At 38.3% G+C, this 144,179-nt stretch overlaps 4 protein-coding genes across 8 annotated transcripts; 1 reads left to right on the top strand and 3 right to left on the bottom strand.

Annotated features, from left to right (window-relative positions):
• Window positions 1-72,435: 72,435 nt before the first annotated feature.
• On the bottom strand, window positions 72,436-98,863 carry LOC128864444 (pickpocket protein 19-like). Of its 5 annotated transcripts, none has more exons than XM_054104108.1 (6): window positions 97,990-98,861; window positions 94,111-94,753; window positions 93,868-94,017; window positions 93,531-93,717; window positions 93,130-93,381; window positions 72,436-72,615 (listed from the first exon to the last, which is right to left on the bottom strand). In XM_054104108.1, exons 1-6 carry the CDS (start codon window positions 98,205-98,207, stop codon window positions 72,608-72,610), a joined length of 1,458 nt encoding a protein of 485 aa, XP_053960083.1. In that variant the 5' UTR covers window positions 98,208-98,861; the 3' UTR covers window positions 72,436-72,607. The 5 variants fall into 5 exon arrangements, with proteins under 5 accessions (XP_053960083.1, XP_053960084.1, XP_053960082.1 ...); XM_054104107.1 differs by lacking the exon at window positions 72,436-72,615 and adding an exon at window positions 80,355-80,762; XM_054104106.1 differs by lacking the exon at window positions 72,436-72,615 and adding an exon at window positions 89,672-90,090 and having other exon boundaries at window positions 94,174-94,753; window positions 97,990-98,863.
• Window positions 98,864-101,020: 2,157 nt separating this feature from the next.
• Window positions 101,021-102,956, bottom strand: LOC128863328 (pickpocket protein 19-like). The gene is made up of 5 exons (XM_054102447.1): window positions 102,241-102,956; window positions 102,027-102,176; window positions 101,765-101,951; window positions 101,452-101,697; window positions 101,021-101,302 (listed from the first exon to the last, which is right to left on the bottom strand). The coding sequence occupies exons 1-5, from the start codon at window positions 102,898-102,900 to the stop codon at window positions 101,091-101,093; spliced, it is 1,455 nt and encodes a 484-aa protein (XP_053958422.1). The 5' UTR covers window positions 102,901-102,956; the 3' UTR covers window positions 101,021-101,090.
• A 4,365-nt stretch (window positions 102,957-107,321) lies between these two features.
• Window positions 107,322-109,584, bottom strand: LOC128863408 (pickpocket protein 19-like). Its single transcript, XM_054102542.1, has 6 exons — window positions 109,388-109,584; window positions 108,665-109,307; window positions 108,438-108,587; window positions 108,177-108,363; window positions 107,874-108,116; window positions 107,322-107,815 (listed from the first exon to the last, which is right to left on the bottom strand). The coding sequence occupies exons 1-6, from the start codon at window positions 109,582-109,584 to the stop codon at window positions 107,634-107,636; spliced, it is 1,602 nt and encodes a 533-aa protein (XP_053958517.1). The 3' UTR covers window positions 107,322-107,633.
• Window positions 109,585-115,809: 6,225 nt separating this feature from the next.
• Window positions 115,810-137,695, top strand: LOC128863237 (pickpocket protein 19-like). Its single transcript, XM_054102311.1, has 7 exons — window positions 115,810-116,051; window positions 116,180-116,819; window positions 116,885-117,034; window positions 136,361-136,493; window positions 136,649-136,702; window positions 136,834-137,076; window positions 137,157-137,695. The coding sequence occupies exons 1-7, from the start codon at window positions 115,810-115,812 to the stop codon at window positions 137,486-137,488; spliced, it is 1,794 nt and encodes a 597-aa protein (XP_053958286.1). The 3' UTR covers window positions 137,489-137,695.
• The last annotated feature ends 6,484 nt before the right edge of the window (window positions 137,696-144,179 follow it).

Here is a 144,179-nt window from a genome sequence, read left to right as displayed (position 1 = left end):
GTTGCAAGTTTATTTTCGCAATGTTTCTATGTCTAGTCTCTGTTAAAGGATGAGTGTTTTATACACAAGTCGTTTGTTGGAGTATGTGTGTCTTGTCACCTGACATCTGCACCATGTCAGCACTGTCTTCTGGCCGTTCTGTCTCCCAAGTACGCCCAGGTACGTGCACTCGTCGCAAATTGTGTTGCCTACAACTTGACATTTCTATTCAACAACTACTTGACTGTATTGCCTTCTTTTTTGTTAGCTTTTTATGGCTTGGTTTTCCTCCTCAGCTCGCGTGATTTAAACGCGTCTACTGCGCGTTAATGGACTATTAATGCAGAAGCCACCACTATGCTTCATTCTCCTCATTCAATTTACTCGCGCTAAGCAAGTGTGACTGTGTGCATTAGAGGAATGTGATGTTGCTTGGCTTGCGGATTTTAACACCTGCTTCTTCGCCTACCACATTCAATTGTACGCGCACATCACCCACATACACACACATCTAGACACATCTTTGCACGTTTGTGCAGACTTAATGAGCCAATACTTTTTGTGTCACGCAAAGAACATTAAAGGATATGATTTTCTCTGTTCTGCATTGCTTTTACTTTTTGCTTTCATTTCAATAATTACCTGGGAAATTGGACTTATTAGCATTTGACTTGTATTTTACTGTATGTTGATAAGTCGCACTGTGCTTAGTTGTCTGTCATGCATGTCTTTAGCTGAGCACTTCTTCTCCGTAAACCTTTTTGTCTATCTGTATGTGATTTTTTGTTCAGTGTCATTTTCTTTGTGGTGTTAATAGACAAAAACCCATCTACAGAGTATCTGGTATAATTTGATTTAATTATTTAGTGTATGCGTATGTATAAGTATGAGTATGTACCTGAGAATGTCTATATCTTGTAGTCTCCTACTTAGTATTATGTGCACGTTGGAACTGTAATCGTTCTCATTCCTCTTTCTTAGTAAAGCGGATTGGCTACCACTGCGTATGAGTAACATTTTAGTGAATTTCATTTTCTGAAATAAATAAGGTGCGTATTTCAGCATTAGTTGTTATTTTAATTGATTTATATTCCACACCTGTTCCCTATTACTTCTTACATCAATTTAGTTTTAATTAAAACCATTCATTTCAGAAAATATGTAAGAAAACTAATCGATATATTAGAATGGAGGTACGAGTACTGTGACTTTTTCGGTATTACATCATCTTCTATTTTACTTTCTTAGAAGAACGCAACTCGTTATATTATTACACTACACGCTAAGATCATCTTTTTCTCTGGATATTGGACCAAAACAATTTTTTTTAAATACCAAAGCATAAGTAAAAAAGTAATTTCTCCGATTTTCGTAATTCGTCTTCGAAACCGAGATGTGGCCTTTCGATGTTCGAAATTGGGACTTTAGTAAAAAATTCTTTAAAATTAATGCGTTTAAATAACTAAAAGTGTAAAAATTGGGTTGGGGAAAAATTTCGTAGCGTTTTATAGATTATTGAAGTGGTTCAAAAATTTAGTCGGTTTTTGAAAATTTATTCTGTTGGCAATGTTGGGTGTTTTCTTCCATTTAAAAAAAAAATGTGGAGTAAGAATTAAATGAAGAAAATGCCCAATTGCGCGACCAAAAAATTTCTGAGAAATTAGTGTGGTTTTTTGATCTACTTGAAACTTGCTCTGTAAAACTGAATAGACGAAATTTCTCTAAAAACTCGAAGTAAAAAGTTTAAAATTTTAACGGAAACTGGGCGAGCTTTCACAATTTGTATTCAAAGTTCGAAACTTTGGCTTTTGTTGTAGGTGGAAATAAATGTGTGTTAAAAAATAATTGAAATTACAAAATAAATAAATAAATAGTGAAAACTTATCAAGACATACATACCTTTTCTACGTTCACGGAATTTTTCACCAACTTACCCGCATAGGGCAGCGGAATTAGCAATATGTGGCGTCATGAAAACCACGCCATCCATGGCTTTGGATATCATACTACATCTGCCACCCCTAGATCTCTTCTGCAAATACTCAGCGGCCGGTTCCGCTTTAAGGCTCAAAGCGAGCTGACAATAGAAGACTGTCACACATCGACATTCAATCATCTTCGACTCCTATACGGATATACCCAGTGACTGTGATTATCACACTCCCATTCTCTGCTTCGCAAGGAATTTCCTAATGAAAATCCCTTCTAGACTGGAATAGCTTGAAGAAGATCCAATACCGAACATGCGCGTTAAGATTTACACGGACAGATCTAAAAGAGACACCGGTATAGGATCAGGGCTATATTGCCAAGAGCTTTCTATCAGTGAATCCTTTAAACTAACGGATCACTGTGGTGTTTTTCAAGCGGAAGTAAACGTTATTCATGAAGCCCTAAAATGGTTAAAGATAAACAGAATATCATCAACAGATATCCGCAGTCTATCAGACAGCCAAGTTGCCCTACGAGCCCTGAATGCAGTCTAAACAACATCAAGGAGTGCCTTAAGGTGTCGCCAATCTCTTAATGAGATGGCGAAGCAATATCGTACAATAGTATGCTGGCTTCCAGGGAACTGTAGGGCTGACCAGCTTGCAAGAGAGGGTACCTGTATGCCAAACATAAGTAATTTTATGGAGGTACCTCTCGCCACTTGTAAGCTTCTTATTAAGGACGCACTAATCAGTTCTGCAAATCAAAGATGGACTAGCGCTAACACCTGCGAAATTGCTAGGCAAATATGGCCAAGGTTAAATCTATGTCTGTCCAAGAGTTTTATAAAATTGAGTTGACTTCAAATTAGGACCTTAGTAGGGGCCCTCACAGGGCATTGTCTCATAGGAAATCATGCAAGGAGATTAGGCGTTTACACGCATGATTTCTGTCGTGGCTGCAGAAATGAGGAGGAGTTGTAAACAATTCAACAACTTTTTTGCACATGCCCAGCTCTAGCCAGAAGCAGGAACCGATATTTAAGATCCTACTTCTTAACGAATATAGATAGTCTATACGCTTTAGGATCAACAACATTTTACGCTTTGTCAAAAGCTCAGGATGGTTGAAAGTGGAAAGGGAAATGTAGCCCAGCCCCCACGGCTGTTGTCTCTATTTGCAATGCGGCTGCCAAACCTAACCTAACCTTACCCGCATAGGGATAAAATATTGCACTTATACAAAGAAAAATTTTGCACTTTCAAGAGTTTGTAATTTCCTCAGTTTCAGGCAACCACAAAGACATTACGATTTAATAAAATAATGAAAAAATCGCCTACCTTCTAATTGTACACCTACTGGATGCATAAATATTTAAAAAGCCAGCTCACTGCACCTGCAACTGTAGGTATTTAAAATATATCTCTTCAGATTGTATCTGTACACTGTCAAATGCATATTGGAAATTTTCATGCAGAATCAGTAGTTATTAGAAACCTCCTTTTTTAATTGTATATTTTGCTTTGTACATTTCATAACCGACAATTTTCTGCTCAACATACATCCATTGTGTTGGTACGTACAGCTGTATAAGTGATACGATTGAGTTATATTATTTCATGTGGCTGTGCATATTGGGTGCGATATAAAGATATGTTTTAGAAACACCAGATTCAAGTGACATTTTATACTCTCAGTTCTAAATAGAAATGTGGATATGAACAGTCACAAATATTTGCTCGCAATCCAAAATTTAGCAAATGCAAGCCTTGCATAATGCACGCACTCAAATACACTCATATCAAGGGTAGTTATGTTTCAAGGGCCGGTGTTGATTTAGAATAAGATACAATTTTGTTTAGGAAATTATTGTCATTTCTCTTTATTATGATAATATCGGTATAGCTCAATTACGTATGGAACAAAATATCGGCTGAATAGCCCCCGCGGCTTCGGCGGCACACCTACATCCGATGGTCCAAATTTTCGATGACGCTGAGACATAATTGAGGTTCTATGCCCTTAATGTGCCAAATTATCTTATCCTTTAGCTCTTGAATTGTTGCTGGCTTATCGACGTACACCTTTTCTTTCAAATAACCCCAAAGAAAGAAGTCCAACGGTGTCAAATCACATGCTCTTGGCGGCCAAATGACATCGCCGCGACGTGAGATTATTCGGCCAGCAAATTTTCCGCCCAAAAGAGCCATTGTTTTGTTAGCTGTGTGACAAGTGGCGCCGACCTGTTGAAACCACATATCGTCCACATCCATATCTTCCAATTCAGGCCATAAAAAGTTCGTTATCATCTCACGATAGCGAACACTATTCATAGTAACTGCCTGTCCGGCCTCATTTTGGAAAAAATACGGCCCAATGATGCCACCGGTCCATAAACCGCACCAAACTGTCACTCTTTGTGGGTTCATTGGTTTTTCGGCAATCACTCTTGGATTATCATTCGCCCAAATGCGGCAATTCTGCTTATTGACGAATCCACTGCGGTGAAAATGTGCCTCATCACTGAAGATGATTTTCTTCGAAAATTGGTCATTCACTCTCGCCATTCCCTGCCACCACTTTAACGCATTGGTCTATTGTTTATTTTTCCATAGTTTAAATTGAGTTAGTCTGAAATTGAAAAAAATCAAATGAAATGCAAAACAAAACTTGACGTTTAGGTGTGGTTTGCACTCGACATCGGCCCTTAGAATTTAACCACCCTTTATATGTACACACACATATCCAAATATCACACTCTCCAGGGACATTGACACACATATACATGTGCGATATTTCATTTCCGATCGCAATGAAAAGTGTGTGGGTAACCAAGTTAGTTTCAGCCATCGCACCAATGAAAATAGCGGTAATATATGTCAACGCATATTTTCAGCATAATCAACAAGCAAATTAGAGCAACGCAGAAACCGCACAATAAGCGCGAAAAAGCAAATACACACAACAAAAACAAGAAACAACAAATAAAATAACCTCGAATTTGAAAACCAACTGGTCGTTGGTCTACTGTCATTGCTCTAATTTTCGCAACAGCTTCAAAATAAAAAAATAAAAAAAGAAGCATCTATGTACTTATGCACATATGAACATTTTCTTTGTATTCAACTCTGGTTGCATGGCATGCAAAGTATGAAATTTCCATTCGCTATTCGAAATAAATAATTTCTGTCTCTCTGGAAACTGTTGCTGCAAATTAACAGTAGTAACAGTAACAATCGTAATGTCAGCTGCAATACAAAAATAACAACTACATAATTGCAATGAAAGTCTTTCGACTTATTGCGGTTGGACGAGTACCACGCGGAAAACAAAGAAATTCATTACAGTGATAAAATTTACATAAAGCACCAAATTTTGGTTAATGGGAAAGAAATGGAAAAACAATGTGTACAATGTGTGCTTAGTACTCAAGCTACTTACAAAATTTAATTTTAGACATAAAATACTTACAAGTGAAATAACTTTTCATAGTATCTTCTTGATCGGGACATACGCGGAAATGCTAAGTTAGCCATTTAACCCCCCTTGCAGAAGCTGTGGATACCTTTCAAAGAAGGAGACTGTTGCGGATTTTCTGTGTAAATGTTCGGCTTTGGCAGCTAGAGGATTAAGGCGACTGGAAGCTCATTTATTCGATAATTATTAATATTCTCCATTACATCAACAGCTCTGTCTGGCTGTAGATATCGACCTGTTGGAGGTCTCGTAATGGTATCAAAACGGTGTTTTAGTGTTACTGGAGCAGTGCCACAGTGGTACTTCAACCATTTCACCTACCTACCATTTTCTTGATATTTTAAGTTGAGACCCAAAATAGCAGTTTTCACATTTTTTTAAAGTAAAAAGACAAGAAAAAAATATTACAAATATTACACAAAATTTTCGATGCTCTTCAAGTTCCCATTATGCTGCGTGATGCCAACCTTACCTGATAATGTTTTTTTTTTGTTTTTTTTTGTTTTTTTTTAGTAAGAAGAAATTCCAATATTTTGATAGTAAATTTGACTGGCTCACTAGCTAAGAAACTCTGTTATTTTATTGCCTTAATTATAAAAAATTGCACAAGGACCTTCAAACTTCACATGAATAAACTCAAGGCTTAAAAAAATATCATGAATAATTTTAAGCAAAAATTACTTAGGTTATGCCCACTACTGTACCGTACCATAAGTAGTGAAGTCGACAAATGCACTTACACTAAAATATTTGCTTTGATGAAAGAAATTGTAAAATATATACAAATATGGAAAATATCAAACATATTTGTATATATGAACTGTGTGACATTAGCATCTAGATTTGCATAACTCATTCCCACACATCTGTTATGTAAGATACCCAGTGTACAGCAGTGCTTAGGACTATGGTTTGAGTACATCCAAAGCGATTACTCCCTCTACTGCTCTCTTCACTTTTGTCCCTGCCTAGGATGGCCCAAAAAATATTAAGTTTTTCTTTTTTCTTGATGCTGCTCCCTAAATTTGTTCTATTGCCAAAAATATGCCCTTAACAACTTTATTAAAAAGTAAATAAAAAATTATTTGAACTGTTTCGATAGGAATATTTGCAAATATGTCAAATAATAAAAAAAAATGTATATGTTTTTTTTGGCATAAAATATGTTTAATAACATAAGAATGTATTACTATGTTATTTTTAAATACTTTATTAAAAATTAAATTTATTGGTACATTATCTTTATCTTAATTAAGAACTTGTATTTTTTTCGGGTCCCTGTAAACAATAGTTTAAATTATTGTTTTTAAGTAAACCATATGGTATAATTTTTAGGACATTTGTGAAAGGAAATTAAATATAAATAAATGTACAATACAAACTAAATATAATCGATCTGTAAATATTGTATACCAAATTTACGAAAAAGAGCACTTTCGCACAGGTTTTCGATTGGAAACTTTACACATAACAGAAGTGAAACTTTCAAGGCAGACAAAGAAAGAGGGAGAGACCCGAGAGAGAAAGAGAGAAAGAATATATAACTAAATAACAACATTTGCAGAGAATGCAAATAGATAAAATTTACAAAAACTGGAGAAGGGTCGACCGGTGTAGGTAAACGCTGGACATAAACCGTGGCAACACCCGCACAAACGCAGCGATTCCACGACCACAGCAACGGCACAAATTACCGCTAGGCAATACCAATAAATCCGACGCCGGAATGGATAGCACTTTATAGTATGCACAAGCACTAGCCAGGAAACGGAAATAAGCGCCAAAAAGTAGGCACCAAAAAACACGCCAAAAAAATTGGGACCAAAAAACGTTCCAAACATTAGACACCAAGGAAATATAACGCCAAAAAGTAAACACCAAAAATATATTTCCTTCAAGTTTGCACCAATAAACAAGCGCCAAAAATTAGGCAATGTTATCTCTCACCAGAAATCAGCAACCACGAAGAAAAACTCAGGAAAAATAGCTTAAAGTGTATCTAAGATATATATAAGGTATATCTCTCTCTCTCCTTTTCCTCTACGTTATATCTTTTTTCTCTCTCGCGGAACGAAAATGCCCAAAACGTTGCATGGCCTTGAAATTTTACTCTCCATTCTCGCTCGTTCATCGACTCCTAAGAAGTTTCACTTCAAAAGAATCAAATACAAATAAATAGGCGTGTCTGATTTTCTTACCATAAAATAAGCTCGGGCCTTCCTAATAAGCAAGCTATTTTATATACTGCCTTTTGCGTGCGATGTCGAATAATAACAAACATCCATTTTACCTCATAAAAGAGCAATGAGGGAGTACTCTCAGAATCTCACAGAGAGTCATCTCGCGAAATTCCTAAACAAGTACGAAGATACTCCCATAAAAACCTACGTATGAGTAAGAAGGCATAAAGAAATCAATAATTTGAAGAAAACAAATTTCGAGCGCAATTTAATTCATTTTATTTAATATATAAAAATAATAAACTGAGTTAATGGACACGTGACTACAATAAATAAAAAATAATAATAAATACAGTTTGGAGGAAATTATATGTAGCTATCTTTGTTGGACCCCCTCCCATAAGTGGTCATCCAAACATTTTGCTCATTGTGCTTAAATAATTTTAGTATCTATAGTGTGCCCAATGGCTGATATTTCGACCTAAAAGATATTTTGTGCACGTTGATTAAAATAATACAAATGCCTTAGTTGGATGAATTAAGGGATTTTTTTTTGAGAAAAAACATGGCAACAATTTGACTGGGATTATTTAGAGTCCAAATTTAAAAGCAAAGCGCTAGAGCTGTATAGAAAAAATCTCAAAGCTCATTTTATCCCGAAATCCAAGATTATAAAGTAATACCAGATCATAAGGATATTATTTCTGTATGTTATGTGCTATTGGCAGTTATTACTACGACTGTAAGGAGAAACATCACCGTAAAAACCAAATAAACTGGACGCCGGCAATGAACAGAGGTTTGTATACATAACTCGAATAGAATTTGTGTTTTTATATTTTTTATTATTGGCGCGTACACCCTTTTTGGGAGTTTGGCCGAGCTCCTCCTCCTATTTGTGGTGTGCACGTCTTGATGTTGTTCCACAAATGGAGGGACCTACAGTTTTAAGCCGACTCCGAACGGCAGATATTTTTATGAGGAGCTTTTTCATGGCAGAAATACACTCGGAGGTTTGCCATTGCCTGCCGAGGGGCGACCGCTATTAGAAAAATGTTTTTCTTAATTTTGGTGTTTCACCGAGATTCGAACCAACGTTCTTTCTGTGAATTGCGAATGGTAGTCGCGCACCGACCCATTCGGCTACGGCGGTCGCCATAGAATTTGTGTTAGATATTATTAATTATGTATTCATATGACCGAAAAAACGTGTGCCCATAGACACTTCGCACAGTGCGGCCGATTCCCAAAAAGCTGGCCAAAAGTCGAAAAAAAAAGTTTCTAGATAGAGTTTTTTTGTCTTTGGGTTGGCTACAGTAATGCCTTGAGTAGTGAAAACCGTTCATAGCAACGTCCTGTACCCTAAGTAAAGATACAGAAGACTGTATTTTCAGTCGCAACGTGGCCTTCGTTTGAGCATCGTATTACTGTCGATGAATAGTGAAAGTTGTACACATTTGAAAGATTTTGTAATGGAGTAAATTGAACAAAACCAAATGGAATCATCTTCGGAAGACTAACTAAAATACGAGAAATCTTTAGTACATATCAATACCTCGACACAAAATTTTTAGCTGCAGCAATACGTAGATACATTTTTTGCAATTTTTTTTATAAAATTTGAGTTTTCAAACTGTATACTAATACAACGCCGTCATATGCTACTTTGAAACCTATTAAAGGTTACTCAAAAAAGTAATGGTTACTGAATAAAACAAGATTCAGCTGCTACCACTTGCTACCTTGCGACCCCGAAAACATATAAATTGACATGCATCTTGATTATGTTCTAGAATATACGCTATTTCACGTGAGGGGGTGGCCAATAGGCGTGGAAGGGGGTGGGTTTTCAAAATTTTAAGATCAAATTCGTAATCAGCGAGCCCGACAACCCCCGAGTAAGAAATTTTGAATCAATTACTTAATTTTTTGAGTTTTGGCCAGCTTTTCGGGAATCGGCCGCACTGTGCTTCGGTCTGTTATTGCATACTATAAAAATCCATTTTGCCTGCTAATAAAAGTATTCTCTGAAATTTCAAGTAAATAATTAAATGAATAGTCGGCCGGCGTAGCCGAATGAGTTGTTGAGTAGTCACCATTCGAAAATGCATAGCCAAACACCCAAAAAAGTGTAAGTGCCAATTATTTATATTTTTTATAATATATATTTTTAATATTGAATTTTGCATACGCATTGTTGTCATAATTTTTTGCAACCTCAGAAAACGTCGCTCACGGATTTCTTCCAACTGGCTATTACTAGCAGCAACCAAATTTTCTATTGCTCTCTCTTTGCCTTTTTTCATAATGTTGATAATTATTAAATAAACCAAAAACTCTTTCAAAACAGTCCTGATTGTCAATTTTTCAGCAAATCTGCCATATGTGAACGGGTAGATTAATTTTTCTGGATTTACTGTTAATAACTGCATATGTGAACGTACTTTTACGTTGCTAATCAGCAAAGCAGCTGACGCAGCCGGTAATTGCATTTTCAGTGCCTTAGAAAAAGGTTTGTTATTCTTAATTACGCGTCCGGATTGAAAGTTTTGTACTATAAATGAAATTTATGATTTTTTTTCTAAACTACAACTTCCCTCCGCCATTTCATCAACAGATGCTTGATTTTTCAGAGAAATACAGTTTTGCATGGATATTTTTTATCTATAGCCAGGTTCTTATGCTAATTCGGGCACAGAGAAACTTCTGAAAAAATATCATTTGTTGCTCCGAAATCACATAAAACCTCCTACGCCTTTATTTCTCGCTTTGGGAGATCTCACTCACTACTCTGCTGGGTGCAGTTGTATGAGTATTAACTAATGAAAAAATGACTTCGTGAACGTCCAATAAAGCCACCAGAAAATCAGCATAGCAGCGCAAATTTGAATATATCAACATATGCCATTTCAGCTTTTTGTATTGGCTTTGGCTTCTGTTGTGTACACATCCGAGTGTGAGTGGGAGGATGCGGTTGCGGCTGTGTTAGTGGCCTTGTTTGTAAATGCGACTGTCGGTCTGCATTTTTATTTAAATTGGAGTTTAACGTCGCTTAATATGCAAACAATTCGCGGGTGCACATAAACAACCAAATTGAAATAAAAACAATAATGAAAAAATTGAATGGCAACAAAGTAAAAAAAATTGGCCTCGCCAACAGCCATCATATGTATGTATGAACAGCATTTTTTTCAGCCAAATCGAAATATATATACTTATATACGATACTTTGGGGCAAGTGCGGGAAAAAATCATTAAAAAACGTAGCAACGGAAAATGCGAAAAGTGATGTGAATTAAAAAAATAAAAAAGATGGCAGGCGGAAAGGGAAGTGTGACTGAAATGTTTCAGAGGCGCCACACAACCGCAACCGCATGCGGTCAGTACACACACCCACTGAAACATGGGCACGTACATACATACATGCACACCTCGCATACGTCACACGAGAAGTCAGCCAACAGGCGCATATGAAAATGAAATGAAAAATTGACATTTAAGTGGCGGAAATGTGCGTGTCAGGCAACACATGCAAGCGCATACACCGACATACACCACAAATGACAGCATGTTGCCGCCGGTGGCAGGGCTGACATTAAACGTATTAATTGCAACTGCAACCACCATCACCGCCAACTCCACTTCCGCATTAAATTTCCCCCATTAATGGCAATGACATTGTTGCAACTCCTTTGCTTGGTTGTACGTGCGTGTGCTCTCCTCGTTGTAATCGTATTTATGTACTCTGTTTGCTATAAGCCGCTTTGTGCCGCTACACTAGTTTACAGCCGAAACAAAACCCAAGGACCAAAACATTCAGTTTCCATATAAAGTTGGTCGCTGGGTCAGAAGGTCCTCATAATTTTGTCATGCAGTTTTCATAAGAATTTTTAATATCTGAAGAATCTGAAGAATATCATGTTAAAGTTAATCAAAGTAAAGCAGAATTGAACGTTTCCAAAGTATTTAAAAATTAAAAAAAAAAATATTAAGACAGCAAGAACGCAGTTAAAACATCTCTTCAAAATTCGAATTCAGCCACCAATTTTGCATCTGAATTGAAATTACTGGGCATATCTGCTGTTGGCAGTGTGAATGTGGGTTCGACCAGAACTTATCGGATATGAATGACATGAATCATGGAAAATGGTGAAAGATCTGAAGAAGCCACCGAAAACTTTTGCATCTGTGTTTTAGTTGCCTTGTTGGCTATTAAACTCTCCATTTGTAGAGCAACAGCAACAAACACCTGACAACTTTAAGCCTAAGCATGGCCCCAAACATCGAACTATTAATTTTACGCAATGACTGCTCGCTTTCGCTACTGAAAAAAGTATATTTTTACTCACATTACCAAAGCTATGCAACTCGTTGCTTCTTTCCTCCGGTTAAGTAAATATTATTGCAGTTTATTTTTTTTTTAATAATCACCTTACACACACTTATTACGCATCTGCGTCGCTAGCCACAATCCGAGACTAAAGTATTTGATTCCTCGGTTATATGTGTGTCTGTGCGTGTGCGTGTGTGTGTGCACATTTGAAGTATCGACATATTGAGTATTCTTATTACGAACAAGTGCGCCCCTCACCATTTAAGTATAAACGGCTCATTTGTGGTTGTGAAATTAATAAGTGGAGTAATGAAATGTAAATTTCAGAAGCTTTCTGATGTACGAATGCAAATTTAAATTCTTTTTTTACAATTAATCAAAGGGCATGTAGGCCGTACAAAAAGACCTCAATTAAAAATACGCGCCACAAAAACAAAAATGCTATTAATTATGGCAGACGCACAGTAATGAAGGTAGCCCCACTTCTCAGTAGACTGTTATATTAAAGTAGGTATATTTACAGGCATGCAAAAAATTATGAGAACATTTTTTAGCCAAATGAAAAATATTGAATTTTTAAAATATTTACAGAGACCTAACCCCTTTGAGGGGTTAATAGAAGTGAACAAGTTAACAAGGGAATTTAGGATTTCATCATCGACCTGGTTTTAATTTACAGATGCCGTAACTCTTCAACTATTCTTCAGAGTATAACGCATTGACTTAATGTCTCACGTTCTAAAATAGACCTAAGATTAGGACCCAGAACTATTGTACTTTTTTCCTTTATTGTACTCTATAGTACTCGGCTATCGGAATAGAATAGCTACTAAATTTATCTCCCGATAAAAATTTATACACAAGACTTGCAATTTTGATTAAAGGAAGTTTCGATTTTGAAGTAGGTCGGCTGAACTCTGTCGCTGGATGGTGTCTACTCCGAAAACTTGTTTAAAAACCAGCACACACCCCCATCCTTCTGCTTTACCTAAGTAAATTACTGCCAAACTTGTAGAGTCCTGTTTGAAAGAAATTCTCGGATTCGACGAGCCTGAGATGATTCCGAATTTTCACTGTGCTTGCTATTGGAATCGCACCATTTGAAAACACGTTCAGTCCAATTTTTTAAGTGGGGGCATGGTCTCAAATTATGTGTAATCGAATGTGTTTCATGGTGTTGGATTCTTCCTTGTTCTTACAACTTTAATCAATAACTGAACCATTTTATATTTCTCCCAATATCAATCTAAAGGAGTTTTTGTTATTTGGTTGGGTTAGGTTAAATGGCTGCCCACGCGGAGGAATCACTTGATGCCACACAGAGCAGAAATGGAAGGAAAAAAACCAAGGAGACGGAAAAAGGAAGAAGGGGCTATGGATTGGAAGATGACGGCCAACGGTGGCTAATTACATTTGTATTAACCACTTCAACTTCATCCTCAAGACAGCTCCTTAAGAATGGACGGAAAGCACTGCCAACATGCCGCATGGATACCTAACGGACAACACCCCGTAAGGGGAGGTGCTCACATATATTCTTTCTGAAAGACTTATATATAATAGAGAGCTTCTACTGCAAGCTCCATGCGTTTCCACAAATAAAGGTCGGAATAAAACTGTTATTCCGCCTCTTGACGGCGGAGGAGCTTTTTCATGGCAAAGTACACCCAAAAGCTTAACATCGCCTACTGAGGAGCCACCGCTATTAAAAAAAAACTTTTATATCATTGGTTGTTTCATGCCTTCAAGCTTCGAACACGGACACTACCGAATGGGTAGCACTAACCTATTCGGAGAAAGAAATTTCATACCACTTCTTGTTTTGGGGTGACCGCTTTTGTGATGTATCTTGTCAACACAAGGCATTAACTCCAAGATAAACACACTCGATCATGGATCCTATTAACCAACTCGAGAAAATAAATATTTTATATTATATTTACATAGATAAGCTCGAATCCATTCAATAAAAGTTTTTACCTTTTGCCTTAGGACACTTTCAATAGCACTCACTTTAAGTTCTTCCCCATCCAAAAGACGTCTAAAGTTTATCTTGCTAGTTGCAGATAAATTCTGGGAATAATATTTATACTTAGCTTAACTGCTCACAGTGTCAATTTCAAGCAGTTTTGTTATACCGAGTTCGTTGTTCATCATTAGGATCGCATACGTTCAACATTTTGTTCAGCTGATGAATTTTTTCTGTATCTAAACATTTTTCGATCACCACGCTTTAAAACTTCTACCTTTCTTTACCCGACGCCAAACAAACATTATACGAGCATCATGTGAACTACGCCTCTTGTGTGGGTGGGGTGGAAGAACCGCCAACTTTCGGTTTATTATTATTGTAAGCTTTAAAAAAATGAACAACAGGTCCCTTCAAGCAACCTCGTTGCCTGGTATATGAGAACTCAACTGCCTGTCACTACGTTAAGAGATTTGCAATAATTCCAGTTGGACTAAATCTGTGTTACTTCAAAAATAGTCATTGCAATCGGACTATTTTTACTTCAAAAATACATCAACCGTCGCGCATGATCAGTGTAGTTAAAAGTTGCGTACAACATAGATAGGTACTGATTTTTCAGGCCTGAAAGAGATTCGCATCCAGTTGAAATACACCGAACCGTCAGGTACCAGTTAGAGTGTGGCAGCTGTACGGAACGGCTTTCAGACTGACTCTTTCTCTCTCTTATTTCTCCCTCTCTCTCTTTCTGTCTCCCCCTCTCTATTCCCCTCTCTCTCTCTTACAGCTTTATTATCCTTTATTATTTATCATTCATTTCCTTCATTGGTTTTTCTTGTCCGTCCATTATATTTTCGTTTCCTTACTAGTTTCTCGGATATTCCAGAACTTATTTTCAGTCTTCCCTTTTAATTGTTCTTTCAGTTGCTTAAATAATTTGTATAGTTTGCTAGGTTTCAATAGTTCATTTTCCCTTATCCGACGTTTGAAGTGATATCCTCAAGCCTTTCAACCACCAGAAAAACTAATAATATCATCTATGTACATATCGGTTTATGTAAATTGTGAAACCTTTTCGAAAAATCTCTCTTTTTTATAAAAGCTTGTTGATATGTGCTTACGCCTGAACTTATTCCCTTTATTCCACCTCCTTCGATTTTAATTTACATAAAAAAACAGAATATAAAGGATATGAAAACTGTCCCCTCTATCTTTGTCCCACAACTTAAACCAAACCTCTTTGCTATTTTCTCTTTATTTTTGCTAATATAATATAATTAATTTTTGATGGATAATCTGACATTTGCTTTGGCGCGCACGCGTATCCTGCCATCTTCCGTGCTACTTAACTGATTAGAGCGAAAGAGTTTTCATTTGTCTGCGTGTGTGCGTGTGTATGCTGATACTTATTTTAAGTAGCACCGTGGACAGGCAAAGCCGTTTTTGTTCAAGTGCTGTTTTTTAGTTTTTTTTTGCTTCGCAACGAAAAGTTTCTTGAGTGCGGCAAGTGGCACAGCAGTTTATCACATCATAATTGAATTAGTTGCAAAGAAAAGCAGCCAAGCCAAAGGGGTTAATGATAGTTTAACAACCTCCACATTCTTCCGCTTTTAAAGAGGCGTATCAACTCGAAGATAGCAGAGCATAAATATCAATATGATTAACTAAAGTAAGTTAAGTTGTTGCGTAAGGAAATTCAGTGGGGAAAGTTGCGTTTGGGTAAGCTGGAGTTGATTGACGTTTTTCAAGTTCAAAATATAAATAGAACCCCAGCTAGTAACCGGCAAGTGTTGTCATGGGTGCTATTTATTTATTAGCGCTAGCATACAAAATTAAATACTTAATGTAACATTTATGAAATGATTTAAAACAATACATTTTTTGAGAGGCAAAGGCAAAGAAGTTCTGTTTTTAGTTAATCTTTTGTTTATTTTCGGGATAACGAATTGGTTCATCTTTCGGGTTACCTATCACTTCATCTCCACTTATATTTTCCAAAATTATACAGATTTTTACAGCACTCATACTTTGTGAGCACTCTCACAGCATAAGGCAATAATGGCTGCAATGACTAGCTGGGGATGTGTGCAACACTGTAGATCCAGATCCAGATAGATGAACTCTGCGGGGTCACGTTTTACTGAGTACCAACTCACATAGAGTAATAGAGGGAAATGAGAAAGGATGACTACGTCGAACATATATAAATATTCTTCGCTCTCAGTTTTGCAGACGGAAATAGATGAAGAGCTAGCTCGCAACAACGAGCTCGAACACAACCAACTTTTGTCACTCTTCCTTTGGAATGTAAATATTACCTGTAGTACTGACGGGACATTGTCTCACTCCTTATCACGCAGCTAAAATGGAATTCATTCAGAACGACGCGTGTAACTTACGCGAAGAAGTAGGGGTACGTTAGAACGCCTCCTTTGTCACAGCGCTGCTCTAAGAGGCAGCAGTTACAACTGCCTGGGGTAGGTATACTATTCAACTCTGAAGGTTATTGCTGACAAAAGTTTAAACTGTTTACTAAAACTCGACTATTAACGCGATTCCAACAACACTGGTAACAATATGGACGCTTGTGGTCTATTCAGATCAGCCAGATATCACTAAACTAATCTAACCTTACCTAACCTGTAGCAAAATGAACTCTGATTTTATAAAAAAATTTGAAAAATTAAATCAGAGACCAATAAATGGTTATGAACCGCACTTCAGGTATATACAAGGTGGCGCAAAATTAAACATTATTGTTTCTGAATATTTTTTTACTAAATATTTATGACTATATATAGTAAAAAATATTATTATTATTATATGATTTAAAGTGATGGAAATCTTTATTTTGAGCTTTTCGCCCTTCATTGCTAATCTGTTTGTGTACTGCAGCTGTTTAGCTTGACATGCCACGCCACTTGAAAAATATTAAATCTTCCTATTGGATGATTAATTTTGCGCTACATTTAGGCGAGGCTAGCTGAGATGAAGTTATTTAAGGTAAGTTCACTACAGGTGAAGTGTAGAAATTTTTTGAAATTTTTAATCTGTAAAAAAGAAAAATTATGCTAAAAAAATTATACTCAAAAAATAAAGATTATTTCTAATCAAAAACATAATAACTCACGAAATCAGTTTTAGTTTTGATCAAACAAGTAAAAGAATAAGCCGATATTTGGTAATATTATTATAAAGGGGTTTCCAATAAGAGGGGCTATTTTGATATTCAAAGAATAGTTTCGTTGCTTGTGTGTCACGTAGCGCCGTCTTGTTGAAAATAAACGTTGTACAGTTCAATACCATCTTATTCCGGGCCATAAGAAATCGTTAATCATCTCTCGATAGTGCAATCCATCCGTAACTGTTGCTCCAGCTTCATTTTCGAAAAAGTAAGGTCCAATGACAGGCAATGACAAACCTCCGAGTGTATTTCTGCCATGAAAAAGCTCCTCATAAAAAACAAAAAAAAAGAAATATCTGCCGTTCGGAGTCGGCTTAAAACTGTAGGTCGCTCCATTTGTGGGACAACATCAAGACGCACACCACAAATAGGAGGAGGAGCTCAGCGAAACACTCAAAAAGGGTGTACGCGCCAACTATATATATATAAGGTCCAATGACTTCGACGGACCATAAATCGCACCGAACAGCCACACGTTGAGGATAGAGAGGCTTTTCAACAATAACTCTTGGATTTTCTGAGCCCCAGATCCTAAAATTTTGCTTGTTGACGAAGTCACCGAGGTGGAAATGCGCTTCATCACTCAAGATGACTTTTCGATGGAATTCCGGATCATTTTCATACATTTCATTCTTGTGTTAACTGGACTTTATAAGCCTTAAGACCCAAATCTTTATGCAAAATACGGTGTAATGACGTTTGTGGAATGCCTAATTCCAAAGAACAGCAAGGAATGGACAAAACTGGGTTTTCTTCAACACTTTCGGCTACAACAGCAATATTTTCGGCTGTTCATTAGCGACTTGCACGGGTTTTATTCTTCACATCACTAACTTGTCCCAAGAGCTCGAGTTTTTTCACCAATTTCTGTATTGCGGTCCGACAAGGTGCTTCACGATGACCCAAACATGTTCGAGTTTTACAAACCGTCTCTGCCAAAGTTTCACCATTTTTATAGGGAATTTTAATAATTTCAATGCCTTTTTTAAGCGTGTAACGTTCCAGTTTTATTAATGGCGTTGTTTCCACTTGGCAAATATCAAAAAATGGTAGCTTCAAAAGTGGCATCTACCGAAATAACGGGCTATTCAAACTAACACCTGTTAACCCTTTATCTTCTATAAAATGCAATAATACTCAAAAATTGATTATATTTTTATTATTGATCGCGCATTTCAAAATCTCAGAATAAAGATTAAACATAAATTTGTTTGACAAAACTCGCAATGATTCTTGTCTCTATAGAAAACGTAACTTTCATGATAAGTTCTATATCGAGCGCTTTTAAGCGTTAAAAAAACCTTACACATTACTTGTTAAGGTCACAGATATGACATTAAAAGTAATGAATTCATATTTTTAAAGTTAATTAAATAAAAAAATGTCGATAATTTAAAAATACAAAAACTTCTTTTAAAGCATTTTGTGCCTGTTTTTGGCTGTTAGAAGTTGAAACCGTCCGAGGAATAACATTAACCGTCAAGGCAAAAACATTACAACAGAAAATAAGTTGAGTAAAAAATAATATAAACCCTGACTGCTTTTAAATTCGTTTAAATAGCTACTCCACCATATCTCTGCCCCCTTACTTCACTATTATTGAACTCTGGTCATTTGTAAACACGCCCAGAGCTATTTTTCTACCCCTTTCTTTCCTTCATCAAATTAAAAATATATGACAACTTAACCTTAAAGCTTACAGTCACCTTTTTTACCTCATTTAAAAGCAAAATGATCGCTTATTTTTTCGCCACCGTAATTACACCCGCAAGTCATTATTTTGATTAAAATCAAACAACCTAACCGTTTAGTTTTCCCTTTTTGTGCTTGTGTATGTGCCAACTAGAAAAAAACACAAAGCAGCAGTCAGAAATACGGTTAAATGGTTTTTGCTATTCTGCTAAGCTTTTCAAAGAGATGTTTGCATGTGTGTGTTTCATTTTGCAGGCATTTAATGCACGTAATGTAGGCACAGGAGTAGCAAAAAATATGTATTGCATGTTCGACATAAGCAGCTTCGCGTGTGACAGCAATTTTTTCTGTCTACAAGCAAACTTCTGTATAAATTTTTTATAACTCTTAAGGTACTCTTTCGAGAGGGGGTTTGTTTTACGTGCACACATACCATCACAGACATGTGTTGACTTTGTGAAAAAACGTCACTTTTACAATGCACACTTTGCCGACCAATTACAGAATGAAAAAATTGCGAGCATTTCAAAATCATTATTAAAATTTAAATACTTTATGACATTCTCATTTTTTATCATTGAAACAAAAGCCTGTTGACAGCGGTTAGAAGTTTCTAATGAAATTATTATCGATTAAAACAACGCCCGCATTAAGGAGGGCCGGCAGTTACGTCGTTAATTTAGGGTAAGTTTAGTGTGATTTTAAAGATAGCAAGAAAAAAGTGATCGTATCATTAAATTAAATTTTTTAATTTTAGTGATTTGATTTTGTGAAAATTGTGGTAATTTTTTTATAAAATGCTTCAAAAATGCTGCAAAATAACTTAATTCAAATGGCTGTTCTGCCGCCACGAAATCGAACGCTCTTCAAGCACCGCTTGAACAGTAAAAATTACTCTAGAACACACGCACCATATGGGCCCACCCATACAAACATTCTCGAAAAATAAAGTTAAAGCAGTGATAAAAACACTTAAAAAAAAGAGGGACCTCAAAAGAGGAGAAGTACTGAAAGAACTTCCAGAAGAAGGCTCACTTTCCTTACGCACATATATAATTCTACCCCCTTAATGAAAAGTAGCTCAAGTAAAAATTATCCTCAAACCGGGAGTAAGCGCAGAATCAAGTCGGCATATGAGCCTATTACCTATTGCCTCTAAAGTAATTTTTTTCCTCAAAAGAATTATGCCTATAAATTCAATACCAATTCGATTTCAGGAAAAACACAGTAGCAAGTCCATAGACTCATAAACATCATACATAAAACACTTAAAAAAACATATTCCACAGCTGCTTTTATCGATATGTCTCAAGCCTTTGACCGCATTTGGCACGATGGCCTACAAATTTAAAGACACTCCACCATTAAATTAATGCATTTATTAAGTCCTACCTCGAAAATCGGTATTTCTTTGTCAATCAAGGTGAAGAACAGTCTGAACTATGTGAAAGTTCAGCTGGTGTACCCCAAAGCAGTTTTATGGACACATCCTATACACACAAACTATCTACCAGCTGCTGATCAAACAATAGTCGACACTTTTGTGGATGACCCTGCCATACCACAATTGACTCCTACCCCCATATGGCCTCCAAAAACTCCAAAAAGAATTTATAAAATAACTCATTGGTTGAAAAGGTCTTGCGCATTAAGCCAAAAGAGACAAAATCTTCCCTAGTCACCTTTACATAAAAAGCTTACCCATCCGCTAAGCTCAATGAAATAATCATCCCCAAACTAATGTCGATCTCTAACTAAACTAAATATCTCGGCATGCATCTTGATAGCGAACTTACATAGAAAAAACATATTTTCACCAAACGGAAGGCTCTAGAAATAAAACTCAGGAGCCTATATTGGTTACTACACTGAAATACTCATGTTCCTCTCGAAAGTAAGCTCTAACTTTACTCACCTATTTTGAAACCGATATATGGCATATGTCCACAAATCAACACTGGGCCACTGCAGCTAAATAAAACATCGAAATACTTTGAAAGAGCAGACCAAATATGATATATTATCATGAGAAATGACTGCTGCGTTCACTTCTGCTGCTTTATCTCTTCAAGGTTTTATGCTTTTGGTACACAAAGCCAATTCGATCTCTTTCCAGCCTTTAGAAGCAGGTAAACAAAAAACAATCGGTTGCAATTGACTACAAATTTGTATCACCGAAGGTATTCAGGACGATATTTTTAGCAGATATGCAGTAAAAGTTGCCATGAGAGATGCAAAAAGTGAAACAAGTGCGCATTTATCCGAATAAAAGAGATGAGAGCTGCGTTTAAAGAAGAATACCCCAAAAGTATTATTGTACAATGGAAGTCACAGGTTTTTATTCGTTCTAAAAAATACGGATAAAAATAATAAAAGGATGAAAATCAAGAAAGTAAGTAATAAAGGGTTTTTCATAAGACGCGAATAAATGTTGTATTAAAATATAGCATGTAAAGATTTATTGCAGATTATTTCAGGTTTCACTATTTTTATTCAAAATAAGGCTCCTAACAATTGTATGTGGAAAAGACATCATTTAAATGTCCACCTATTGGTAAAATCCGCAAAACAAACGATTCATTAATGTGTAATTGGTGAGAACGTGGAGATATCGATGTTGAAGGTTATTCAGCCACACTTTGCTCTATAGAAGCAATATTCGTTCTATTCAACGTCCAGTTTTTGGTCTGCCAGTCTTTTCTCTGTCTTCGACAGAACCAGTTTCTTGAAGTTTTTTTCTCCAAGCTTTGCATTCTCGACTCATTCAGACGATTATTTCCACCCAAAATATCAAGAATGTTGTTCCCAAAGAGTGGACAATTTCATAATAACCATAAGTTGCAATAATTTTAACCCATTGTTCTACTGTGCGAAATATTTATACTTGACAAATGCACGGAGATGCCAAACCATGCTGCGGTGGAAAAGCCGATGGGACACTGAACCGAGTGGCAGATGGACGGTGAAACTTATTCCAACAATTGGCAAATGAGTCCAAAGGAACTTCGGGGAAGTGAGCTACTTCTTAACTCAGTTCCTCTCGGGCCACGAATACTTCCGGAGATACCTATACCGCATGGGCAAGGTAACCGATTCCAAAAGGATATACTTCGATGCGCTTAGCGATGACGCTGAACACACGTTTTTTAGTTATAACAGATGGCTCGCGGAAAGAAATGCTCTGAGAATGCTCTGGAACACAGTAAAGAAATACATCGAGAACGTACAACGGAAAAAAAAGATTGAGCTTTTATGAAAAATATTTCTTCATATTTTAAAAATCTTAATAGTAATAGGAAATAAAAAAGATTGTTTTTTTTACTAGAATACTTTCGTTAGTAAAGCGTTAGGCCAGTAAGGATAAGCCCTCTACCCAAATGTATGCTCACAAGTCATCTGCTTACATATATATATATATGTATATTCATTCTAGAGCCAGTAGCGCAAGTATCTAGAAATTGCAACAAACACACACATACGCAGCTTTATTATAAATGCACTGCTAACAGCAAACAAGCTCTAGCTGTCCACAAAATAGCCGCAGCACTTGTCAAGCGCTGCACAAGGGCAGACATCTAAGTAGTGGTTGACACATGGACTCAATTAATAATCCAACAATTTTCCCTACGATATTTTAATTATTCTATTAAAATGTTAGCGTGAATATTTTACAAAGCTAATCATGTAACTGGCCAGCAGCACGTCAAAACTAAAATAAATAAATTTCGTGTTTGTGCTCCATGCAATCAAAAATAAAATATAAAAATCTATGCCTGTGAACAGTTGAAAAACGGTCAGTCGGTAGAGTGTTGTGAGCGGTGCAATCAAAATAAATTTTTATATTAAGAAAGTTTGAAAGTAGCAACATATGGAAAGTAAAAAAACAAAAATTGGAACATTGCCTAATTGCTTTTGCGTTTACATGTCGCAATAATACCGAAAAAATGTTTGGTCAAATATCTAAAGTTTGCCGCAAACTTTGGCTCAAAGTCTAAATAAGGCAGGCACTAATGTGCGAACAAATGTATGAGTGTATGAGTGAACAAAATTGAAATGGATATTTGTAAATTTCTATGTGGTTTTTAGCTTATTAGTTGTGGAAGATAAGTGCAGTTAAGAAAATAAAAAAATCTGCATAAAATAAGAGGCGTTTTTCGGCATAAGGATTAGGGATATTTTGCTTGAAATCTATGTTAAATAATTCATTTTATTTCATAAAAGAGGTTTTTAAACACCTACTTCTATATACACCCGAAAAATAGCCCGCCTTGTTAACAATTGCCCCTGCATCCTTTATATATGGCTACTAATAAGCTGTTTTCATTTAGCCATTAAACTTCTTTAAGAAGTATTTTACAATGTAATCGCTGCGCGCTCTCAATAGTAAGGTAAGCGAACTATTAGAAAATCACAGCAAAACTAATCTCATTGTCAAGTCTCACCGTCGATAGTGAATATGAAAATCGGTTGATCTTTGATTCGAGAACCTGCCCATTCCCTAGCTGAATAGAACCTTCGTTATCCGATGCATTTTACATTGGTTATGAATTTGAAAGCTCGTTTCCGAAGGAAAATAAAGGCTTTTTCAAAAGTGACCCTAGATGTCAGTTGTGAATAACTCCTAGACGGTAACGCTTTTTTATGTCATTTTGGACATTTGTCTAGTAGACAGATGTACAATTTTGCACGATAGAACAAAGCGTTAAAGTAATTAAAATTTATTATGAAAATGGTCGATCTTTAAAAACAACATATCTTAAAATTTATGATTTTTTTTGGTGGAAATAATCGTCCGAACGAGTCGACAATTTAATGGATGCTAAAAAACTTACAAGAAACTGGAAAGATTAAGGACTGCAACACACAAAAATGGACGTTCTGTTGACAATATTGCTGCTGTTGCACAAAGTGTTGATGAACAGCCTTCAACATCGATATCTCGGACGTTCTTAACAATTAGGCATTCGCGAATCGGCTGTTTGACAGATTTTACATGCAGACGTGGGTGGACATTTAAATGAGGCCATTTCTCACTCATAATTATTACAATAAAATTAGTGAAACTTAAAAGAATATACATTTTTACATGTTTTATTTTGAAAGACACTATATAAACAATTCGAACTTTTGCATTAAAATTTTCCTGCGAGATTGGGTAAGACTTCAAAATGAGATAATTTTTACAATTACTAAAAAACCAAAAAATAAATAATTGGCCTGTACACTTATGCTAGGCCGAGCTCCTCTTCCTATTTGTGGTGTGTGTCTGGATGTTATTATAAAAATGGAGGGACCCACAGCGACCGAGAGACGACCGCTTTAGAAAAATCTTATTTAATTTTCCTATTTAAAAAAGGAGAATCGAACCTAGACACTTCTGAATATTAGTCTCGTAACAACTCATTCTCGTATCTCAACGAACGCCTCCTCATGATAATAATAAAAATTCAGGAAAAATAAGTCAAAGTTTTAAAATTCTTAATTTTTTATTAATTTTATTAAGGAGAGGGAAATTCCCAGATATCCTCTGGGGTATGTAATGTAAGCCGGTGGGCTGCATCGAGCGGTCTTGGGGTAAATCCCAACAAAGCAGAACTAATCATGTTCACCAGGAAATACATGATGCCTGTTCTAAGCCCGCCAACCCTTGAGGGAATCGCACTGTATATTGGGAAAGAGGCGAGCTACCTAGGACTAGTATTAGATAGGAAACTCTCGTGGAAACAAACGATTAATGATAGAGTAAAAAAAGCAGTCACAGCACTCTATACATGCAAAAGAATTGTGGGGACAAAATGGGACCTAACTCCAAAAATAGTACACTGGTTAAAAACAGCGGTGGTACGACCTATCATGACATACGGTGTCTTAGTCTGGTGGCCAACACTTGAGAAAATAACAAGAGTAAAACGCCTAGAAAGTGTTCAAAGGGGCACTAGTCTCTGCATAAGCGGTGCACTAAAGACTACGGCCACGGCAGCGATAAATGTCATGCTGCACTTATTACCGATTGAAACCAACAACAAACAGCTGGCAGCGAGATCGGCACTTAGATTAAGAGAATCTTCTAACTTAGCTATTAATAGAAGGGGTCACGCTAGAATACTAGACGGATACCCCTTCCTACATCAAACGATTGACTTTTGTAGCTCAGTAGAGTTGCATTTAAACACATCCTTTCCCAACGAAAGAAGGTTGGGACAATGGAATAATGGACAATAGAAGGATCAGCATCCAAACAAAATGATCAAGTAGGCGGAGGCCTTCATTCTGAAGGAATGAATGCCAATATAGCAAGAGATATAAACATATACTCAGATAGCCGAAGACAGTAAAAGAATGTATCGAGGTTTTGACAGAACTATCACAGTACTTTGTAATAAACCTGCTTCGGTGCCGGGTCATAGAAACATAGAAGGCAACTGCAAAGCAGATGAACTAGCGAGATTGGGTACCACATTACCGATCCAACCAGACAAAGCAATATACCTTTAGCAATTTGTAAAATGCTCATAGATAAACACACTATCAGTGCTGCCAACAGGCAATGGTCTCAGTCCCTGACCTGTGCAACTATGTAGTAGAATGACGTGGTCGGAATGGAATACGGGCCGCACAAACCGACTGTTGAAACTAAATAGGAAATATATGAGAAATCTTCTTGGGGTCCTAACCGGGCATTGTCTGATTAGTAGACATGCCAGTAGACTGGGAGTGCCTACCTACCGACCTAAGGGCCTTTTTACATTCTATTCCGTATAAGAATGAATTTCGTTAGTAGAAAATGCTCAAAACCATCTGCAGAAGAAGTTAAAGGAATCAGGCCCAGTTTTTTGTTAATTGTATTTGTTTGAAGGAAACTGCAATAAAATTTAAATCAACGCGATTTTTCGTAAAGCTTAAATTTTATTATGTATGAATTCAATTGGCTACAAAACTAATATTTCACACAGTAAATTAAGAATATTAACCCTATTTCTTTCCAAAACATGTATGGTTAGGTTTTTTTTTGTTAAAAGTTTTCATCAAACTCAGTGGATTTTTATAATTCATAACTCCTTGAGTCCAAACTTAAAATTGTTTTATATTTATGGAATCTTAAATATAAACTTTTAAAAAGAATAGTCCGCCTCGGAAAGTATTCGATGCGGTACCAGCTGGTGGTAGCAGAGGAAAGAGAAGGCCTCCTCTGCATTGGAAAAATCAGGTGGATAGACTTGGCGTCACTTAATGTTTCCATCGGCGTCGGTTAGTACGAGACAGAAATGGCTTGCGGGCTTTATTAAGCTCGGCAAAAATCTCGTAAGCTGTTATCGCGCCAATCAAGAAGAAGAAACAAAATAGTCATTTAAAATGTTACTCAAGTTTCAAAATTTTTAAATTTTTTACAACTTGCTCCGGCATTTCTTAAGTACACTTTGTACACCACTGTAAGCACGAATTTTACAGAATTTTTTCTGAGAAAACTTGTAAATTTATTGATCTAAAAATGTGTACACATATTATGTTGTCTTCTAACTATATTCTAAGACTTAGTATTAGTAAAAATATTTATTTGGAAAGGAGCTACAGCTGATCTTTGGGAGCTCTCCTCAAAAACGACGTTTTGCGGTGCCCACTATATCTCTGAACTCGACCCTCTGAAATTAAAAAACCAACAGTTTAAGTAATGTTATATCTAGTAACCGAAGAAATAAGCAAAATAAATTTTTTGACAAAATGGTGGTTTCTTAAAAAAAATCGATTTTTGACCAAAATGTCGCCCTTAAATTGCTTATAAAAAAAAATATTTTTCGGTAAGAAAAAATCTTCAATTAATTACTAAAAATATATATTTAAGAAGCTCGTGTTAAAATTTTAGACTAATCGGTGTAGCCGTTTTCGAGTAATGTTGGTCGTCGACTTTGAGAGCACCATTTTAAGAAAAACGCGCTGCCGCCCTGGACTTGTACTTTCAAACACTCCGAAACGCCTTTTCAAATTTGCGTGTAACTACAGAGATATTCACCGGATCGATATTAAAGTTTCTGTGTGTATTTTTAAATATATGTATTGGGAGGTTGAATTAGTTTTAAAGGTGACACACAGATGGCGCTATTTATCACTTTATCGCGTTGGCAATACTGAATATATATTCATGACAAAGCCTCATCCCTAGGCTTTGTTTATCAGTATCTGTCATTTCGCTGAAGTATAAACAACGCAGTGTTTTCGTGCTCCGAGTATGTCAACTTTCGTGCCGTCGAAACGCAATTTGCGGGAAGCTTTGCTTTTCTGCTTCAATTTGAAAAAAAATACAGCCCAAGCCCGTGAATTGCTGCAGGAGGCCTACCCAGACCATACTCCGTCGATTTCAACATGTGAGTACTGGTTTCGACGATTCAAAAGTGGTGATTTTCACACCGAAGACAAGGAGCGTCTTGGCCAGCCCAAAAAGTTCGAGGACGCGGAATTGGGGGAACTGGTAAACGAGGACTCGTGCCAAACCCAAGAAGAGCTTGCTGAATCATTGGGCGTTGATAAATCAACCATTTGTAAGCGTCTAAAAGCGATGGGAATGATCCAAAAGCAAGGACATTGGGTCCCGTACGAGTTGAAGCTGCGCGACGTCGAACGGCGATTTTTTACGTGCGAATTGCTGATCGAGCGACAAAATCGGAAGGGTTTTTTGCATCGGGTGGTGACTGGCGGTGAAAAATGGATCCACTACGATAACCCAAAACGCAAAAAATCATGGGGTTTGCCCGGCCACGCATCAACGTCGACGGCCAAGCAGAATATTCACGGCAAGAAAATCATGCTCTGCATTTGGTGGGATCAGGTCGGCGTCGTATATTTTGAGCTGCTCCAACCGGGCGAAACAATCACGGGGGATCGTTACCGACTGCAATTGATGCGTTTAAGCCGGGCATTGAAAGAAAAACGGCCGGAAACGGTGAAAAGGCACGACAAGGTTATTTTGCAACATGACAACGCTCGGCCGCATGTTGCTCAACCTGTCAAAAAATACCTTGGAACGCTTGGCTGGGAAGTGTTACCCCACTCGCTGTATAGTCCAGACATAGCTCCCTCCGATTATTATTTGTTCCGGCATATGAGTCTCGATTTGGCGGACCAGCGGTTCTCCTCGTACGAGGCTACCAAAATTTGGGTTGAGTCATGGATAGCCAAGCAGCGGCCAGAATTTTGGAGAAACGACATCCGGAAATTGCCCGAAAGATGGGCGAAAGTTGTAGCTAGCGATGGCCAATACTTCGAATAAAATATTTTGTACCGTTTTTTCACAATAAAGCCCCAAATCTTCGAAAAAAACCTTTAAAACTAATTCAACCTCCCAATACATTAAGAAAAAAAGATTGATTTTTTGAAAATTCTAATTTTATATAACCCCTTAAAGTGAATGGCGTAAACAATTTTTCAGCGAATATATAAGTCTAAAGTTACGGGTAAGTGCTTCGCGGTAATGTTCTTCAATCTATGAAAAATATGTTTTTCGACGCTTTGTTCCGATTTTGAGGATCAATTCAAAATTCTGTTTATGCAGTTTTTTCTACTCCTCTAAGCATATATCACAGCGCAATCGAAAGAAATAAATACCAACTGCTAAACTTCTGAAGGAAGTCACTAAAAACTTAAAGAATTTAGTTGTAGATACATCAGCAAAACTTCTACAATACAGGTTAGTCAATAATCTAATTCAAGCAATTACTTTTTAACAACTGCTCAGCATTCAACACAAAACAGTTTAGAACTTAAAGATTTATTGTGAACACTAATTTTCCAACTTTCCTACTCAATTGTGAGCGATTGTCTGACAACCGCCTACTTTAAAGTCAACTAAATAAACCCCAATCCCCCACCCCGAAAGTAGATAAAAGATTTACAAAACCAAATGTATATTTTACACCCATTCACACATACATAGGTACATACTTGTATGCGTAAAGCTAGAAAAACATGGCAGCAATTTTTCACACATTTACGCATTCACACTTTGATAAGCATCAAATACTCGTACACACACATAAAGGGATCTCACATGAACGTATTTCATGAAAAAAGAGCCACTTGCGTATGTATGGACTCAGTGTACACTTCTGCTACATACAAAATGTGCGTGTCAAGAGATAAAACTGTCAGTTTATTTGTCTAATATACATTTTTCTATGTAGAAATATTTTTTTTTTCTTTTTATTTTTTTATTTTTCTTGTTTTGGACCTTTTCAGCCCAGACAATTTTCCGCAACCCAATGTAGCCTTTGCTTTGTTTTATTTATATTGAATTTTTGTTTTATTGCTGGCAACTTAGAGTTTTCTTAAACTTGACTCGTTTGACGCTTTGACAACTGTAACATTTCATTAGCTGTCACATTTTATTAGCTACAGGTTAGTTGCCAGACATGAGAAGTTAGTCCTTTGAAAAGTTACTGTTGCACTCAATGATTGTTTGCTTGTTTGTTTCCTTGTTTGCAGGCAGTGTATTTACTTTCTGGTTGCAAAAATATTTGACTTTTCTCAAGAATTCTTTCTGCTCTTTGAAGTGATGGGTGAAAGTAAATTGTTTTTGTAGCCAGAGCAAACGCCTAAAAGAATTTGCTAAATAATGAATGATGAGAGGAGTAGAGCAGATTTTTTTTTGCTTATCTGCAATAAAATTTATAACAAAAATATCCGGATTTTGCTGAAAAATACATATAAATGTGTGTGCATGCGTGTACTATACGTCTTTGTATTAGTAAATCATGCGGTAGAGACCGCAGAGTTTCAGTGCGAAAGAACAAAAATTGTGAAAATAAGAGATTGAATTTATTTATTTCATTTAAGCTTTCAGCAAATAATTGTTGAAAGAAAATTACAAAATTTGAAAAGTGTCAAAACATTTACTACTTTGAATCAACTACTTTTACTTTAATTCTATTTAAGTTCTGTTCTGAAAAGGGGTAAAATACTTGGATTTCGAAGCAAATTTTATTTAATTTTTAATTTTTGATTTTTTCTTTTAATTTATTAAACTAAATGTCCTCCAAACAGTTGTGAGTTAAAGGTCGGTCATCATCAATAAATATGACTTCTAATTGAAGACGAAATAGCGACACATAAAGAAAATCAATATTTTAATTTCATTGTTTCATTGTTAAACCGGCGTTGAGCTCACAAAATAAAATTACGGGCCCGAGGTAATTCCAAGTCTCACAGCATGCGTACCTCTTGGATAGTGTCTTGTGAGAACACCCACGAAATTCGAGAGTGCGATTTTGTTAACCTCATGAGATCCCTCGAGCGTCTCCTGTTCGCACGTGGCCAGAGGGAGTGTACTCTCCCACCGCTCGCTGCGTTGGTGCGAAGCCCATCTTTCTAGGAGCCGACCGCAGGTAGTTAAGGGAATCCCAATCCTCTCCCCTCGCGGGAAAATCACCTCACAGATACCTTGTTTGGCCAGCTCTTACACCTCACAATTTTCCCCGATATTGCACTGTGACCAGGAGCCCAGATGAGTCGTAAGTCAAAGAATTCGGATGCAATGGAAAGTGAGGTCAGGCATTCCGTGAACAGTTTCGAATGCACCATCATTTCCCCAAGGGCCCTAATTGCCGCGTGGCTATGGGTGTAAATATTTAGTTTCTTGATAGTGAATACGCAGGTGAGTAGCCAATTACCCGCTTCCTTGATTGCTGCTGCCTCTACTTAGAATACACTTCAGCGGTTCGGTAACTTGAATTTTAGTCAAACGGGGAGCTCCTCGCAGAATACTCTTCCGCCAACCCTTCCTTCCAACTTCAAGCCATCCTGGAACAAGTTCGCCACGCCCTGTATCCAAGTGTTCACTCCTTAGTTGATGGAATGTGGTTGAAATGTTTATAGCGGTGTGTCCAGGAGGCTCTTAAATGTAGATATAGAGACCGGACGAAGCTTTTTTTTTGGTTCATCTTTGTTTAGTAAGGAGTAACTTTCCTCCTCCTCGGCTAATTTCCACCCCAGACCGAGTTAGCATTTCTTCAAGATGAATTCGTTATTCTCGACCAAAACTCTCAGTGAGCTACACAGAATTACGCTTTTACTCTAATTCCAATTTTCTAATCCAAAAAGATAAAGAACAAAAATTTATTTCGTTGAAAAAATACACTCACACAGAAAGAAATAGGGACTCTATTAATTAAAAATTAATTAATAAAGTTAGTGTACTTTTTAAATCCAATTAACAAAGCAAGGCTAGTTGGTCTAGAGGTGAACATCGAAAAGACAAAATACTTGGTTAGATCGCGAAGCAATGGTCGGTGTCGCAATTTGACAGCCGGGACTCACATATTTCAAAAAGTCGAAACCTTCAAGTACATAGGTGTAAACTTATGTAGTGCATTCGGCGCCGTTATCCTCTTCTGTATCTGTTCCCCTTGATTAGGAAGCAGTTTCCGGACTGCTGTTTCTACCTCCGCCTTGGCCGTCAAGTAGTCGAGATCTCATATCTCAATTGGGGAGCTCGGCTTTAGCCCCGCGATGGAAGCCATGCCCTGCACAGTGCTTTCTCTCCCCTACCAAACTCCAAAAGTATGGCCCCATCCTTCGTAATCCTCGCGCGCAAGTCCTTCAGCACATCTGCATAGCTATGGCCTTCTGCGGGTTTTATCACAACAGCTTCTGGCTTTGCGTGTTGTGTTCGCGGCTTGCTCCTTTTGCTTGGCTCGCCTAGCCTATCCTTCGGCTTCTTTTGGTTTCCCCTCTTAGTAACTGTCTACCAGCCTTCCACGAACGTCCGTAGTCCAGCGTTACATCTAGCAGCTCAGCCATTTTGAATACTCTAGCTTTGACTTCGTTGCTAGTGTTCTTTTGACGTCTGAACGCCTGCTGCACTGACCTTATCACCAACTTACATTGGGAGATCGCATCTTCCTCCATCCTCCTCATGTCTTTTATTAACTCGAGCCGAGGAGACATTTCAATAGCGTCGATTGACGCGCTCTCTTTTGTGAGGATCGTTTCTGTATTGCCATGCGCTGGAATGGGAGTGACGAGCCGTTCTGCTGTTGCAAGAGTACTGGTGGGAGTGTACTGGACTGATTGTATCCCTCCAATGATGGTATTGGAGGCATCCTTCATCTGAAGGCTGGTGTTACTGTGCCCGTTGCCGTTTGCATTTAGTAAAGGAAGCATTGATCACCCCAAGCTGTAAATGCTACTATAAAAATAAAAATAGGAAAGCAGCAGCCCAAAGTGATTCATGTTTTATATCCCTCAGAAGTGGATCTGTCACTCCCACACAATATTTTGCTTTTACACGGCTAATGGAATATCACTTTAGAGTTTTTTTTTTATAAAATGACAACCAGAGTCTAAATATTTGAATTTATAGGATAAAGCAAACAACAAATTTTAATTAAAAAATAATGGCAAATCCGAGAATAAAAATTTCGTTATCAGTGATCTTCTTGGTCAGCGACTCAGTTCTAATGGAAGCGAGAATTTTAAGGAAAGGCGCAGGATACCATCGTTGCGGCCTAGGGGCTAAGCAGTTAAAGATTATAGAGTACAAATATGCATATATGTGTGCACGCATGTTTTTTCCATTGACTTTGACCTTGGGCTTTGTGGGAATGAGAAAAAATTTCAGTTGCAAGTAGCATCAATGACCGCACAGATGTTTATAAAAGTATGTTAACATTGCGTTTATTGGCATAAGTAGTACACAAGTGTACATTGTGCTCGCGTACACACACATACATATGCACATTCGTAGTCGCATTTGGAAACGCGTGTTCACATTTACTCTGGCCACAAGCGCCACAAATATGTGTGCTCCTCACCGCATAACCTGCGCAAACAAACTCACTGAATCACAAAACGAAAAAAGAAAAAACAAATTGTAAACAGTCTGCAAAAGAGCTGAACAACACCGAGACGGAGACCTTCAAGAGTGAAAATAACATTGCCACCGGCGTCGTCAGTCAGCTAACGGAATGCAATGTGCCAGGTGGCAGGTGCCAGATGCCAGGTGATGGTGGTGATGCTGAGAGTGACGCGAAAGGGTCAGTCACTGTGACAATTCTGCACGGGCGTTTGCTTTTTTTATATTTGCACGCTCATGTAAACGAACAAACCTGCTGCTAGCCACTTCTTAAACCCACACACACATACTACATACAGGCACATGTACTGACGCCCCATAGCTTTTCATTGTACGCTTCCTTTTCATTCAGTGCGCTTTTGAAATGTTTTCCACAAACTGGTCTTTCATTTCCCAGGCTACTCAGTAGTCGCATAAAAAAGCATTCGAAGCGAACAATGGCGATTTTGCGACAGAGAATGAAGGAGAAACAAAATACGCGCCAGAGGCGTGTGCACGTACACGCCCTGCCGTCCCTTGGCACCTTGACTTGTTAATAATTACCGCAAAAGCCGTCACTTGGGAGCGGGCAAGCAAAGAAAAGTAAAAATAAGTAATACAAAAATATGAGCAACGTATTGCTAGGTGACCAACGCCACTGGGTAGTTTATTTTTTACTGTTGTAATCAAGCAAATTAAGTTTACAACCGGAGGCATTCAATTGTTTGACACTAAATTCTGTTTCATTTCATTAACTGTGTCGGCGCAATCTGGCGACACTCGACTATTTTATGGGTCACTTAGCCAACGTAAGCAAAACAGGTAGTGGATGGTGAGTGGTAGTAAACAGCAACTGTCGAATTTAAATTAAATTTACTTGCGGGGTGTTGAGAGTGTTGTATTATCAAAGGAAGATAATCTCTGCTGGTACTTTCCTACTTTTTATGGCATTCGAAAGTGGAAAATTTTTGTAGCTAAACGCCTGTTCTGCTCTATGAAAATGATTAATCAGAAAATTTTGTAGTCGTGAAATTTTACGCGTTACTTTTTTAAGAAGACAACATCATAAAAAATTACCACTGCAGTTTAATGAACTAATCATAACTTTCAAAAAAAAAACGTAAAACCTGCATAAATTTTTGGATTGAGAGTAAAAAATAAACTAATTTGAAACTTACTTATACATAAATAAGGTACAGCACAGCATGCATTTCACAAAAGTGTGGCTTTTGGATTTTAGAAAATTATCTGGTTACTACAAATATTAATATGTACGAGGTGTGTTCAAAAAGTATCGCGAATTTTGTGTTTTTTCCGAAATATATTTATTTATTCATTAATATCTATTTAGTCCCCTTCAAAGTAGTCCCCATGAGATTTTATGCACTTCTGGCAACGTTTTTTCCAATCTTCGCAGCACTGCAAAAATATTTTTTTTTTATCTTCTTCAGCTTCTCCTTCGATGCCGTCGTTATCTGGCCAATCGTAGCGTAGCGTCGTCCGTTCATGGGCCCCTTCAGTTTCGGGAACAAGAAAAAGTTACAGGAGGCCAGATCTGGGGAATACGGTGGGTGCGGCATCATTAGTGTGTTGTTTTTGGCTAAAAGTCGCGCACAAGCAACGATGTGTGAGCGGAGGCGTTATCGTGATGCAAGAGCCAACTTTTGTTCTTCCACAAATCCGGGCGTTTCTGACGGATTTCTTTGCGCAAATTTCGCATAACTTGCAGGTAATACTGCTTATTGACCGCTTTACTCTGTGGCAAGAACTTATGATGCAAAACGCCCCTGCAATCAAAGAAAATGGTAAGCAAAACTTTTACATTCGACCGAACTTGGCGCGCTTTTTTCGGTCTTGGTTCGTGCGGCAGCTTCCATTGAGATGATTGAGCTTTGGTTTCCACGTCACAACCATAAACCTACGATTCGTCACCAGTTATGACCCTCTGGAGCAAATTAGAGTCGTCGCGTACAGAGTCCAACATCTCATTAGCAATGTTCATGCGATGCTGCTTTTGGTCGAAATTAAGCAGTTTTAGTACGAATATTTCGGCGACCCGTCTCATGCCCAAATCATTGAAAAAAATCAACAACTTCTTTAACGATGATTCGACGATTGACCAATACCATTTTCTTCACTTCATTAATGTTTTCGTCTGTTGTTGAAGTGCTCGGGCGTCCGGCACACTTTTCGTCGCTCACATCTTCTCGGCCTTCTGAGAACATTTTGCACCACCGATAAACGTTGCTTTGGTCCAAAGTAACTTCTCCGTATGACACAGTCAACATTCGGAATGCATCCGCGCTCTTAATTTCGTTTTTCACACAAAATTTGAAGCAGGTTCTTTGATCCATCTTTTTGAATAGGTAAAAATCGAAGACGAGCCGAAACACGAGCAAGCAAAACAGCTGTCAACAATTAACTGAAAATTCAAAATGGCCAAATTCGTCGACATTGGTGAGAGACATGAGTACCAACATATCACCAAAAAAATCGAAATTCGAATATGCGTAACCTGCGAAAATTCAAAATTCGCGATACGTTTTGAACACGTCGTATGCATGAACTTTCCTGATTCAGTGAATTAAGCAATTAGATACGGGGTGCATACGGAATTTGAGGACATGCATATGTGTGGCTATAACTTCCCGAAACCATTATTTTTCTTTCTGCTCTTTTTCAAATAAGACATGGGGAACTACAACTTTACTCAAGATATAAAATGCATGCAGTTATAGTAGCTCTGTGCAAATCGCATCGATTTAGAAATCTCTAATTTTCTTAATTACGCCCATTCATTCGTTCATAAGGTTCGCCGTGAATTGAAAGCATCAGGCGGCGAAGCAGAAAACACGAAGAACGTTCTGACACTGTCCGATATGCAGAATTTATTCAAACAAGTGCAAGCGATCATTGACGAGGGCCTTTTAAAGTCAATGAGGGCCCTTGCGAGCGAGCTTAATGATTCTGGGGGCCTTCTCCGTCGAAAATTTTGGGTATACTTATATTGTATACCTATGAAATTGTTAGGCAAACATGGCCAAGGCTAAATCTACGTCTGTCTAAGAGTATTATAAAGTTGAGTTGATTTAAAATTAGGGCATTGTCTGATAGGAAATCATGCAAGGAGATTAGGCATTTACACGCATGATTTCTGTCGTAGCTGCAGAAATGAGGAGGAGTTGTAAACAATTCAACACCTTTTTTGCACATGCCCAGCTCTAGCCAGAAGCAGTATTTAAGATCCTAATTCTTAACGAATATAGATAATCTATACACTTTAGGTATCAAAAACCTTTCACGCTTTGTCAAAAGCTCAGAATGGTTCAATATGGAAAGGGAAATGTAGCCCAGCCGCCGCTGCTCACAACGGACCCATTTCGTGGTCTAAGTGGCTCTCTATGTGCGATGCGACTGCCAAACCTAACTAAACCTATATTTTTGAAAGGAATTCCGCAGAAATATCATAAAATTCAGAAAGTTATCTATTCGCGTTGACTACCTCAGTAACGATCTGCGGGCATAGTTTGGTGTCGTAGGGCCATGATGGAGTTCTCAGTTTCAGCGCTACAGAAGAAGACTCAAAGATGTTCTTAATGTCTTCTAGGTCATGTCTCCTCTATATCTACATACACCAGAATAAGCGATGATGTTGAAGTCACGGTTATATAATAGTGGGGGACATAGAGAATTATTTGTAGTGATGTCAGAGCAATATGAATTGGCCCCTATTGGTGTACTTATGTCCGAAATCTCTTTTTATTGTTCATATTTTAATTAGTACTATAACTTAAGAAAAATATGCGGGGGGCATGACGAAGGATACTCGTAGTAACGAAGTATTATTTTGTCTTCTTAACTGTTGTGAATATGAGTCTAAACGGTTGCTTTTAGTATTCTTCACAAAGAAGTAGAATACTGGCCACAAATACTGTATACTATATATTATATAAGACAAGGACCTTATCCACTCCCGTTTTGCAATACATTGGGTATGTGTGGTTCTCAGAAGGACTATAATACTTTATGGTAACTCAATACTGTGAACGATAGTAAACAAAAGCTGGATGGTTTAGAGTGGTCATACGTCTACGTATAACTAGATCACTGACTGAGTGGCAAAGAGCTCAGCAGAAATATCGGCGCTTAAACCAAGGATACCAGTAAAATTGGCGTAATTATCGTTTGGTCACAGTAACAATCAAAGATTACACGCCAGCTCAGACTAAGTTGTACATCAAGTCGTAATAATAGGGCAAGATGGATAGGAAAAGAAATGTACAACCGTATGATAAACTTGCAGGACTGTAAAAATCCAGATTTCTCCTTTCGAGGGTGCAACATTGTTTTGTATATAAGATAAAATATGTGGCACGCATTCTGAACTTCATGCTTTTTAAAAAAGAGATTGTCTGAAAAGTCGGTTTACTGACGATAGTTTAACGTGACAACGTCATAAAAAAATATTGATGGAATGGTTGCAATTTTCAAAACAAAATTTTAATTTTACTTGTTTGATAGATATTTTGTATGGATATAGAGGAGGAGGTAAATGAAATCGCAATGGAATAGGTCAAGTTACATTTACACAAACGTGAAAAATGACGCAACATTTAACAAATTCATGAAAGATATCTTCAATTTCGATTGTGCATCAGACGTTAATAAGTCAACAACACTAAGAGGACCATCATCGATTTGCCTTTTTCAAGACACTTTACACTCGAAACACTCCCTTTCATTTCCTACTTTTCCTATCATCGTCCTATTCTCAACAGAGAAATGGTTCATTACCATGCACACAGCAAGAAGGCATATGCAAATAGAAGTATGTGAATTTATATACAAATGCGCATAAACATACATATACATACATATATATGCTCACTCAAGTAGGACAGAGCCAGATGTCGAACGTTGCCGAACGCGGGGGCCGATTGTGCTCTTTGTCGTTCGTTCCGCGCTCTCGCTTGCAGTTCAAGCACATTAGCTTACATTTGCTTGCGTACGGAATAGATTTCGTATATATATGATTGGTATGCATCTTTACATATAGATTTATTCTTTTTGAAAATTGCGCGAAATTGTATATGTATATGCATGTTTATATACATATATTAGTATACAACATATCTTATAAGGTATGTGGTAAATATTACCATACATTTTTTCCTTCATATATAATAAAAAAATTAATAATAATAACATTAAAACAACAGATATTATTAACAAACTTGGTTTTATTTTAAATTCTTCAAGTAAATCAAATTAATAATAATCAATAAGAAGGCATATGCAAATACAAATACACTGAAGAGCAAAACTGTAACAAAATGTAATACTTTCTATTTCAACACATTTTTTTTAGACATGTTTTAACAAATCAAATATTTTTTTTGCATAACTTTATTGGCATGTATGTACTCTCTCTCTCAAACCGGTTTGGTGTCAATGCAACAACAACAACACTAGTAGCAAGCAATAATGCAAATAAAGACAAATGTTACAGTTTTGCACTTAACCCATTTTTTATTTTTTACAATAAATAAAATAAATAATAAGATGTCCAATATCCTTTGGATTTTTTCAGCTCGTGGATACGATTGGGCATACTTCGTGTATACCTCAAGACAAAGTCAGTCGGAATAGCATCCCATACATCGCGTGTTCGCTCCCACAGCTCATTAACTCCACTGGGCAGACTTGAATATTCGGCAAGCTTCGATTTTACATGACTCCATAAATTTTCGATTGGGTTCATGTCCGGTGATTGTGGAGGCCACTTCAAGTTACGAAATTTTTGGCGTTGCATCCAATTTCGTACAACATGTGCGGTGTGCTTAGGGTCATTGTCTTGCTGAAAAATTACTTTTTCAGCAGCAAGACCCATACTTTCCACTACACCCGGCAGATTTTGTTGCAATATGGCCAGGTATTCCTCTTTCCGCATTATACCGTCTATTCGTACTAAAGGACCCACACCATTTTTGGAAATGCAGCCCCACACCATAATGGAGCCACCACCATGTTTTACTGTCTGCTTGATGTGATGTGGCTGGACTGCATTTGGGTCTTTAACCCAATACCAGGCCCGACCATCTGACTGAAATCGATTGATTTTGGTTTCATCAGACCAAATAACCTGCAATCGTTTTGAAATTTTATGAAAAAAGGTATTTTATAATCCATTTATAAAGACGTACCTGATCCCAATCTTCAACTGTCCAGCATTGGTGAGCCGCAACAAAATCCCGCCTCAACCGCACATGTCTTTTTGTCAGCATTGGCTTGGTTTTCTTCTCCGCTGCCTTTAGCCCCAGTTTTGACAGGCTGCGCCTGGCTGTCCACTGACTGGCATCAATATCCAGCATCTTTAGTGCTTCTTTGGGAGTGACCGCCTTGCTGCTTGTTACCAAATTTGCCAGATGGCGGGCATCGCGGCCGCTTATCTTCCTTGGCCGGCCTCCTTTGTTACTGGGAACAGCGTCTGGTACATTTTTCCGCAGCCTTTGCACAGCCATGTGGCTCACTTCGAATTTTTTAGCTATTTTTCTTATAGACTCGCCCTTCTTCAGCAAATCAATTATTTGGCGTTGTACTTCCCGATTTAACATTTTGTCTTATTCACGGTCACGTTTATAATAATTAAAAATCCACCAAATATATAATTACGAGCAAAATAACGGAAAATTTGAAAATTAAGAGTGAGTGCAAAACTGTAACATTTGTCTTTATTTGCATTATTGCTTGCTACTAGTGTTGTTGTTGTTGCATTGACACCAAACCGGTTTGAGAGAGAGAGTACATACATGACAATAAAGTTATGCAAAAAAAATATTTGATTTGTCAAAACATGTCTAAAAAAAAATGTGTTGAAATAGAAAGTATTACATTTTGTTACAGTTTTGCTCTTCAGTGTACGTGAATTTATATATGTACATATGCGCATATACATACATATATACGCTCACTTAAGTAGGAGAGAGCAAGATGTCGAACGTTGCCGTTCGTTTGCTTTGTTTGCTTTGTCGTTCGTTCCGCGCTTTGGCTTGCAGTTCACTCAAGATAACGGCAATGAACAAGATAACGGCAAATGAGCAAGGTAACGACGAATGAGCAAGGTAAAGACAAATGAGCAAGGTAACGACACATTTTTTCGAATTCGAACAAATAGAATTATAAGACGTTATCACGTCAAAACGTAATTAATATTTGATGACACTTAAACATTTATAAAGCACCTTAGCCCTTGGGTATTGCTGCGAAATCGGCTAGAATGTCTGGATGTTTTTTAAAATCATCGTAAATCAATTTTCAAATTTGGATTTTAAAAATAAAAATGCGTGCCATATGCAACCATATTCGAAAATAAAATAAAATGGAAAAATTCGCAAAAAATACCGATTGTTTTTGTAGCCGACTCTCGCAGACTTGTGTTAGTTGTGTGTACCCCTAACGGTAGATTAGATTAGATTTGTGGGAAATTGGGTAAATCCAAACTCTCAGTCAGGAATACCTGTGGACTACACCCGCATAGATTACAGTGGAAGCGATATGGGACAGTTACAGTATGGTTGGTAAGACGGAAAAATTGTTTGGAGGTCACTCTTCCGCGAATCTTTTGGATTCATTGGTAAATCTTAAGGGATCCGGAAGAGGAAGAGTATGAACTTTATCCAGACTTAGTGCATCACACCCCAGCAGCCCACCAATCTGATTATAGAAAACATTTGGCCTACTTGCAAACCACCTTAAAGCCCTGCCTTATTATTAGACTGGTGGGAAGTGGAGCATATCTAGCGATTGTGATGTTAAACTCACTCTGCAGCACCTTCTGTACCACAGTTCAGCATTTGCAGATTTAACTTAGTTCGCGCTTTAACTGATTTGGGATATCATTGAGAACTATCGCGGATTAGGGGATCAACAGCCTACTAAAATTTGTGAAATAGTGTCTCACAAGTAGGATCTCAAGCCTTCGTCTCCAACGAATCAGTTCTGGTAAAAGTGGGTTCATTGCTGATCAGCCAGGTTAACCTCAGCTGGTATTTCCTAACTGATTTTTATTAGCTCTTATCAGCTTTTAGTTGAATGGAATACCTTTAAGGGCATCTTTTTACAGCTTTTCTACTTCGTGAAGTAATTTTGGCTCTCTGTTCTAAGCTAAATTTTCAGGTGCCCCAATGTTTCATTTATTTTGTTCAAAAGTCTAGTCAACACGAACCAGCTTACCTATAGTTGTATATTTTATTTGTTTATTATTTATACAAAATTCAATATCGTTTACACAACAATGCCCAAAGTTAACATCCGTCAATTACGAAAATTTCAAATTACCCATAACATAAATTTTAGCCATTTTACGAGCTAACTTTCATGCACTTTTCATGAGTGTGTTTAAACACTTAAAATCCGCCACTTATCGTCGAACAAATCAAATCAAATTTGAGTTAAAACTCCTGCGGTAACGACACTTCAACTATGCACATACAATACAGGTTACAAAGCCGAAAGCAAGTGATGTTATACAATATTCATCAGAATAATGCGATAGACAAGCAGGCAAGTGGGGATGTACTTTAGCGCTCGTGGTAGTTTGTATGTGTGTGTCTCTATTTGCATGTATAGGTATTCCGCGCATTGTATCTGTGCACAAAGCGTTATAAGAGTCGTTTAGTGTTTCAATGTAACACATTTGTATATGTATTTGTGTGTCTGTATGTGTGCCTTTGCCTATGTTTTGCCACCCTGGCTGGCCCGGAGTGGTGAGTTGCTCGCCCCCAAGCAGCATTTGCTGTCGCTGTGAAATGGGTAATGTTATATCAACAACGTTTAATATTACATTCATCGATTGTGACGCCGATAGCAATCGAAAGCACTTACCGCGCTGGCACACACTGTGAGTGTGCGTGTGTCAGTGAGTGCGGCATTGTTGATGTGCACGCGAATGGCGGAGACAAACAGGCGCCACCGCATTCGTTGTGGTGTGCTGCGGTGTGGCAGCTGTTAAGGTAATTTCCCTAATATTTTGCCCAAAGTACCAAACAATCCTGCAAACAAATACATACCGACGCGCATATATAAGAGCACAGTGTCTGCATATATGCCAAAGCCATCGAGTAGAGCCAGACCGATGTCTAACTTTGTGCTGTTGTTGCACTGATAACCAGCCATTGTCAGCCCGTAGTGCGCGCCTAGGTGCGAGTGTGCGTGAGTATCGGTGTGTAAATGTCAACCAACAGCAATTTAGTGCATCACGCGCCGAAACGTGCTTTCATGTAATTTATCAGCGCGCCTCGAGTGACAAACAACAATGAAAGTTTTCTAATTTTTTTGTGCGCAAATGAACAGATTCGTAAACATTTGTGTGTGTTTTCTGAAACAAAAAATTACTTTATTTTTTATTTGATCAAAAAAGCAGCTTTTACTTATTAACGCCACACAGCATAGAAACTATGGTAAATATTTGTTATAAATTAGCTTCAATGTTCGTTTTTTTTTGTTTTTGCATTTTTATGCATCTTCATATTTTTCCCACCAACAATTTTTACAGCCTTCACTGCAGCACGTTCACAAACAGGAGCGCGCTTAAGCGGTATATGTATGCGTGTATATACAGTGGCGGACATAAAAATGTTAGCAGGTTACTTTTTGCCTCAAAGAATACAGCAAATTCAGCCTTTTCTCCAAAATTTCATTTGCTTAACAAACCGCTGCATCTCTCAAAGGAGTTATGAAGTGAAGGTAATTTCATTGCCGAATTAACTACTTGGCAATGAAGCAGAAGGCAGCATTTTTGATACCATATTCAATTGCTAAAATCCATTTATTTATAAAAACAAATTTTTCAAATAACACATTCTTTCCCCACGATTTTAAATACAAATACACTTTTGGCAACGCACAAGGACAACAATCTATGATTGACTATGTAATATCAAGCAGGCATTTTATGCCATGTCATATATTAGACATTCGAACGCTGAACTCAGCCAATATTAACAGTGACCACCAACTAGTATAAGCCAAAATTCGTTTGAATTTCAAATTTTCTCCAAAAGCAAAACCAATCAGAATAGAAAAATTAAACACGGAATCTTTTGAAGGCGAAACTACGCGGTTTCTATATGAAACAAGGTTGCGAAACAAAATTCTTATAAATTTAATAAGTGAAGAAGATAATGCAAATGAATCATGGGAAAAGTTAAAAACAAACATACTAAGTGCAGCCAACGAAGCATTAGGAAAACGCACTATATTATATTAACACCAAATAATCCTGCTCACAAAACCCCTTGGTTCACTGATGAAGTAAAAACTTTAGCATTACAAAAAAGGTAGGCTTTTTAGAATATTTAGAACGAAACCACAGCAAAGTAAGAACAAATATATTGCTGAGAGAAATGTGTGTAACGCCAAAATAAGAAACCTTAAAAAATCATATTGGGAAAAATTTACGAAAAATATGGAGTATGATCTATACGGAGCTCAGAAAAAGATGTGGAGACTGCTTCGTAATATAAAAATGGAAATACAAGAAACAGTAAAAATTAATCCTATTAGCAATGCCGAGTGGACCAACTACTTTCATCAACTATATCACGAAACACCTGGCGTGCATTAAGTATACCACAAAACTACAAATGCGTCCCGTACAGAGGTTAATGTTATGCAAATGATGCCATATTAATTGCGGACTCTGAAGACAATTTGCAAAGATTACTACATAAGTTTGTAGTTACAGCCAAATAGTTTAATATGGAGGTCTCCAGAGAAAAAACAAAAAGTTTAGTAGTTGCCAAGAATGCGATCAGATGCAAACTTGAAATAGAAAGGACGATGATAGAGCAAGTTATGAAATTTAAATACCTGGGGATAGAAATATCCAGTAACCGTGACATTATTAAGGAAGTCAGAGAAAGATGTATGCAGGGTGCACGTTGCAGGTTGCATTAGGGATGTTTTATGGTGGAACAAATATATGACCACTGAAAGCAAGACGCGTATATACAAGACTGTAATAAGACCAATCCTGACCTATGGAGCCAAAGCACGAGCTGAAAACGCAAAGACAAAACAGCTACTGCGTACAGCTGAAATGCAAGTTCTACGATCCATCGTAGGAAAAACACGTCTTGACTGCATTAGAACCGAGGTCATTCGTGACGAAACTGGCGTTAATGACATAGTGAAGTTTATAAGAACAAGAAGACGAGCTTGAAATGATCACGTTTCTAGAGCTAGTGACGACAGAATTATCCGAATAGCGAGGGACATATACCATATGGAAAGCGCGGACCTGGAAGATCACCAAAGAGATGGCGCGAATGCTGGATTTCGACATCAGGAGAATAACATTTCGTCATTTTGAATTTTAATAATATTTTGTAATTAAAACTATGTAATTGTGTGAAGAAAAATAGGTGAATACCTGTAATAAAAGAATAAGAAGATATATTTCAAAATAAGAACCAAATATTCATTTCTTGTGAGGACCAAAAAAATTTTAGTACATGTGAATATATTTGTCACCAACTGACGTCTTACGTGGGTGGAATTAAAGATCGATAAATGTTGTGCAATAAAAAAAATAAATTAAATTATTTTTTTAATAGGACTATGAATAAGTTCGTGCGGTTTTACAACAGATGGCGTAACTTGATTATTATTCCATCGATCCACATTTCCAAACATTCATTGGAGAGCTACTGTCGTAAGGCACAAACGTCAGTATAAGTTTTTTATTTGAAGCGTAAACAACAATATTTTTACCACACTTGAAAATGTCGAATTTCGTGCCAAATAATGTGTTTTTGCGGGGAATTCTTCTTCATTATTTTAATATGAAGAAAAAAGCAGCCGAAAGTCATCGTATCTTGGTGGAAGTTTATGGTGAGCATGCTCTATCTGAGCGAACGTGCCAGAAGTGGTTTGCACGCTTTAAAAGTGGTGATTTTGGCTTGGAAGACGAAGAACGCGAGGGTGCGCCGCCAAAGTTCATGGATACCGAATTGGAGGAATTGCTCGATCAAGATCCGGCTCAAACGCAAGAAGAGGTTGCAAAAACTTTGGGAGTTGATCAATCAACCATTTCCAAACGTTTAAAAGCCATGGGAATGATCCGAAAGGTAGGCCATTGGGTGCCGTATGAATTGAAGCCAAGAGACGTTGAACGCCGTTTTATGGCATGCGAACAACTGCTTCAACGGCACAAAAGAAAGGGTTTTTTGCATCGAATTGTGACTGGCGATGAAAAGTGGGTCCATTACGACAATCCAAAACGTCGGGCAACGTATGGATACCCTGGCCATGCTTCAACATCGACGTCGGCGCAGAATATTCATGGCCTGAAGGTTATGCTGTGTATCTGGTGGGACCAGCTGGGTGTTGTGTATTATGAGCTACTGAAACCGAATGAAACGATTACGGGGGATGTCTACCGACGACAATTGATGCGTTTGAGCCGAGCACTGCGAGAAAAACGGCCGCAATACGCCGATAGACACGACAAAGTTATTTTGCAACATGACAATGCTCGGCCACATGTTGCACAAGTGGTCAAAACATACTTAGAAACGCTCAAATGGGATGTCCTACCCCACCCGCCGTATAGTCCAGACCTTGCGCCATCCGATTACTATCTCTTCCGATCGATGCAACATGGCCTGGCTGACCAGCACTTCCGTAATTACGATGAAGTCAAAAAATGGATCGATTCGTGGATTGCGGCAAAACCGACCGAATTTTTCACAAAGGGAATCCGTGAATTGCCAGAAAGATGGGAAAAAGTAGTAGTAAGCGATGGACAATATTTTGAATATTAAATTTGTAACCATTTTACGTCAATAAAGTTTCAAATTTCGAAAAAAAACCGCACGAACTTATTCATAGTCCTATTATAATTATTGTTTACGAGAAAACGAAAATTGGATGGACTCAATCTTCCAACACTGAAAGGTGTGACACTTGGTCTTTCCAATGAAGTTAAAAATATCTAGGAGTAATCTTGAATAAGAAGCTGTGTCTCCCCGTTTCACTGAAGATGAATCGCGCATTAAAGATTTTTCAGCAATGCCGCTGTGCATTTGGTAAAACCTGGGGTCGGAAACCTGCTGCGGTCCTATGGATGTACACAGCACTTATCAGATCAATCATCACTTACGCCTCTGTGGTCTGGCGGCGACGGAGCATGGTTAAGTCCACCATCCGGGAACTATACAGGCTGCAAAGAAGTGTATGTTTATGCTTTAAGTATGCCATGAGTACAACCTCTGGTGATGCCCTAAATGATATGCTTGATTTGCTCCCCCTGGATCTTAAGATACAACAGGAAGCAATAAAAACCATGTGTAGACTCCATAAATATGGTTTCTGGCACGAAGACAGAATTTCGGGACACAGAGAAACCTTTAAATCCAAACGTGGATCAGCGGCTCCCCCACAAGGGCCGGAGCCAATAATCGGAATCATTTCCGTAAGAATCAGGAATTGGATCAGCGATTATGTAAGCAATCTACATAAAGAGCGATGGTCCGATCTAGAACGCTGCAGAACTGCAAAGTGTTTTGTGACAAGTCCGAACAGAAAACTGTCAAAGTTTCTACTAAAACTTGGAAGGAAAGGCGTTCGGTTGATGGTTGGTATTATTACAGGACACAACCCATGGAGTCAGCATATGACCCCCATTGGAAACATTGAGGGCCCAATGTACCTGTTGTGCTTGGAGGAGGCGGATAGCACTTTCTCAGTGAGTGCCCTGCCTTTGCTAGAGCACGGCTACGAGTTTTGGGTTCCGATGTCGTGAGAATGAGTAATATTCGTTCTCTAAAACTGGAGGATATTTACAGATTTGCTAAATAATCTGGAAAATTCTCACTGGACTAACTATCTCTATCTCTGTCTCTATTCTTTCCTATCTCTTTTTCTGATACTTTTCTCCCTTCCACCTTGACTATCTACCCTCTTTCCAGAGCTCTAAATACTATGGGCTTTTTAGCCTGAGTCTTATAGGAGCCACGAAGTCTGCTAGTGCTCCTTGGATCGACCTTTTCAAATTTCAATTTCAAATTTCAAGGCAACAATGTTTTTTTAAATCAAATGAATTCAATAACCTGTACACAATTTTCCAGAGTAAAACATTCCGGACAAAAGCATTCTAAAAATTAGGAAAAATAAAACCTTTTTTAGAATGAGGTCCGAAAATAAATGAGTCTAGAAATTTAAATGTCAGCAAAAAGACTAAAAAATATCAAGATTAATTTTTTATTACTTGTGATATAAACTTTTTTATTTGATATGACATTACAATGAATGAAATCAGTATTTATTAACATCTAAATAAAGGGTTTTCCAATCAGAGGTGTTATTTTGACATTCATCATGCTATTTTTTTAAATAAATGATCGGATGTTTATTTCATTATAAAGAGGAAGGTATGAAGTTAATAGTTGAAAATAACATCAGGCAAATGACCACCACGACCACGCTTACAGGACAATGCCCTTTTCTTGAAATGTTCCATAACCGAATAGCAAAGTGGCTGCCCTATGTCCTCGGTAGCCTCACGAATTCCATCTTTGAGGTCTTGAATCGACCCTGGGCAGCTGGCGTAGACCTCCTTTTTCACGTGGACCCAAAGAAACAAGTCACAAGGTGGTAAATCACAAGATCTCGGGGGCAAATTGTGATCACCTCTTCGAGATATAGGTTAGGTTAGCCTGGTTGGCAATAAGCCAATGTCATTTTCTTGTTCAAAAGGTAGTCTAACAGCACTTTTTGCTATCTCATTTACTATTTCGTTCTCCAGAATGCCTTTGTGACCAGGTACTCAGTAGATATGCAGCCTACTGTTTGCGGCTAGCCTTTCTATAGCCTCCCTGCTCCGTCGAAAATTTTTGGACTTAATACAATATGAGCTTATTGATTTCACTGCTGATTGACTGTCCACGTATATATTACTTGTTGAGTTCTTTCTTGTTCTAGTGTAGGCTAGCTCCGCGGCTTTTCCCACAGCAAAAACTTCCGCTTGGAAAAACTTCTGCTGTGGTCTGGCAGCTTGATAGGCTGCCTTATCCCTAGTTTTGAGCAGTAAATACCCGCTCCCACTCCGTCTAGAGTTTCAGAGCCGTCTGTTTAGATGTGAAAAGTTCTATGGCCAAGCTTCATGCCTTTGTGCCTCTTCAACTGTAGTGCGAAACCTTCTCTCCCAATTAAAGTACGGAGTCATGTAGTCCGTACCACCTGAGCTCCACTTTCCTATTGAGCTGTGACCGAAGGTTCTGCAGGAGAATACCCCCGCAGCCATTAGCCTCCTCGCGGATTTCGCTGCCACGTTTTCCGCCATGAGGTCAATAGGTGGCATGCTGAGTATCATTTCCAGCACCGCCGTTGGATGGTTTTCATCGCTCCTGTTATGCACAGAGCAGCGGTTTCGTTGCTTGTGTGGCACGTAGCGCCGTCTTGTTGAAAACAAACGTTGTCCAAATCAATGTCATCCAATTCCGGCCACAAGAAATCGTTAATCATCTCTCAATAGCGATAGATAACACCTGTTATTGGAAAACCCTATATACATATATACTACAAGTTGCTTTAACTCCTATTTGGAGCTTAGGGCGTCAACTACTCCTCTTCGCCTGCGAACAATGTTAATGTGCTAGGAATCTTAATTCAACCAATTTTATCTGTAGATCGTCGGTAGGTGATACGCGGTCTGAGAATTCCTCGACCGACTTGCTGAAAAGGATTCCAGCCCAAGCCCTGTTTACCAATATTGTCATCGCTCTTTCGCAGCGTGTGGCCGATCCACTGCCATTTCATATGCTGTATTTCGGTTTCACCATTCACCTGTAAGGCTTTGATCAACAAACCAGCAATGGTTATTGTACGCGGCCAGAAGATTCGCAAGACAGGGGTTGATAAATGTTTGTAATCGTTTCGAGATCGCCGCAGTTACTTTCCAGGTGGTGCAGCCACACATAAACACTGACCTAACACAGGAATTGGATATTAAATGCGGAGTTTTTTGCAATGTTATAGTTTTGCCACAGTGGAGCGAGGATGCTGAAGGCCGGCTTTGCTCTGCTATCTAATTCTGCATTCAACATCCACTTCAGAACCACCGTCTGCATGTACCAAAATTCATCGAAACGACGCTTTAGTGCAACTTGGAGAGTGCCAAACTGGTATTTCAACCAATTCACCTACCTGCCAATTTTTTCTAGAATCGATATCAATTAAAACATGGCCGCTCTGCCTTCTACAGTAACCAGATGATGTATTTGTACAAATTTCCATTTAAAAAATGCCCTCGTTTGAGAAATAACAGAAAAACATCAGAATGTATGATTTTTTCCAGGTGTCGCCAATTTCTTATTCGCCACTCAAATGCAAACAGCAAACCACGCGCCCAAATACTCGTTGCAGGCAGTTTCATCTGCTGCTCCCGCGGTGGATTGGCCATGATTTTGTTTGCCATTTTGTGGTATTTAATTTTGTTTTTGTTGCATGCTGCATGCCGCATGCCGCATGCCGCCTATCCCAATCACGTGAATTTTTAATTATGCGCATATTAGCCACATCAATTTTATCATAGCAATGCGTGCAGTTTGTTACTACCTTTCGCTCGTATATTAAATTTGTGGCCGTCCGTTTCACTCTTCACCTCCGCAGCTCGACCTTGGCCGGTTTATTGACATAAGCGCGCAATTTTCGTTATGGTTTCATTTTTGTTGGGTGTTGCTGTGCTGTGCTGGGCAATGCAGTGCGTAGTTGTCGAAAATGTCATATGTGACAGCTTATGGAAGTGATAAATGCACGTAAAGTTTGCTTAAAATGCAATAGAAATTTTTGGTTTCTGTTTTTGCTCGAATGTCAAAATTGTAATTTAAACTTTGAAACCACAAACTGGTTGTGCTTTGATTGTGAATATTATTCACTTTTTCTACTAGAGACATTTTTTTCACGATTACATGGGTATTAAAAAAATGTAAATAAAAGGTCACATTAATAACAAATATTTGCTAAATTCTTTGATATTTTAGTAAATGCTAAAATTTTTTCGTTTGTGTTTTAAAAAGTATAAGTTCTAGTGGGATTAGCAGTGATGCAAAGCTGCGCCAACAAGCAAAAAAATTTTCGTATGTATTTTTTACAATATGTATTCCTAGTGATGTAATGAAAGAGGATAAAATTATACAAGAACACAAATAATCTATACTCGTACGTATATATTTTTTATTTAATTTAAACGATTTTACAGTTCTTTCAATGGGCCTTTACTTTTAAATACAGGAAAGTAATAAAATAATATAATGACATCCATGTTGGACTAAGCTAAAACTTATCACAAAAGTGCTTATATTGGGTAGTCGAAAAAGTCTTTTCGTATTTTGTCAATAGATGTCGTTGGAGTCATCTATCTCCAGTGCTACCAATCACATTGTGTCATATCATATGGTGTTAGAAAGGTGACATTTTAAGCTTCATTTAACCAAAAACAATTAAATTCGGAGAAGTTGAAAAAAAGTTATAGCTGTTCAAAAATGAGTGAAAATAATGAAGACATTCGCTATATTTTGAAATTTTTGTATAAAAAGGGAAGAATGCCACGCAAGCCACCAATGAAATTTGCGAAGTTTACGGAGACGATGCTGTATCAGTTCGTGTAGCACAACAATGGTTCGCTCGCTTCCGTTCTGGAAATTTCGATGTGAAAGATGCACCTCGCTCCGGTCGACCTATCGTTGAAAAAGTCGATGAAATTATGGAAAAGATTGACCAGGACCGTCACATAAGCTGCCATGACATCGCCAAGGCACTAAACATTCATCATCAAACTGTTTTGAACCATTTAAAAGAGGCTGATTACAAAAAGAAGCTCGATGTTTGGGTACCACATGAATTGTCTGTGAAAAATTTAATAGACCAAATTAACATCTGCGATTCTTTGCTGAAACGAAATGAAATCGAACCATTTCTGAAGCGAATGGTAACAGGAGACGAAAAGTGGATCAAATACGACAATAATGTGCGAAAAAGATCATGGTGCAAGGGTGGTGAATCTCTACAAATGGTCGCAAAGCCAGGATTGACGCCTTGAAAGGTTATGCTGTGTGTTTGGTGGGATTGGAAAGGAATCATCCACTATGAGCTGCTCCAGCCTGCTCGAACGATTTATTCTACACTTTACTGTCAACAACTGATGAGATTGAAGCAAGCAATCGAAAAAAATCGGCCAGAACTGATCAGCAGAAAGGGCGTCGTCTTCGATCAGGACACCGCTAGGCCATACACATATTTGATGACTTTGTTTCGGTCAATGCAGAACTCCCTTAATGGAGTAAAGTTGGCTTCAAGAGAAGCCTGTGAAAATTAATTGTCGCAGGTTTTTGCCGAGAAACCAGAAAAGTTTTACACTGATGGAATAATGTCTCTAGAAGAAAAATGGCAAAAGGTGGTCGACCAAAATGGTACATATTTGGTTTAATGAAGTTCATTATAAATATAAAAAAATGAGTTGAAGTTTGATTAGAAATACGAAAAGACTTTTTCGACTACCCACTAAAAGACTGAGACTGTCACAATTAAACAGAATCATAAGAAATCGTTGAGAGGTCGCTGGGTGTGCTCTATATTATTTGGTCATCGAAGTACATTTTTTGTATTAACCATTTTTCTAACTTCCAAAAACATGGCAATTTTTTTGTGGTAGTGAATTTCTGCTTAATATTGACGAATTCGATAGAAAAATACTATAATATTCGAAAGTGCTTAAGGTCACGGATTACAAATCTAAAGCTGATTTTTAAAAATTCAAAACAGTGCTTTTTGAGTCGCTGATGAAGAGTTTCAGATTCATATTACTAAAACTCAAAGTGGCGGATTCTAACGTGTTCAGACAAAGTCGGTACTCAGTTTCATTCTTCAAGCACAAAGACTCCAGATACCAGGTATCTCAAAAATTCTAAAATTTTTTGAAACTTATTCCCCCATTTTCACAAAAAAAAAAATACAGTGCTCCTAATCAGGTCGGAAGTGCTTTTCATCGATTTCGCTTGAAGTTCTGTGTTATCAGTCACAGCGCTTGCTTTAAATCGTTCACCTTTGAAAGTTCACTTCACATCATTTATTTATTCTAGTCACAAGAACCCTACAGACTAAAAAGTTTTTTTTTTTCTAGAACAAAAGAGAGCTAATTTAACTATGTATGATATTAAGCCCTCGTAATAGGGGCAAAATTGAAGTAGTTTGAGTTGACTGTTTTGACGTGAAATGGATAGTAAAATCGTAAAGTTTTGTGAGGAGCATTGAAGCCAGTCTGTTCAAGAACTTCAACGCAATCAATAGAACCACGAATAACATGAAAAAAAAGCATCAAGGACTGAATGGGTCGTCTATTGGCAAGGGACGCCAGATTTATTAGCATACACCGAGTTCAGTATGGCGGTAGGGGATCAGAGAAATGAAGAGGTTGCAGAGCAAATCGAATAATATTTTGTTGCACCCTTTCGATTCTATTTGAATGAGTGTTTTAAATTAGATTTGAAAATAAAATATGCGCATTTGCGCTTAGAGTAAACTAGAGAGTTAAATAGAATGTTTCTAGTTTAGGAAGGAGTCTTTAAAATCTCTCTCATATGTATCGGAAATACTAAATTAGCATAAACCTTCGGCAATATCTGACCAACACGATTTATGAACATAAAACCAGTGTCAAATGTCGTGCCTAGATCAGAAAACTGTTTAAATTTCGAAAGAACAACATTAATTTTTTCTTCAGCATAGAAACAAAAAATTATAATAATTAGCACGTACACTTTTGTTAGGTGTTTTTGGCCGAGGAGGAGGAGCTATTTGTGGTGTGCGTCTTGATGTTGTTCCACAAATGGAGGTACCCACAGTTTCAAGCCGACTCTGAAAGGCTGGTGTTTTTTACGAGGAGCTTTTTCATGGCTGAAATCCACTCGGAGGTTTGCCATTGCCGGCTGAGGAGCGACCGCTATTCGAAAACACTTTTTGGCGTTTCATACACAAAGATTCGAACCTACGCCTTTCTGAATGGTAGTCACTCACCAAACTTTCGACTACAGTTGCTTATCATAAGCTTACCATACGTTACGTTAAAAACCCACATGTTACCATACCTCACCTCAGCTTATTTTATCTTACCTTACCGTATCCTACCTCACCTATGCTAGACTTATCTTCCGTGACTTACCTTCATGGCATTACCTTACTTGTTCTGAACTCTCTTTTCAGTATTTTCCTTTAATAACTTTCCCCTACTTTAGCTTACAATTATTTGCCTTTGTTTAAGTGCGCTTTTTGGATCGACTGTCTTAACTAACCCAATCACGTCACGAAAAATTACACGATCGAGCAACAAATTGAACTGTGAAACTTCACCTCAAAAGCGCACGAAACTATGTTCCTAACTTTTTAATAAAATGGCTATTTAGTTGCACTACTGGTTGATCCCACAAGCCACCATAGACAAGATATCGTTTATTTACCTGGATTTATGGGCTGTGTGCAATCTAGCGCACTTTTATTTACGCAAACGAATGCTACTCATATATGGTGGGTACAGGTATATTTTATTTTCAATATTGCACTCGAATCTTTGGCTATCGGAGTTCAATCAAAAATATGTCAACCGACCACCGCGAGCTGCTATCCAATTCAATTTGAAGTTTCAAGCACTAAATTGCGTCAATATAAATGATGCAAAACTGATAAAACTCAAAAAGGAAAAAAAAGCATCCGTACTCAAATTTCTATTGGAAATTCATTTACGCAACTCTTCAACATGGCACAGCAGATGCATTTTATCTCGCTAGCTACCTTTCGATTGAGAGACAGTTTTCGAAATATTTGAAAACTTGCAGCAACTCGCATAACAGTACATGAATGCTGGTGGTGCAACATGACCTGTCCTGACATATTGACTTGCACAAGTCATGCCGGCAAATATCCCTGCAGCGCATGCACTTCCACAAGCCACTTGAACTTGAGTAATATTTGCGCGCGTATATTTGCTTGGCAGAGAAGTTGTACGGCGGCTGCACTTTTATGCTCTATGTTGATCGAATTGATATGAGCGTACTAGTGGCAAAAGCAATAACAATTTTAGTACGGCAAACAGGCAAAAGTCGAAAAATCCGAACCTAAAAAATGTAAACACAAATGTTGCATGTAGTGCACGTGGCACACACATAGACGCACAAGGAGCAGCTACAACGCAGCGGTACACAAGTACAGGTATGCAACAAACTTTCGATTAGAAACCGGTGTGCCACAGCGGTTGGGGCAGCTGAAATTGCTAACGTTCATATGTTGCTTTCAATGTTTCATTGGCCCGTGCCGCTCCTAGCCGCAGGCATTTAACTCAACCTGCCATGGCAAGAGCATACAATGCACAACCATTCGTGCACTAGTGTGAGTGGCATTCTGCAAAGTATTGCAATACACCCGTGGCGTTGGTGTCTGTGGCAACTCGAAATGGGCGAAATGAGTTCGTTGGTTTTTCTTTCACATTGTACAACAGTTTTGTGAAAAATTCAAATGCAACACAACCATCGGCTTGTCGACTCTATCTGTCTATCTGCATATGGCGACGTGCACGCCTGTGTCCATGCAACTGCTCGTATATTGGCGGGTCTCGCCCTTTCACCGCAACACTTGCATATTTCCTGTCAGCTGTCCAAGTGTACAAGTATTGTGCCAGTACGTTTATCCATTTGTCTATCTGTCAGCCAGTTTGTTCATTTGCTTGTTTACAATAGTCCTAGTTTTAGGCAGCGCACAATTTCAACTGCCACCCTCTACTTCCACCTTTTCGTTTCGAGTATCTTCATTCTTCTCAACTCCTTTTCATGTTTCTGTCTGTGCGCATAATTCGTTCATTTATATTTCGATTTCCCAATTCCAATTTGCCAATTGTTTGTAAAATTCTTACAAATTTTCTATCCATTTTTGGTTACTCTCTTCGTTTCGTCTCCTCTTAATCCATTGCCTCCATAGCCCGAGGCGTTTTAATATGCAATTTCACTAAACATACACAGTACAGTTATGAGTACCGAATGCAAGGCATGGCACGAGTGGCGGTTGCATGGGTCACTTTGTAGGCAATTGCTATCTGTGTTGGCATTTCGGAGTGTATGAGTATCATTGTCAATTGCTGGTGTCATGCATTTGTTTGTACGACAGGGCGTATGAGTGCTGCGGTCACTATCGCAAATGAGGTGTCAATTATGCAGTCTCGAAGCGATAACGATTTTCATTGCTTGACAGCTAATAACAGCTGACGTTAAGCTTGATAAACATGCTCCTCCATACGTGTATATATATGTCTGTAGCACCCATTTAAAGGCTCTTTGCAAATACATTTCCAGCGTGCAATTTTTGAATGCATTGCTCTAGTTTTGCAGGCCTACCATTATAGAAAAATATTCGCATGTAATAGGACTATGAATAAGTTCGTTCGAAATTTGAAACTTTATTGACGTAAAATGGTTACAAATTTAATATTCAAAATATTGTCCATCGCTTACTACTACTTTTTCCCATCTTTCTGGCAATTCACGGATTCCCTTTGTGAAAAATTCGGTCGGTTTTGCCGCAATCCACGAATCGATCCATTTTTTGACTTCATCGTAATTACGGAAGTGCTGGTCAGCCAGGCCATGTTGCATCGATCGGAAGAGATAGTAATCGGATGGCGCAAGGTCTGGACTATACGGCGGGTGGGGTAGGACATCCCATTTGAGCGTTTCTAAGTATGTTTTGACCACTTGTGCAACATGTGGCCGAGCATTGTCATGTTGCAAAATAACTTTGTCGTGTCTATCGGCGTATTGCGGCCGTTTTTCTCGCAGTGCTCGGCTCAAACGCATCAATTGTCGTCGGTAGACATCCCCCGTAATCGTTTCATTCGGTTTCAGTAGCTCATAATACACAACACCCAGCTGGTCCCACCAGATACACAGCATAACCTTCAGGCCATGAATATTCTGCGCCGACGTCGATGTTGAAGCATGGCCAGGGTATCCATACGTTGCCCGACGTTTTGGATTGTCGTAATGGACCCACTTTTCATCGCCAGTCACAATTCGATGCAAAAAACCCTTTCTTTTGTGCCGTTGAAGCAGTTGTTCGCATGCCATAAAACGGCGTTCAACGTCTCTTGGCTTCAATTCATACGGCACCCAATGGCCTACCTTTCGGATCATTCCCATGGCTTTTAAACGTTTGGAAATGGTTGATTGATCAACTCCCAAAGTTTTTGCAACCTCTTCTTGCGTTTGAGCCGGATCTTGATCGAGCAATTCCTCCAATTCGGTATCCATGAACTTTGGCGGCGCACCCTCGCGTTCTTCGTCTTCCAAGCCAAAATCACCACTTTTAAAGCGTGCAAACCACTTCTGGCACGTTCGCTCAGATAGAGCATGCTCACCATAAACTTCCACCAAGATACGATGACTTTCGGCTGCTTTTTTCTTCATATTAAAATAATGAAGAAGAATTCCCCGCAAAAACACATTACTTGGCACGAAATTCGACATTTTCAAGTGTGGTAAAAATATTGTTGTTTACGCTTCAAATAAAAAACTTATACTGACGTTTGTGCCTTACGACAGTAGCTCTCCAATGAATGTTTGGAAATGTGGATCGATGGAATAATAATCAAGTTACGCCATCTGTTGTAAAACCGCACGAACTTATAAATAGACCTATTAATTTAACAAATGATCTGCATTTTAGAAAAGGAATAATTTGCTTTAAGCTGCTTTCAAATTATTAAATGTATTTTCACCAGCCATACCCTGTGCGCGTTGCTGTGGTTCAAATTTTCTGTGTCATTGTAGAGCAGCTCTAAATAGCATTTCGCTTTTAAAGTATGTCCTGCGTTTTTAAAGTATGTCCTGCGCTTTTAAAGTATGTCCTGCGTAAAAAGCTCAGCTATTCTCTAAATTTCTATAAATAAATAGAACCAATCACCGAAAATAAAAAATCTGTATATTGTACTCATAGGACACAATCCAACTGGGATCTAAATACCCACATATCACATTTTCGAAAATGAAAAAGTCAGGGCTAAAATATTCTTGTGAGCAAAACCTTTCCTTATGCTTGGGGTCTCCAGACTTACTCTATAAAAATCCTGCATGATTTTTATTTTTTAACTTTACTAATTTTAGTATATAGAATAATAAAAAATATTCATTATTATATTTTCAGTCAAGAAGAAAAAGTTAGCTGATGCCCTTATACAAGGCGTTAAATAATCCACAGGAGCTTACTGACAAGTTTTGACAATTTTTTTAAATTTAATTTTTATAACTATGGTTACTATTGTAGTTATATGAAAGAGTTGGCGGTGGAGTATCCTACAAGAAGATCCCCATTAGAATCAAATTCCGGCAACCACCGCAGTCTATTCCTCGATGAGGTAGCGGGAACTAAAGGAGCAGCTCATTTTTTGCTCTTTTGTACAATAACTGTCATGGAAGCTAGTATCTACTCCGGCAGTCAGACGACAATCAGGGCGTGGTCTCGATGACGGTGCACTCGAAACTGGTTGGGAATGCCTGACTTCACTCTCGATCGCATCTGAATTCTTCAATATAAGGCTCATCTGGGTTCCTGGTCAAAGCGACATTGCAGGAAACTGCGAGGTGAATGAGCTGGCCAGACAGGCGACCTGTGAAGTAGTTAGCTGGCGAAATGAGTAGATTGGGATCCCGCTGACTACCCGCAGTCAGCTCCGGGAGAGGTGGGCTTTACGTCAACTCAGTGAGTGCTGCGCAAATTTACAAAGTTGTAAGGTCGCGGCGGCCGCCGTAGCCGAATGAGTTGGTGCGTAACTACCATTCGGAATTCAGAGAGAACGTAGGTTCGAATCTCGATGGAAAATGAAAATAAAGAAAAAGTTTGTTCTCATAGCGGTCACTCCTCGGCAAGCAACGCCAAACTTCCGAGTGCATTTCTGCCATGAAAAAGCTCCACATAAAAAATATCTGCCGTTCGGAGTCGGCTTAAAAACCGGCAGGTCCCTCCACAAATAGGAGGAGGAGCTCGGAAAAATACCCAATTATATATTATATATAAGGTCGCGAGATCTTTCTTCCGATGTTAAATATCTCTGCTCTTGAATTTGGTGAACGCCCTGTGAGACTCGGCATTGCTTTGAGTTCTTTCGAAGTTCTTTTAAGTTGTGTGCATCATCTCAGAACCTTCTCCCCTTTCGGTGGCTTTAATTTCAATATCTTGGCTCTCACAATATACTTATATGTATATTTACATTCCGAAAATTTCTTTTTGTACGTGATTATTGTACGCATATTTCGAGCGTGAACCAAATCAAATCAGATGGATGATTTTCTGAAGTAGTGACTCCAGTGCAACCCAGAGCCTCGATGCTATAGCACCCAAACTAATTTCCAAACCATCCCAGTTATGCTAACAACAATCACAACCAGATTAATGACTTAGTATATCGCTAGCTTAGAGTGAAAAGTTGCTAAACCGAGTGTTCAAATTTAAGAAGACTGAATAAAAATCTTCCAAAGTCATTTTCTGCAAAGACTTGTTTAATAGAAAATTTCGCTTATTTCAAGCTAAAAAAAACCTCAAACGATTTACATTCCACAACGTTGATGAAAAGTGTTTGTATACCTTGGGACTTATCACTTTTTCGCTGATTATTTTGGACTTAGGAAAGTTGCTTATCACTGAATAGAAATTGTTAAAAAATAAACCAGGTAGTTTGATATTTCAGAAAACGATGTATTTTTTTGTAAAAATAGTTACTTATTAAAACAAGTGGACTTAGCAGCCCCAAATTCTAAGCTAGTGTTGCACGATTTTGTACTCTTTATAATAAAAATTTTCACACAACCAGGTTTGTATTGCAGGTATAGCAAGCTGAATAAAGTAAAGGGAACTTGTAGCATACTTATTAGGCAGGGTCGATTTGTGGGGAGGCAAAAAAATCGCCCATTGCTCTGTGAAAATCATATTCTAGCGATCAAAATAAGAAACTTTGCCGAAGGAACCATATCCAAATTCGGGTCTCGAACTTTTTAGTTTCTTTGCTCATGTAAAGGCCAAAAATGGTGATATTTTGAAATGATTGTATGAGGAACCCCCAGGGGAGTTCCAGGAGGTGTGCCACTGGTATGGGTGGATCGGCCGTCCACAGTTAGTGGGGGTCGGTCATACATTTGGACTCGATTGGAGCACTCTAAATGGGTCAAAGTGGGATTTTTCGTTCGATCCAAATTGGAGGGCATTAGAATTGGTTTTAGAGGTATGGTTCCTTCAACAAAGTTTCTTATTTTGATCCCTAGAATACGATTTTCACAGAGCAATGAGCGATTTTTAAATCGACCCGCCCTAATACTTATATTTTATAAATTATTAATGTATTTATTTCTATATGGCAATAACGCGCTCTTGGAATGACTACCTTTGTAGTGTGGACAGCGTTGGCTGGCCGCTGCAAAAAAGGTGTTGCTCTTGCTCGCGCAGCTTAGCTTACTAAACGCATTTGGTTTCCGAAATTTTTATTACGGTTAAAAATACATGCGTTATATTTTATAATAAATTAAATTATATTTTATAATAAATACAGCTTAACAAACTTTATTTTCCAATAGCACTCGGAGTTTACAAATAAATATAAAAACACCTGGACACCTTAAATATTCACCTATTATTTATTTTACTTTTTTATGATGTAACAAAAATGTCATTTTCCACAAAATTAAAAATATTTGCAACACTACTCCTCACACAACCTAAAACTAATTCTCTTTTTTCCGTAGCATTCGTTTACATATTCCACATATCCAGTACCTCAGTAAAAATTGTCCTAATAATTTATTTATTCAATGGTGCTGCAGTCTTCTTTATTGAAGCTGTCAGCTGTCAAACCGTATGATAATAAAAGAAATGGTCTCATTACCTAAATATCGAAAAAATAAATAAAAAATTATTGTAAATTTTTAATATCAATACAATTTTTTTACAATAATAAAAAAAATCGATTGTTTAGAAGTTAAATTTCGGATTCGTTTAGAATTTTTAATTAAGGAGCAGCTCTCATTCCACAATTATGCATATTGGCCACTCTACGGTGGCCATTTTGACTACTTTCCCTGGCGACAGCTTTTACTTTTAAAATATCTAATCATTAGCCGCGGCAACGCCTCGTCGCGCCAATGCCAACACCCATTCACCAAACGAAATCATGACACAGATGAAACTCGTTTAAGTTAATTTGTGTGACAAAGAAGGAAAAAATATAGAAAAAATATGGGGAAAGAGCTCGCAGGCGACATGCAAATAATCTTTTGTTTGCTGACCTGATTAAATTTCTTTTAAATTAACACTTGTCGCTTTTCACCTCCTGAAAGCCGATTCAGCGCTGCGCCAAGCAAAAGAAAGGGGCCACTTTCGAAAAAGGCAAATTAAGAAAACACAGAATAAACGGATCAGGAAAAAATCAACATAATAGGAAGAAAAAATATCGAGGTGGGGAAACAAAATATTTAAGTATTAAATCAGCAAAGCGAACGGTGGAAATAGAACGGGCGCATACCCAAATTCAAGGCATGCCTTGGCATGACAATACACATACATGCGTACATATATGGCACACATAAACAGTAGACGGGTCCACAGAACATAAATATGTGGTAGATGAGGCGGCAAAAAGGGGAGTTATGCGCCTAAAAGCGCGTTTTGCCGACGTCACGATTAAGCGCAATGCCAGATTGTTATGTCAAGTCACGTTTAGAAGCGCAATTTTTATGTCACAGCAGTATTCATACACACACACAAACCCATACATAGATACACACAAATACATTTGTGTGTCTCACCAGAGACAAGAGACGCCTGCGGACGGTGGGCGTGCTATTAAGGGAAACCATGTCATCTGTTTACTTAGCATCTTGACTTGCTGCCTTCGCATCTCCCTCGAGCTTCCACAAGCACGACTGGTGGCATGCCACAACATGCCGTTAAGATGATGCCTGCGGCCAACCAATAAACCGGTAAAATCACATTCAAACATCGAGTATATAGTTGAGTCAAGCGAAAATGGAAGCAAGCATCAGCTGGAGTTGGGCGAAAAAGAGAAAGTACGGAGACAGATGTGCGGCTGCTATGCGATCCATGGCAGCTGGTGTGAGATTACATAGAAGTATGGTATTAAAGCGTCGATTAGCCGCAAGGTGAGTCGTCCGTACAATCGTGTGGCAACAAAGTATGCGCGGAGAGGCGGATAATTGAGCACACAGAATGTGGAAAGTATGGGAAAACGCCACTGACAAGCAAGCAGACTGGCAAAGAAGCAGAGCAGAAGCTGGCGTAGGGGGCGACGGCTCGTTTATTTAAACAGTTGTGCTGTTAGTTGGCTCCGCTTCCGCACTTATGCCGCTCCACACCGACTGTAATTTGCTAAACTATTGAGTAGGCGGCACCCACCGAAGGCAATGAAATCTACTGGCCCGCCACACGGCTATAGCAGCGCCAAGCCGACGCGGTACTCCTGCCCTATCTTTTGTGTCATTGTTTGCTTTGGCTTCATCCTGATTCAGCTTAAGCATTTAAAGGCGGAAAATTGCAGTTGTTATCAACAGCAAAAATGAAGATAACAGCCATTCCAACTGCGATGTGTTTGCTTGAACATTTAGTGGTGAATAAAGTATTGGATCCATTAAAGTTGGCAAACCTCATTAGCGCGAGATTTAAGAGGCAGGGCTGCTTGCAGGGAGACAGATGTAGGTGTGTGTGTAGTATTATGTGATGTTCATAGATGAAGCCAGTGGTCGGGGAAGGCAATAAATTTGTGACTTACGGTTAAAAGGAATACGAATTGGTGTGAACAGAGTGCGAGAGCGGAAACACTTCGTACTGGTTGTAGGTTTGGTGTAATTTGAAATGTATTTGAACAGAGCAGTCCCGCTTCTTACAGCAATTTTTGGTTAACTGTACGTTTCTTATTTCTGAACTGTTATGATTTAATATACTTCGATGTTCTGGTTCGGAAGTTAAGATTGCATTAGTTTTGCACTTTCATAACGCGTGAGAGGCGTAATGGCGGTGAGTAGCCAGCCCATTACCAGGAAGACCTATAAAAGAAAAAACTCTCTTTTAAATCATGCGGACACCCATAGGTCACCCATCAAGCCAGCCATCCATTTCACAAGTCTCATAAGAAAGGTAACGCCAGTTTGTAATTTACAATAGCGATTACTTTCAACTATTTATTTCATAAGCCTGTAGGGAATTTAAGGCGGATGCGCTAGACGAATAAAATGGTAAGTTGATAGCGAAACTCTTCCTCTCTCTCTCTCTGTTTCGAACCTATTCTAAAAAATAGAAGAGACCTTAGGCTATGTACAAATATACACAAATAAAGGGTTTTCCAATAAGAGATGTTATTTTGATATTCAAAGAAAAATGCTATTTTTTAATATAAATGCAATATAATAATAAATTACAATATAATAAATTTAAATAATAATATAAAATTTATTTCATTATAAAGAGGAAGGTATGCCGTAATAGTGAAAAATAACATCAGGCAAATGACCACTACGACCACGCTTACAGGACAATATCTTTTTCATGAAATTTTCCATAACCGAATTGCAAAGTGTCTGTCCTATGTCCTCGATAGCCTCACGAATTCCTGATCGACTCCTTTCAGTCGAATAGCCTCATTCGCGTGGGGTAGCTGGAGAAAGTAAGCTCCTTGTTGACCGTGACATTCTTTTCGAGCATTTCCCATGGCCCTTTGGATGAAGATCCGGCTTGACTATCGGCTTTGGCGTATCTGCTGGAGCCACTCACTTTTTCTGCTTCGTATTGATTGTCTCGTATAGGCACCATTTCTAATCTCTCGTAACGATTGGGTACAAAAAGCGCTGTTTATGACCGCGTATGGCTCGAAGACGGGCGAGATGCTGAGAAGCAATTTGAAGGTGACTTTCTTTGTTTTTTTTTTCATTGAGCTCGTGAGGCAGTCAGACTCAAAATTTTTCGGTAAATCCTATTGTGTGAAGGTGATTGAGAATCGTTTTATGATCGCAGTTCATTTTTTTCGACAATTCACGACTGGGTTGGCGACCGTTCTCCTTCAAATGTGATTTGAGACGTTCTTCATCGAATTCAGAAGGCCTTCAGCTGCGGGTCGTGTCATCGATGTCTAGGTCGCCCATTTCCGTGCTGTGGACTCACCTGTGATACCTTCTCCATACACGTCGAGAATGTCCAGAGAAGCTTCGGGAGTTTTTTGACCTCGATGAAAAGCAAAGAAGAGAAGGTGTCCAAACTGTTGATTTTTACCTCCTGAGTATTCCATTTCATTCTTATTTCTCTTCTCAAAACTATTGTAGTAAAAAATTTAATAACTCAAAAATACAATTAACATAGCAAGAAAATTTCTCAAACAAATCGTTGTAAAAAAAAAAACAAAAATGAACACGCTATGAACTTATTCTCCAACCCAATACAAATCCGAACAGGTTAAAATATTGTGAGGGCTTTATAAGTAGATTATTGTGGAGTAGAAGGGTTAGGGGAAAGACACAAGTATAAACTAGTATTTTTCAATTAGTATTTGTGCAAACTTTATGTAGTTCCTATGAATTTGCGTATTCTTAACTTTTAATGTTTTAGAAAATAATCTGTGACCTGGGGCTAAAGCTGAATTACTCACCACAATTTAAGCCGACATGGAAACTTTCGTAAAATATTTAAAATGCCCACTGCCAGCAAAACTTATTGCAGTAGTTAAGGCCCCTCACTCCGTTTCACACTCTCTCTAAATTCTTGTTATCAATATAAATTACGATTGCAATTAAATTAATTAATGAAATAACCTCGTGAATTTTATTGCTTTACATATTTGAATGGGATGCGTCATATAAACTATTGTAGTTTATAAATTCTACTAAATAATTGTTTAGCTATCAATCTTTGGCAAACTTATTTATTGAACGATTAATCATTCGGCTTTCAAATGGCTAATTATTCATTATAGTTCATTTTGAGCAAAAACAATGTAATGCACATCAACTTTATCTCATTATATTTTACTTCAGCGTTTTTCTTTGTGCTATTTCGCATACCAATGCGTCGTCATATCCATTCCAATTATATTAAATCCCTCGTGTACACTTTAATCCTAGATTTTAATCTGCCTACCCAAAGGGAAATGCATTGCTTATGGACAGATGAACCTCCAATGCACCCAAAATGGTTTGCAAAATCGAAATATTGCCATACCTGGTCCAGAAAAAGTAAATATTTGGAAGATACGAAATAGGGAAGGTCCTACAATATTTTCGTATAATGTTCGCGCTATTGTATGGCAATGAAGCTTGGTACATGACAACATCCGATGAGACGTCGCATGGAGTATTTGAGAGAAAGCTTGCGCGTAAAATTTTTAGACCATTGAGGTCTATGCTTCGGAAATTTCTTGGTTAGGTAGCGACAATCCAGATTGACGAATGGACCACATACAGTGATTCGAAGACCGAACTACTAATCTATACCGACATTTTCTGGTGTACAAGGATTTCGAATGTTTCAATCAGAGCAGGGAATATAAATGAAAGGTATTTTATGGAACTAACGTCTACAACCCCTTTAAATGATCTTACCGAATCCAGTGTTGGAAAAACTTTTAATCGATTGATTGGTAATTTATTTATTTATTTAATAATTTTTTAATTATTTGAATCTACAGAAAGGTGACTTTGCGAGGAATACAATTAATTAAATTTTACAAAAATATTAAATTGAAACTTCTTAATATAATATGAACATTAAAATCTAATAATAATTAATTAATTATCCAAATCTACCTCGAATCTAGTAGTCGGTGAACCCACATATCTCCTATTTAAGCCTGCTTGCGTTGAATTTCAAATTATGATTGTCCTTCCTAATGTTGCTTGAGTAATACTAATAGTAATTTGCAAGACCCTCAGGGGATTCCAATTACTTGTGCACGTAAAATTCAAATCCCATAGAGGGGCGTTCTACGCAAGGATTCGGATGCTCCACGTCAAATAATTTTCCAACTCAAACGCAAGCTAAACCTCCTTTCAGACCCACTACTGTGACGACGACCACGGCATATACCTTAGGGACTATGATTTGAGAATATGCTTTGGAATGTGCGCCCACTTAATGGGGAAGGTGCCTCTGACCGACTGTGTTTGATGTACTTGTAAGAGCAAAAGCTGGCATTACCGTCAAGAGATGAACTACGGCGATCGCGGGATTTAAGTACCGAACATCTCGGGATCATTAGAAAATAATTTATTTAATTCCATATTGTGTGCCCTCTTTAAGAAATTTCAAATCCCGAAATAACGATCGCTGGAAAATAATCCCGAAATTTTCGGGATTTGCAATTTTTTACGAATCATATAACGGATACAGCAAAATCCCTTTATATAGCAGAAAAAGCAACATTGACTTGAGCTTTTTAGCAAATATGAATTTATTTCAGCGTTTTTGTTTTCTTTTCATGCATCGGAGAGCGCCCATCTGCGGTTACAGTACCCCAAACCACTACCTGTGGCGGGTGCTGCCTGGTGCTGGCCAATCGATGACTCAAATTCTCGTATGAATGGTCGGTCAAATAAAACCTATCATTTTGGGAGTTTATGAATTGCTCAATTTGAAAAATTCTCTCATCAGAAAACACAATGTTCGGAAATTGACCGCTTTCGGCCAAGCGAAGCAACGCCTTCGCTTTCTCAAGTCTGACTTGTTGCTGCTTTGGTGTGAGATCATACGCCTTTTAGATCTTCTAAAGCTTGACTTTGAGATCTATTTTCAGTATGCGGAGGATACTACGGTCAGACTTTTTTAGTTTCTTTTGCCATTTGATTCGCAAGTCGCTTCTTCCCTTTTTGAACCATTTCACGTGACGTCGCAACCACTTGATGACCACCTCCATGACGTTTCGCGATGCTAGCAGTATGATTGTAACGAGTAATAGTGCGATAAACAAAATTTTTTTTTACTTTAGGTGCTCGAGACACTTGATATCTCTAGTAAATACACACATATGTGCTCAGCTCCAAAGCTATGCAGGAATATTCGTTTGCTGGAAGGACGTCATAGCTAAAGAAATCAAAAAGTCAAGAAAGACGTTTTTCCAGTTTAGTTCATCTAGACTTAAACGTTTTCAATTTAAGTACTACGCCTCCCTCAGTAAAAATGCAGACACCTGCGCATCTAATGAGATACTGTTAATAGAGGGGCTTTCAAAATATATTATTTTTATCTTTAAAAATTATAAACAATAAAATGTATCTTTAATAAATCACGTGCAGACGGAATCTTCATTGGTTGGCAGGCCTTTAGCACTGTGTCACATATCATCCTCTGATGTAAACTGGCTTTCGCTCGGTTTTTCTTTTATGGTTTAAATCTTATCTAAGTCAAAACAGTTGTTTTGTTGCAATTGAGGTTGAATCTTCTGCTCCTTTCATTGCCACTTCTGGGATACCCCAAGGTAGTGTATTGGGCCCTCTACTGTTTGTCTTATTTATAAATGATATTAGCAAATGCCTTTCATTTGCCAGGCACCTTTTATACAGACGATATAAAAATGTTTACCTCAATAAGAAACCCAGAGGATGTGCTTAGGCTCCAGGCTAAATTAAAAAAACAATGTTTTAAAGTCACTTACTCTAAATCATGTGATGCTCTACAATCGTCATATACCTAATATCTCGAATAATGTACTTTAATCTGCGAATGAGATTAAAGAACTTGGAGTACATTTTTACTCCAATTTTTCTTTCTCAAGTCATACCAATTATATTATCTCAAAATCATAATCGATCTTAGGCTTTGGTAGTTATAATACTGCAAACTTCTCAGTCGTTTGTTCGGTCTAGGATGGAATATACTTCATTTATTTGAAAACACCACCAATTTGCTATCCCAAGAATAGAATGGGTACAAAAACTATTTGTTAATTTTGCCTTAACATATTTTAACTTTTCTCTCCCATTTCCCTCTCATAGCTCCCGTTATTGTATGTATGTATGATTGGCGCTGACACGCTTTTATGGGATTAATGTTGTTCCTTTTTGGTGTCTCGATGTTGTTCAACAAATAGAGGGACCTACAGTTTCAAGCCGATTCCGAACGGCAACGGATTTTTTATGAGGAGCTTTTTCATAGCAGAAATGCACTCAGAGGTTCGCCACTGCCTGCCGAGGGGCGGCCGTTATTAGAAAAAACGTTTTCTAATATTGGCTGTTCATGCACGGAGATTCGAATCTATGTACTCCGAACGGTAGACACGCACTAACCCATTCGGCTATGGCGGTCGCCCGTTATTAATTGGATTAAAGTCGATTGCAGAAGGTCGATTATATCGCTTTATTTTGTGTTTAATTAAGTTCCATACGACACTGATTGTGCGTTTCTTTTGCAACGGATTAATTTTTTTATTCCGGCGAGAAGTTTACAAAGTTGTTACGCTTTTTATCTCAATATATTCAAAACAAATTTCGGACTCTTCGCGTATTAGTGAGATCTCGAATTGCTTATCGTTAGATTTCAATTCACAATTACTAAAAATAAATTCTCTTCTTCGTTGAATGCATCATTTAACTCGCTAGTATAATTTTTATTGTTTTGATCAGTGGTGTTTTAGTTTAAACTCGTTTTATTTGTTATTTTATTAATAAATTGTTTATATTTGCTCTAATAAGAACTTTTCTGTTTATTGACTACGAAATTAAATAAATAAAAGTGACGCGCCGATGCCAGTAGTGAATAATTTCTAGAAATGGAATTGATGCAATTTTTCACATATAATTGTTAAGAGCCCTACTATTAAAACCTTAGGTTGAGCATCTCGGATCTGACTGGACCCCTATACAAATGCATGGAAATGTAATAAATTTTGACTGTTGTATCTACTTTTTTCAGTTTTTTCATGGTAAATTTATATTTAGACTATCTTTTACAGTCATTTCGCTTACCTGCACATATATTAATATTTTTTAATCCTTTTTTCGTTCTGTTCGAGGGCTTGTTCTTAACAGGTTATATCCATAAATAGATAAAAACTTAAATTTTACAACCTAGAAGCTCATGTCGGTAGCTATAGTAGAAATATGTTAAATTCACCTTCAAAGTCGAAAAAGGTCTGACCAGACACGGGTGCCCAGCGGAGTGTTAAATAGTTTATTTAAAAACAACATCTAGGCACGTCTTTTGAAAGACCCTCTAGATAATGTTATGATTTTTTTATACAGCATAAAAGAAGTGCTGGTGGTCATTTCTGCGTACTTATCAAAGCAAATACAGGGTGCGTCATCTTTTATTTGGTTTGGCTATTTACAATTTATTAAAACTATTTTTTGAATACAATATCAATCAAGTGCCCACTTTATTAGCAATCACAAACTGCGATCTTTTTTCTGCGTTTGTCACCACCTTGGCAAGTATTTCGGGTTATATAGCGTCGATTTTGGTGGTTTCAGTGTAAAGCGATCCATGGTTGAAATTGTACTGAATTCACGTATCGAAAACTTGTATGTTGAAGTCGATCGGTTGGTAAATGATAAAGTTATTCAGCGTTTACATACCGACATAAAGATCGTTATGGGTTATAAATTCTTCCAGCAAACCAACTCTATGTGGACTGGATTGAGACTACAACTACTCGCCGATAATTAAAGTGCCCACCCAGGGGAGAAAGTCATGAAAATCTTGGTTTACATAAGTCTTGAACTCAAACTCTTTCTTATTCGCGTAAATTTCATTTTAGTTCATTTTTAGTGCAGTTTAATTTGCCGTTTGTCTCTAAAGCTCAAAAGTTTCCTAATGGGTATGCAAGCAATTTTAGATTTATTCATAAATACAAATAGTCGCTCTAAACATGCGGCCAATCTCACACACATACACACACACACATGCACTCATGTACTTTACTTACATGTCTCTCCTTATCTGATTGCTGAATGCAATCATTGTCACCTCAAAACACTCTCACTACCAATTATCGCTTATCATAATTATCCTTGTTCAATTATGTTGATGACAGCACGCTCGAAAACATGCTCGCATACCTACATATTTACGTATGTATGAGTGTATGCCGCACAGCATGGTTTTTGCCGTTGTATTGTATTCTCTGACGCAACGACTACTTCTAATTTGATTGTTATTGTTGTTGCGAGTATTGTCAGCGTTTGATGGTTGACGGTAGTGGTTGCTGCTGTGTTGCGGTGAAATGGTGCACGTCAAGTGTCAATTGCCATTGTTATCGCTTGCATCTCAACAAAAACACCAACATCCACGCCAGTAACTACACCAATAACAAAAAGATCAACAACATTTATGCTATATAATTGCTTTCCCATTATACGATTGTTTCTCTTTGTTGTTGTCGCTTCGTAGAATTTTATATATGTAAGTAGGTTATACAATAGCTGGCCTTATTATTCGTAAAGTACTTGCCACAGCAACAGCAGCAATCATTGTCATTATGTTGCCATGGCCTTATTGTTGCGATGCGATTTATTTAATTTTTTTTTTTTTTTTTTTTTTTTGCAATAATTGTTGAGCAGGTTCATTTGGTTGCTCTACTAAAATGCTGCTACAAAAAGATTTGCTATTATTTAAGTGGAGCCATGCAATCCACAGCATTTGTGCTGTCAGTTGAATTGTATTTGGTGGATAAAGGCAACCAATGATGGCAGGTAGGCAAAGAGCTTTGTTTGGAAATGGTGGGTCTCATTAACTTAAGTGACTAGCTTTTATGACTTCAGATTCCTGCGGTTTGACTAAATGTATTTATGCGAGGATATGCGTGCTGTTGCTTATTGTTTTACATAGTTTTTCAATGCAAGAAGCAAACGGATGTGCTGTTGTTTGAGGAAATCTATCTCTCTTTTAACATATGGGCTGAAGAATCCCGGGTCCAGCACATAAATCTCACACATTTTATTAGTTTTACTAACTTTAAAAAGACAGCCGTTAAAATTTCATGATAATCTGTTATTAGTTCGTGAGTTATTTTGCTAAGTGGCACCGCTTTTGATATTTTCAATGGATCAAAAAGAATTTCGTGTTTTAATTTTAAACTGCTTCTCGATGGGAAAAACTACCGTTCAAGTGAAGCAATGGCTTGAAAAGTGCTATGGGAACACCGCTCCATCAGAAACAACAATAAAACGATGGTTTGCTGACCTCGAACGTAATCGTAGAGACACCGTAGAGACGTCATCATCGTCCAAATGAGGCGGAAACACCAGAAAACATGAAAAACACCAAAAAAAATCATCAAATCATCTTGAACGACTGAAAAGCGAAATTACGTGAGTTAGCTGACATCGTATAGATATTAAAATAACACGTTGGCTTTGTATTGCATGAGCCGGATTCCCCAGGTTTGACTCTCAGCGACTAGTAGCTATTCGCAGACCTAAAACAAATGCTCTCCGGTAAGAAAATTCGCTTGAATAAAGTGGTTATCGCTGAAACTGAGGCCTATTTTGAGGCAAAAGATAAAACGTTTTACAAAAGTGGTATTAAAATGTTAATTAGAACGGCGATGGAAATTACGTTGGTGTGTTTTCTTTATTAGGCCAGGACTCTTCAGCCCTTATGTTGCATACAGTGTACTCTCGCTTAAGCGGACACTTAAGGGACCAGAAAAGTGCTCGATGCTGGGAGGTGCCCACTTAAAAGAGGTGTCCGTTAAAAGAGACAGAAGAAATATTGTATTCGTCTTTAGGGGGTGTCCGGGCGAAAAGAAAAAATTATTGAATTACCCTCGGTCAATTTTCAGATTTTTGGAACTCTTCCGGAAGCACAGAAAGAGATGGACAATTTTTCCACACGAAACCCAGTAAGATGCTGTTGGGATAACGTTGACGACCTTGTTCCATTTGAATAGATGGTTGTAACATTTTCGATAACAATAAGTCGATTAACCCATTTTTCTTTCTAAGGAAGTATCTTCACTGACGGCTCAAAGCTAAATTAGTGAGTTCGCAGTGACGTCCACTCTGAAATGCGCCAACTTAATCCAAGCCCATGGCTACCCAACTTCTGCAGTACCTTTCAAGCTGAGTTGGCAGCTATACGAGAAGCTGCGTTGGGGGATATCGATTTGCCAGTCGTATCACAATTGCTCACTAACTACTCTGAGAGACAAACTGCCATAAAATCTCTACAGTGCCAAAATATTTCCTCCAAAGTAGCAATTGAATGCAGAGTTATTCTAAACGAGCTGGCTAAACGGCGCTCCACGAACGTTGCCTGAGTCCCTGGATACAGACACATTCCTGTGAATATGACGGTTTTATTCTAAAACACACTCTGTGACAGGTCAGTCTACTTCACGCAGGAAAACAGTACTTTCTACTTTTAAAGAAACTGCACAGGTCTGGCCTACCAAAGCGACACACAAAACTGGACAGGTCTTCCACTAGTTCAGCGGTTGGTAGCATCACCGGGCACTGCCTAATGGAAACTCATGGTAAGGGTATCCAAGCGCTTCCATAGCATTATTTTCGTTTCGACAAACAATTATGTAATCCCATTGCGTTTCAAAACGTCTCGACTCAAAATAAGCAAAGTAGTTGAATCCCATTCAAAAGACAAGCATCCCGCTCCTCACCACATGTCGCTCGAGCTGTTACGTAATTTATCGCATGGGGTTGCCGCTAATGACTTCTATCACAGCTGCAGACATGAGGAGAAAGTGGAAACTGTTGAACTCTTTCCCAGCCGCTGTCTTACCCTTGCCAAAACATAACAAAGCTCTTACTTTTTCTGACGACTGGCATACTTCAAATCAGCAGCCAATCATAATATTTTATCATTTATCAGTGAGTCGAAGTGATTTAATATCATGAATTATATATATAATATATACAGGTTCCTTCAATTCCTATCTGGAGCATATAATGTCAACTACGCCTCCTCGCCAACGAACCCGGTTATGTGTTAGGGATTCCGATTCATTCCATGTTAGACCGAGAGATCTGCATCAGTTAAGCGTCGCTGGTGGTACGCGGTCTGCCGATTCCAGCACGGGATCCGTTAAGCAACATGGTCGTCACTTTTTCTCAGCGTGTGGCCGATCCACTTTCATTTCCTTTGCCGTATTTCGATTGCTACGTTCACCTGTGAGGCTTTCCTCAACAAATCAGCATTGGTTATTGTCCGCGATTAGAAAATTCGCATTGTGCGCCGAAGACAGTGATTAATAAATGTTGCCGCCGTTTCGTGATCCTCGCAGCTGCTTTCCAGGTGGTAGGTCGGTAGATAGGTGAAACGGTTGAAGTACGCGCAAATATCTACTACCAACCAGATGTAACGGAGAAGGTTGATGGGAATTAGGCTTGCGCACTGCCCCAAGCTGTAGAAGAAAGGAGCACTCAGTGATCTTAAGGGGACAGATACCTGTAAAATTTCGAAAAAAAAATTTTTTTTTTTCATAAAATGTTAATATAATCCTTTAAGAATATGTCAAAAAATGCTTAGAACGTAAATTTAAGTATTTCTTGTATTATAGATCGTCAACCGTGACACTCTATTCTTTGCGTTCGAGCGTTGGGAGAGGTAAAGTTACGTTGTATTCAAACTTTAGACGCGTTTTTCTCAAAACTATATTTTTCGAATTGGCATACACGATAACTCGAAAAGTTATTGACCTATCTCCCTGAAATTTTGCTCACATCTTTTTTATGATATTACTTTCTAGGTAAATTTACAAAAATAATTTTTTCGAAGCAAAAATTGTAGGATAATTCGCCCCAAATTTCTTTTTATTTTTTTAGTATTTTATTGCGCGAATTTTCTTTTTTATTTTGGTTAAATTCATATAGAAATTATGACATTAATAAGCAAACAATATTTGTTTTTTCTTTTGTATGCAGGTCACTGACGCCGATGCTACAATGCCGGCCGATTGAGAGGCCCCGCTGTGACCTTCCTGGAGGAATTGAGTGTACATCCATCCGCCATTTTAAATGACTGAAATAAAAAAAAATTATATTATTTTAATGTATAAATAAACTGTATGCCAATTTTGAAAAAAATAATAAAAAAATAATGAAAATCAGGGAAAACATCAGGGAAGAATGGCCAGCCAACTTTTCTGCGTGAGTGCCGTCCCGTGTCGTCCCATGACCGCTAAGCACAGCTACAAGCTTGGAAATTGAATGCCGAGGAGTCGAGAAGACTTTATGCGACCTGCTTTTATTGAACTGGATTTTCGAAATAGCACTCGAAGAAATAGAGCTCCATCTCATCTGTGCTTTGCTTAGAAATAAGTTGTGCAGTTCGCCATTAACAACAGTCAAGGGCGTGCCGATGACCGGATGGGGGACCACAGAGATCAATTCAGTCGAACTCTTCCTGGCAAGCTAATCAGCAATTTCATTTCCCTCTATGTTCCCATATCGTGGAACACACCTCAGAGAAATGTTACCTGCACACCCAAGAGATTTGATCGCCCCCTTACAGGAGATGGCCGATTTGGATCTGTACAATGGCGTCGTCTGAGCCTTGATCGCAGCTTGACTATCGAAAAAAATGTTGATATCTCCCACGCTCCCGCGTTCCCTAAGCACTCTGCATGCCTGCAGGATCCCAAAGGTTTCTGCCTGAAAAACACTACCAGTAATCGGCAGTTAAAGCCTTTGCAGTTGGTAGTAAAACACCCTGTATATGTGTGCCGCATTTCATGAAATCCATTTTCTTCTCATTTCCTTTCCACTTGCTTATTTGCCAGTGTGTTGGTTGATTTGCTTTCATTTTTGTGTATCTGCGATTTCTGTCTAAACCACGCAAACGTTTATTTGTAAACAATTTCATTTTCATTGCATACATTTGTGCGCTCATTTAAGCAATGAAAGATAACTCAATTAGATTGTACCTAATTGCTTTAGCATAATTCGTGCAGTACGCAAACACTGGCGTACGAGCACTTAAAACCAAAGGCAAGTCAACAAACGCGCGCACACACGCACACACACAGGCATACGTACGCACATAAATGCCTAAATATAACAAATTCAAATGTAAACGTATTATGCCGTTTGTCTATTGGTTTTGTTACCATTCGTATTTGATTGTGCGTTGCTGTTTTTGTTGTGGGCTTTGCAGTGGCAAATTTGTTTGTTTATGTTAAATATCCGCATACACACACACACATGCATTTGTATATGCTCAAATGGTTATTTCGTTGTGTGCTGCCAATGAGCCGTTGACTGCACTCGAGTATGCAATTCTCGATTAATTTATTTAGTCTTACTTTGTGTACATGCATGAATGTATGTGTGTGTACGTATATATATGTATGTAGGTCAATGTTTCTTTGCATTCTGATTAAATCCAGTGAGAATTTATTGAGTCAAAGCCACAATTATGTGCAACAGAAGTTCATTTATTTGCCAAATTACACATTTATTACAAAAACATCTGTGTATTAACTCGAGTTTGCAAACATACGTACGTACATACACAAGTGCACAAGTTTGTTTGCACATTTGCAATTCATGAGTTCTTTAAATGCAATAAAATTAAGTGTTATCTAATTGAATGCTTGTGTTTTGTAATTGTGCAATGATCGCTCAATTGAGATTAAATGTTTGTGAAATGTTTACACGATTTAATTATTTCAATAAATTTTAGAAAGATGTACGACAAACGCACACTCGTGCTTACTTGATATGCAAATACAGCCTACATGCATTTGTGTGCTGGTGATTATTGGAAAGAAAACGATAAATCTAGCAGGTACCAGCACAAAGTGATACAGACAGAGATACATTTCTTAATCGTACATTTTTTTCGCACTGACTGCCTTTTTTCAGTAACAACCAGTTTTGTTAATCAGTTTCAGTATCCTAAAAGAATCTTTTATGAGCTTAAACCTTCTTATATCGCAGGTTATTCGTAAGAAAAGAAATCTTATACATAAGAACTCGCCTGAAATAAGCGATTTTCCATTCTAAAGCGTGGTTAAATTTCAAAGGCCGATATTGAATGTGAACCACACATAAACGTCAAGTTCTTTCTGCATTTCATTTGAAATTTTTCAATTTCAGACTAGCTTAATTTGAACCGTACAAAGATACACAATCGAGCAACGCGTCAAAGTTGTTCAAATCAAAATGCATATCGCGCACTTCGTGAAGAAAATCATCTTCAGTTATGAGGCACATTTTCAACTCAGTGTATTCGTCAATAAGCAGAATTGCCGCATTTGGGCGAATGATAATCCAAGAGTGATTGCCGAAAAACCAATGCACCCACAAAGAGTGACAGTTTGGTGTGGTTTATGGGCCGGCGGCATCATTGGGCCGTATTTTTTTCAAAATGAGGCCGGTCAGACAGTTACTGTGAATAGTGTTCGCTATCGTGAGATGATAACGAACTTTTTATGGCCCGAATTGGGAGATATGGAAGTGGACGATATGTGGTTTCAACAGGACGGTGCCACTTGTCACACAGCTAACGAAACAATGGCTCTTTTGCGCGAAAAATTTGATGGCCGAATAATCTCACACCGCGGCGATGTCGATTGGCCGCCGAGATCATGTGATTTGACACCGTTGAACTTCTTTCTTTGGGGTTATTTGAGGGTTATTTGAAAGAAAGGTATACGTCGATAAGCCAGCAACAATTCAAGAGCTAAAGGATGACATAATTCGGCACATTAACGGCATAGAACCTCAATTATGCCTCAGCGTCATCGAAAATTTGGACCATCGGATGGAGGTGTGTCTCCGAAGCCGCGGCAGTCATTTTGCCGATATTTTGTTCCATGCGTAATTGAGTTAGATCAATATTATCATAATAAATAGAAATGATAATAATTTACTAAAAAAATTGTATTTTATTCAAAATTAGCACCGGCCCTTAAAACTTAACCACCCTTTATAACAGCACACAGTATTGTGCTGTGGCTCCTAAAAGACTCTAAAAGAAATCTGATGAATTCGATGCCTTTTATGACTCATTTGCAGTGAATTTTGGAACCATTTTGGAATTGTGTTTGAACTTTTTCACAGTCTTCTTAACTGTGGAAAAAAGAGCAAACAAAGCATATACGCATGCAGAAGAACGTTTGGTAAGATTTGGAGGTTATCTCCTCGACTCACACATGTGATGTACATGGCGGCTATTACAACAATAATGCTGTATGGTCACCTTGTCTGGTCGGCAGCGTGCGATAAAGTGACTTACGTTAAAATATTGGAAAAGAATCAAAAGATTGCAGGAATACGTTTTTTCTTTTTTACGAGGAGCAAGTATCGAAAGCCTGTACCCCGTCAGTGTAGGACTTGAAACCAAACTAAACCTTATACCGTCAAAAAACCCGGTACAAAAGTTAAGTAAAGCGTCGGGAAGGCGGTTGAGCACTAGACTCTACGTCAATTAGTCTTCGCATGCAATCCATCAAAAGGTGCACGTACTTTAATCCTCCCCTAATTTTGTTTATTCCCGAGGGAAACCACCCTGTTTGGGCTTGTCCACCCCCTCCCACCATACTTGTAACACTTCGACTTTAGAGTCCGTTTCTTTGGCAAGAATCGTCTGTTTAGCTGCCGCTTACCTCCTCTATGGCTGCGTGCTTTAATGCGTGCTGCATATCGCTGATTGCCGACGAAATTTTATCCCACGCATATTTTAATGGCATCCTGATGTCGACTATGTTTCCTGGTACTACGGAGATTCTGATAGTGCAGCTAAATTGCCTCTAATAGTCACAAATCGTGGGCATACGAAAAACACATGTCTTGTATCTTCCTCTTCATGGCATACTGGACATAAAGGCGAGTCACGTACCCTAAAGAGATGTACGAACTTCTGGTAGCAACCATGACCTGTCAAGAATTGTGTTAGATGGAATTTAAGCTCACCATAGCTCGATTTAGCCATTTTTCGATGTTTGGGATTAAGGTATAGGTCCACCTTCTCTTTTTGAAGTTTTCCCAACGCTCTTGCCACTTGAGTAAGAATATAGCCTTCTCTTCTGCCAATATATCGATGGTCGTAATGCCTGCCTCTACAGATTTTACCCATATTGGTTCTGCATATAGCAGAGTCGATGTGATGACGCTGGTTAGTAACCTGTGTTTGCTGCTTCTCAGCCCCTCTACGTTCGGGAGCATTCGAGAGAGTGCACCGAGCGTTCTTGATACTTTGCGGGTCATATACTCCAGATGTGGCCCAAAACTGAGCCAATCGTCAATTATGACACCCAGATATTTCAGCTGACAAGACGAATTAAATGCGTGTGTGTCTATGTGGAAGGATGCTATCTCAGGTTTCTTACGACTACTTATAAGCCAACGCTACCCAGCCAGTTTGTTACTGTTGCAATAGCCAGAGCTATATCATCCGCAAAGTCAATGATGTGCAGTTCTGTGGGGAACGGCAGGCGAAACACATCATACATATGTGTAACCGCCAGGAATATGTGTAACCGGCGCTATGAGCACAACTTCAACAGCGGCAATAAACAGAATTCTCAACTGGCATACCATCAAACTAGTGGTAAGAAACTCAGCCAAAAGATCTTCTTCAAGACTGAAGATGTCCCACAGATTCTCACAGAGGCTTTCTGGTCAACATTCTGGACTCAAACGGAAGGTCAGACTACGGAATTCCACGAATTAAATTTGACAAAAAGTCTAGCGTCATTACGGAGCAAATAGGATGCCAGAAAGGTCACGAATTCTCTAGCCATTCATATCATTTCTTAACAAAGAGTAGGAGCGGTTATCTTTTGACCGCAATTTGATCTCAATAAGTCTTTCACAACCCTAATTACAGTAGTAAATATATTTCAAGCTGAAATCTATTGCGCATAAAAACAGCTGAATTGACATTGGAATCAACTCCTCTTAATATTCGGACAAATATTTTCATTGATAGCCAAGCGGCTATTTAAGCAATTATGGCTCCCTGGACATACTCGGAATGTCTTCAACAGTGCAGAACCAAAATGGATGAGCTCTGCGGAAATGGTCAGGCCACTATTTACAGGGTACGTGGACACAAAGGAATGGAAGAAAATGAGAGAGCCGATCAGCTCGCTAAGACAAGTTTCGTTACCGGGATTGAGCACGTCAGACATATACCCATCAATCTCTTACTTATAAATGAGGAACAAGCTCTGGAAACGCACTCGACATCAGCACACTCAACCTCGTACAAAACTTCCAAAATTATGCTAAGGACTTGGAATACGAAAACAACAAGTTTATTTTATCACTCTCTTGAAAAAAAAATGAAAAATATTGGTGGGAGTAATGTCTCACCGGGCATCAGCTATCTGTTAGTTGTGCCGAACATCGTGGAGGTGGTCATCAGAAGACTGCAATGTTACGTAAAATGGTTGAAAAAGTGAAGAAACAACTTGAGCGAAATTCCCGACAAAGTGCCAATCAAATGGCGAAAGAACTGAAAATTTCTGACCGTAGCATCCGCCGCACACTGAAAAATGACCTCAAAGTCAAGCCTAACAAGATTCAAAAGGTGAATGATCTCACACCAAGGCAGCAACAAGTCAGCGTTGAGAGAGCGAACGAGTTGCTTCACTTGGCCGAAAGCGATCAATTTCCGAACATTGTGTTTTCCGATGAGAAAATTTTTCAAACTGAGCAATTCGTAGACTCCCAAACCGATAGGGTTTCTTTGACCGACCGTTCATACGAGAATTTGAGTCATCAAATGGTCACCGGGAGGTAGCACCCTCCACAGGTAAAGATTTGGGCCACTGTCACCGCGGATGAGCGCTCTCCAATTGTTTTCATCGAGCCTGGTGTCAAGGTAAATGCGAAATAATAGGTCTATTTATAAGTTCGTGCGGTTTTACAACAGATGGCGTAACTTGATTATTATTCCATCGATCCACATTTCCAAACATTCATTGGAGAGCTACTGTCGTAAGGCACAAACGTCAGTATAAGTTTTTCATTTGAAGCGTAAACAATAATATTTTTACCACACTTGAAAATGTCGAATTTCGTGCCAAATAATGTGTTTTTGCGGGGAATTCTTCTTCATTATTTTAATATGAAGAAAAAAGCAGCCGAAAGTCATCGTATCTTGGTGGAAGTTTATGGTGAGCATGCTCTATCTGAGCGAACGTGCCAGAAGTGGTTTGCACGCTTTAAAAGTGGTGATTTTGGCTTGGAAGACGAAGAACGCGAGGGTGCGCCGCCAAAGTTCATGGATACCGAATTGGAGGAATTGCTCGATCAAGATCCGGCTCAAACGCAAGAAGAGGTTGCAAAAACTTTGGGAGTTGATCAATCAACCATTTCCAAACGTTTAAAAGCCATGGGAATGATCCGAAAGGTAGGCCATTGGGTGCCGTATGAATTGAAGCCAAGAGACGTTGAACGCCGTTTTATGGCATGCGAACAACTGCTTCAACGGCACAAAAGAAAGGGTTTTTTGCATCGAATTGTGACTGGCGATGAAAAGTGGGTCCATTACGACAATCCAAAACGTCGGGCAACGTATGGATACCCTGGCCATGCTTCAACATCGACGTCGGCGCAGAATATTCATGGCCTGAAGGTTATGCTGTGTATCTGGTGGGACCAGCTGGGTGTTGTGTATTATGTGCTACTGAAACCGAATGAAACGATTACGGGGGATGTCTACCGACGACAATTGATGCGTTTGAGCCGAGCACTGCGAGAAAAACGGCCGCAATACGCCGATAGACACGACAAAGTTATTTTGCAACATGACAATGCTCGGCCACATGTTGCACAAGTGGTCAAAACATACTTAGAAACGCTCAAATGGGATGTCCTACTCCACCCGCCGTATAGTCCAGACCTTGCGCCATCCGATTACTATCTCTTCCGATCGATGCAACATGGCCTGGCTGACCAGCACTTCCGTAATTACGATGAAGTCAAAAAATGGATCGATTCGTGGATTGCGGCAAAACTGACCGAATTTTTCACAAAGGGAATCCGTGAATTGCCAGAAAGATGGGAAAAAGTAGTAGTAAGCGATGGACAATATTTTGAATATTAAATTTGTAACCATTTTACGTCAATAAAGTTTCAAATTTCGAAAAAAAACCGCACGAACTTATTCATAGTCCTATTATTAACGGGGAAAGTATTCTAGACGTAGCTTTGAAGACGTGGGCCGACAAACATTTCGGTGGGAGACCATGGACTTTTCAATAGGACGCGGCACCATCACACAAAGTTCGAGTGAAGCAAGAATGGCCAAAAAGCAACGTTCCGAACTTCATAACGTCCACACAATGGCTCTCAAAGTCACCAGACGCGAGTCCGATAGATTATTCTCTTGGAACATTTTAAAGACCAAGGTCCGAACTAAAAGTTTCACTAGTCTCGAGGCGCTGCAACAAACCATTGTCCACGAGTGGGACAAAATACCTGCAAGTCACATTCGGGCAGCTTGCGATTCGTTTCTGAACCGTCTCATGCCCATAGTCTGGGCAAAAGGTGGTCATATCGAGCAAAAGTAAATTGATTCTTAATTTTGTATTATTTTCACATATTTTTTACTCTGAATTATATAAAAGTAGTTTTCTAAACTAAATTTATGGTATTTTTAATTGGTTACACTTCAAGTGCCGGACCCTAAAGTATTTTAGTGTCATATTAGAAAATGTTTAATGCCCTTTTTTATACTTCAATTATATTTTATTCGTTTAATAATGTTTGTGATTAATAAATTATAGTCAAAGAAACAAATTGTCGCTTAATATCAGAAAAATTTTCACATGACTTTCGCTAAAGTTCTAAGTCTAATTGCTTCTACTTATACCATTTTTAATGCTCAGTAAATGAATTTGCGGATCTGGGTGTTGTTTCTGACTCAGGGTTCTACTTTGTAAATCCCATTAATTAACTTGGGCTTTTTGCGTCGTTATGCGCGAGGCTTTAAGGCTCCTTCTACTCCGCTTTATAATTCTCCAGTAAGGTCAAAGTGGGAAAATGCCTCTGGACTCCAATTTATACTCTTTAATCCCAAAGAATCGAAAGGATTCTACGCAGCTTTGCCCGGTTTGCTCTGCAATCTCTTAATTTTCACGAGCCACGTCCGTCTTGTGGGGTCCGTTACATGTTAATAGATTCGAAATTATTGATGTTTATCTCTGGCATTGTCTGCAAAAGAAATCCATTATTTTCGCGATAGAAGGCTGTAGTGCTCGATATCTCGTGAAGTATAGATCAAACAAAAAAGTTTATGCTCTTTGTCAAAGTGACACTTCGCACTAAAAAAATTATTTTACTGTTTTTTGTTCGTTCCCTTCAATTGTGATTTATAGGGCGTTAACAAATGAAGTCAACAAAGAGAAAATTCGGTACATTTTTCAGGTTTTCTTTCACAAAGGCGAAAAGATGAAAATGCAAGCTAGGCCGCTGAAATTGTGAATGGTATTTATGGTGCCGATACTGTAACGTGCAATTATGGTTTCGTCGATTCCGTTCAGACATTTTTGATGTTAAAGGAAAAGTGAAAAATGTCGATAAAATCACAAAAGTTGACCGGCATACTAGTAGTCGAAGGACCGCAAAATAAAAAATACAAATAATGAATAAAACTAATAATACACTCGTAAATAAAATTAAGCTACAGCTAAAAGGCCAAATAACCTTTACTTTCGCTTTAGTATAAATGACCAGTTCACCTTCCAATGACATTAAACCGAAGTTAAGAATCGAAAACAAATATTCTCACAGGCACCCTTCAAAATCTTCGCCGCAACTCTACACCGAACTGCTTCCAACTTCTTGGTAATCCAATACCAATTACTTTTTACTACATTTTAAACGCTTGGTGTCGCCTCATACAGTCAGCTAACAAAATCCTATAAAATTATGAGTGAAATCGTTCCAGGCAGATAAATGCACAGAAAATGTGGTTGGTAATGCTGTAAAAAGGATTCCATTCTCCAACGCTAAACTGCTTTATTGGTGATTTGCTATAATTTGCTCAAAATGGGTGTTGCGTTAACTAACGGGTATATAGAGGGGTGACGAATAAAATGAGGATAATGAAGTGTGTATCCGTATAGAGGTGTGAACAAGTACATATCAGGAACGCAGAAGCATTCAAATGCTATTCAATATAAACTCCAAACCCTTCATTGGCTTAACCCAGCCCAGCCTCATGTACTTCTTAAATTACAGAAAAATCTGGTGATTTAACGAAAAAACTCTTCACAATTTTTACTAAGCGATTACCCATAAGTTTAACTGGCCGTCCGTACTTTATCAGGTACAACTGGGAAATACGGTATCAAAATTTTTTGAACCTTCTCAAGTATAAGGAAATTAGGAAAACAAAAAAGGGATTTCCGAGATCCTGAAAAAGCAGTTAGTAATACAATATTAGTGAAGATAGTGGAACTAATAATGTGGAATATTCTAACTCAATCATCATTACTCCCGAACTAGAGCCACTACTCCCTATATAGACCGCTATAGTCAATAGACTCCGAATAATTTCATGAGGGTAATTTAGCTGGTGATGTAAAATGATTCATATGATACTAGCGAAACAAAAATTTGGGATGTGGATGTGTTAATTTTTCAAAAAATGAAAAGCGCGAGAAAACACATTTCCAATTTTAGAAGTCTAAATCGATTTAATCGATTTGCTTGAGTGGTTCAAGTTTTTCTCAAACCAATGTTCCAATAAAAGTAAGAAATAGAGAAAACATAAAACCTTTTTATTTTATTACATTGAACAGATTTTTACACATTTTCATGCAGACCTTTTAAGCTTAAACTCTTCTATCAAATGGGTATTCGAAGGATAGTCGCGCACCAAATCATTCGCTACGGCGAATAAAATAAAGAAAATATATTTACCAACGCCGGTTGTAATTGATAAAGTGCAGTCTGAGAAATGGGCGAGATAATTTACCAATTAGTTGTATCATTTAATATATGCAGAAGGCAAAATTAGCTGGTGTACGAAAAATCATTAAAATCGATCGCTGACGTTAATGGGTTAAGCCGGTTAATGAATGTTTAAATTTGGGGTGTTTTAAAGAAAAGAATTGCTGGTTAACTCCTTCATCCCTTCTGTGGGTAGGTAGAAATGGTTAAAAGAAATATTATTTTGTATGTAATGTACCCGGGTACGATTCAAATGAATCAATTATGCATTTTGATCGTTCAAGTACCACCACTTCACAGTTTGGATCATTCGATTGCTAGTTTGTCATTTGTGAATAATAAAAGGTTCTTTCGAAAGTAACGTCCCAATGTCAATGGTCGATAATTCATAGACGAAACCTCTTTTATGTCGCACAGTTTTCACGATAGAACTTCTTCTGTATTGCTTATTCGTTTACGAATGTACAGCGATCATATAATATTTTATATCTTTTTCTTTCTTAACTACATTAGTCAAAACATATTAATTTATATTATTTACAACTTCTTTATAAATATCTCTATTTTTAGCTGCATCCCATAATTCTGCAACATTGCCTATACCCGTCCAGTGTCTTATATTTCGTAACCATAATAACTGCTTCCGGCCACCGCATCGTTTCCCTTCAATTTTTCCTTGCAGTATTAAGCGTAACATGTGGTATTTGGTGTTTCTCCTGATACATCCACGATGTTTTATTGTTTTATATTAGAAGTTCACGTTCTCGATTAACTCGTCGTAGAACCTCTAAGTTAGAAACCAGATCGGTCCACGGAATTTTCAAAATTCGCCTAAAAATCCACATTTCGAAGGCCTCGAGTCTGTTCATGTCAAAGACTTTGAGTATCCAACATTCCATGCCATATAAGAGCACAGATCACACATAACACTTCACAAAACGAATTTTAAGATTCATATCGAAGTCAAAGCAGCTTAAAATCTTTCTAAATTTGCAAAATGTAGATCTAGTCATTTCTATTCCGGTTTTTATTTCGGCTGATATGTCCCAATTTTCATTCAACCAGCATCCAAGGTATTTGAAATTTGAAACTTTTTCTATTTTTACATTACGAACCATCAGTGTTTGATTAGTGCCTGCTCCTGCGGGACTCCTACTGGCATGCATGAATTTCGTTAAATTAATGTTAGTTTTAAGATTTTAAATTTTCGCTGTGATGAAAAACTTTATTTAATATCGTTTGCAAATCGTTCAAGTTATCTGCTAAAAGTGTGGTGGCGTCGGCGTACAACATATCGCAAAATTCGTGATTTTTTTGGTGGAAATAATCGTCTGAATGAGTCAACAATTCAAAGGGTGTTCAAAAAATTTCAGAAAATGGAATCTATTGAGGATAAAAAGGACTGGCAGACCAAAACTTGACGTTCTGTTGAGAAAGCTCTCTAGCGCAAATTGTTTTTAAATTATATTAGATTTGTTAACGGTTGCACAAGTCCAAGCCTTTAGTCAGGAAGATCGTCGTACTACACCCGGATAAATTACAGTGGAAGGAATAGTGAGACAGGATAGATACCGTATGGATGGTAAGCCTGAAAAATTGGTTTCACGTCACACTTTCACGAACCTTTTGGATTAATTCATGAATCTTAAGAGATCCGGAAGGGTATGCACTTTATCTGCAGGTATACTCAGTACATTGCACCTGACCAGCCGAAGTCTGATTTTAGAAAACACCGAAAAGCTACAGGGAAAATGTTCTGCAGTGTCTTCATTCTCACGGCAAGATAGGCATATTGGGTTGTCAATGATTTCCATGATAGCCATATGCTAACTATAGGCGTTGTGATTACTCTCAAGTCCTTCCTGCTAAGTTTTAGGAGAAATACCGCTAATTCCCTGTATAGTTCTTTCACAATGCAGGAGCCTAGCTCAGACCAACGTCTTCTATGAGTAGGCCTCATGAAGTCGTCAATCCATAGTTGAACCGATGCAGAATGGACCCCTAGGAAGTGGTATGCTTGCAGAGCCTTCATTAGCCGGTTAGTCAGCCAACCCGTTCCCTGTAATACCCCAGTGTCCAGGCACCCAAGTAAGACAAACTTTGCTGTGTTTTGCAACACTGCTCAGTTTTGTCTTACATTCACTGACTAATTTCGAAGAGCAGCGTGGGTTAGCAAGGTCTCTTATTGCAGCTTGACTGTCACTACTACCCCGCCACTTTTTTCTCAATTAGCCAGTTTGCTACATTCAAGATTGCATAGACTTGCTTTAAGAATACCGTAGCCATTTGTCCTGTTGCGTAAGGAGTGGTTATGTCTTCGTCTACTGCTGCACACTTTTATGTTCGTTTTATGCATATTTTGTCCAAGAAGGCCTTTAGAAATATTTTCCGGACGCATTGTTCTTCCAACTGCTGGTTAATTCAACCCTATTTGGAAGGAGGCAATGATTTTTTGTAAATTAATCTGCAAAAATATATCTATTCTACTCCGTCCAAATAAGTATTATAACGTCTTTTTTTTTACTTTTTTCAAAAGCTTTCAGGGACCTAAGTATGAACAAAGCTTTTGAGGTTTTACGTACATCCAAAAGTAGTTTCAATTCATCCTCTCAGGGCATTGAGCTAAAAATTGTCAGCGTTTTCGTTACATTTCGTGTTTTTAATAATTTTTAATAACCGCAGCTTATAGTTTTAAAAGAAGTGAGTCAAATTATTATGTCCTGAATTTTTTATTTCAGTCTTTCACAAACTCTCATTGATTGCATTCTTATCCCCAAGTAATCCATTATATTATTGTATATACCATTTCGTTAGCAAAAAATTATAAAATCATAATTTTATAGTAAAGTTGCACAAAAGTGTCTGTAGTAAAAGTTATAACCACTTTCGCAGATACCATTTTGTAACACATCTTATCTTCGCATCAAGCCGAAAGCGGAAATATGTATTTTGTGGCAGAAAGCAGCAAAGTTAAAAGAGCTTATTTGTACAGTTATTCAAAAAGCTCTATGGTACTGTAACTTTAAGTTAGATTAAGCTTCAACAATATTTTCATCCCTTGTGAGGATGCTTTTTACTTTTAATTGTGTGGTTTGCTGACTGGTTAAAGGCTCAGAGGGTGCCAGAGCGAGCGAAATAGAGAATTGTTCACGATGGGCGTGCATAGGGGTTGACTTTGATAGAAACTTTGCAAGTGCTGCTGAATATAGGCTTTAGATGGTGCACGGAGCAAGTGAATTATAGTTGTTAAATTTCGATTCAAATTCAAATTAAAAATTCGTTCGATAGATAAATTATATTAAATTTCTTTTGGACCTTTAGAAATTGGTTGAAGTTAGAGGTGGCAAGTATTTAAAATTGATTAGGATTTTTTCAAAAAATTCCATGAACCCTGAACTTTACAATAACTACAAGTCTATTTATAATAGCTTTGGCCCAAGCCAAAAGATAACATATCACCGCTTCGCCGAGTTTTTGACCTTTTTTGTGTTTCTTGGATATTTATAATTTCTTTTAGTTTGCAACTTTTTTATGAAAAAAGCTATAAAAAATATATGAGATGTTTTAGCAACTTCAAACCTGCTCTTTATTACGGTAAACAAGCAAGCAATTAGCTCTTAAAATTACTTAATCTAAAAATTTTAACTTGAGTGGCTTAGATCACACGTAATGATGAAAATATATTTGAATACAATCGAGGAACTACATACATCATATATAATTACAGAGCTAGCGAGCGTATTGTGTGAAAGGCTGAAGACCACCATCAACCAACTGATTGGACCTTATCAGTTTGGCTTTAGACCTGGAAAGTCTACCATCGAACAAGCATTCACAATACGCCAAATCTTGGAAAAGACCCATGAAAGGAGATTCGACGCACACCATCTTTTCGTCGACTTCAATGCTGCATTCGACAGTACGAAAAGCAGTTTCCTGTATGCCGTCTGTATGCCGTGTATGTCTGAATTTGGTATCCCCTCAAAACTAATATGGCTATGCAAGATTACGTTGCTCAACACCAGCAGCGCCGTCAGAATTGGGAAGGACCTTTCCGAGCCGTTTGATACCAAACGAGGTTTCAGACAGGGTGACTCGCTGTCGTGTGACTTCTTTAACCTGATGTTGGAGAGGAGCGTACGAGCCGCAGAACTCAATCGCTCAGGCAAAATTTTTTATAAGAGCGTACAATTGTTGGCGAATGCCGATGATATTGACTTCATCGGCCTTAATAACCGGCCTGTTAGTTCTGCCTTCTCCAAACTGGATAAAGAGGCAAAGCGGATGGGTCTGGTGGTGAACGGGGACAAAACGAAGTGCCTCCTGTCTTCAAACAAACAGTTGGCGCGCTCGCGTATCGGCACCCACGTCACTGTTGACAGCTATGATTTCGAGGTTGTAAAAGGCTTCGTATATTTAGGAACCAGCATTAACACCGATAACAATGTCAGCCTTGAAATCCAACGTAGAATCTCTCTTGAAAACAAGTGCTAATTTGGACTAAGTAGGCAATTGAGTAGTGAAGTACCAATTACGTAGGCCAATTTACGTACATCAACGTTTCGGCTGATTATTTGGTTTTCGATATTCAATTTAAATACTTCCTAACTTTGTTCAAAGTAATTGTAAAATAATAGCTCAAATTTCAAACGCTGGGTCAGTCACTCGCCATAAACTCTTAGTATAAAAATTCATTTTCCAGACCATTTAATTATCTACCTTTTTCCCCCAATAACGGGTTTTTACTTTTAGGGTTTCCTTCTAGTATTAAGTGTTGAAATAATTAAAGAAAATACGCAATTCAAACCATGTAAAAAAGAATTGTGGATCATTTCAAGAGCAATGACCCACGTCTTCATAAAGGGCCCACCCCCAAAAGACTTTGTCAAGCAGCAATATTTCGTTGTCTCCTTCAATTTTTATTATTCTATTTTTGACATTTTCACATTCCTCCCACAACTAAATAAGTAGTGCTTGTCTTAAAACCTTTCTTCGGTCAAACAACAGCTAACATCACCGCTAGAAACTTTTAACCGAAAAAAAATTTTATTGTAGTACCACAACTAAGTAACTTTGAGTTGAAGAAAAAATGTCTGAACTGTAAAGCAACCAAAAGCAGAGAGCGACAATAAAACGCAATAAAAACCAAATATAAACAAAAAAATATAATAATGTTTTGAGTGGATACGAAAGAAAGGGAACTTGTCACCACAACACTCGAGACAGCGCACGCTCACTACTCACTATGTACAGCGCACGCTCGATAACGTGAACTAATTCAAACCAAAGCAGTTCACGTTAACAAAAGTGTTTACATTTTTGGAATACCCAAAAAGACTAAGTAAATATAATTTTTCACATTTCAGTTTACATTTTATTCTTGTTTTCGTTACATATTAACAGTCATCTCTTTTTGTATCTTCTGTTTTTCTAAGACTTGAAGCACAGCTTTCTGCCTTAACTGTTTTAGCACACTCATATTATTTTGATCGAAGTCTTCATGACCAGCACATATTAACGCCTTGTTGAAAATTTCTACTGCTTCGGTCGACTTAATTTTCTCCAGTTGCTCTAATACGCTGTCATCATCGGATTCGTCCTCTTGTTGATGATCGTCATCTGCATTGCCCGCTCGATATCTTCGTTCCATTCATGAATGGCTGGTATCATGAATTCAATCTGAAATTTTTAATAAAAAAAAGTTTTTTCAATAACCCACAACATATCTTTGAGCATGTACGAACGAACATCAGGATTTAAACTACTAAGGAGACTGACGGTATTGCTCATCAAGGTGCGAAGTTCAGCTTCATTTGGGTGAGAAGAAGCGTTGTCGATTAGGAGGAGAGCTTTATTGGTAAGGCTTTCTCCTTTAAAATCGATGTAACCTTAAAAAATAACCAGTTAACCTTAAAAATCGGACACAACGTAAAAGGAATTTTCACCTGTGGAACAAATGAGTCATGAAACCATTGCTTGAAAATAGCCGACGTCATTCAGGCGGATTTCGAGCTCTTATAGTCGGTGGGACACCGAATGTTTTTAAAGCAGCGTGTATTCTTCGCCTCTCCAATTACCAAAAGCTTAAGCTTGTGGGATCCAGTGGCGTTTTAACGGCATAAAAACGTGATTCGCTGCTTCTCGGACTTTACCCCTGGGGCTCTCTTCTCCAAACTTGACGCGTTCTCTGGCAAAAGTCTTCAGAATAACCCCGATCTATCAGCATTATATAACTGATTGTTGCAAAACTCCAATTCGGCCATTTTAGCTTTAAGCTTTTCTTTGAATGGACCCACTAGTTGAGGTTGCGAAGACAGTTTTTCGCCTGATATTTTAAGAACACGAATACCGTACCTCTTCTTGAATCCTTGGAGCCATCCATAACTAGGGAAGAAGTTTGCTTCATGTTCTTTAAATTTTGCATGCAGTATTTTTGTCTTTTCTTTCAACATTAGAGAACTTACTGGCCAGTTTTTATCTCGCATTCGAATAAACCAACGATAAACTGCTCACTACATTCAAATAATTATAACGTTTATTGTTCATGTTAAAGAGCTTTTTGGGTTTGTTCTCGTTTTAGAGTAGTCAATGCACAAAAATGTCTGTTCACGTTTTGGGCTTCTCACGCTTTAGAGCGTTCACGTTATCGAGCGTGCGCTGTATGTGCAAATATTAATGTAAGAACAATTTTGTTGTGCCGGCAATAGATGGAAGAAGCAGCAGCAGTGGAAGAGGCCGAGCCATTCAACGCAGCATCAGCGTGAAATCTAGAAGTTGCTGCGCGACACTGCCAGTGACAATGACAGTGACCATGACGTCGCCTTTGCCCAATGAAATCCACCTCATTCATGTTGCAGTCGACCGTGAAAATGACAGCTGCAATAGCTGCAGCAACAACAACTGCCATAGCACACGTATAGTAAGAGGAAAATCATTTTTAGTGGCAGTGGAGAGAGGCAGAGAACATCACAGACGAGAGGCCAACTGTTGGAGCAAGTAATGAGAAAAAGGAACCGAGCCGCTGCAGGCAACGACTTAAATGGTGGTAAAACGAGGCGCAGCAGAGTTTATTTAAAAGTTGATGTGGGACAAAGGCAAACAAATAAAGCAAAAGCAAAAGAAACACTGCTGAGTGTGAAAAGTAGGCAAAAGAAAACAGAAGGAAATGTCATGAAACAATCATTGTTTGGTGTTTATTTTATTGTTTTGCTTAAATGTTTCATGTACAATTTTATCAATTTATTTTTCTACTTGAAAAGTGCAATGAGTATTCATGAAAAATTTGGTATTTGAACTTAACTGAATTTCAGTTTACGTTTAAAGTGAGCAAATATTTTAGAAATAAATGGCTTTCAGAATTTTTTGTGTTCCATTTCTTTAATTTCTTCAGATTTCATACTTGTTTCGTTTCTGATAGACAACTGAGTCATCCAGTCGTAATGTATTGGGGCGCGCGTTAGTTTCTTTAATTTCTTATGAGCTCTCCAAAGGCGTCGTGGCATATAAACGCAGAAATAGAAGATCAATTCGACGGCGCTAATGAGCGAACATCCCAGAAAGAGAGCTGTCGCGTTGCCAAAGTTAACTGTAAAACGTAAAATATTTTAAAACTAAGTAGCTAACTTTAAGGATATCAACTTAACCCTAGAACACACACCCGGGTACAAATGTATCCACTTCAACTTTGAAGTATTGTAACTATTGAACCGCTATGCTTCTATACCGCTAACTTCGGATCTAGGAAGATTATTTAGTTTTGAGTTCAAATTCAAAATTTGTTATATATTAAAATATACATTTAAAAAAAAATCATAGAAATCGGTTGAATAAGCATTAAAAAAGCCGCAAAATAAGGTCCCGGGTACAAACGTATCCCGGGTGTGTGTTTACATGGTATTTTCTGGGTGTGTGTTCTAGGGTTAATAAATAAAATTAGATAATACGTGAGCTAGAGTTGTCGATACTAGCGCTACTTGCGGATCCCGAAATTTCGGGACAATATTATATAGACCCGAAAACACGAGATTTATCCCGCAATATTACATTAAAAATATCCCGAAATCTCGCGATGTCGAAATTAGTTCCAAGGCTTAACTTGCTTAAAATCAGTAAAAATCCAAAAATGCCTAATGCTTTTTATAAAACTAGAAGCATTTTTATTTTGGAGCCGAATTCCTTCACATTCGCATTTTTCAAAACGTATGTATACAAAGTAAAAGTACCGCATCAGTACTGTATAAATGCCGTATGTACTCATACATTGCATCAGTAAAATATTGATACTTTGTAAAGTTATGCTTTGCAACCCTGCTAAAGTTTTAGAACATTTTACTTACTTAGAATATTATTAGTCAACTTCTACTGGACACGCATTTCCCTCACTCATGTTTTACATGAGACCACAATCTCGGTAGAACTTGCCACTTATGCTGACAGGGAGGACCGAAAGCTGGCAAATAAGCAATTCCATGAAAATCGGGTACAATAGGTTATAACTACATTTAGCCCAAACAAATCTCCTAGACCCGATGGGATATTCCCTTGCCTTCTGCAACAGGGAATCCAATACATTATCCCTACTTTGTGCAGCAAGGCTATTGCTATATTATATACAGAATTAGGAGGAAGAATAAAGTCTAACAAGGCCACAAGAGGTTGGCCGCAAGGGGGAGTACTCTCTCCTAGTTGAACTTCTTCACAAACTGAACAATCCAGGATTCCACTCTCAAGGTTATGCTGATGACCTGGTAGTATACATAGTGGGAGGACCATCTCTAGCCGCACGCAAGAAGCCCTCAACATAATCAACAAATGTTGTTCAACCTAGCTGTCGAATGTAATTTCACGCACCCCTGTGAGAGATAAGCAAAAACTTAGAGGCTTGGAGCAAAGGAGGAAGAGATTTCTTGATGTAAATAGCAAAAATTGATTTTCTTCTAATTTCAGTTTACCGCAGCATAAGAGAAATGTGAAATTTTGACTACTTTTTTTGTTTTTTAATTTTCATAAATTTTTCTAGAAAAAGATAATTCATTTTACCACATCAAACACATATCAACTTTCTACGAAATTCACAAAAATTTTACAAATTTCAAAAAAAATTCATTTAAAGATTTCAAAACATGTACTTTGTACCAGAACTTTGTATCAGAAAGTTCCCGAAGCAATCGGCAGTTGACTCTCTCATTCAACTGGCTTGAGTTTTGTTTTTTTTAGGTTGCCACATCTGTAATTAACATTCCGATCGAAATTTACGCCGTCATGTGTAAATCTGCACGTGCTTTCGATTTTTAGTTTTAAAAATGAATTTACACTCAGCATGGAAAATGGACTAATAGTGAAAAAACCTTAGAATTGGTGGGAAACTATTTCAGTAATGAAATTTTGAAGAAAACAGCCGAGTGGCATGAAAGCTTCAGAAGAGATCGTGAGTCCATGAAGGATGACGAATGTAGTGACATGAAAACTGATGAAAGACAGCAACAAAAAGAAGAAAAAATTGATCAATAACAGCAAATTACTGTAGAGGAGACGTGGGCTTATGAGTATGACACGCAACCCAAACATCAAGCAATCCAGAGTGAGTGGAGAGCTCGCAATAAACCAAAGCCAAAACAACCACGTCACTTTCAGTCAAAAAAGAAAGGGATGCACTCGGGTTTTATGGATTACAACTATATTTAGCACCTCGAATTTTTGCTAGAAGATCAGGCAGTTAATAAGGGCTATAATGTGGGCGTTATGAGACGTTTAATTGAAGCCATTCGCCAAAAAAGAGAACATTTGTGGGAAAACAACTCGTGGATATTGCCCCTGATAATGCACCGCCGCACAGTGCCATCATTGTCCGTGAATTTTTGACCGAAGAACAAAACGAATCCCATCCAACAGTCATCGAATTCACCTGATATGGCTCCCTGAGATTTTCTCTGTGCGATCTAGTCAAAGAACGTGCTGCAGCAACCGAAACAGCCAAAGGAAGTAATGGAAAAGTCGAAGACAGCTCTGATGGCTATACCGAAAATAGGGCTAAATCAAACCCTGGCGTAAGAGCGTTGTAGTTGATGGCGAGCACTTTGAAGGCAACAACATCACTTTTGAGGAATATTGCATTTGGAATTCTCTGAATATATTTCGCGAACTGATCAAGGAAGTATGAAGAAAATTCGCAAAACTGCAAGAGAGAAAATTGTCAAAAGTCAACAATAGTTTTGAGCGACTTCACACTTTCACAAAATTATAAAATTGAATGGGCTATAAAATAAATCTTCTAAATAATGTGATTAAATAATTTCAAGTTTTAATTTCTGCCCCATTTAGTTTTGTTTTGGTATAAAAAATTATAAAATTTAATAAGAAATAAATAGTTTTTCATAACTTTTCAATGAATCCCAATGCTCTAGTTCTAAACTACATATGTACACTTTTCGAAAGTACTCCTATTGTTGGGAAATAACAAATGATAACATAAAAAGCAAACCCCAAAAATGAAACTGGCGCTCACATCCCTCAGGACCATGCAAATGCAAGCAGATAAGTGCAGTTAAGTTCTTGATGAACTTATTGAAATAATTGAAAGAAATTTGTTGCTCTATTTAGTTGAGCCCATTTCCTTTTTACTTACCTAACAAATCCACCCAAGTATAAATTACAGTCGTTCGAAAGACCACAATTGAATCGCGTATAAAATAAAAATCCATATTTATATGAGAGTTATTCAGTTTTTGAATGGCATTAGGCAGTAAAGAGGCGCGCACATCTATGAGATAAGCCAGCGATAGACAGTTTAATAAGCACTCGCAGACTATAGCCAAATTCTGTGCGCCAGATGACGAAAATTCTACTTCGTCACTTTGTTCGAAGGAGGTCAAGCGGCCTTCAGCAGAACAAAAAAGCAAAAAATTTAAAGAAAAAAGGATAGGAAATAACAAAAAATCAACGTTAGTAAAAAAATGATGGCTTATCATTTTTTATTTGTGTTTCTTTTTTTTTTGTTCATTTGTGGTTAAAGGTATTTTTACTCACTGTTGTGTCGCACCAAACATGGCATATCCGACAATTTGCATGGCGGGTATTGGCTGGGCGGAAAGAATATGTCCACTGAGCAATTGCAAAATCTCATTGTATACTCTTGCCGGCACTCGGCTTGGCAGTTCTCAAACATATAAACGTGATTCAGTAATGTTCTAAAATCAATGCTGTTGCGTTCAGTCTGGAAAATATGCAAATACGAAATCAGTCAAGGTTAATTTCTTTGAGAGCAATCAACAAATATCATTGACGATGGGCAAAGTGCCGGTTACATTAGTTATACACATGTCAATTAATGTTATATCTAACAATTTTTACGTAATGCACTCACATCGAAGACACACTCGCGTATTCTCGAAGATATGTGCCGCGTTGCATCATCGTAGAAACTAAGTTGGGCATTAATTCGCACCTGCACCTGACCAGTTACGTCCACACGATTCGGATAGCCCCACCACACGCCTGGCTCCATCAGCATGAACTGTAAGAGAAAAAAATGCAAAAACAAACAAAAACGACACTTAGTTAGCAATAAAATTTGCAACAACTTGCACGTGGCGCCAGCCACACCCACCATAACGCCCTTCTGCTTTGTTGAGTAGGGTGAATGCAGCTGTTCGTTTATCAGCACTCGCACCTTTAGGCCAGTACCCGGCCCACTTCGAGCCGCACGCCATGGCCATTTATCGTCGAACTTCTGTCTTAATTGTTCCTCTGTCATTTCGAGTGAATTGAAGGACATACAAAATCCATATGTGGAACGACGCATTATAAATATATCACAACAATTCATTGGTGTATGACGCCAAACACAATTCGTGAATAGTTCATCGCAACGCCAGGACATAAATTTCGCAACGGACGTGAAATTCACATAATTCAACTCGTGCAATGCTTGACCACTCAAATTTTGAAATACATCGAAACGGCCAAAAGTGAAAGTGTCATACAGCGCCACCACTTCGGTGAAAAGACGATCCAAATGGGTGTTGTGATGCTCGCGACGTAAATAGTTTTCTTTTGCCGAAGGGAAACGTGCCCAGTTTAAGCGATTCTGATTGCATATATGCACCTCGGGGAAGAAAATGCGATAAATCGGATAATTCGTTGCATTAACTACCGTCTTGAATTGTTGTCGGTTATAGCGCGCAGCGAGTATTTGAATCACAAAAATCATCATGCCGAGCGCGCAGAGAAAACCGATGGTCCAGAAAAGGCTGGAAGCGCGAAAATTGTCATTGTGTATGTGCTTGTAGTTATTGTAGTTATGTGTGTGCAAATGGGTGGAAAATATTGAATATATAAAGAGAAAAGTTTTTAACACAAAAGCGAGATTTTCAAAATTATAATAAAATGAGAAAAAATGTGTTCAAGGGATTACACAATTACAGTTCTCGAAACCTATAAACAGTAGATACGAGCATTTTTGTTTCGGCATGACGCCCGTGAAAAGGAAACTCTCATGAGTACTGCTATACGGCATTGCAGTATGCACGACTTGTAACCTCACAGCTACACCTACGTCACCTGCGTAGGCGACACCTCTGCACAATATACCACTCTCCCTGCGGAACTGCCAAAGGGACTGGCTAGCTCAAGTGCTCAAAGGCACGAGAATTCCATAATCGAATACGTGTCTGTAAGTTTTTGCAGGGGCTAAATGTTGAACAGAACTCAAATTTTTCTCAATCTAAATGCCGATGCACTAAGTTTGAGAAAAGGCATTCAATTAATTTCAAACTCAGTGTGTTGACAATGAAGAGATCGTTACTTAAGATACTAAATTGCAATAGTAGTATTCTTACTGATTGAGTTTTATTGAAAAGCGAAAATATTGCAAAATAAAATTTTTTGAAAGCCCTTTATTAAACAAAAAAAATCTTAAACAAACCACTTCAAGAGATCAAACCATTTAACAAAAATTATTCTATATTGTACTTTATGCTTGCCCTAACCACTATAAGCTCGTATACCTCTGATTTCTTCTCATAACAATGCGTTGCAAAGTTAGAAACACACCAGTAAAACCTTCAACTTTTTAACCAGAACTTTTGATTTTTTTTTGTTATACATTTTTATTGGCCATTGAATTTTACTATAGCAAAGTGCAGGTTTCAAGTCGCTATAAAATATCTCTGATTCTTGATAATTTTTTTTTTTACTGAGGTGTCACGCCTGTGCAGGGTGCATTCTGGAATTTGTTTTATATGTCAGTAAGAAAAAACTTTGCACCGCCAACAAAAAAAATGCCAAAACTCAACTATATTTTGCAGCCACTTCAAACTTTAAAACTGATTACCCAAAATTTTTTTTTAAAATTTGGGTTAAAAAGTTGAAAGTTTTAACTAAATTTAGGAAAATTTAAAAATGTTTGTTTAACAAAGTTTGAAACTTTGCGTTATATGGTTTTTGTTGTAGTATGAACTATACTTATTGGTGTATTTATTTTTCTACGAGGTGTATGTGATAAAAAATCGTAGGGATACGAATTAATAGCGGTTGGTGCAAGTATATACAGTGTAACCCATTCTAACGGGCACCTACATTAGACGTACATTTTCCTTGGGCGAACATTTTTACCCCTACAATACCTAAGGCATGGGAACAAATTATACTCTTTTGAGCGGCTAAAAATTGGTTGACGCTGAGGGTCTGCCCAAGGGAGGTTTCACTGTATATGTATACATACATATTCTCACTCAACCACCGCAAGTGGTTCTTTTTGTTCTAACTTAATTTTTCCTACTTCAAATTCTTTTTTAATCCTCACTTTCGTCATATCCAATTTCCTCCTTCAACTTACCAAGTATCAGAAAAATATATAACCAATTAAAACACTAGCGGACTAACAATCCTGGTGCGCATACCCCTAATGAAATTAACTTCAATTATAAAACTATTTTAAATTAAGTTGGAGATTAAATTAATTATAGATTTTTTAGAAAATCTGAGTAAAAAGTTGAGAATTTCAATGATAATTCGTACCTAGTTCGGAAGTTTAATTGACAATATTTTTCTTATAAAATGAACTAAGCTTCTAAAAACTTACGAAAAGAATTTTAGCATGAAACGCAAAATCCCTGTCGAGTCTAAATCAGTCGATATACAAGGTCTGAGCAGTCTTTTTCTTCAATTTCGGTGGTGTAGTATACTACAAATCGCTTTCTCATGGATCAGTGTTGAACAAGTAATCCTATTTTGGACTATTATAATTAAGTATTCGCGCAAAATTATCGTCAAAATTACTGAATTTTTTTAAGTCTCCGTTGAGAAAATTTCTGTATTTCTGTACACGAGGTTACGGTAAAAAGCTCTAAATTCGATCGATAAAGAAAAGTTAGCTCCTAGCTAGAAAATTCGCATTGTAATTAGCCGGCCAAAAAACACTTGGTCCTTTGAATCCAATTTTTTTGTTAGATTAAGACCGTAAAGCAAATTTTCTGAAGAACTCAAACAGCCTACAAGAAATAAGAAAATACTGCATATTTGTACAAGTATATATGTGTGTATATGCGGGCTTCGAATAACCGCGTTCTTAATTTTGAAGTAAAATAAAGAACGAAGGAACACTGAAATTTTTAGTCAAAAATTGGCGTTCAGCTTTGTTGTTGGGCGCTCACGTTGAGTTATCCAACATTGTCAATGTTTTCAATTGAATCTGAGATACCTAAAATACCTCAGTTTAGTAAGGAACTTGTGAAAATTTTATAAGCGTTGGCTACCAACATTCAGTGGCCGCACAAACTTATCTTAGCTGCTATTTTCCCTAAGTCACTTGTCTCGGTTAAGTCAAAGCTGTTTACCCTGAATATAAATTAAAGTACTTTGTCATGCATTTAATTGTGTAAAATGGATGGTATGCTTATAAGTTCGGATATTCGCTCAATAATACCGATAACACCGTGCTAAAAAATTTAACTATTTTTGTGGCACATGAGAAAATCGGTATACCTGCGAAATTAGAACTCAAATATGGAAAATTTGCCACTTTAGGTTTTTCAAGAGGGTCTGCATTTCTTTAAGGCTCTTTAAATAAATTATAAATAAGGACGGTTCCAAAAAAGTCCTATCCCATGTTTGGCGCATATATCGATTAACTCCATTGAGATTTGGATTGACGCACGGTGTAATTGTACTTTCAAAAATATTTGAATTTGTTGTAACTGTAACTACACCTGACGGATTTAAAAGGGCAGCCTATGGCATTGTATGTCATAATTGGGCATCATCTGTGTATGCATGAATGTCACAATATTTTAACACACAATGAAAACTATTTATATGAAACACAAACAATGGAGGACCGAGAATCGAGCCTTGGGCAACACCTTTACTTTAAGTAATTCGCCTAATTTTCTTTGCAAAAGAGAATGCGATTTTTCACCCCTTATCATGAATACCCTCATTGAAATAAAGAATATTCGCTCCTCATACTCATCTCGCACACGCTTACCGCTGCACAACGCTGATATTTGCTGCAAGTGGTTTCCCCAAGCCGTGTATACTTGTGTGTTCACCAAATTCACCAATTAGCTCTTTGAAATTTTTCAAGTTCTTGTTCGCACTCTTCTTCGATGCTTTTGGTTGGTGATAATTTTGAAATGTTATTAAATTTGCACGTGGATAGATTTTTGCTAGGCGACGGTTTGGTACGAGCTCTTCCGTTAACATTATTCTCAATAGTTTAAATTTTATATAAATTCATTAAATATTTTATCAGTATAAATAATTTTTTTTCTATATTCTCTCCTCAACAATGCGCCACATATGCGTACAAATTCACTTTACCACATTCCGGGGTGCCGCAACGTTCTGATATGGCACATAAAATATGATTGTCAGCCTTTCAAATTGCATATTACCGTAAAACATTCGCGTGCACAAATTTGCGTTTAAGCTCACAAACTCCACGGGGAATTTGTCACTTAACTTACATCGACAAATGTTAACTGTTAATTTTTTTTACTTGCGCTTGATGGCTGCACTACAAAGAGAGCTGAACTGTGAAAGCACACACAAGTGCACATGGATGTGTGTAGTTGTTGTAAATATATGTGGCCTGTGATATTTAGTACATTGCAAACATGAATTGTGCAAACAAATGTATTTAAATTTCAGTGTCATTTAATTGCTGTTGAGCACTAAACAGGCGATAAACTAACGTACACGACTTTTTCTATTTTTTCTAAACTGGCACGTGTGGTATCTATTTTAAGAACGCAAAAATGCAATGTCTCTCACGAGGGTAGGCAAATAGGTCGCTATAAACTAAAATGTGGAAAATCCCTTTTCACTTTTCAAAATGACTGTAAGTTGTTGATGCTTTCTAATTTCGCGAAGAGCTGGGTTAAATGATAAGTTTTTTATTCGACCTGACTTTCTCATCACCGAGCGATTGGCTCACACTTTAAAAAGAGAAAAAGAGTCGCAAGAGATTCATGAATAAGAAAAAATATGCGAGATAAGGGAGCCATTCGAGTCTTAACTCACAGAGTTTTCACCATTGTCCGTGCGAAAATTTCTTTCTTTACCAGGTTAGCCGTTTTTACTTCAAATTGAGGTCGGATGTGAGTTGAAAATGCCATACCACATTGATTAAAAAGTTTCCGGAATATTTTTAGAAAATTCAAAATACACTTCAAAGTAGTCTCTTAGCTCTCGAAACATTTCGAGAACCATATTTTCAGTATAGCCGTCACAGCAATCATCGACTTCCCCCATTATTTCTTTTCGGCTGTTAAAACACGGTCCCTGTAGTGGTTTTTCGATTCGATCAAACACAAAAAAACTCACAGTCAGCCATATCTGATGAATTCGATGGTAGTTGGATAATATTCTTTTCATTCAAAATTCACGGATAGCGATGGAATTGTGCGACGGTGCGTTATCAAGTTGTTTAGGTACAGTCTACCAAGTACAGCACTCAGGCAACATTAAGTCCATTGTATTGCGCTCGGGTTCCCTTTTTCATTTTCTTTAAGTCTACCTGACCTCCGAAGAACTCTGTGTGGATCTAGTGGTGTCAACGAGTCTAAGTGGTCACTTCTTAATACATCAGTGCCGAAGACCTCAAGACTGATTCTAGCGAAGACTGGGCAGACGCACAGAAAATGGTCCGCCGTCTCATCCTCTTTCCCACATGTTGAACAGAGTGCACTGTCTGAGATGCCTACCTTTTCCATGAGCTTCATCATCAGTCTGGTGGCCCGTCATCAGTCCAATCAGCCTGCTTAAGGACAGGAGGATCCTCGACAGTCGGTTGGACATGGCAGGTAACATCAGTTTTGCCCATCTGCAGCCTCTCTGAGTTTAAAGTAACCCGTTTTCTAACCGTGGCTTTTATGGCTGCAAAAGGGATTGGCAGAACGGGCTCCGGGACAACACTAATACGAAAAGATTGTATAACTATGATACGCATGCTGACGAGTCATACTCAGTAGAAGCGTATGCTCATAATCTAAGGAATATCGGACAGCGAGGAATGCAGGAAATATAGGGAGGAGGACCCAAAGGAAAGTGTAGAGTATCTCCTTTTCGGATGTACTGCGTTATTCAAAACACGCATAAAATATTTAAGGGCTCCCCAGTTTGACGGGCTGGAAGACCTCTCAGCAGTTGGTTAGGTTAGGTTAGTCGGTTACATGTTTAATACAAGACACTCCATGGCCCTAAGGCCCATTGTGATACCTGTATTTGTTTTCGCTCCCCCAACTCAGTTGCTTAAGCCACTTATATCTTTTTAAGAAGGTAACTAATCCCTCCAGTGAGACATTTTGCAAATTTCGCAGGCCCTCAAAGAAATAATCGCCAAGATATTTTGCACGGCTTCTTTGAAGTGCAGGACATTCACAGATTAGGTGTTATATCAACTCAATTTCTTCTTCATCTCCACAGCTCCTGCAGATGTCATTGTGAGGTACACCTATACTACTATGATAGTTAGGGTGTCAAATTCAGTGATCCGTTATAATATCTGTAAGGACGTTGGTAGTTGATCTCGCTAAAGTTTAAGCTCAGAGCCTTTCCTTGCATATTCAGCCGCTCTTTCATTTCCCTCCACTCCAGTGTAGCCGGCAACCCAACACAGTGTTGTGTTGTATTGTAGGATGAGCGAGAACGATCTCCTGCGTTCTGTAACTGCAGTTGGTTGGAAAAATCTCCTTAAATTCGCAATAGAAACAGACACCATACGGGTGGACTATTTGAAATCGCAAACTCCATTTGGTATCGCTATGAACCAAAGCGGTCTATAAGTGACTGCAGGTAAAGAGGGGAAAACGGCTCATTTATTGAGGAGTTAGAGGATGGAAATGTTCCACAAAAATGGTCCTCGTTGTTTTAACATAGAACTACTGAGCACTTTTTATAGCTAAAATATAAGGGTAGTATAGTTTCCTATGCGGATTTACCCCAAGAGTGAAAACTACAAGTAAGAACGGCGCCTCATCCAAAAACAAAACTTAAACGCAAAACTTTAAGCCGCCGATACGCGTATATATTTTTTGTCCGCTCTGCCAGTGTACAATGTAATTGATATTAAATGTATTTCCAAATTCAATATTTTTGCTGTGCTTTATACACCTCGCGGTATTCTCTTAACTTGATTTTACTCTGCTCCAGCCTAGACGGTCTCCGCTTCAGATGATGAGGCCGCTCATGCTCCTTTTTTAGCCGTCTTGGCGCTACGAAAAAGAAAAAGTACACAAGCTCCACAAGGCTTATCAAGGAACAGCCCAAAAATAAACCGGTTGTGCCACCAAATGAGACTGAAACGAGAAAAAGTTAATAAGAACAGAGTTCTAAGAGCTCAGATTTTTATGTAACTAACAACAAAATAAAAGGTGGCATTTATTACTCTTGAGGTAAATATAAGTTAAGATCCTTTGAAAATTTTCTGCTTTGCCATTTTGCTTACCAATCAAATCAATCCAAGTGAAAACCAATATCGTTTTGTATTTCGTAATAAAATCCTTCTCAAAATACACATTCAAATGGACAATCGATGCATTCGCCACAGATTCAGCGTACGTAAGGTCTATTGACTTAATCGCAACAAAATAACGCAAAGAGTCGCAACTCACATGGCAGCTACAAACAATGCCCGGATACTTGCTCGTCATATATTTTTCCTGTCCGGGTATTTCAAAGTTAAGCAGATAGTCTGTGAAGAGAAAAGACAAACTTCTAATAATTTTGCTGCCGAAGTTAGTGGAAAATTCGCGCTTAACTGTTATGCTTAGCCAAGCAGGGCAAGTCCACGAGTTTGCAGTAAGGAAAAGGGCTTGGTGGAAAAAATATATCTAAAGTACAGTTGCAATATTTAATGAGATGCTCCTGCTGGCATTGTGAATGACAATTTTCAAAGCGATATGCATGGCCATACAGTGTTTTAAAGTCGTCACTATTCTGCTCGTCCTGAATAGCAAATGCAAAAATGAGTTTAAAAATACAGCACAACTACTTAAAATCACACATCCTTGATTAACGCACCTTAAAAACACAACCCCTTTCGTTGGACGACACACGCCTTGTCTCATCGTCGTATTTATTAAGGAAACCGCCGAGCGTTAAATGTGTACGCGTTTGACTAGAGATATCCATCGGTATGTAGTACCAGGCATTCGGTTCAACAATCATTACCTACAAAATAAAATTTCGTTTATCGAGAAAAACTTAAAATTTTCTAATAAATTTCACAAATCACCGTAATCCCCTCATGACTTTTAAAGAAATTATTTTGCTTGCTCAACGAAACCTTTACACTGAGTCCGAATTGTATGCCGCCTCTGTTGGTGCGCAGTGGCCAAGAAGAGTCATTTATTTGTGCTCTTGGTCCTTCAACCGAATTAAATGCCAAGCAGAAACCCAGTTGTGAACGCCTTTCCACGAAAATATCACAACAGTTTCGCGGGTGACTCCTCCATTTACAATCTGCAAGTATCTCCCAACAACGCCAGGCCATGAAACGTGCAACCGCAGTGAAGTTTACATAATTCAACTCATATAACGGATATTTCTCCAGCCTTGCAAAACGATTAAATCCGCCGAAGGTGAAGGTATTGTAAAGCGATATGATTTCGATGAAAAGTTTTTCGTTGGAGGTATTGTGATGTTCTGGCATTAGAAATTGGGCTTTTGCGGCTTGTAAACGCGACCAATTCAGGCGATTTTTATTGCAGATGGTCACTTCGGGAAACTTCACTTTGTACAATGGGAAATGCGTATCTTCCACGACTGTCTTAAACTGCCCCTTCGAAAAACGTGAGGCTAGAAAAAGGCAAACGCAGACGAGCAGAATGAAAGCGGTGATGAAGGCGAAGGTGCTGAGGGCACTGAAAATAAAAGTATTCATTTGGTTTAGCATTTTTGTGTGCACGAAAATTGTGTACTGATAAAGTAGTCTAAGTCAAGCCAATGAAAGCCACTTGCGTCAGCTCAACAGCTGAATTAGTCAAAGTAAATGAGAGCTAATAGCGGCAACGCGACATGCGTAACCTTCCATATTCGCTCAATCGTGCCTGCTCTCAAACTCAAATATAATTTTTACTGCTAACTTGTTGGCTCTCTTCTTCATTGGCGCAATGACGATCTAAACGATTTCGGCCGACTGCCATCAATTGATCCAAGCGAATTCGTGGAAGAGACTTTGCTAGACCAACAGCAGCATTCACATGGATTTTGTTTTTGCATTTGATAATTAAACTGCCGAAAATTCAATTAGAGTGTAAACAAATAAATAAAGCAACAACAAAACAAGACACTTTGATATTCAAACTAGCACATCGCAAGAAAAAAAAACAATTCAGATGGTACAAGGAAGTGACCTGGTGTAGATTTGCCTTGAATGTATCTTGATATTCCTCTGCTATTACCAGTAGCATATAAAATTATCTGGCCAGCAGAGCCTCTATCTTTATTGCTCTTATCGCACTCTTGCTTTATCCCTATGTCTTTTTAAACTATACGGAGACCATCGCTCAAACTTGGGTGCAATCACTAACACACTAACGTCCCTAAATTTTTGACAAAATCTTTCTCTCGACACCCTAAGCCATTCTTATCGAATATAATCATCTTCAGAAACTTTTAAGTGGTAATTTTCTGTGTGCTTCCGTGATTCGAGCAACAATTTTCGCAAAGTGTTTCCAAACCCAAACGCTTTTATACTGGATGAGCTATAATATTTTGAAGACTCTTCACCTTCCTTTGAGGGAGCGCTTGAACTCTGATTATTTATTATATCCCAATAGAGCCATTCATCTTTTGAAACGAAACAAATATTGACTCCCCTTTTTGACCTCTTGCCTTCAACTGAAGTGAGGCGTATTGCGGGTAAGGTCTTTTGCATTGATCGAAACAAGTGGAAGGACAATGGTGGAGTTAAACGGAGGTTGCTGAGGGGTTACACTATTGCTATCCATTCGCTATTTTCAAAGTAGGTTTTAACGAGTTGCCTTTGAATTTGATGAGCTGTTGCCCGCAGAGATCCTCACTGATGGTTTTACCCAGTTTTAGCAGTTCGTAATACAGCCATCACTATTTGGTCTGATGAACAAAATGTCTCCATTTGACAATATCTTTGATTGATTCCTTCCAGTTTTTACTTCAAGTTTCCTCATGCCATCCACCAGTTCGTCAATCAATTGGTCTACCTTTTGCTTTCGTCGTAAATGCTTTAGCGTCACTCATTCCTTTGGGTCCATTCGCGTGACTTGACCCAACTATCTGATTCTTAGGGGCCTGATGAAACTCACAACATTCTCTCCCTTTATTAGTTAGTCCAATTCATGGTTCGGTCTTATGCGCCATTCACCGTTGCTGTCTTTGACTATTCAGAAGATTATTCTAAAAATTTTGGTAATAAACTACACTTTTTTATTCCACAAAATACACAGCTTCACCTTTGAACTATGGATATTCGACTTTGGAGCCGGTGTACCGGTTTAATCGAGCTTAACATACGAGGCAGGACGCCTTTAGGTTGTCATTATGATTCCATGTTTCACGGCCAGTAACTATAAAAAAAATTGTAATTGAAATTAATAAAATAAATTTCACTTCTGTTAGGTGTTTGGTGGAGCGCTTCCTCCTATTTGTGGGCTGCGTCTTGATGTTGTTCCACAAATAGAGAGACCTACAGTTTTAAGTCCACTCCGAATAGCAAATGGTTTTTTATTAGAACCTTTTTTATGGCAGAAATACATTCGGAGGTTTGTCATTGCCTGCCGAGATACGGCCGCTTTTGGAAAGATCTGTTTCTATCATTTTGGTGTTTCACGCATCAAGATTCGAACCTACGCGCCGCCGAATGGTAGTCACGCACCAACGCAGTCGGCTATGGCGGCCTCTAGTAACTATAGAGCGCGTAATTGCTTCCTTTTGTACCTTTGCAACAGCCTTTCAGACATGCAAAATCGCTGCAGTGAATGCGATTTTGAGAGCACAAAAGAAAGTTGATAAAAGTTGGACCTCAAAAAAAACAAAGCAAATAATCGTTGCACTTCAAAAGACTGGCGCATATGCAAGGCTTCAAATGAGCTCTGCTGAATATAATTCAAAATATACTTCCACATCCAATATTTTATTCGCATATATCCCCTCAGTCTAAGAAAACGAAGAGGTAGCATATCTAAATTCAAGGCGGATTTCACTACTTTTCATTTAATTTATGGATTTTTGTTTCAGGTGGCTGTTTTTTGGACTTGGCTTCACTTGGTGTGTCCAATTGGCGCCGGTTAGCACGAGAAAGAAACGACTGGCGCGCTTTGTTAAGCTCGGCCAAAATCGCGTAAGCAGTTATCGCGCCAATTAAGAAGAAGATAAGGCTGTTTTTTGTATTGAAAACTATTAATATTTAATACAAACTCAAATTTTTCTTCACTCCACTCATATACACACATACATACAATACATTGGGAATCCAAAAATGTATATCCAAAACTTAAATTTTTATCATTTTGGCAACACTTACCGCTCAAATTTTCCTACCCCTGGCGCAAGCATTACATTCACGCCATGAAATGTAGTCTCCTGTCCGAATTCCTGTACTAAATTCACCAAGGCCTTGCAGTCGTTTTCACAAGGTCTCGACCCTTCATTGTCGATGTTTTGGGAATCCGTGCGACTTTTTCGTCTCGGCAATATTTTTGAGCCGCGACGGGTTTTAAAAATTTTGACTGCCGACATTTTACTGCATTGCCCCTATGCCTTTGCTATTCGACTGAAAATGTGTGAACAATCTCGGCAAAGAGATATTTGAGTACCTGCTTGTGGGCAGCCACTCCAAAGTGGAATTTTGCATGATTTTTTATCTTTTAGCTTTGGCATGTGCCTGGCTGACCTTGTGCTAATATTACTATGTACACACATAGCAGACACGCACACTTGTGCAAATTTGCTTGCATTTACTTTGTAACGTTTCGCTACGCGACTCTTTATGAGTTTTTACAGCTATGCACATTTAATTGACATTTGATTGAGCTCAAAAATATTCTGATAAGATTGTTCATTTATTATAAGCCTTTCTGACACAACTTTCAATGAGTAGCGGGGCACATATAGAAGTCCATTATATTTGCAAGCACGTGGGTGAAAAGTTCGCGTAGTAAAATTTATTACTTAGAGCTTACACTTCTCATTAAGGCTTTTAAAGAGTTTTCACTTAGTAGTAAATAAGTGGCACGCAAACAATTAGGACTTACGCAGGACATTATGGGTCAGTGCAAAAGTAATTAAAGAAAAATGTTTATAATTGGAGTTAAAATGTAATAAAAAAATGGAATATTATTTTAAAAAATTGTGATTAAAAAGTAAAACTAATCATTTTAGAAATGGTGAAAGAAAATTATAGTAAAGCGAGAGGAATTTTGGGGATGCAAATGGCGCATATTCAATATAAACTCAAAATCAAAGTGGCAAACAAAGAGTCGAAGGAAAAGTGAATGCGAAAGGCAAACTAAAAATCAAAGTCAAATTCAAAATCAAAGTCGAGTCAAAACAAATTCAAGCCTTACCTTAAAATCAAACCGAAAAACGCATTCAAACACAAAATCTAGCTCCGCCTCAAGCTCAAAATTTAACCCGAGCTCCAGCTTAAACCCAATCAAGCACTCCAATTTAAATTTAAATTCAATCAAGCACTCAAATTTAAATTTAAATTCAAATCCGAAATCAAAGTTCAAACTCAATCCCGTCAGTAACTCAAGCTCAAATTCATGCCTAAACTCACAATTTAACATTAACTTTCATTGGACTTTAAAATCAAAACCGAACATAAACTAAAACTCAAATTTAAAATTATACTCAAACTTGAACTCAAAGTCCGAAATTGAACTCAAATTCAAACAGTAACTCAATCTCAATTTCACATTTAACTCCGAACTCAAACCCAAACTTACGGTGAAACCGAAACTCAAAACTCTACTCAAAGTCATATTCGCAATTAACTCAAATCCGAACCTAATCCCGAACCTTACCGAAAACTAAAATTCAACTTCGCTCAAACTCTTAAATTAAAATTAAACTTTAATTCAAATTTTAACTCAAACTCAATTTCAAGTTTAACTCTGCGTTCAAATTCAAACTGACGATAAACCCAAACTGAAAATGTAACTCAAGCTCATAATCGAATTTTAGCTCAAATTCAAACTGTTCCTCAAACTTCAGTCTAAACCTAAAGTCTGATTTAAAATAAACCTCAAAAACAAACTCAAACCCAAGCTGAAAATTTAACTCAAATTCGAATCCGAAGTAAACCCCGAACTCAACCAAAACCCAAACCCAAAATCAATTTCAAAAGCCAACTTGAACTCAAGCTTATACAAATGCGATACTAACTCAAACTCAAATCAAAACTCATTTTCAAACTTATATTCAAAATCATACTCAAATTCGCCCCGAATCACTAACCTAAATTAAAACTTAAATTCAAAATCCACTTCCAACTCAAAAGCAAACTAAAACGCCGGCTCAATTCATACTTAAGATTCAGGCTCTTACTCCATCAAACTTTTCAAATAAATATAAAAATGGAAAATAACCGAGGCTCGACATCAAATTAGAATTATAACTTAATTAATTCTCTTAAACTTATCGCAATTATTTTCTGTATGAACTCAAAGGTGGTCTGGTGTGCAATAAAATCGCTCCTTTGCTCCTAACTATGCTTTTGTGTTTTCGTAATCTACGCTGCGGAACCTTCACCAGAAAGAAATATATCAATTCCACAAGGCTAATAAGAGAACAGCCAAGAAAGAGCGCCGTGATGTTGCCAAAATTAACTGCAATAAAAATTTTATAAGCCACAACAAGAACGTAGAAGAAGTTAATTTCACTCACATAGTAAATCGACCCAGGTGTAGACTAAATTGGTTTTGTAAAGAAAAATATAGTCCTTCATAAAGTTCATATCCAACAACACAGTATCATTGCTAGTCCATTGTTCGTGTGCTTGCAAAGCTCGAGTTCGCCCCTTAACAAAATAACGCAACGAACGACAATTGAAAAAACAATTACAGGCAAGTCCCGGATTATTAGTGGTAAAAGTATCCTTCGCTGTCTCCTCGAAGTACCGCAGCAGATCTGCAATCGAACTCAAATTCCGAAAAACCAGAAGAGTGCAAATTTCGACTCACAACTTACGATTATGATGACCCAGGCACGGCAGATCCACCAATTTACATATCCGATATGACCCTGCCGGAAAAAACAGATCCACAGTACAATTACAATAATGCAGGAGATACTCCTGTTGACACTCCGCCCGACAATTTTCCAGCATATAGACATGATTAGAAAGTGTTTTGAAGTCCGCGCTGTCTACTTCGTCCTGAAAGGCATAGCAGACATCACTTCTTTTGATTAAATACAATGAAATAAAGATATTTTGAAACAATTTTGTACCTGAAAAACGCAACGTCGTTTCTTCGATGACAAACGTCTGGTGTCTGAGTCAAAGAAACTCATATAAGCATCGATATAAATACGCGCAAACACATTGCGGGGTATATCGATGGCTGTGTAACTCCACACTTGAGGTTGAACTGTCATCAACTAACAAATAAGCAAACAATTTATCTACTACTTTCCCTTTCTCTCCCTCTTTTCGACCTCTCCCGCATGAAACTCACCAAAATTCCCTTTGGCACCTTCGTGAAGGGTGAGTGCTTCTTCTCATTCAACAACACGCGCACCTGTAGACCCTTATGCGGCCCACTCTCAGTCACTCGCCACGGCCATTTCGAGTCCATTTTTTGCTTCAAACTGCCAACGACTGATTCAACAGAATTGAAGGCCATACAAAGTCCGTTAGTCGAACGACGCCGTATGAATATATCACAGCAATTCATTGGTCGATCACGCCATACACAATCCGTTAGCAACTCCTCACAACGCCACGTCATATGCCGCACCACCTCGGTGAAATTAATGTAGTTGAGTTCATAAATCGGTTTCGTTTTCAAATTCGAGAAACGATAAAAGTAGCCGAACCTTAAGTTGTCATACATGGCGATTATTTCAACGAAGAGCTGCTCATATGAGGAATTATGATGTGCTGGCCAAAGGAATTTTTCTTTCACTTGCTCCAAACGTTCCCAGTTTAGACGATTTTTATTGCAAATCGTCACTTCCGGAAAGGGTACCTTGTAAATGGGGTAGTGGGTGGAGTAGATGGTAGTTTTGAATTCGCTATGTTTGAAGCGATGCGCCAAAAACTTAGTGAAGTAAATAAGTAAGCTGAGTGCGAATATGAAACCGAGCGTCCATAGAGCACTAAAAGTGGAGAGGTGGAAACATGTTTAAGTTCGAGTTTTTGTTTTTCTACTTTTTGTCATCAAATTATAAAAACTTGCCGTTCCCATCGGCCAGCGTTACAGGTGAGCATGCGCTTCAATCCGTGCACATTCGTTTCCTTGCCATACTCTCCCAACTCCTCTAGACAGTTCTCTAGGCAATTTTTACGTTTGAAGCGAACGACTTTGCCTTTTTTTGTCGGCCGTGAAATATCATTTATTGGTTGTATATTTGAAATATTAAAAGTTTTCCTCATTCTTCGAACTGCGTGTGTTAGAAACGATGGAGGTGCGGGAAATGCGTGGAAGAAAAGAAAATTAGTTTGGTTTCATAAGTGTGGCAAGAACCAAATACTTTTTAAACGTTAAATTCGATTAGAAATTTAGTACGGAATGAGTTTTTGGAATTCATTTTAATATTGATTTTTTTGCTAATAAATAATGTTTTGTAAAAACTAAAAACGACTTTCTCGCCTTTATTAGTACGATTCATATGATGTTGACGAGGTGTTACAATAAAATAATAAGACTGTTGCTCAAAAAATCTTTAAATAATTTCATCGAGTACACACATAATCTTGCTTAAAAATTTCGTATTTGACCGTTAAGTGTTTTGATGTGTTTTTTTTGTGAAGATTTTTGTCCTAGCAAAATGTAGAAAACTTAACTTTAGAACGAATGACTGTGGAATCTAAGTAAGCTAAGAGCTGAGAGTAAATGCCAACAACAGTGACCAACTAAGCATATATATCGAAGATGAAGCTCAGATCGAATACTTGAGAAGCCTATTTACAAGTAACGGAGCCGCGTTGGAAGATTTCGAGCGCAGAATTCAAGAAGCTCGTGCTACATTTAACCAAAATACTACGATCTACGATGCGATCTACTACGACACATGCGTTAAAACTAAGTTATTGTTTGAATCAACCATATAGCCTACCATTATTATTTGTTGTGGCATATATATATTACATATGTTGACATATGTAGTCAAAATGGCATTGAAGTTGATATAAAAAAATTAAAATATCCTTAGATCGGTCGCACGCTTAGGAAAGATGTTAGAGAAATTCTGCATGCTGTATTAAACAAGGGGCAGGCCGAGAAACACACGTTGTCGTGGTATAGCAAAGATACGAATAATTTCTTCAGTGAGTTTAGATCTACAAGAACCTGTATAGGAAGAACCGTACAAGCTGGAAGAATTATGTGAAATCACTCGGCGCTAGATTGAAGTTTTCTTCTTTTTGCGAACTCGCAATATTTATGCAATTATAAATAAAGATAATAATGATAATATATGCACATTCTGTCAAAAAAGTACCGCGAATTGTTCAATAAAACGCAAAATAATTGTTTAATCAACAAAATTTATTTTGTCGCCTTCAAAATAGGCTCCATTCGAAGCAATACACATAGGCCAACGATTAGTCCAGTCATTAAAGCATTTTTTAAACGCATTTGAAAAGATCTTCTTCATCTCCTTCAGTGAAATCTCTTTAATGGTCTCCATCGACTCAAAGAGGCGTCCGCGGAGTGGTAATTTACATTTTGGGTTAAGGAAAAAGTCACAGGGGCTAAACCCGGTGAACACGGTGGTTGTTCGATGATATTTGCCGAGTTTTTATTCAAAAAAGTGTTCACATATGAGCCTTGTGAGACGGTGCCTTATCATGGTGCAAGGTCCATGAGCTTTCTTTCAACAAATTGGGCCGTTTCCTACGCACGCTCTCTCAAACGTCCCATAACTTCCAAATAATATTCTTTATTTACCGTAGAACCATTTGGAATGAATTCCGAGTGCACAACAACATGATAACACAGGCCGACAAAATTTAACCAACATTCAGACCCAGAAACCAGACTATATATTTCCGAAGGTTTATGATGCGCTGAATCCAAATCTGGCCTCAGAATTGCTCTATTAGTTTGAGTTTTCGAGATATCCTAACCTAAAAGTGCAAAAAACCCCATTTTTGCCCATATTTGAGGTTATGTAGCCTTGCAGATGTTTTCTTTCACCAAAATTAAAGGATGACATCTTTAAATACAATCCTTCTTTTTTCAAATGGCGTTTTGTTTGCTCAAATATCATTTTTTTTCGCAGAGATATCGCATTTTGAAATTTTCATGTTTCGGAATTTTCCTACACCTGAAAATCGATTAAGATAACATAGACATGATATAGTCGATTACTAATTTTCTTGGGTTTGAGGGCCTGAAATATATGGATTAATAGTATGTAAATTTGGAGTTTGTGGGAAAGCCTGCTTGCGGTTATGTGGGTTAGCCTGCTCGCGGTATGATAGGGGTGGTTTCTAGGGGTTAGGGCTGTGTGTGACTCGGTACCCAAAGGTTAGATAGTGTAGGGATGTGGTGAGTCAGCACACTTATGGTGTGAGACAAAATTTTAAGAAAAATAAGACTCAATTCAAGAAAATTAGTAATCGAATATATCATGTCTATGTTATCTTAATCGATTTTCAGGTGTAGGAAAATTTCGAAACATGAAAATTTCAAAATGCGATATCTCTGCGAAAAAAAATGATATTTGAGCAAACAAAACGCCATTTGAAAAAAGAAGGATTGTATTTAAAGATGCCATCCTTTAATTTTGGTGAAAGAAAACATCTGCAAGGCTACATAACCTCAAATATGGGCAAAAATGGGGTTTTTTGCACTTTTAGGTTAGGATATCTCGAAAACTCAAACTAATAAATTAATTTTAGTTATCAATCCGAATTTTGCATGGACAGAGAAGCAGATATTAGTTTAAATTATTTCGGATACTTTTCCTTGTAGACTAGTGTAATCAAAGAAAACGAGTAGGATAACTTTCACATTTGTCCGTCTTTGACGTGGTTTTTCGGGTTTCGGATCATGAGGATAGCGCCATTCAGCCACCTGCTGACTCGTTTGCATGTCAAACTCATATACCCACGCCTCATTACCTGTTATGATGCGCTCGATAAACGTTGGGTCCGAATTCACTTGCTCAAGCATGTCTTCAGCCACCTTCTCCCTATGCATTTTTTGAAAGAAATTCAACTCTCTTGGGACGAGTCCAGCAGCCACGCGTCTCATCCCCAATTAATAGTGTAAAATGTTGCGAACTAATTCGTGAGATGCGCTAAGGTCACAAGCGACCTCCCTAAAACTTAAATGATGGTTTTCCAGCACCTTTTCCTTGACTTTGTCGACGTTTTCATCCGTTGAAGACGTTGATGGGCGACCAGATCGGGGTAAAACTTTCTCGGCCCTCTGCAAAAGCCTTATAACACCCGTGTTTTTGATAAAGCACACTCGCCATATGCTTTCTGCGACATTTTCAACGATTCGGCAAACGAAATCCCATCCAAACACATAAGGATATTTGTATAGATAGTGAAAATCGCAGAGGAAACCTGCGGTTGACTGATATAATTAAATGCCAAAACAAGCTAATTGGCAGATCACGCTCAAACTCTGCGAAGAGGATAGTTGTACCAACATTCCAGCAAAAAAAAAATTGTGTAACGCGCGCTTTTTAAATGAACAATTCCCTATATTTTTTTTTATAGAATGTAAATATCTTCGCAGTCAATAAAATCGAGTTCGCAACCCACAAAGCCCCTCAACGCGCTCGTCCCATAAGCCGAGAACAACGACTCAATTTATAATGAGAATCATTTTACAAAGAAATTGATTCTTAAAACATAATTTCATTCAAAATTCGCCGTTTTGTTTTTTCTCGATGTTGAGGCCAATTTAGTATTAGTTTTAAATACTTTAATGTTTTTCAACTCTTGTTATTCGTTATAATTTTCTGTGTTTGTTTGAATTAAATGTGTATATAATGAATATTTTGTAATAAATTGGTTGTGGAAAAATTGTAATTTTGAAGCTAAAGAAACAAATTATTATTTAAATTTTTGCCATAAACATCTTCAGTTCAATTACCACAGGATATTTGGATTTTTGTCACAACATCATCATTTCAATAACTAATATACATATTTAGGATTCTTCCCGCATCATTTTTGGTCCTTCGAGCCGGATAATTTATTGATTCTTTGAATTTAATACTTCTCGCAATATATACAAAACCTTTCTGAGGTTATCGACTTGGATTCTCCCCACATCCAGCGAACTTCATTATTGGATTGGATACAGGACTTTTCCCGCAATATTTTTAAACCCGCAACATATTTAGGATTCTCCCCGCATCACTCGATTTGATTTTAGTGCCATTTCGTTTTTTTTTTTTTGTTATTTCGTTCTAATGATATTTCGTGTTCCCATTGCAAAGACGTTTTGCTCTTCCCATTCAATTTATTGCCAATTAGCACTGCGACCTGAAATATCTATTGTGACCCTTTCAAGAGCCCAGTAATTCTATGATAAATTTTAATATTTCAATTTGGCAATCGATAATATGAATTTTTGTATGGCGAATTGGATTGCAATTAAGACCTAAACTGCTGAAATGTTCTTAATTGCCAATTAGAAGCCTGAGCGAACATACTCTTACTTATACGTAAAAACTTTTTTTAATTTATTTTTATTAAGAATCAATTTTTTTTAGTGGCATTCATTTACTTATGCGCCAGTAGAAAAATGGAGAATTGGGTGCAAAAGTTGGTTCATTTTGCTACTTTGCGTATTTCTTGGTGCAAGTCAAATCTCTGATCTCTTGATTTTCAAGTTGTGAAATAAAACCACTTGCATTTTGTCACAAAAACACGGATAATTTTAGTCTAAGTCAATAAATTTTTCGTCCTTCATTTCTAACACTCAAATGTTGCTCGCAAATATCAAAACAAAAGACCAGTAATTCACAGCTGCTTCCGGTTACGGGGAAAAACAAAAACAAAATCAATAAATACATACGGCTGCGGTTATGGCTTTGGCGTTATTGTGCGGCACCTACAATCGTTTACAGTAGTGGCCAAATGTTTGATCAGGACAGCTAATTGCTATGGTTCCGGTTATGGTTGTTGCTTTCACCTAAGGAAAACTGTTTGTGGATGTGTGCGCATGTTGTTGGTAGTTTATTGGGGGTGTCAAATAATGCATTAACTTGCATAAGAAACTTTAATATTTCTCATTGCCTATTTTCTAAATATTTGAAATATTCTTCTGCATTGAAGCGAACAATCACTGTCGCAGCTCTGACGAATGCAAAAACAAAGTTGATATTAGCGCAGCTCTTTCTCTTACAACGTTTTTACACACATCCCTTTCTGGAGCATTTTTTTAATACCACATTTCTATTTATTCGCCTATATTTTTCCACTATTTTTTGCCCGCTTATTTTTCATATCTTTCCAATCAAAACGCGCCTTAAATTTTTATCTTTATTGCACTTTTGCATTTCGCTTCTCAACTCTAAATGGGCCACGACCAAATGCACTTCAACTTTTTTTTCACTGGCTACTGATTTCGGAGCGTAGGTCAACGGCTAGAAACTGATGGAAATTGAGAGATTTTTCGTTCTCATGATACGCGAGAATATTTTTAACGGTAATGTGCAAGAAATCTAAATTTAGAAAGTTTTCGCTTACATCGATAATCGCGGCGCTGTTTCAATTGTGGACCCTCTGCTGGCTATGCCAATAAAGTATAAGGAATTCTCATACGAAATATGTATTAACTTTTAATTTCAATTTATTTATTTTTTTATTTATTGATTATTAGCTACTTTATTCCCACAAAACTAAATAGAAAGAAAGGCACCTACTCACTGTTTTTGCTTCTCCTACGCGGCGTGGAATAAAATCCACTGCAGTCGTATCAAATGCAGTCTTCACTTAAATATTGAACTGAAACTGAACAAAAACGCGTTTATATACACGAATTACTTATAGAAATGTAGCCATCAAATAGGCAGTTTCATAAAGCACTTGACTGTCCAGACGGCTATTAACTGCCACATTTCCATGACACCTTCAGTTAGCCTTTTGCTCCTGCATGTAAATACCTTTTGTTTACAAACTAAATTTCCTACGTTCGGTGACAAAGCAAAACCCGGAATATGTAAACATATTTAATACAAATCACGATGAAAACATAGTAAATCAGAAAACTGTTTATGTGCTGCGTTAAAAACTGTCGTGGAAGCCAATGCAATCGCACTCAATTGCGGCCCACTGGCCGTGACCCAAATGCGCTCACGCCAACGCCACCTTCGCTTGCACGGGACAATTTTTGCAAATACTTGTAAATAATTATTCATGTTTATAGAGCAAACAAAACCACTCTATGACGGTAAATGTCTGCATCCACAACACACATAGCTAAAAATCAAGTCATAGAATCATTTACCACGCACATAGCCAAACAAAAATGGGTGATTGCGTAAGTCAATAAGCAATTGCCTAGGCAAATAGCGCTAAAATAGAGGGAAAACACTGTTGTAGTTCAAGTGGTTCCAGTTTCTTATGAAGAGTGTTACTTTCTTTGTGCTTTCAGTCGGCATCGGACCTCCAATAAGCAACGAAAAAATGGCTTATCCAATACGTCTACAGGCGCCACAAGCCAATGCACTACAGCTGTCCTACGCGCGAGATATGCCGCTGCAGGAGAAGCCACACGCTATAATGCAGCTGTCTTCCTGGAAGAATATTAGGCGTGCGGCTGGTGAGTTTAGCAGCTCCGCCTGGGAGTTGGCCTTTCGTTTCGGGCAAAGCACGACAATACATGGCGTGAACAGATTGTTTAGCAGAAGAGCTGGCAAGTATGAGCGGTGAGTAAATGTGGAAGGAAAGGCAGCAGCTCAAATATTTATTAAAATGTTAAAAATATGCCAATCTTTTATTTTCCCCTACACCCTCCGTAACATGCTCGCTTTCCTCATATCATCTAACACGGCAGCTGCGTCTGGTTTCTAACGGTCATGCTCGCACTTTTGGGCGCCATCTACGTAAGCCACTTACTCTCCGAACGCTTCAGCGAGGGCAGACTGGAGACTGTAGTCGATAGCACTCGTAAGCCCGTTTACCAGATACCCTTTCCCGTAGTGACAATTTGTAATGACAATCAACTCAATTGGCAACGTTTTGAAGAAGCAAAGCGAAAATTTCTCAAGCCCGATGCCACCCAGGAGAGGCAACAAATCTTCGAACTTATAGTTGCCAGCTATGATAATGTGAAATTTGCCCACTTCAAAAACTTTATGAGCTTACAAAACATCTCCGTCGATGCACTGAATTACATTGACTTCAGTAAAGTGGTCGAGTTCATGACGTGGCGTTGTGAAGAGCTCATTAGTCATTGCATCTGGAATCGTTTCCCGATGAACTGTTGTGAAATATTCTCTTTGCGTCGCAGCAAATATGGGCTTTGTTGGGCTTTCAACACTTTGGAAACGGAAGAGGGGCGTAAAAAGCGTGAACTCAATCTCTTATATCCTTGGCATACAGGCGCTGCGGGCCCAGGAAGTGGTCTACTGGCACGCGTGTCTATTAATCCGGAAAAACATTATCCGAAGAGCACAAACGAAAAGGGTTTACAAGTAAGTGAAATAATGTGCCTTTATGAATATTTTGCTTCTAAGATACTCGTATTACTCGCGTACAGATAATGATTGCGGAGCCGCTTGTGTGGCATCAAACTGCCATGAGTATACCAGAAAATACGCACACAATGATGGAAGTGGAGCCTGTGATATACTACTACGACAATAATACGCGCGGACTGGGCTCAAAGTTGAGGGAGTGCATTTTCAATGTAAGAGAACCAATTTCGAAATACCTTATTCGTATTTTTAAACAGTAGACATTTTTTGTTATAAACATTTGGATTATTTCCACCAAGAGTTTAACTGAAATTAAGAGCTATCTGCTAAGCTTTCGAAATACCAGGAATTTGTGGCAAACAACTGATTTATGTTAACACCTCAGATTTGCTGGCATTACAGTTGCATTTTAATGTCAAAAAGGTCATGAGGGCAAGCTTCAGGTTCTTGTTTAGCTCTTTTAGCATTTGTTTATTGTCTAATAAGGGAAAATCTTACTTGGTTTAGTACAGAAATTGGTGGATTTTTTTACAAAGCAATTCGGTGGAGCTTCGCGCATTTAGATTCGGTGTTTTACTGTAGTTAGGCGGTAATGTCTAGTTGGTGACCGATAAAATTGGCATTTCTGTTACGAATTTGCTTATATTAAAACGGCAAACACGTTTTTAAAAGAACAATGATTTTTCTGAAAAAAGATCACTAAACATAATTTAGTAAGACTTATACTGAAATATAATAAAAAGCTCCTATATTTGTATGAACCAATATATAAAAGCTCGACGGTCGCGGCGAATTTCAGTTTTCTCAACGGATGAGAGTCAGATGCGTTCTGAAAAAGGCTTCCGAATATGTGCTTTTCTAAAGACCCACTTCCCAGATTGTAAAAGTCATGACTTAACAATCGACAATAGTCTAGACATGGTAACTCACCATCAACGGAGATCGACGGTCTCATTTGTCAACAAAATCATATATTTTGAAAGGGTAGAGTGGGCAATTAATTCCTTTAAACCCTTTAAATCACCAGGCCCCGATGGAATATTCCCAGCACTTCTATCCAAAGGCACTGTGGAACTGATCCGAGTCATGGTGAAAATCTTCAGAGCTAGCCTAATATTGGAATACATTCCAAAGATATGGAGGAAAGTGAAGGTAATATTTATTCAAACAAACGCTCTGATTCTCCAAAATCTTATAGACCAATCAGTCTATCGTCGTTTATGTTAAAGACAATGGAAAAACTACTTTAATACCATCTAAGAGAAGAAGTAATCTTCAAAAATCCACTCCATAAGCTGCAATTTGCTTACCAAAAAGGGAAATCCACAGTCACAGCCCTGCACACACTCGTTGTCAATATAAAAAAAGGCTCTAAATCAAAAATAAATAGCCCTCTGTTCCTTTATGGACATAGAGGGAGCCTTCGACAACGCAAATTACAAATCCATGGAAACAGCACTCGAGAAAAGAGGTGCAAACAAAACCACAATTATCCCCTTCACAAGAAAAAGAAAGTTGGAATTTCCTATATTGAAAATAAATGAAACTGTGATGGAAATAAAGGAAGAGGTCAAGTATCTAGATTTAACCTTAGATAAAAAACTCACTTGGGAGTCACATATAAATAATATAAAAAAAAAAGCCACGAAATCTTTGTGGACAACCAAACAATTACTAGGGAGATCCTGGGGCCTCAGCCGTAGTATGGCCCTCTGGATATACACCCAAATGGTTAAACCAATCATACTGCATGGGGCACTAGTATGGTGGAGCAAATCTATCCAACAAACAGCGATAACCAAACTGGGAAAAGTACAAAGGCTTGCTTGCCTATGCATCACAGGGCTATGAGAACTACCTCAACAGCTGGCATGGAAGCACTCCTTAATCTCCCACCGCTTCATAGAGCAATCCAAGAGGAAGCAGCTACGCAAGCATTCATGCTACACATGAAAGAAAATTTCAAATATGACCTCACAGGTCACCTAAGTATCCTAAATAAAATCAAAAACACCATAAGCATGATCCTTTCCTGAGAGGATCGAGTGGAAAACAAACCCAAAATCAATGAATGATGATTCACAAAAATGGTACACTGATGGATCAAAAACACCGTATGGTGTAGGAGCAGGAGTAGTGGGACCCAGAATCCACAAATCATTCACTCTCACCAGAAGAGTGGAATTATACGCAATAATGGAAGCAGCAAACATCATGCAACGTAGAGACCACAAGAGAGTAAAGATTAAAATACTCTCGGACAGCAAATCAGTTCTAAAAGCATTAGATAGCTATACCTACATCTCAAAAACTCTCTTAGAATGTCACAAGGCACTCAATAACCTGGCATCATCTCATTATCGTGGGTACTAGGACATGAGAGATATGACGGCAACGAAAAGGCAGACTTTCAAGCCAAAAAAGGGGCAGATGTAAATTTCATCGGCCCCAGTCCCATCTTTGGATTCAACGAAAACAGCCTAAAACAAAAAGTAAAATACTGGGCCAAAACTCTAATAAATCAGCATTGGAACAACGTAGAGGGTCTTAGACACTCCAAAAAGTTCCTAAGTTTCAACGCTAAAAGAGCCAACATGGCCCTCACGTTAAACAAAAAGAGCATTCGCACTCTCACAGGCGCCCTCACGGGTCACTTCACCTGCAACAAACACTCACATAAATTAGGCATAACTAACACCAGCACTTGCAGATTTTGCTGCGAAGATGAGGAGTCTATAGCACATCTCATTATCGAATGTCCGGGGTCGACGCATAGAAGGAAAAGGTTTTTAAACAAGTTCATGCTTATAGATGAAGACCTTCAATCACTCCCTCAGAAGGAGCTGGTACAATTCATAAGCATACTTAACAGTCAATAGACAGCAATAGATCAATATGGTGGCAGTGCTAAAGGGCCATACCTTAACCTTTTACTACCAATAACCATTAACCATGTGCTTTATAGGGAAGAAAATACTCTACATCGTAAACACGAAAAGCTGTCAAAAATCATTTTTGAGCGACAGGAACCTTACGTAAAGTGTAATAAACTTTACTAGAATTGAAAGGGGCCATAAAATTACATACCTACAAATCTTCTACAGATTCTGATTATAAATTTGAAACTTTTTTACATTTGTTAAATTTTTTACAAAGCTATCGTTGTACAATTGCGAACTATATTTTTATAAAAAATTTAAGTTGACAAATATTCTGAATATTGTTAAAATTATATGAGTGCAAGTAAAGAGTTACATAGGAAAGTGGCAATTGCAATGAAGTACTCGTATTATGAAACTTATTACAAAAACAAAAACACTGAGAATTCAACTTCGATTCATGAAGCAAATATATTCAACAGACAATTTAAGTAGAGTATAACCTGCCAGCAAACCACACCATTTCCTCCCTTGTCAAAAGACCGTTAATGAAAAAATATAATTTTTGCAGGGCGGCTCATTTATTCACCAAAAATCTTAAATTAAATGTTTGCTTAAAACTAAATACTTGAAATAAATACAATAAAGCAATACTGCTTCAGCCAACACCATATTTTTACATCTAACTTTTATATATATTAAGTTATAGGATGTTTGTGTGTTTGTATCAAAAATTTTATGACCGCTTCATGTTTTCACCAACTACCAGCATAATCTTTTAGAGATTCCTATGGAACTCAGCCACTGTCTGCCATCATCTACAGTTTACATGACTGCACGGCTTCGCCTAAAGCGTCTACTTCCTCCTTTGTTACATCCTCTTTGTTCAATTCGTTATTCCTGTTTAATTTGAATTTTTTGTTTAAACGTATAATCATTTTCATGTATAAAGCCGACGATCCTCTACGTCTCAAACGCGCTGCAAATTTTTTTGCCCGGCATATAGCTTTCAAATCCGCATAGCTCATGTTTCGTACTGTTCGTAGTGGAGTGGAAGTTCTGGGACGAACGCCAGATTGCTCAGAAACAGAAGAAGAATTTTCTTTATTTTCGGATTTTTTTTGATTGTTCCTTTCTTGCATACAACATGGCTTTTCGTTGAAATCCATTTCTTCTCTCATGACAGATAACGGTGGACGAAATTGGTCGTGCAGTAAGTTGCGCTTTACATATCTTTGCTCCTTGCATTCACGATGACTTTCGTACTTAACACTTTTCAAACCCATATAGCGCATAAGTTCTAAGCGCTCCATTTTAGTCAGGTGAGAAGTGTTGGCACGAACCTCTGATGACGATTCAGGTATGGAGAAATAACTTACATTTGGTTTGCTTGCCATTTCTGATACAAAACCTTTCACTTCACTTTCGGCTTCAGTTGTTTTCGCTGCGAGTTTTCTTTCGCGAGTGACGCTCCTATGGCACGCTCAGTTTTATAAATGTTGGGTCAGCGGAGGTCTGTGCAGTCATCGCTCGCTTGGCATATTTTCTTAATTATCACAATGCTTTCGCGCACCAGCCACAGTCAACCTACCTGAGATCTGCAGGTCCTTTATTTCCTTTGTTAGCTATGCACTGTGAGTTGGTTAAATGGGGCACTTAGATGACTGTTTTAATAGCAGCATACGCGTATTTCTTCTGAAACCTTCAATGAGTAGTAGGGATTATTACCTTGTACCTTTTTGTGGACGAACACGTTCGCGTAAAACAAAAGGTTATTTGGTATAAATTTCCAGCTAGCGACCTATGTAAAAGTCAAAAATAAACTAACGTACGTTTGTTTTTGTGCTAAAACAAATACGTAGTTGCGGGCACTTGCATTGACAAATATGGCAAACTGACGAATATGTATGTAATCCTAAATAATAGGAAGAATTGCCCTGCTGCCTATGAGTGGTTGACAGACAATGAATGCATTTTGTTTCCGCATTCGCAAGATATGGTGAAAAGAATTCAGAAGGCGTGGCCGTTAGCTGGTTCTCAGCGATTTTGAAGTAATCAGTTACATTTTTTTACGACAAGACTGAAAGAGCAGGCCTAATGCAGGCTGGCTTTGCTTGCTTTACTTATTTTGCTTGACCTTGAAAACTTGTAAAGACAAATGGTCGCTTTGAAAGCCGGCATAACAATCGGATGATTCGTAAACAAAAGAGGAAATAGAGATGCTAACGCTCTTCAATAAAACATAATACATTCCTGAATCATGAGGTTAACTGGAAGCCGTGAAAAAATATTGCGAATTTTTCTTTTAATAGCAAAATATTCGATATAAGATGCCAATGGCATATTCCAAGGACAGATGAAGTGATTAATATTTACTTCAAACCGAGGCTCTCTTTTAAAACGTGAAAGACAACAGAAATCTAAATTTTTACTTTTACGGTTGCGATCGTTGGTAATTCAGTGGTTGCGAACCTTTTTCCATTTTAATATATTTGGGCAGGTAACAGCTGCACTAATTGTCTCAGTATTTGCAAAAACCCAGCATTTCTTTAGGTTTCTCCAGTGTCGCTAGCCTGTCTTTTCAGGAGCTTCAATCCTTTGTTGTTTTCGCACTGTCACTCGCCTACCTGCTAAAAGTCGTACCCATGAATAAATTGGCAAGTAGCGTTCCGGCCGATTCCAAGTTCTTTAATACTACTCGAACTACAAAGCGCACTTAAAATTTTTTGACTACTGCTCTGAGCAATAACAAAACCTCTTTACCTTCTGTTTCGCTTGCACTCTGTCTACAATATAAAATTCACAAATGAAGCTAAGCCAAATCAAATTAAATTAAAGTCAGGGTCATTAAATTCCTAATGTCGAAAGCGCAGCAAATATAACATTAAGCTATTTGAAACGTCGCCGTACTTCAAGCGTTTCATTTGAAATATCTCAGTATTTTTGTATTCAGTCTTGACAGTTATCGAAGTCAAGCAAGCAAAGCCAGCCTGCGTTGGATCAGCACCTTAGTTCTAATCCTGATTGCACAAGCGTAAGAATACGTGTGAAATGAGCGGGTGAGATAATGTTGCTAAGGTGGCAGCCGAAGTCACTCTCACAATGATACAGATGGCCAAACCTTGTAATCGCCTTCTTCTTAATTGGCGCGATAACCGCTTACACGATTTGGGATGAGTTTAACAAAGTATGCCAGTCGTTTCTTTCTCGTGCTTACCAGCGCCAATTGGAAACACCACGTGAAGCCAACTCCTTCTCCACCTGATCTTTCCAACGCAGAGGAGGCCTTCTTCTTCCTCTGCGACCACCAGCTGGTACCGCATCGAATACTTTCTGAGCCGGAGCGTTTGTATCCACTCAAACGACATGACCCAGCTAACGTAGCCGCTGGATCTTTATTCACTGCACTATGTCTATGTTGCTATAAAACTCTTGCACCTCATTGTTCCATCGTTTGCGATATTTGCCGTAGGCAACGTGCAAAGGCTCAAAAATTTTCTGCAGAATCTTTCTCTCAAACACTCCAAGCGTCGCTTCATCGGATATTGTCATCGTCCATGCTTCTGCACCATACGTTCGAGAGGCATGATGAGAGCCTTGTAGAGTGTTAGTTTTGTTCGTCGAAAGAGGACTTTACTACTCAATTGCCTACTTTGCCCAAAGTAGCACTTGTTGGCAAGAGAGATTCTCCGTTGGCGGGTTCCAAGCCCATCGTACAACCAGCTATCCTGGGTTGCTTCGTCTTCTCATATTAGCTCGCTCTCGAACTGGTGTTCGGAAGCTACTTAGAGGATGCTTAGACTAAGCCCAGAAGTTATGAGCTGCTTGGACCATATGTAGAAAAATCGTCCTGGCTACTCCCAAATGAATGGCATGCAGTGACTTTCCCCACTTCCGTGGATTTCTACATATGGAGCCATGTTCTAGCCAATCTTGTTATCGATTGTCTTGAATTCCTTGAGTTCCTTTCACTATGATAGGAATCGAGAGTACATAATTGTTATACAGTTGGGAAATACATGGCATGAAGCATACAAACACACCACTGCTATGGCATCTCATTTCTAAGTATTAAATTACGCCTCTTTCCCGATGTAAGTCGCAGTTCCGTCACATACAAAACAAACCACGTCATCTAAGTTCCATTTTTGACCCTCAGAAAAGTTATAATCATGGTAAAATACTGTATTTTTTTAGAGCCAAACTAAACTCTTGTTGATCGGCACTCTCTTAAGTTTTAAACAAAACACAGTCATTATTATCGCCGAGCTAAAATGACTAAAAACTTTGAAGATCGGTAGAATCCTAAAAATATAATATGATTCTCATTTATACTCTTCTCTTCCGCGAAATTAAATTTCTTATTCTTCAAAAAATATTTGTATAGACTAATTCCCAATACCTTCGTTAAAAATACCCTCGCCCCAATTTTCCAGGAATATGCATTGAATACAAATGCGCGATCGCGGAACACCAAATAATCTATTGTTTTACGCGAACGTATCCGTCTACACAAAGAGACAAAGTAAAAATCACTACTATTTTTGAAGGTTTCCAAAGAAATACGCGTATGACGCTATTAAAAAGGTGATCTAAGTGCCCCATTTAACTAACTCACAGTGCATAGCTAACAAAGGAAATAAAGGACCCTCAGCACCTCAGGTAGGTCGACTGCGGCTGGTGCGCGTCAGCAGTGTGGTAATTATGACAATATGCCAAGCGAGCGATGACTGCACAGACCTCCACTGATCCAGCATTTATAAACCTGAGCTTGCCATAGGAGCGTCATTCGCGAAAGAAAATTTGAAGCTAAAACAACTAAAGCCGAAAGTGAAGTGAAATATTTTGTACCAGAAATGGCAAGCAAACCAAATGCAAATTATTTCTCCAGAACAGAATCATCATCGGAGGTTCGTGCCAACACTTCTCATTTGACTAAAGTGGACCGTTCAGAACTCATGCGAAGTATGGGGACTACACTAAATCGTGAGGAACTCAAAGAGCAAAGATTTGTAAAGCGCAACTTACTGCACGACCAATTCCGTCCCTCGACATCAATCATTGGAGAAGCAATGCATATTGACGAAAGTCCACGTTGTACGCAGGAAAGGAAGAATCAGAAAAATTCCGAAAAGCAACCATCGAAATCAAATTATGATTCTAAAGAAAGTGGCGTTCCTCCCAGACCTTCCACTCCACTGCCAGTAAAAGAAAACATGAGCTATGCGGAGTTTAAAGGTATAGCCCGGTCAAAAATGTTTGCAGTGCTTATGAGTCGTGGGGGATCGTTGGCGTTATACGAAAAAATGATTTTATATTTAAACAAGAGGAACGAACAATCTGATCGCCGAATCAATGAAATCTTCAAAAAATTCAAACAATACAGGAAAAACAAATTGAACAAACAGGCTGCCACAACGCACGACGTAGAAACTTTAAGCGAAGCCGTGCAGTCATTTAGACTAGATGATGGGAGAGAGTGACCGAATACCAAAGGAATCTCTGAGAGATGATTCGTAGTTGGTGAAAACATGAAGAAGCTGTAAAATTTTTGATACAAAGAGACAAATATACCATAACTACTTATATATAAAATATGGTATATGCTAAAACAGTATTGCTTAATTATATTTATTTCAAGTATTTAGTTTTAAACAAACATTTAATTTAAGATTCTTGCGTTTTGGTGAATAAATGAACCGCCCACAAAAATTATATTTTTTCATTAACGGCCTTTTGACAAGGTAGGATGTGGTACGGATTGCTTGCAGGTTGCACTCTACTCAAATTGTCGGTTGCATTAATTTGCTTCATGATTCGATTGGCTATTGCCAACGTAGAAAAAATTATAGTCGCATGTACGTAGCCCACGAAATTTGAAAATGCGCCATATTTTTTGAACGCACCTCGTACTTTTTGCGAAGACATTTCGCTGTAAAAAAAATTAAAGAAACATTGTTTAGTTTTGAGAAAAAATCTAGCTGCCAGACTCAATATACTCAAGTGTTTGTCATCCAAACACTCTTTAATCCATACAAACACCTTAGTCAATATCACTAGAGCAATGCTACTTTCTAAGATAGACTACGGTCGACCTGTGTACGGATGGGCCGCCAATACTAATATTAAGCTACTTGATGCTCCATACCATACTGCTGTTCGTTGTAGTAGAAACGCGTTGCCAACATCCTCCGTAAAATGCGTTTTGGCAGAGGCTGGTCTCCCTACTATAAAGGAACGTGTAACCGAAACTCTTTTCTACTACTAATCATATTTTGTACAATGATTACATATGGGCGTTCCGACACAAACCTATATATAGGCTCAAGTAGACAATTTGCCGCTGTATTTCGTATGGCTTAGAGATTGATTTGACTCCACCTAGGAGCTGCACTAAATTAAACTGACAACCATCGTGGTTTATAACAGGTGGCGCTAAAGTAATCCTCCTATCAGAAAATGCTATAAATTTTGCGATTGGCCCTTAATGTGAGTTCTGTTTTGACATTTGTGTAGTAAACACATGCGAAATACACGTTAATAAACAATGTTACGCTACACTGCTCCAGAACGCGGAATATTGCTGACTATTTATTTGACCAATAATCGGTCGGTGACTTTGGCACAACGTGAATTTCATCGCGGATTTCCTCGCCGTCCAACGCCTACTAGTGAAACACTGCGAAGTTTAGCCGCTCACCTCGAAGAGACTGGCACAACACGAGATGTTGCCAGGCGTGGCAGAGCCCGGAGTAGCCGTTCTGCAGAGAATATTGCTGCTGCAGCCGAGGGTGTCATGGAAGCGCCGTCGACATCGACCAGACGACGTGCCACCGAAATGGGTATCAGTCGACGGTTTTTACAGCGAATTTTGGTACAAGATTTGAAGATATTTCCGTACAAAGTTCAGACGGTGCATCAGCTGTTAGCTGCTGACCACCAATCGCGTCTAACATACGCTCAAGCCATCCTTAATCACTACCAAGAGGAAGATGATTTCTCATCAAAAATAATCATGAGTGATGAGGCCCATTTCCTTCTTAAGCAAAATTTACGCTTCTGGGGCACTGAAAATCCGCGTGTAACCCACGAAGAGCCATTACACCAGCTCAAAGTCACTGTATGGAGTGCTGTTTTCGCTGGAGGAGTCATCGGACCTTTTTTCTTCTCTTTTCTTCCGAAAACGTCGCGGGCCAACCGGTTAATGTGAATGGTGAGCGCTACAGAGCAATGATCAACGAGTTCTTTTTGCCGCAATTTGATGAATTGGGATTGGAAAACATGTGGTTCCAACAGGACGGTGCAACGGCACACATTGCACGTGCCACAACCGATATGCTGAAGGATGCATCTCCCGTTTTGGCGATTTGCACTGGCCAGCAAGATCGCCTGATTTGACCGCTCCAGACTTCTTTTTGTGTGGCTTTTTGAAGTCGCGGGCTTATGCCAACAAGCCTCAGACTCTTGCAGCTCTTAAAGACAATATCCGTCAAGAATGTGAGGACCTATCGCCGGAAGTTTTGGCCAAAGTGATGGAAAGTGCCATAAAAAGGTCTCAAATGGCAATCAACTGTGGCGGCGGCCATTTACATGGCATCATTTTCTCGACTTGATGTAAAAAAAATTAAAAGACCAAATAAAAATAATCCACAAGAAGAATCAAAGTTTTTCATTTTTTTTTATATTACAGCCAAAAAACATCGCAAGGTTACTTTTGCGCCACCTTGCACTATGCCTATGTTGTCATAAAACTCTTGCACCTCATTGTTCCATCGTTTGCGATATTTGCCGTCGGCATCGTGCAAAGGCTCAAAAATTTTCTGCAGAATCTTTCTCTCAAACACTCCAAGCGTCGCTTCATCGGATATTGTCATCGTCCATGCTTCTGCACCATACGTTCGAGGGGCATGATGAGAGCCTTGTAGAGTGTTAGTTTTGTTCGTCGAAAGAGGATTTTACTACTCAATTGCCTACTTTGCCCAAAGTAGCACTTGTTGGCAAGAGAGATTCTCCGTTGGCGGGTTCCAAGCCCATCGTACAACCAGCTATCCTGGGTTGCTTCGTCTTCTCATATTAGCTCGCTCTCGAACTGGTGTTCGGAAGCTACTTAGAGGATGCTTAGACTAAGCCCAGAAGTTATGAGCTGCTTGGACCATATGTAGAAAAATCGTCCTGGCTACTCCCAAATGAATGGCATGCAGTGACTTTCCCCACTTCCGTGGATTTCTACATATGGAGCCATGTTCTAGCCAATCTTGTTATCGATTGTCTTGAATTCCTTGAGTTCCTTTCCCTATGATAGGAATCGAGAGTACATAATTGTTATACAGTTGGGAAATACATGGCATGAAGCATACAAACACACCACTGCTATGGCATCTCTTTTCTAAGTATTAAATTACGCCTCTTTCCCGATGTAAGTCGCAGTTCCGTCACATACAAAACAAACCACGTCATCTAAGTTCCATTTTTGACCCTCAGAAAAGTTATAATCATGGTAAAATACTGTATTTTTTTAGAGCCAAACTAAACTCTTGTTGATCGGCACTCTCTTAAGTTTTAAACAAAACACAGTCATTATTATCGCCGAGCTAAAATGACTAAAAACTTTGAAGATCGGTAGAATCCTAAAAATATAATATGATTCTCATTTATACTCTTCTCTTCCGCGAAATTAAATTTCTTATTCTTCAAAAAATATTTGTATAGACTAATTCCCAATACCTTCGTTAAAAATACCCTCGCCCCAATTTTCCAGGAGTATGCATTGAATACAAATGCGCGATCGCGGAACACCAAATAATCTATTGTTTTACGCGAACGTATCCGTCTACACAAAGAGACAAAGTAAAAATCACTACTATTTTTGAAGGTTTCCAAAGAAATACGCGTATGACGCTATTAAAAAGGTGATCTAAGTGCCCCATTTAACTAACTCACAGTGCATAGCTAACAAAGGAAATAAAGGACCCTCAGCACCTCAGGTAGGTCGACTGCGGCTGGTGCGCGTCAGCAGTGTGGTAATTATGACAATATGCCAAGCGAGCGATGACTGCACAGACCTCCACTGATCCAGCATTTATAAACCTGAGCTTGCCATAGGAGCGTCATTCGCGAAAGAAAATTTGAAGCTAAAACAACTAAAGCCGAAAGTGAAGTGAAATATTTTGTACCAGAAATGGCAAGCAAACCAAATGCAAATTATTTCTCCAGAACAGAATCATCATCGGAGGTTCGTGCCAACACTTCTCATTTGACTAAAGTGGACCGTTCAGAACTCATGCGAAGTATGGGGACTACACTAAATCGTGAGGAACTCAAAGAGCAAAGATTTGTAAAGCGCAACTTACTGCACGACCAATTCCGTCCCTCGACATCAATCATTGGAGAAGCAATGCATATTGACGAAAGTCCACGTTGTACGCAGGAAAGGAAGAATCAGAAAAATTCCGAAAAGCAACCATCGAAATCAAATTATGATTCTAAAGAAAGTGGCGTTCCTCCCAGACCTTCCACTCCACTGCCAGTAAAAGAAAACATGAGCTATGCGGAGTTTAAAGGTATAGCCCGGTCAAAAATGTTTGCAGTGCTTATGAGTCGTGGGGGATCGTTGGCGTTATACGAAAAAATGATTTTATATTTAAACAAGAGGAACGAACAATCTGATCGCCGAATCAATGAAATCTTCAAAAAATTCAAACAATACAGGAAAAACAAATTGAACAAACAGGCTGCCACAACGCACGACGTAGAAACTTTAAGCGAAGCCGTGCAGTCATTTAGACTAGATGATGGGAGAGAGTGACCGAATACCAAAGGAATCTCTGAGAGATGATTCGTAGTTGGTGAAAACATGAAGAAGCTGTAAAATTTTTGATACAAAGAGACAAATATACCATAACTACTTATATATAAAATATGGTATATGCTAAAACAGTATTGCTTAATTATATTTATTTCAAGTATTTAGTTTTAAACAAACATTTAATTTAAGATTCTTGCGTTTTGGTGAATAAATGAACCGCCCACAAAAATTATATTTTTTCATTAACGGCCTTTTGACAAGGTAGGATGTGGTACGGATTGCTTGCAGGTTGCACTCTACTCAAATTGTCGGTTGCATTAATTTGCTTCATGATTCGATTGGCTATTGCCAACGTAGAAAAAATTATAGTCGCATGTACGTAGCCCACGAAATTTGAAAATGCGCCATATTTTTTGAACGCACCTCGTACTTTTTGCGAAGACATTTCGCTGTAAAAAAAATTAAAGAAACATTGTTTAGTTTTGAGAAAAAATCTAGCTGCCAGACTCAATATACTCAAGTGTTTGTCATCCAAACACTCTTTAATCCATACAAACACCTTAGTCAATATCACTAGAGCAATGCTACTTTCTAAGATAGACTACGGTCGACCTGTGTACGGATGGGCCGCCAATACTAATATTAAGCTACTTGATGCTCCATACCATACTGCTGTTCGTTGTAGTAGAAACGCGTTGCCAACATCCTCCGTAAAATGCGTTTTGGCAGAGGCTGGTCTCCCTACTATAAAGGAACGTGTAACCGAAACTCTTTTCTACTACTAATCATATTTTGTACAATGATTACATATGGGCGTTCCGACACAAACCTATATATAGGCTCAAGTAGACAATTTGCCGCTGTATTTCGTATGGCTTAGAGATTGATTTGACTCCACCTAGGAGCTGCACTAAATTAAACTGACAACCATCGTGGTTTATAACAGGTGGCGCTAAAGTAATCCTCCTATCAGAAAATGCTATAAATTTTGCGATTGGCCCTTAATGTGAGTTCTGTTTTGACATTTGTGTAGTAAACACATGCGAAATACACGTTAATAAACAATGTTACGCTACACTGCTCCAGAACGCGGAATATTGCTGACTATTTATTTGACCAATAATCGGTCGGTGACTTTGGCACAACGTGAATTTCATCGCGGATTTCCTCGCCGTCCAACGCCTACTAGTGAAACACTGCGAAGTTTAGCCGCTCACCTCGAAGAGACTGGCACAACACGAGATGTTGCCAGGCGTGGCAGAGCCCGGAGTAGCCGTTCTGCAGAGAATATTGCTGCTGCAGCCGAGGGTGTCATGGAAGCGCCGTCGACATCGACCAGACGACGTGCCACCGAAATGGGTATCAGTCGACGGTTTTTACAGCGAATTTTGGTACAAGATTTGAAGATATTTCCGTACAAAGTTCAGACGGTGCATCAGCTGTTAGCTGCTGACCACCAATCGCGTCTAACATACGCTCAAGCCATCCTTAATCACTACCAAGAGGAAGATGATTTCTCATCAAAAATAATCATGAGTGATGAGGCCCATTTCCTTCTTAAGCAAAATTTACGCTTCTGGGGCACTGAAAATCCGCGTGTAACCCACGAAGAGCCATTACACCAGCTCAAAGTCACTGTATGGAGTGCTGTTTTCGCTGGAGGAGTCATCGGACCTTTTTTCTTCTCTTTTCTTCCGAAAACGTCGCGGGCCAACCGGTTAATGTGAATGGTGAGCGCTACAGAGCAATGATCAACGAGTTCTTTTTGCCGCAACTTGATGAATTGGGATTGGAAAACATGTGGTTCCAACAGGACGGTGCAACGGCACACATTGCACGTGCCACAACCGATATGCTGAAGGATGCATCTCCCGTTTTGGCGATTTACACTGGCCAGCAAGATCGCCTGATTTGACCGCTCCAGACTTCTTTTTGTGGGGCTTTTTGAAGTCGCGGGTTTATGCCAACAAGCCTCAGACTCTTGCAGCTCTTAAAGACAATATCCGTCAAGAATGTGAGGACCTATCGCCGGAAGTTTTGGCCAAAGTGATGGAAAATGCCATAAAAAGGTCTCAAATGGCAATCAACTGTGGCGGCGGCCATTTACATGGCATCATTTTCTCGACTTGATGTAAAAAAAATTAAAAGACCAAATAAAAATATTCCACAAGAAGAATCGAAGTTTTTCATTTTTTTTTAAATTACAGCCAAAAAACATAGCAAGGTTACTTTTGCGCCACCTTGTATATAAATCAAATTTCAACACCGTACCTCATGCACTTAATACATCTATGACAAGTAGTTCGACCTATCAACAACTCTTCGCAGAACAGGAAAGAAACAACCGGAACAACAATTGGAATTTTTTATATACGGACGAATCAAAAACGAGCACTAACACCACGTTCGCGGTAGTTGATCAACAAGGATTGCTCATTTCTGGAGGCCAGTTACCTGAACTCTGCTCGGTGTTCACAGCGGATGTGATGCGGCAACGGCCATATACAAAGCAGCGGATTTCGCGCAGTGTAATGAAGGAAAAGTCAAGGCATATAAAAAAGCATATTGACTCAATTAAACTGACAGAATGGTATACGTTTAGGCATCGGTATACCGAATTCAACGAGAGGCGCAAACCATCTCTATACCCAAGCAATACACCTCGCTATTTATCAAACCAGTTCACCCGACTCAGAATTGGACATACTAAACTCACAACAACACCTCCTCACAGGAGGTACCCAACAACAATGTCCATTTTGTGATAATAACACATCAGCTGTCCATCTTTTAAGCGATTGTCGCACCTTAGAAAGTTTCAGGAAAAAACACTTCGGATCCACCAAACCTTCTGCTCTACTGGCTACTCCTTTTACCAACAATATAACTTAACTATGATACATATTATAGGTAAATATTTGTCCTTATTCGAGATGTGCTAGGCCTTTCTGCTTTCCCATTTTATTAGAATTCAGAAGTTTTAGACCAAACACAAAAATAACCCAAAAAAACCATCCCTTTTCACAGCTTTAACACGCAAATATTGTAAGGTAACTGAGCGCCTCTATTCAAGGGAACCAATAATTCAAGTACAATATTACAACTGCTGAGGTTTTACTGCTGTGAAATACCGTTAAATGGAATAATATTTTCATGCGTGTTTGTTTTCGAGCACAGAAGAGTCCTCACTTGAATTATCGGAAACCCTTGTGCTACTAGATCACATACGGCTACTTTAACAACCATTTGATTCCATACAAATTATTGCCTCTAATAAAGTTAAGCGGACTGCATGTAACTTCATAGCTAAAAACATACATACATACATACAATTTTACATTGTGCACAGAACTAGAAGAAGACGACTCATTGTAGATATGATTCTTACATCTAATTTAAAATCCGGAAAACCCTAAAACCTTAATCCTTCCAGAAAAAAACGGCAATGCATAGCAAGAAAACTTTCCTTTTCTGTAAGCGTATATTTCTTTCTCTATTATGCAATTTGTCCCATTTTCAGCATCAATCTTACTTGAATAAAAAGTATCGAAATTTCATTAAAACACACTGATGTTTGATGGGCTCCTCTCTGTTCCTCTGTCTCCTCCTCTTTTCGCGTTCAATTCAATGACTGAGAGAGATTTAGTAGAAGCCCTGGGCATCTCATTGGGCAGTGTAAGCAATATTTTAACTCAAGTGTTGGATTTCAGAAAGCTGTGTGCTCAATGGGTGCCGCATTCGCTAACAGTGGAGCAACAACACATTCGAATGCAATTCTCTCAGTAACATTTAAAGCTTTTTCGATAGAACATGTGGATTTTGTTAGTCAATTCATCACTATGAATGAGACTTGGGTCTATCATCGTAATCCTAACTCAAACTAAGAGAGTAAAGAGTAGTGTGATTATCCGGCTCCGATACGAGTTCGTGCCCAGAAACCGGTCAAGAAGGTGTTAGCATCAGTTTTTTGCGATGCGAAAGGAATTTTTTTTTGTGGATTACATGTAAACTGCTAAGAGAATGAATTCTGAATGTTATTGTAACCTTTTGGAGCAACTGAAGGAAAGAAATCGTGAAAAAATACCAAGTTTGCAAAAGAAAAAAAATCTTTTTTATTAGGGTAATACATCGTGTCCCAAGAACATTTTGACAATGACTGATATCCATGAATTAAAATTCGAACTGATGCAACATCCGTCACATTCACCAGATTTGGATTCTAGCGACTTCCGTCTATTTCCAGACCTAAAGAAATTCATGCGTGGAAACGTTTTCCATTAAAGGATGAGATCATAACAGCTGTGGTAGTTTACACTACCCATACGATGGTGAATTTAGCAGTGCTTCCAGATGCTAAATTCACCATCGTATGGGTGATGCATTACATTTTACAATTACTAGGGCATTACTTGCATCCCCCTGCTCACTGGTAGCTGATAATATTGCTCGTTCTTGAAGCCAGCCAACCGACTTATGTAGATACTTATGGAAGATTTCTAATTTGAGCATATATTTTCTCAGTCAGATCTTCAATATTTTGAATCAAAATACAAATATTTGTTAGTTGGACGTGCCCTCATTTTTTTGGATGAATTTCCCGCTACCTCTTGTCAGCAAATTTTATCAAAAAAAGGGCATTGTTTTCTCCGGAAATACGAATTCTCATATTTTTTCGAACCGGTAGTGTTTTATACGAACAAAAGTAGGACATTTTCGTAGATAGGATCTAGGCGAGGTAGTCATCAAATTTTGATTAACTAGTTTTCTTTAAAAAAAGGTCCAACAGTTTTACACAAAACCGTGTGTGCACAAGGGTTTAAAACTTTTTAAATGATAAATCGCTCACATAGTCAGAAAACTACTGAGCCACCGCCTAGTCTGTCCAAAGTTGACCATAAACTGAGGTAGAGTTTTATTTTTGTAATAGAGCTAACACAAAGCATCAAAAACCGATGTGTGGGACTTGCCCCTTGTTTCACCGCATTGAAAACCCACCCAAACTCCGTTTCCCTTTTTCCATGAGGCTGCCGTTAGGTATTGCTTCGAATCAGGGGTGAAAATTTGCGGTGAAGCTCCGTATGACGCAAATCTTTTTGATGATTTCATGTGCCATATGGCAAACAGCGAAACAGTTTTCGTTGGACCTAAACACAATATCCACCTGTTTGTTAACCTTAAGTGGCTTCTCCACCTCAGGCTATGCCTTTCGGTTCCCGGCTGCGGCTAAAAGAATAAACAATGTTCTACGTCTTCACTAACGTCCCTTGCACAAAAGGTGCAGAAGGCGTCGCCTTCATGCCAGAATATACGTACGTAAAACCTGAAACATCTGTGTCCTCCCAGTGTTTGGGTAAAATGGATATCTACTTACCTATGCCTTCTATCCAGCCAACTTCATAGGCGATAAGTCCAACATCCGTTCGGCGAATCAACTCCATCACTCCATCAACTTTGCAACTTTCCCCAACACTTCTGCTTCACTGCTTAAAGACTCACCTAATTTTTTGGGAATTCAGCAATCTCTTTCGCCCAGATATAGCAAGTGCTGCTTCATCTGATGTAGTTTGAAATGCGCTACACAATCTAATACCACGGAGCCGGTACAAGGATCTCATTTCGCGTGCGTATGAGCTTTTAACCAGCGCAACGGACCAGTTAGATATAGAAGGACAATTCACACCACGCTTTCGTACTACAGCGCACGTAATTGTCTGGGTCCTCGCGAGTTCACTATGAGCCGAGTTAGCGCCGCTGCTACTTTTCCAGCTTCCTCTACTGCCTATTCAATATATGGCTTAAATTCTAGTCTATCATTAAGCTTGAGGCGCAAATGTTTTAGGGCAGCTTTTGGGACACTTTTTAATCTTTCAGTCATTCATAGACTACAGGGTTTAACTGAAAAGTAATGAGCCTTCCCGCTCGGAGCGTTTGCCAAGCGATCAACTGAATCGGCTGGTAGGGGAAATGATCGTTGGACCTTCCCCTTCCACTAGAATCCGGTCCCAGTTCGCGGGCAACAGCGGTGCAGTCAACATCGCTCCGCGCGTGAAAGCTGTTTTAAAAGTGTGTTAGGATTTTGCAGTGGCGCATATCGAAATCCAAGGGCAAAACCATGCTGATCATCTTATCCGACTCTCGAGGCATCGTCCACAAGGAAGTACTGTAATCGCCGCATTTTACAAAGAAGTGCTCCTTCGGCTGAAAAACCGCGTCGCCCGGGTTCGGCCCAACCTCGTCAACAATTGGACCCATCATCACGACAATGCGCCGGCGCACACCGCCTTCTTCTGCACCTCTGCATTGGCCAAGATGGGGGTTCCGGTGCTTCCTCACCCTCCCTACAGCCCAGACCTGTCCCCTCTAGATTTCTTCTCGTTCCCGCGCCTGAAAAGAAAGCTGAAGGAGAGGCGTTTCGACTCCATCGAGGCAATCCAAAAAACTTTGACAGCCAAATTGAACGCGAGCTTAAAATGAGCTTAAAAAATGTTTCCTGCAGTGGAAGGACCGCGACCAGTGGAGTATTGACGCTCAAGGGTCCTATTTTGAAGAATATTAGTTGTATAAGCCAAAAGGTTTAATAAAACTGCTTAAAAAATAAGGCTCATTACTTTTCAATCAAACCCTGTAATCTTTAGAATCCTGCTCAAAGAAAGTGCTAAAAAAGTGTTGAATTTTTCAAAGAAACCCTGGATGTATTGACCTCAGCGCAAAACCTATTAAAGTCAATCAAGTAGTTATGCCAATAGCACACATACACACACATATGCCTGTCGCTATACTAGAACTTTGTGATTAAAATATTCTCATTTAGTTATTTGATATTCTTCTCTCACTTTTGTCTGCTCGCTCAAAAGAATGAAAGAAACAACAAGAACTTTCGGACACTTAATGGTTACGTTTATATGATTGAAAATTGCCAATCTGAGTGTCATCAACAGTACTTGGTAAAATACTGTAATTGCACATTGGACTTGCTATTTCCACCTGGTAAGTACGTACATCCAATCGAGAGCGTATCTCACCCTCACCTTCATCTCATACATAAATGCAACCCTTCAAAGCGTTCACACATTCGCAGCTAGTCGCTCATCTACGCAATAGCGCATTTCCATACTTAAAATCATACTTTGTTACACTTACAGGTCCCTATCCTTCCTGCAAAGCAAAGGACTTGCTGTGTCTAGCGCAGAATAACGGTAACAACTTACCTAAAATGTGTTTGCAATTTCACTCACTCTCCCTCTTTCACTATCACTCTCTCTCTTCTATCTCGCACCACACCCTTTCTCGCTCTTTCCATCGCAACCTAAAACTTCTGTACCTGCAGATCGCTTCGTATACTCACGCAGGGAGGAAGAGGAACAATATGTGCGTAACTATCATGAAGGCATGATTTGTGAGTGCTTTCGCAATTGTTACTCGCTAAATTATTTCGCGGATGCGCGCCCTTCCCATCTAACACCGGAGACGCGCGGCAATCAATCTTATGTTGAATTAGATGTGCATTTCCGTTTCGAAACGATGATGGTTTATCGCACAAGTTTGATTTTCGGTTGGGTGGATTTGATGGGTGAGTTGCTGCCAAATATGTTGGTTATAATGTGAGTGTAGGCCTGAGTAATGTGTATTGTTGTATTTGTTTCGTTTCAGTCGCGTTTGGTGGCATTGCTGGTCTCTTCCTCGGCTGCTCCTTGATTAGTACAATGGAATTGGCCTACTTTCTACTCGTAGATCTGCCCACATTTGTGCTACAAAAATATCGCAACAACAAAAGAAAATTACAAAAAGAGCAACGCCCACCGACACTACTGCAGGAGTTCCAAGTGAAAAACGGTATTAAGCAGATACATCAAATAAATATGAAAAGCCAGCTCATTCAACCACAAAGCTACGAGAATCTATTCCATAATAACAAAACGAATAAAAAGCTGCCACATATTGCCGACTGGCAAACACCACACATAGCGAAAATAAATTACTAAAAATATTTACTTATACATTCACATGTACGTATGTGTGCAAGAATATGTGTTGTATACATTTCATAGGAACATATAAAGTATATATATTTAGAGCTTAATTCAATAAAATTACAAAAATATTTGAATGTTGGATGCCTTTTAAGTGCCCACAAATGAGGTGCTCAATTGCTGTGGGTGGCTTAAAATGTTAAACCAAATAGGATTAATTTTTAGATTTCGCACTTAGTAAAACCAAATCTGTTTGCAGAAAATGTATTATATATTATTATCATAATAAAGTTAATAAAAAATTGAAAAGCAGCTCAAAACTAAAACTAAAACGAGAACTGTTATAAGATTCCATGAGTTATTACTTGTATTCAGACTGATGTGGAAAAATTGACGTAATTTGAATTGAGGTAATTGTAGTGGAGGTGTATGAAACAAAGGAAAATAATGTAAAAATACGCAACTTTCGTGAACAGAAATGGGTCAGGTTAATAAAAATAGGGAAAATTGATCATTTTATTTGGATTCGCTAATATGTAACCCCCAATGCGATAGGAAGTGGTAAGAAAAGTAGGAAAAGTGGAACCTCCTATACTTCGAGATTTGAAATAAGAGATATAAAAACACGTGCTTACCTTCTGCCAAAAAAGTACCGGAAATTGTTCAACAAGACGCAAAATAATTGTTTAATCATCAAAATTTATTTTGTCGCCTTCAAAATAGGATCTATTCGAAGCAATACGCATGTTTGAAAAGATCTTCTTCAGCTCCTTCAGCGAATTCACCTTAATAGCCTCTATCGACTCAAAGCGGCGTCCGCGAAGTGGCAATTTAAGTTTTGAAAAGAAAAAAGTCACAGGGGGCTAAGCCCAGTGAATACGGTGGTTGTTCCATGATATTTGTCAAAAAAGTGTTCACAATATGAGCCTCTCTTAAACGTTCCATAACTTCCAAAAAATATTATTTATTTATCGTAGAACCATTTGGAATGAACTCCAAGTGCATCACACCATGATAATCAAAGAAAACGAGTAGCATGACTTTCACTTTTAACCGATTTTGACGTGGTGTTTTGGGTTGCGAATCATGCGGATAGCGCCATTCACTCCCTACGTCTCATCACCTGTTATGATGCGCTGGATAAACGTTGGCTCCGAATTCACTTGTCCAGCAGCCACGTGTCTCATCCCCAATTGATGGTGTAAAATGCTACGAACTGATTCGTGAAATGCGCTAAGGTCACGAGCTACCTCCCTCAAACTTAAATAATGGTTTTCCGGCACCATTTCTTTGACTTTGTCGACGTTTTCATCCGTTGAAGACGTTGATGGGCGACCAGATCGGAAAATCTTCGGCCCTCTGCAAAAGCCTTATACCACTCGTAGACTCGTGTTTTTGACACTCGCCATAGGCTTTCAGCAAAATTTTGAGAGATTTCGCACACGAAATCCCGTTCAAAACACAAAATTCAAGACAAGTTCTTTGCTCGATATTTGTATCCATAGTGAAAATTCAGAGCACACCTGCGGTTGACTGATAAAATTGAATGCCAAAAACAAGATCACTGACAGATCACCATCAAACTTTGCGACACTATAGAGGACGGTTGGACCAAACTTCCAGCAAAAAAATTTAGACATATGTGTAACGCCCGCTTTTTAAATGAACAATTCCCGATATTTTTTGACAGATTGTGTATTTATATTTAACTTATTTCTTTTACATCAAGCAACGAGGTTATCAAAATCAGATAAAAGATTTATAGGAACTGATGTGCCCGCAACATCCGGCAGTGAATATCAAATAATAGAAAAACGTAATTTCTAATAGTGGTCGACCCTCGGCAGGCAATGGTAATCCTCCGAGTGTATTTCTGCTATGAAAAAGCTCTTCTTAAAGTTCACAATTGTTTAACTTTATTTTTTCGCAGCCGCAATTATCGAGTATATCTTTAACTCATCAGCATAGAGAAAATTAGAGCCACCAAGAAACTTTAAATGTCTTTAACAAAAATTATAAAAAGTAGGCGATCCAGTGTACTTTCCTGATGCCACCAGAAGTCGCAATGAAACAAATGCGACGCGCTATAAATAGCAACAACACATTTCTGATAGCAGAGATAGAATTTCATCAGTTTCAAAGGAGTGGAGTAAAATCCTAAAACCCTCACTTTAGAAATTAAAATTATATAGTTATCCTTGTCAAATGCTTTGGAAACGATGGGCAGAATGCAAAGGTATGGCCAGATTCAAACCGTAAATCAGCTCTCAGTGAATTTGAAGTAATCAGCCGATTTGCTGACGTAATAAGCGATGCGACAACGGTTTGTCTACAACAGAATTTAGTAAAAACCAAGATTGTTTTTGTGATATACGAAAGGATGCTTGATTACCAGGTGTGGCCAACCGAAGCAAAATTGTGAGAGTAACCTCGGCTGCCCCGTTACCGGGGACTCGACAGCAGATTTCGCCCACACAGAAGGGGCGACCGTAAATTCGCAGTAAGAAAAGTGATGGTACAACGGCGAAAATGTAAGGGTTGTGTCGGAATATATCGCCATTTCGGTGTCATACTTACTTCAAAAATGACGTTCGGAAAGCATTTGGATGCCAGAAACAACGCAGCCAAGGCAAGCATTAAAACCATCTGGAAGGACTTTCTTGCTAAGACCTCGGTATCACTAAAAAATAAATGGAAACTTTTTCAAGCCGTCTGTATATCGCTACAATCTCATGCTGCCCAAGTGTGGAGTTATACATTATCGGATTAGGTTGATAAACTACAAAGATACCTCATAAACGGATCCTAAGGATACCAGACTTCACGTCAAACTATGCAATTTTGCTGGAAACCGCAGCTGAAGAAAGCCACTTTTATATATTCACATGAAATATTATTATATATATCTCTAAAACTTTATCCGAATATAAAGAAAGCAGATACCATAACACCGCATAAACTTTCCCAGTATGTGATACGGAAAAACGTTTTCTGGTATAAACATCTAAATGAAATGGGCTCAGAGTTCGCACTAACTTTCGAGGAATGCATCGCAGCCTTTGCATACCTGTATAGTCGCGTCGGAATTAAACGCCAAACATACCAGAAAATATAGCGAAAAGGCTATTGCAAGTACATCACGCATATACAAATCCTTAGGCCAAACAAAAGCTTCAGCCTACTTAAAAGATGGACTGCGGATTGAAGAAATCTCAATTATTTTCAAAGCACGCGTGGCCTGCTTAGGTTAAGCGCCAATAAATTCGGAAACGTATCAAAAGCGTGCAGCCTCTGCCATCTACACGAAGCAGAAAATGTGAAGCATTTCATTAGAAAGTGTCCTGTACTCGCTGAGTTTAGAAATATTAAAAAAGCAGAATAAACAGAAAAAGAAGTTATAAGCGCATTTAACGGAGAAAACGATGAAAATTGAGAACAATTTTAGATTTTTTGTATCCAGCCTTACGCTATAAAAACTATTTGATAACGGAGTTTAATTAATAGATTTTTTATATTTATTTAAGGAAAATGACCGACGACAAATTGTCAATTCGTACGCACCTATTTATTTACTTATAAACAATACGAATTGTAAAAATTTTTTGAATTTCTGAAAAACAAATATTAAGGGTTTTCCAATAACAGGTGTTATTTTGAATAGCCCGCTATTTCGGTAGATGTCACTTTTCAAGTTGTCATTTTTTGGTATTTGACAAGTAGAAACTACGCCATTAATAAAAATGGAACGAGACACGCTTAAACAAGGCATTGAAATTATTAAAATTCACTTGAAAAATGGTGAAAATTTGGCAAAGATGGTTCGTAAAACTCGAACACTTTTGCGTCATCGTGAAGCACCTTGTCGAACCACAATACAGAAATTGGTGAACAAATTCGAGCTGTTGGGATAAGTTATTGATGTGAAGAATAAAACCCGTGCACGTCGCTCAATAACAGCCGAAAATATGGCTGTTGTAGCCGAAAGTGTTGAAGAAAACCGAGGTTTGTCCATTCCTCGCTGTTCTTTATAACGTCGTGTCTTTGCTGATTGGGTCGTTGATGCATGAAAATGATCCGGAATCCCATCGAAAAGTCATCTTGAGTAATTAGGCCCATTTCCATCTCGGTGGCTTCGTCAACAAGCAAAATTGTCGAATCTGGGGCTCAGAAAATCCATGAGTTATTGTTGAAAAGCCTCTCTATCCTCATCGTGTGACTGTTTGGTGCGATTTATGGTCCGGCGGAGTCATTGAACCTTATTTTTTCGAAAATGAAGCTGGAGCAACAGTTACGGTGAATGGATTGCGCTATCGAGAGATAATTAACGATTTTTTATGGCCGGAACTGGATGGTATTGATCTGGACAACGTTTATTTTCAACAAGACGGCGCTACGTGCCACACAAGCAACGAAACCATTGATCTTTTACGAGAATAACAACACCTCTTATTGGAAAACAATTTGTATTACTGCTACTCGTAATTTGATTTGGTTGAACGAATTTAATGATATTTTAACGTAAATTAATTAAAAAATAAATAATAATTAAGGTAGATGGAAAATACAGAAAAAAAATGTTATTATATATATCAAAATGTAAGATATTAAAAAAAATTAGAGTTAGTTCTCCAAATAAGTAAACCCAGAGATACAGCAAATTGCATGCTCCCATCTTACGCATCACATTTGCCACTGATCAACTTGAAGTATTTAGAAAGTAGAGAATCGATTCTTGCTCTCTCGTTTGTTTGCAATATTATTGAGGGTGACATTGATTGCCCATTTCGGCTTCAAAGCAGAATTCTTCGCAAAGCTGCCCCTTTCTATTTAAATAAGTTCAATGAAAATTATGCTCGCAATGCTCCTATTGAACGCGCTCTTCATGATTTTAATGTGAGCTCCAATTCTGACTTCTGGGATTTCTCAGTTTCAAAGAAACATTTTCTGTACCATTGAACTGTACAGGGTTGCCCATATTCGACGGACCCATCTGGCAACCCTGTATCTTTTGACAGAGACGTCAAATCGCTTAATGACATACCGCGTTAGAAGCATCAGTCCAAGCAGATTTTTACCATGGAACAGTACACGCCACGCGAGCGCTCCCAAATTGTTGAAATTTACATTCAACAAAAGAAGTCAAAAGAAGAAGAACAAAATCATCATGTCCTATGAGGCTCATTTCTTATTGAATGGGTCGGTAAACAAGCAAAATTGCCGTATTTACGCCACTGAAAATCCTCACGAAATTCAAGAGGTACCTCTTTAAGACGAAAAAGTCACTGTTTGGTGCGGCGTTAGTGCGAAAACGATAATTGGGCCGTTTTTCATCGAAAATGATGAAGGTCAAGTTGTTACCGTCAATCAGGAGCCTTATCGCGATACGATAACCACTTTTGTGATGCCAATTATTCGTCCAAAGCGTATGAAGCAGTTCTGGTTTCAACAAGACGGCGCTCCACCACACACAGCTCGCACCACAATCGATTTTTTGAAGAAATTGTTTCCTCGTCGTTTGACTGGCCACCGCGTTCGCCCGATTTAACGCCACCTGACTTCTTCTTGTGGGGATATTTAAAATCAAAGGTTTATACGAATATTAATAAGCCAAAGACCATAGAAGAGCTCAAGAACAACATCCGTGTAGAAATAGCCGCTATTCCAGCCGAAATGTTAGCTAAAACTATGGAAAATGCTGCAAAACGGGCACAATACGCCATACAGGCTCAAGGCGGCCAATTGAGAGATATCATATTCAAAAAGTGATGTCAACAAATCTACTGGAACCCAATAAAATGATTATTATCGTCAACATCAAAAGAATTGTGGTTTCTTTGATATAAAAAAAACACATGGGTCCGTCGAATATTGGCAACCCAGTACCTTCCAGTTTAGCTTTAGGTTTATGTTTGTAACTTAGTTATGTACATATTTTCATTGCTCTTTAGTTTTAGTAGCCAGCCTGAAGTCATGTTTTCTTGATTTCTTGAAGTAAATAAATAAATAAATGAAAAGTAAATAAATAAATATCCAATGTAAGCATACATTCTATTTCAGCCTAACCCCGCTATCTCCCATCTCTTGGTGTTACATTGTGGTGAATATAAACTAAGTTCGCTGTGCACCAAGCTCCACTAATGCAGGCCACAAACTGTATACAAATCGAAACGATCCGTTGAAATTTCAACAGATTGGCGAGTGGGTGGCGCAGTTGGTAAACCGAACGTAAATTGACCAAAAAATTTTGTAAACTTGCAATCGATTGTGTGTGTGTAGCGAAGTTGATAATTTTTCGCACTCAACTCATACATTTGTTCAAAAACCAGCCATCAGTGTGGAAAAATAAGTGCGCTAATATTGAAAGTGTGAAAAAGTTAATGCTTTAGAAACTACATACAAAGTTTAAAATCCGGCGTTAGTGCGGACGATGTTTATGCACCTTCATTCTGGTATTTCCCTTTGCTCGATCTTTTGCGAGACTGAAGGCATAACAACAATCACCGAGTTAGGAGCAATGGAAAGAGTAAGGAATTGTTTTTTATGGCCGGAATTGGATGATATTGATCTGGACAATGTTTATTTTCAACAAGACAGCGCGACGTGCCACACAAGCAACGAAACCATTGATCTTTTACGAAAAAGTTTCGGACCGTGTTATCTCTCGAAGATGTGATGACAATTGGCCACCGAGATCTTGCGATTT

The sequence above is a fragment of the Anastrepha ludens genome, chromosome 5, assembly GCF_028408465.1.
Source record: "Anastrepha ludens isolate Willacy chromosome 5, idAnaLude1.1, whole genome shotgun sequence".
Lineage (NCBI taxonomy): Eukaryota > Metazoa > Arthropoda > Insecta > Diptera > Tephritidae > Anastrepha > Anastrepha ludens.
This window is presented reverse-complemented; position numbering and strand designations above follow the sequence as displayed.

Excerpts from the sequence above, each read along its gene's own strand:
- LOC128864444 (XM_054104104.1), bottom strand. The coding sequence starts at position 98,207 with ATGTTAACGGAAGAGCTCGTACCAAACCGTCGCCTAGCAAAAATCTAT. Across the intron at positions 93,718-93,867 it reads TACGCGAGTGTGTCTTCGAT|ACTGAACGCAACAGCATTGA; the intron begins GTGAGTGCATTA and ends CATATTTTCCAG. Across the intron at positions 93,382-93,530 it reads ATGTTTGGTGCGACACAACA|GCCGCTTGACCTCCTTCGAA; the intron begins GTGAGTAAAAAT and ends GTTCTGCTGAAG.
- LOC128863328 (XM_054102447.1), bottom strand. The coding sequence starts at position 102,900 with ATGCTAAACCAAATGAATACTTTTATTTTCAGTGCCCTCAGCACCTTC. Across the intron at positions 101,698-101,764 it reads CTGCTTGGCTAAGCATAACA|ACTATCTGCTTAACTTTGAA; the intron begins GTTAAGCGCGAA and ends TTCTCTTCACAG. Across the intron at positions 101,303-101,451 it reads CACTTGGATTGATTTGATTG|TCTCATTTGGTGGCACAACC; the intron begins GTAAGCAAAATG and ends TTCTCGTTTCAG.
- LOC128863408 (XM_054102542.1), bottom strand. The coding sequence starts at position 109,584 with ATGAGGAAAACTTTTAATATTTCAAATATACAACCAATAAATGATATT. Across the intron at positions 108,588-108,664 it reads AGGTGCCAAAGGGAATTTTG|TTGATGACAGTTCAACCTCA; the intron begins GTGAGTTTCATG and ends CTTATTTGTTAG. Across the intron at positions 108,117-108,176 it reads GTGCCTGGGTCATCATAATC|ATCTGCTGCGGTACTTCGAG; the intron begins GTAAGTTGTGAG and ends GTTCGATTGCAG.
- LOC128863237 (XM_054102311.1), top strand. The coding sequence starts at position 115,810 with ATGGCTTATCCAATACGTCTACAGGCGCCACAAGCCAATGCACTACAG. Across the intron at positions 116,052-116,179 it reads AGAGCTGGCAAGTATGAGCG|CTGCGTCTGGTTTCTAACGG; the intron begins GTGAGTAAATGT and ends CTAACACGGCAG. Across the intron at positions 137,077-137,156 it reads CGGTTGGGTGGATTTGATGG|TCGCGTTTGGTGGCATTGCT; the intron begins GTGAGTTGCTGC and ends GTTTCGTTTCAG.